Source organism: Sorex araneus, chromosome 2 (genome assembly GCF_027595985.1).
Source record: "Sorex araneus isolate mSorAra2 chromosome 2, mSorAra2.pri, whole genome shotgun sequence".
NCBI classification, from domain to species: Eukaryota; Metazoa; Chordata; class Mammalia; order Eulipotyphla; family Soricidae; genus Sorex; species Sorex araneus.
In genome coordinates this window covers 196,182,244-196,306,090 of record NC_073303.1, presented here as the reverse complement: position 1 = coordinate 196,306,090, position 123,847 = coordinate 196,182,244, and the positions used below count along the sequence as shown (strand labels likewise).

The 123,847-nt window shown below is 53.9% G+C and overlaps 3 protein-coding genes across 3 annotated transcripts; 2 read left to right on the top strand and 1 right to left on the bottom strand.

Moving 5' to 3' along the window:
- The first annotated feature begins 13,553 nt into the window (after positions 1–13,553).
- On the top strand, positions 13,554–59,947 carry URB1 (URB1 ribosome biogenesis homolog). Its single transcript, XM_055128319.1, has 39 exons — positions 13,554–13,766; positions 15,315–15,454; positions 16,355–16,506; positions 17,234–17,366; positions 18,482–18,578; positions 20,150–20,235; positions 20,339–20,464; positions 23,457–23,581; positions 27,274–27,469; positions 27,678–27,815; positions 27,927–28,100; positions 29,106–29,235; positions 30,925–31,041; positions 31,605–31,717; positions 34,003–34,122; positions 34,724–34,840; positions 35,057–35,198; positions 38,143–38,313; positions 39,382–39,578; positions 40,461–40,679; positions 40,878–41,063; positions 42,409–43,234; positions 44,452–44,656; positions 45,845–46,037; positions 48,109–48,167; positions 49,298–49,479; positions 49,856–49,966; positions 50,087–50,150; positions 51,207–51,378; positions 51,528–51,630; positions 52,180–52,340; positions 52,483–52,594; positions 52,863–52,969; positions 53,244–53,387; positions 54,529–54,638; positions 56,374–56,550; positions 57,047–57,288; positions 57,429–58,001; positions 58,223–59,947. The coding sequence occupies exons 1-39, from the start codon at positions 13,634–13,636 to the stop codon at positions 58,414–58,416; spliced, it is 6,747 nt and encodes a 2,248-aa protein (XP_054984294.1). The 5' UTR covers positions 13,554–13,633; the 3' UTR covers positions 58,417–59,947.
- A 280-nt stretch (positions 59,948–60,227) lies between these two features.
- On the bottom strand, positions 60,228–68,787 carry MRAP (melanocortin 2 receptor accessory protein). Its single transcript, XM_004620348.2, has 3 exons — positions 68,317–68,787; positions 62,383–62,482; positions 60,228–60,704 (listed from the first exon to the last, which is right to left on the bottom strand). Exons 1-3 carry the CDS (start codon positions 68,420–68,422, stop codon positions 60,455–60,457), a joined length of 456 nt encoding a protein of 151 aa, XP_004620405.2. The 5' UTR covers positions 68,423–68,787; the 3' UTR covers positions 60,228–60,454.
- Positions 68,788–83,960: 15,173 nt separating this feature from the next.
- MIS18A (MIS18 kinetochore protein A) lies at positions 83,961–90,979 on the top strand. The gene is made up of 5 exons (XM_055128255.1): positions 83,961–84,359; positions 86,060–86,126; positions 87,314–87,436; positions 89,654–89,750; positions 90,180–90,979. Exons 1-5 carry the CDS (start codon positions 83,969–83,971, stop codon positions 90,261–90,263), a joined length of 762 nt encoding a protein of 253 aa, XP_054984230.1. The 5' UTR covers positions 83,961–83,968; the 3' UTR covers positions 90,264–90,979.
- The last annotated feature ends 32,868 nt before the right edge of the window (positions 90,980–123,847 follow it).

Genomic DNA, 123,847 nt, shown 5'->3' with positions numbered 1-123,847 from the left:
GTTGGGGGCTCCCCTCTCCCCCGCCCCTCTGCGCAGAACCCAGCCTTAGGGGGTGCCAAGCCCCTTCCCTGCACACACACTCTGGCCCCACGCTGGCCCCTGGCCTGGGCCCACGAGTCACTCCACAAAGATGGGCTCTAAGATCTGAGATGACATAAGCCACCATTTGTCAGCCTCAAACAACAACAAAAAGCAAGCGAGCTCTCAGCGCAGGAGAGGCCACATGTCCAGCGCTGAAAAGACTCCTTTCTGGAGAGCAACAAATGGTAGTTTGTTTATTGAACTGGCACCAAAGAGCCTCGCCCAGGCCAGCAGAAGCAGTGGGGGCTTGAGAAAGGTTAGGTGGGGGGATGTTTGGTCCCCAAGCCCATGGAGGGAGAATCTGTGAGTATATGTACAGAGCTGAGCGGCAAGAGGGCCCCCCTCCGAGTGTCCTAAGGTTCTGAGGACGTTATAGATAAATGAATAGACAAATCCCACTGAGGGGGCTGGAGCAATAGCACAGCAGGGAGGGCGTTTGCCTTACACACGGTTGACCCGGGTTCGATTCCCAGCATCCCATATGGTCCCCTGACCACTGCCAGGGGTAATTCCTGAGTGCAGAGCCAGGAATAACCCCTGTGCGTTGCCGGGTGTGACCCAAAAAAAAAAAAAAAAACCAAGAAAAAAAACAATCCCACTGAGGGCTGCCTCTAACACAGCCACCTCTCACTTTTCCCCTTCACCTACAAAATGAAACACTTGCACCCTAGGGTCCATTATAGAAAACCTACAACACATTTCAGTTAGGTGCAGGATTAAATGAAGCTGGGGCCAGAGTGAGAGCACAGTGGGGAGGTTATTTGCCTTGCACACGCAGCCAATCTGGGTTTGATCCCCGGTATCCGATAAGCCCTCCCCACCACCCACCACCCCCACTGAGCCCCACCAGGAGTAATTCCTGAGTGCAGAATCAGGAGGGACCCCTGGGAGCATTGCTGAGTGTGACCTAAAAAGCCAAAAGAAGAAAAATAGAAAAAGACAAGAAAATGAAGCTCAATCTATAGCGCTTGATTGATTCCCTGGCAGTATTTGGCTCCCTTGTAAAGCCCCGGGCCTTTGTCTGTCTGTCTGCTTTCGCCACCCCCGGCAGTGCTCAGAGCTAACTCCTGGCTCTGTGCTCAGAGAGTCACTCCTGGTGGGCTTGGGGGACTCTATGCGGAGCCAAGGGTCACACCAAATCAGCAGGCAAATGCCCTGCCCGCTGTGCCCTGGCTCTGGCCCCTCCTGCGGCATCTTGGTGATGCAGTCCAGGTTGGCGTTACAGCTGAGGGCCTCACGCCTCCTCAGTGCTCTCTGGGCACTGAGGCCCCTAGTGGGAGGCCGAAAGTTGGGCCTTGGCAGCAGATGCCGCAGCTCCCATCCTCTGAACACCCCCTTCTCCCACCCCGGGACCACTCAGGCACGCTCACCCTTCAACCCTCATGCTCCATCCAGAGTCCCTCCATCCCTCAGCCCTTCGCCTGTGACGTCCCAGAGTCCAAGGGACGTGCCTTCCCTCCAAACTGACAGCAGCTCTTCCAATCCCCCAAGGCACACAGGCACACTGATTTATTCACGGGTGTTTTGGTTTTTGTTTTGGGGGGCTATACCTGGTGGTGTTCAGGGCTTTACTCCAGGCTCAGCTCAGGGATCATTCCTGGGGGTGCTTATGTGGCCAAACTGGGGTCAGCTACCTGCAAGGCAAGAGTCTTAATGCCTGTACTATCTTGACAGCCCCCCAACACACATTTTTGTTTTTGCTTTTTGGGTCACACCCGGCGATGCACAGGGGTTACTCCTAGCTCTGCACTCAGGAATTACTCCTGGCGGTGCTCAGGGGGACCATATGGGATGCTGGGAATCAAACCCAGGTCAGCCTCGTGCAAGGCAAATGCCCTACCCACTGTGCTATCGCTCCAGCCCCTCCCCAACACACATTTAACTTTGCTTACATATGTACACCACTGTCACTGTATCACTGTATGTTTATAAAATTTATAAATTGATGCTATATATGGGTAAAGTATCCATCACATAATGGAGCACCCAATCGATTTATGTCTCTGATCTGGAGGGAGCTAATACATCATTCACATTGTTGTACAACTTTTTTCACTTTATTATTTATTTATTTATTTATTTATTTTTGCAGGGGAGGGGTCACCGCCGGCAATGCTCAGGGTTTCCTCCTGGCTCTGCACTCAGGAATTACTCCTGGCGGTGCTCAGGGACCAGGGATTGAACCCAGGTCGGCCACGTGCAAGGCACACACCTTACCCACAGTCCTGTGGCTCAGGCCCCAGCCACTCTGCTCTCTGGCTCTCTGAATTTGGCTTCCTACTCATGTGTCGCTCCGTGCTTTAGGTACTTCCTGTAAGTGGGATCATGGTGCTTGTATTTGGTAGCTTATTCCACTGAGTAGAACATCCTCTCACTTCTTCAATGTTGGCGCATAGGCAGATGTGCTTTGTTTTTAAGAAATAAAAATTTCATCACAGGTATATATCACTGTTTTTATTTTTGGTTCTTTTTTTTTAGCCAATGACACATTTTTTTTTTAAATCTGTTCACTGTTGATAGGCATTTGAATTGCTTCCAGGCATCTGTGCTACTGGCAATAATGGTGCTATGTACATACAAGTCAAAATAAATGAGGGGGGACTGGAGCGATAGCACAGCAGGTTCAATTCCAGGCATTTCCTATGCCCCCCTCCCCCCAGCACCACCAGGAATAATTCGTGTGCAGAGCCAGGAGGAACCCCTGAGCATCGCCGGTTATAACTGAAAAAGCCAAATAAATAAATAAATGATGAATTTTCAATTCAAAAAGCTCTTTCTTAAGAGAGTGCTTAAAGAGAGTGCTGAAAAACAAAAGAAAGATATCAGGGGCCTAAATGACAGTCCAGTGGGTAGGGTGCTTGTCTTGCACACAGCCTACCCCGGGTTCGATCCCTGGCACCCCTCAGGGTCTTCTAAGCCCTGCCAGGAGTGATCCCTGAGTGCGGAGCCAGGAGTAAGCCCCTAGCACAGTTGGGTGTGGCCAAAACAACAACATCAAAAAGAAAATGAAACAAAGGCCCCTGAAGAGCATTGGCAGTCAGCAAAAGTAACTAATTTTTTCTTTTCTTGTTTTGTTTTTGCTTTGGGACCACACCCAGCGGCTTATTGCTTGGGGGTCACTCCCAGTGGTGCTCAGGCAGGGATCGAACTCCGGTCTCCCATGTGCAGGAGGTCTTCTGAGCTAGCGCTCTGACTCCGGAGATCATTTTTGATTTTGGTTTTGGGGCCACACTTGGTAGTGCTCAGGGCTTACTCCTGGCTCAGTGCTCAGGGGTCATTCCTGGCAGGGCTCAGGGGGCAATGTAGAGCTTGCGGGACCATATGGGATGCTGCCGGCCACGTGTAAGGCAAACACCCTACCCGCTAATCTATCTCTCCAGTCCCCCTCAAAAAATAATTTTAAATTACACAGCAGAGGTTTCTAAACTTTCTCAGCTCACAGCACCATTTGTGCCTCACTGATTTTTCACAGTATCTTCAGCTTACATTGATCGATAGGTAATAGATTAATACTGCAGTGTTGGACTGGAGTGATAGCACAGCGGGTAGGGCGTTTGCCTTGCACGCGGCCAACCTGGGTTTGATTCCTCTGTCCCTCTCAGAGAGCCTGGCAAGCTACCGAGAGTATCCAGCCCGCACGCCAGAGCCTGGCAAGCTACCCGTGGCATATTTGATATGTCAAAAGCAGTCACAAGTCACACAATGAAGATATTACTGGTGCCCGCTCCAGCAAATCGATGAACAATGGGACGACAGTGCTACAAACTGCAGTGCTGAGTATCTAAGTAGCTGGATCCAAAAACTTAGTAAGTAGTTATGGCAGAACAATTAGGTAACTAGCTACAGCAAAACACAGCAGAAAGAGCAAAAATAAAAAAGAGGGAGGTGGAATGACCCCCACCTTGGCAGTGCTCAGGGCTTATTCCTGGCTCTGTGTTCAAGGGTCACCCCTGGTGGTACTGGGGGACCATAAGTAGTGCCCTGGATGGAATCTGAGTTGAGTAAGTACAAGGCAAACACTCGCCCGAACCCTGTACTCTCTCTCTGGTTCAGAAAGAACTTAGGTTTTTTTTTGCTTTTTTTTTGGGTCACACCTGGCGGTGCACAAGGGTTACTCCTGGCTCTGCACTCAGGAATCACGCCTGGCAGTGCTCAGGGGACCATATGGGATGCTGGGAATCGAACTCAGTTCCGCCGTGTGCAAGGCAAACACCCTACCCACTGTGCTATCGCTCCAGCCCCAAGAACTTATTTTTTAACTTGATTCTCCAACACCTGCAATGACTTTTTGATGGGGTGAATGCCTCCCTCCTGGGCATCTGTTTCTCCGGTTTTGAAATCACAACGGGCCACCAACACCCTTTTTTTGCTTTCCCTTATTAACTTTACCCGCTTCATACATTTTTATCACCGTCACTACTAAATTCCAACGCTGTGCATCTATGACATGTCAAAGGAAATGTAGGGCAGCCGAATTGCCTGCACCTTGAGTGAGCAGTTAGCAGTGGCTCTTGGGAATCACTGCATCTCTCCCCCCACTGAACCAAAACACCCCTAAGGCAGACTGTGCGGTCTGGGCAAGTGCCAGCCCAATTATGGAACTGGGCAGCGCAACTTGACGATAGCGCCCCCTGGCGGGCAGCAGGACCATGCGCATGGTAATAGCCTCAGGTGCCACTGGGGGGCGCTTCCTGTTTGATTTCCTTTTTTTTTTTTTTTTCTTTCTGGAAAGGGGTGGTAGGTTAACCAAGTTTGGGAACCTTTAAAGATTCCAGATAATTCTATGACAGTCTTCCTTTGTCAACAAGGTCCGCCCCCGCTGTTCTTGGCTACATTCCCAGTGACCTCATTCTAGCATTCTGGCCTCCTTCCACGCTAACCCACTGACCCTTTGCTTCTTTTTTTTTAAATATTGGGGGGGACACACCCAACGCTACTCCGGCTATTCCTGGTTCGGCGCTCAGGAGTGACCTCTGGTAGTTCAGGTGCAGTGTTGTGCATTGAACGGGGGTCGGCTGCCCACAAACAAGAGCCATAGCGCTGTATGATTTCTCTGGCTTCTGGCAGCTTCTTGTGGATTCAACCAGGCCTGCTCTGCTCCCACCAATGCCTTCTTCCCTCATTTCTAGAACCTTCCTGGTCATCTGCCTTCCATTCCCTGAATCAGGTCCCTGCACTGAGGGGGTGTGATTTGTCCCAAGCAACCTTTTTCTGAGAATTTAATGATGTTTCAAAGGACTGGCCCAGGAGGAAGGTTTGGGTTAGTGTTGAATACTTTGTATGTTGGAATAATTGTAGATTCACGGTAAAGTGGCCACAGAGATTCTGGGCTGGGTGACGCCTCAGAGGCCAACGTGCCTGCCTTGCAGGCGTGAGGTCCCAAGTCTCATCCTTGGGCTTGCCACGTGTGCCCAGCTCAGTCCTGGCAGCTTTGCTGTCTGTGATCTCCAGGGATGCAACCTGGGATGCATAAGCACGCGTGAGAACCACACACCGCTGCCTGTGAATATCACAAGGAAAGCATGTGACCCCCAGCAAGCTGTGTTCGATCACTGCAGTGAGAGGTGGGGACGCCCAGCAGGAGGGAGCACTTCAACCAGATGTGCAAGCACCAAAGTCAAATGTCTGTGAGGTCCCTGGTTATGGTGAGAACATTTGGAGAAGGAAGGGAAAGGGCTGGGGGAAGAAGGAAAAGGGGTCGCGTGCAGGTTTCACAGGGGTCGTTTGATCCCAGGCACCTCCAGGGGTGACCTTCAAGTAGGAGCAGTCTCTTAGTATTACTAGATGTGGTTGGAAAGAAGGAGAGAAAGAGAGGAAGGAAGGAAGGAAGGAAGGAAGGAAGGAAGGAAGGAAGGAAGGAAGGAAGGAAGGAAGGAAGGAAGGAAGGAAGGGAGGGAGGGAGGGAGGGAGGGAGGACGAAAGAAAGAAAGAAAGAAAGAAAGAAAGAAAGAAAGAAAGAAAGAAAGAAAGAAAGAAAGAAAGAAAGAAAGAAAGAAAGAAAGAAAGAAAGAAAGAGAGACAAAGAAAGAAAGAAAGAAAGAAAGAAAGAAAGAAAGAAAGAAAGAAAGAAAGAAAGAAAGAAAGAAAGAAAGAAAGAAAGAGACAAAGAAAGAAAGAAGAGAGGAGAGAGAAATAGAGAAGGGGAGGGGAACCAGATACATAGTAGGGAGCTTACCTTGCCTGCAGCTGACCAGGGTTTGATCCCCAACATCCCATATGATCCCCTGAGCATCCCCAGTAATAATTCCTGAGTACAAAGCCAGGAGTAACCCCTGAGCACCACTAGATATGGCCCAGGAAACAAACAAAAAATAATAATAATATCGTGTAGTCTCTTTTTTTTTCCAGTTAATTCTGAGACGATGTTTAGGGTATCTCCCCCTCCCCCTTTATCAATAGTGTCATCTACTATATTTTTATTGGTGGACATCTCTCCAGCAGTGCTCAGGGGCCCGGGAGCCACTCCCAGTCGTGTTCAAGTTCGGCATGGCCGTCGTGCTTGGCAAGCCGGGTGGTGCGAGGGACTGAACTCTGGCCTCCGCATTTGAGGCACACACGCCCATTCAGACATCTCCCAGGCCCCTACCAGCGTATTCATTTTATTTTATTTTACTTATTGTTCTGTTTTGGCAGTGCTCAGGGGTGACTCCTGGCTCTGCACTCAGCAGCAGCTCCTGGCGGTGCTTGGGGGACCATGTGGGATGCGGGGCTGGAACCTGGGTCAGTCACGTACAAGGCAAGTGCCCTCCCCAGTGTACTATTGCTCCTGCCTCTCTATTTTAAAATTAGCTATTGCTCATATAGAGCAATTAATCTTGCCCAAAGCTTGCTTCTTTTATCTTAAAAAGTCAGAAACAATCGGCTGCTGGTCTGGACTATTCTTTAGAATGTTTGGTTTTTTTTTTTTTTCATTCTCTTTGAAATCAATGTCTGTCCTTTGCTTCTTTTTTTAGTTTTTTAGGTGTTTTTTTTTTTAGTTGGCTCTGTTGTACTTTTTCCAAGTTCTTGTCTTAAATGTGTATTAATAGATCATTTGTTTCCAACCTTTCTTGCTTCTAACAATATATTTTAAGCCGCAAATTTTCCTCTACTCACCGTGTCCCAGGGATTTTGCTATATAAAGTGTTCCTTTCGTCATAGTCCCAAATCGTTCATAAATTCCCATTACTTTCTGAGGATAACTTAGTGAAGTTTTCCTCCTACCTAAGCTTATGGGATTTAAAAAAAAATAGCTTCCTTCTCTCTCCTCTCTCTCTCTCTCTCTGTCTGTCTCTCTCTTTCTCTCTCCTCTCTCCTCTCTGTCTCTCTGTGTCTGCCTGTTTATCTATCTCTCTCTGTCTCTGTCTCTCTGTCTCTGTCTCTGTCTCTCTGTCTTTCTTTCTCTCTCTGTTTTGGGCCACTCCCTGCAGTGATCAGAGCTTGCTCCTTGCTGAGTTTAGGGATCAGTCCTGGCAGGCTCTGGGAACCATTTGGGGTGCCAGGAACCAAACTTGGGTCGGCTGTGTGAAAACTCTCTATCTCTGAAACTTTAAAAATATACCTTCTTTTTATAATTAAGGTCTAGTTTTATTGCTAGGTAGTTAAATGCAGACTCCACAGAGACTAATTTAGAAAATTTTATTGAAGTATCCTTTATGCCTAGAACATGGTTGACATTCATGATTCTTCTGCATTACTTAAAAGTATATATTTTCTGTTGATAAGTCTGTTGATAAGATTATTCCTTTAAGTACACTGTTAACTGAGTTTTCTATATTTCTCGTTTTTCTGGTGTTATTGCATACTCATCAAGGTAGTAGACAGTCTCTGGAATAGCTTTGAAAGTTATCATAAGACATTTTAATATCTAAATTGGATGTAAATTTTGTTATGTTTTGTTGTTCAAACTCCATAGCCTTGGAACTTTTTTGGGATTTTTGTTTGTTAGGTTGGTTGGTTGGTTTTTTGGGCCATACCTGGTGGTGCCCAGGACTTATTCCTGGCTTTGCACTCAGGAATCATTCCTGGTTGGCACAGGGGACTATATGGGGTGCCAGGGATGGAACCCAGGTCGGCGTGTGCAAGAGAAGCGCCCTCCCCGCTCTACCATTGTTTCAGTCCCTCTACAGCCGAGTATCTTTGAGTAGCACTGTAGGGGACCCTATTTTGCTATATAAAGTGTTCCTTTCGTCATATTCCCAAATCGTTCATAAATTCCCATTACTTTCAGAGAATAACTTAGTGAAGTTTTCCTTCCACCTAAGATTATGGGATTTTTTTAAAAAAAATAGCTTCTTTCTTTCTCCTCTCTCTCTCTCTCTCTCAACACAATATATATTTGTGAACAACCTGGATCTTAAAAACGTACCTTCAAATACATTCAGAAGTTACACATTTGGGGCCAGAGAGATAGTACATGGGTAGGGCTCTTGCCAACCTGGATTCCATCCCTGGCGTCCCATATGGTCCTCTGAGCCCACCAAGAATGATCCCTGAGTGCAAAGCCAGGAGTAAGCCCTGGGCACTGCCAGATGTGATCTCCCACCCCCCCACACACAACAAAAAAGATAATCCCAGTGCACACTTCTGTTGTCACAGGGCAACATCAACCAGTTCCTTCACCCTTCATACACCCATTTGTGTGAGAGAAATGATCATTGGCTCAACGTTACAGAGGCAGGAACCAAACAGAGTTTGGGGACTATTTCCCACTGTCCTTTTGCTGCCTCCTTAGTGGACTCCACCCTGGCAGAAAACAGCTGGTGACTGGCGATGGAGCACAGAGGAGAAGCTGCGTGGTTCATCGGTAAGAAGTCAGTGTCCCTGGAGAGTATCATGCTAAGTGAAATGAGTCAGAAAGAGAGGGACAGACACAGAAGGACTGCACTCATTTGTGGAGTATAGAGTAACATCACATGAGGCTGACACCCAAGGACAGTAGATACAAGGGCCAGGAGGATTGCCCCATGGCTGGAAGCCTGCTTCATGAGCAGAGGGGAGAAGGCAGATGGAACAGAGAAGGGATCACTAAGAAAATGATGGCTGGAGGAACCAGTTGGGATGGGAGATGCATGCTGAAAGGAGATAGTGGACCAAACACGATGACCTCTCAGTGTCTGTGTTGCAAGCTATAATGCAACAGATAGAGAGAGAGTCTGGTGAATATTGTCTGCCATGGAGGCAGGGGGAGGGTGGGAAAGGGGGGTATACCCGGGATATCGGTGGTGGGGAATGTGCACTGGTGGAGGGATGGGTGTATGATCATGGTGATATTGTAATCCAAATATGAAAGTTTACAAAACTATGTCACGGTGATTCAATAAAATTTAAAAAAAAAAGAAAAAAGAAAAATAAATAAATCCCCTAAATAGAAAAAAAAAAGAAGTCAGTGTCCCACAATGCGCCTCCAGGCGCCATCTCAGCGCACCAACAGCCATGGCCCAGAGACACCCAACTGAACCCCAAAATGGATTAGTTCCCGACAGAGACCTCTCTGGAACCCAACCATTTACAATCTGGAATTCCAGAAGCACACGGGCGCGGCACCTATGATATTCAGAATGAGCAAGGGACAGAAAATGATCTAGCACCTGCCCCTGGCAGGCAGGCTTGAATGGTGGTGGGAAAATTCGAGCAAAACATAATGTCCAAAAGTAGAGCTGGAGTATTGGGTATTGGGGAAATTGCCTGCCGTGGAGGCAGGGTGAGGACTGGGATGGGGGTGGGGGGGACATACTGGGGACACTGGTGGTTTAAAGTGTGCACTTGGGGGCTGGAGCAATAGTACAGCGGGTAGGGCATTTGCCTTGCACGCTGCTGTCCCGGGTTCGATTCCCAGCATCCCATATGGTCCCCTGAGCACTGCCAGGAGTGATTCCTGAGTGCATAGCCAGGAGTAACCCCTGAGCATCGCCGGGTGTGACCCAAAAAAAGCAAAATAAATAAATAAATAAATAAATAAATAAAGTGTGCACCGGTGGAGGGATGGGTGTTCAATCATTGTACGGCTGAATCCGAACATGAAAGTTTTGTAACTGTATTTTACGGTGATTCAATTAAAAAAAATGTAATGTGGAGTTCATGCCCAAGTCAAGCAGCTTAATCAATGGCTGAATAAATAGCAGTACTTCTACATTTAAAAAAACAACAACAAGAAGTCAATGTCTTCGTTGGCTTCCAAGAGCGCCCCTTGTACGACCAGACTGGGGCATAGCCCTGCCCAAAGGTGCCCAGCCCAGCGGGCCTGCCCCCTGCCCCAGCTCCCCCACACGCCTCGCCGCAGCACCCACCTCCGGGCCAGGGGCTTTTTCTCGCCAGAACTGAAGCCCCAATAAATTCACATCCTCAGAAGTTCCTTACACACATCCGCATCCAAGACATAGATCAGTATTTCCTCCGAGACTGGCCCGACAGACAATCCCAGCCATGACCACGTTAACGCGTCCAAATGCCATGATTTATGTGAGTGCACAGCCTGATATCGATGGAGTCGTAATTTCAAAAAGGCGCCAGCCTGCTTTCCCTGATTCATCTCTCAACCACATCGCCACCCACACAGCCTCTCCATTAGCTCTCAGAGCCCTAAATGTGCTTTTCAGCCCAACAAATGACTTCTGATAAAAATACATGGTACTTTTTCACACCACTCACCCCACCTCTTTTAAAACAAGGTTGTTTTTTTTTTTTTAAAGTACATTGCATCATCACTTGCTCAGCTCAGAACCCCAGCAAGGATGAGCTAGGAAAATGCTGTCTCCATATTAACGACAGGAACATCGACATGGCCCCAATGTGCCATGCACGTTGGTCTTGGCAGACATTACTCAGTTTGACTCTCTCCACCTCACCTCTGCATGGCCAAAGGGAGGCAGGTTCTCCATGAGTCGAGGGGGCCAGAAAAGCAGGGTGGAGGCCGCCTCCCTACAGACAAGCCCCTCTGGTTCAGGGTATGGCCTTAGCTTGGGGTGGGTGTTAGGGGGCCCCACAGGAGCTGTGACTGGGGTATGGGCAGGAAGCCCCTCCAGCCTGGCACCAAGGCCACCCACCCTTTCTTGCATCCAACACACGGCAAAGCAACTTTGTGCATCTAGCAGGATTTCCCACTGCTTTGGGAGGCCACGTTGAAAGACACGTGACTTGGAGGGTTCGAGAGACAGCCCAGCAGGCAGGGCGCTAGCCTCACGTGCAGCTGACCTGGATTTCTATCCCTGTGGCCCCCATGATCTCCTGAGCCCTGCCAGGAATGATCCTGAGAGCAGAGTAACACCTGAGCACACTTGCCTGTGGCCCAGAAAACAAAGGGAAGGAAAAAAATAATTCCCCCAAAGCAATGAACAAAACATGTGGCTTGGGGCTGGAGAGGTGAATAGTCCAGGGGTAAGGTGCTTGCCTCGAGTGCAGCTGACCGGATTAGATACCCCCCCACACCCCTCCAACTAGCACCTCATACGGTTCCCCCTTCACTGCCTGGAGTGATTCCTGAGCACACCAGGTGTGCCCACCTCAAAAGAAAAAAAAACTTCCAACACACACACACACACACAGACACACACAAAATCCAAAAACCCAGTACAACAAAACCATATGTGATCTCCAAACAGCAACAACCAAACTTTAAAATCTGCCTGTCTGGGGCCAGAGCAAACAGTCGGGCACGTAGGGTGTGCATGCAGCTGACCCAGGTTCCATCCCAGCATCCCGTATGGTCCTCCGAGCTCCACAGATGTGACCATGAAACACAGAGCCAGGAGTAAGCTCTGAGCAACAGTTGGATGTGGCACCAAAACAAAAGAAAACAACTACTCAACAAATGAGCCCGTCCCGGTGGCAGGCTGGGGGTAGGGGTGGGACCCAGCCTTGGAGACTCTGGTGGAGGCAAGTTGTCACTGGGGGTGGGATGGGTGCTAGGACATGTCTAAAACTCAACCGTCAGTATCTGTAGTAAAGCACAGCTCTAAATAAAATAAAAAAGGAAAAACCCTGGGGCTGGAGTGATAGCACAGTGGGTAGGGCGTTTGCCTTGCATGTGGCCGACCCCCGGGTTCAATTCCCAGCATTCCGCATGGTTCCCTGAGCACTGCCAGGAGTAATTCCTGAGTGCAGAGCCAGGAGGAACCCCTGAACGTTGCTGGGTGTGACCCAAAAAGTAAAAAAAAAGAAAGAAAGAAAGAAAGAAAGAAAGAAAGAAAGAAAGAAAGAAAGAAAGAAAGAAAGAAAGAAAGAAAAACCCCATGTGAGTGTAAGAGGTGTGAGCCTGGCAGGAGGGCTCTCCCTGCCTGGGTCCCCCTTGACAAGGCCACTGGGGTCAGGGAGCCCCTGCAGGTGGGTTCCTCTCCGCTGCGACCAGGCACATGGGTGTGGTGACCCCTCGACCCGGGCCACAGGCGGGTCAGTGGGGTCAGTGGCCATGGCTCACTCTTTTTTATTTGTAATTTATTTTTAAAATTGAATCACTGTGAGATACAGTTACACAGCTTTCATGATTGGGTTTCAGTCATACAATGATTGAACATCATCCCTGCACCTGTGCGTATTTTCCACCACCAATGTTCCCAGTATCCCACTGCCACCCCCACCCCAGCCTACCCCCTGCCTCCATGGCAGGCACCTTCCTTCTTACTCTCTCTCTACTTTGGGGTGTCATGGTTTACAATACAGATACTGAGAGGCCATCACATTTGGTCCTTTATCTACTTACAGCACACATCTCCATCCTGAGCGATCCCTCCAACCATCATTGTTTTAGTAATCCCTTATTTACCCCAGATGCCTTCTTCCCCAGCTCATGAGGCAGGCTACCAACCATGGGGCAATATTCTTGCCCCTGTCTCTACTGTCCTTGGGTGTCAGTCCCATATTATGCTATTTCATATTCCACAAATGAGTGCAGTCCTTCTATGTCTGCCCCTCTCTTTCTGACTCATTTCACTTAGCATGATACTCTCCATGACCATCCACTTATAAGCAATATTCATGATTTCATCTTTCCTAACAGCTGCATAGTATTCCATTGTGCAGATGTACCAGTTTCTTTAACCACTCGTCTGTTCTCGGGCACTCAGGTTGTTTCCAATTTCTGACTATGGTGAACAGAGCTGCAATAAACATACAGGTGCAGATGTCATTTCTACTGCGCTCTTTTGCATCCCCGGGATATATTCCCAGAAGTGGGATTGCTAGGTCTTACGGAAGCTCAATTTCTAGTTTTTGGAGGAATGTCCATATTGTTTTTCCAAACAGGCCGGACCAGCTGACATTCCCACCAACAATGAAGGAGAGAGGCCCTTTCCCCCGCGGCATCCAAGCCAGCACCAGTTGTTCTTATTCTTTTGGATGTGGACCATGGCCCACTGGATCTGCAGGGACCTGAACTGCAGCCGAAGCGGCGCTCACTCAGGCTCCGCCTCCTCCCGCCTGGGCCCGCCTCCGGGCCCGCCTCTTCCGTGGCACTTCCGCATTGGGCCACGCCCCTTCCTGCGCACGTGTGTGTGGGGCCGCTGGTCCCTTCTCAGCGCATCCTCGTGCCGGGGGTCCCAGGTGTGCAGATCCCGGCGCTGCCTGCTGCATCTCCGCCATGGGGGTCCGCAAGAGGAAGGGCCCGGAGGGCGAGGCGTCCCCGGCGGGCGCGGCCAAGCGGACCCGCAAGGAAGAGTTCACGGGCGTGCGCTTTAAGGCGCAGCTCCGGGAACCGCAGGGCGCGGGAGCCGGTGAGTTACACCCGGCCTGGGTCGAGGTGGGCTTTGGGGGCGCCGCTACATGGGTGCCCAAGGGACCCCTCCCCGCCCCCATCACCAGCCACCTACCCGCTGGGCGCTGCAGGATTTCTAGCCGCTTTTCCTTGAATCCCCTGTGCCGTCAGGGACCCGAAGCGCTCAGACTGGCCTCGTGGTTAATTAAGAGTGTCCGGCTCCCTGCGCCCTCCCCTCCGTGCCCCCCCTGCAAGCTTGCAGCCCCCTCGCCACCTGATCGCAGCGGTCAGGACTGTAGATGGGCTGTCGCAGCCCCTGCCCCGCCTGTATCCTCACGCTGCAGCTCGAGCGCGTTCCCAGTTCCTTCGGGGTCTGCTCTGCTTGGGACTCTAAGAGAGTTTGCTTGCTTGCTCCTTGTCTGTTTGGGGGGGGCCACACCCGGCGGTGCTCAGGCCTTGCTTCTGGCTCCGCGGTCAGGGATCTGCCCTCCCCGCTGTGCCATTTGTCTCGGACATGCACTTACTTTAAAGGGTTGGTTCAGTCAGCATCCTCCTTTTGGCTATTAAATAAACGCTCGTTTACATGTACCCACATTATGGCATCAGTCCCCAGGAATCACTCAGATTGGACATTTGCACCCCTAATCCACCTCTTCCCCATTTCCAACCCCCAAACCCTAGAGACTCACCCCCCTCTGCCCCCCCATTCTTACTCTCTGCTGTGAGTTTGGCCCCTTTTTTTTTTTTACGGCCCTGATCCAGGTGAGATGGTGTAGAGTATGTATCTGTTATCTTTCATGCATCTTCCAAAAGCCCAACTTTCTTGTAACTTAGGCTACAGCTTCCTCCCTTTTTCTTGGTTGAACTGCTTCCCTGCGGTGTGCCTGCATATAGCGTGATTCCTTATGCGCTCTCTGACTGTGCCCCCGAATATAGGGGGGCATGGAGGAGGGTCTGTGGCTGCCCAGGACCTCACCAGTGCTGGGAAGAGACTTCACCCTCCCCGTCTTTGTAAGCCTCCCCGCATCCCAGCCCGTCAGCTTCCGTCGGAACTTTGACACATTGGTCACCTTCCCTCCTGATGCCCCCAGAATGAGTTCCCCAGCCTCTCCCGGCACTGCAGTTGGCCCCCAGCTGGCCCAGAGAGCGGATTGGTGTTCTCATGGCTCTGGAGCCCAAAATCCAGGGTCTGGGCGTTGTTGGTTTGGCTCTTGCTGTGGGCGGAGGCCTCACCTGCCCGGGGCCCTCGCGTGCTTGAACCTTTGCTTCCTCTTCCTGTTCCCCCAAGGCCCACGGGGTCCTGCAGGCTCAGGGTCCATCTGGGACTTCAGCCTGATCTCTGCCCAGGCATCGAGGTCGGGACTTAGGGCTCCGGCACTGGAATGCAAATTGGAATGCCGGGGTGGGGTGGGGGGTTGCCCCACTTAGCGCCACGTATGGCAGGCGTGGTAGGGGTCAGGCCAACGAGCCGGTCTGAGTTTGCCCCACTTAGCGCCACGTATGGCAGGTGTGGTGGGGGTCAGGCCAAGGAGCCGGTCTGGGTTCACCCTGGACGTGACTCTTTCAGCCTTGGAAGCCTTCGTGTCGGCCGCCAAGAAGCTCCCATGCGAAGATGTGTACGACGTGGTGGAGGGCTACATCAAGATCTCCGTGGAGTGCACCGAGATCTTCCAGCTCCTGAGTGGGGAGAAGCGGCCTGAAAGCGAGGTCTGGCTGCTCCCTATCCGTGGAAGTGGCATATGGGGGGGGAAGGGGGGCGAGAGCCATGCTTAGTCCCCAGCGGCTGGAGGGGCTGCTCGCTGGCTCCCATGTTCCAGCCAAAGGTGTCACTGTGCTCTCCCCAGGGGCCGTGGCTGCCGAGAGCCACGTCAGGGGGAGTGACACATAGCAGAAGGGAGGAATGATGATTCTTTCACTTTTTCCTTTTCTTTTTTTTTAAATTTTTATTTATTTATTGGCTTTTTGGGTCCCACTGAGTGATGCACAGAGGTTACTCCTGGCTCATGCACTCAGGAATTACTCCTGGCAGTGCTCGGGGGACCATATAGAATGCTGGGAATCGAACCCGGGTTGGCCGCGTGCAAGGCAAACACCCTACTCGCTGTGCTATCCCTCCAGACCCTTATTTATTTATTTATTTATTAAGTTTTTGGTTTTGGGGGCCACAGCTGACGGTGCTTAGGGCTTTTATACTGGCTCTGCACTTGTGGGGGGGGGGTGTCACTCCAGGGGCCATCGGGGTGACGGAGGGTAGGGAGCCGATTTTCTGGTTCTAGAGAGACCCAGGATGCGGGGCATTGATATGCCTGTTTGTAATTTTGGGGTGCTGCTGCTGTGGGTGGCAGACTGAACCCCACGACCTCAGGGAGGCCCCGTCTTGAACAGAAACAGTCTCTTTGCTTTCCTTTGTGAGGGGCAGTAGCTGGCTCCATCCATGAGCCAGCCGGGTGCAGGGCAGCCCCTTTCCCACCCTGGGGTTGGGTGTTGGGGGGCGCGGAGGGGAGGGGCTTGGGGCCAGGCTGAGCCCCTCGGGCTTCAGGGCCCAGGCGAGAGGCGCCTTCCGGGGGAGGGTGCCCGGCTCATGTGTCTTCCCCGCCGGCTTTGCAGATGCTGCTGGTCTTCCAGGCGCTGGAGGCCATCCTGCTGCGGACGGCCAGCGACCTGGCACACCTGCACATGGCGGGCAGCGGCATCGTGAAGAAGCTGCTCAACAGCCACATGAAGCTGCTCTGCGAGGCCCTCTACGCCTCGGGCTACAGGTGGGCGCCCACCCCAGCCTCAGGCCTCGCCCACCCTCATCCCCCCCCCACTCCCGGCCACCGCTGCCCACCCTCTGCTCAGCTCTGAGAAGTGACCTCTCAGGGGGCCACTGCGTCTCCTCCTCTGTCCTCTGGCCCCTGATCAGAGGCCTCGGGCAGGGCCAGCCCAGACAGACACAGCTGCCACACCGGCTCCTCCTCCCCCCGGCATCCCGTGCACTGAGCCCAGAGTGGAGAAGCACCCGCTGGGGCTGGGGCAATAGTAAAGCGAGGAGGGCGTTTGCCTTGCACGTGGCCAACCTGGGTTCGATTCCCAGCGTCCCATAGGGTCCCCTGAGCACCGCCAGGAGTAATTCCTGAGTGCAGAGCCAGGAGTAACCCCTGTGCATCACCAGGTGTGACCCAAAAAGCAACAAGAAGGAAAAAAGGAAAGCGTCCTGTGGTCCAGCCCTGCCTGTGACCTCACATTGTTTGTTCTGTGTGTGTGTTTGGGGGCCACACGCCCAGCAGTGCTCAGGGCTGACTCAGGCTGACTCAGGGGTCACTCTTGGCGGTGCTCGGGGACCATCTGGGATGCCGGGGAGCAAAGTGGGGTCGGCCATGTGCCAGGCAAAGGCCCTTCCCACGGGGCTTTCTTCAAGGGTGCCGGCCCCCTAGGTCGCACTCTTCGAGGTGGCCTGGTGCGTCTGCAGTGGCTGGCGCCCTCATTCCCTGCCGGCCCCCGCAGGATGGCTCGCGCCTGCCTCAACCTGCTGACTGCCATGGTGGCCCAGGGGGCCGAGGCCGCCAGGGACGTCTCTAGCCTCTTCGATTTGAACAAGAAAACCTTGTATGGCCTGGTGACCAAGCGGGACACGAAGGTGAGGGGCCTGGGCACGGGAGGGCGGGGGGCAGGTCCTTGGCCAGTTCCGGGGAGGCGACCAGAGCTGGGGGGAGGGGGAGTTGGGGGAGAGAGGCCTCGGGCCAGTCTCCTGGGGACATCTGAGAGCAGTGCCCACCGCCCTGTCACAGAGGCCTTCCCGTGCCCCACAGCACAGGCCTGTGATGTGGCCTGACCTGTGAGCACTACAGGAAGGGGTTGAGGCCGGTAAGAGTCCAGAGGTGGCTTCCCGCTTCCCAAGAAGGCCCCAAGAAACCCTCGGTGCCCAGCTCACAGGGGACCATGTGGGCCTGCACAGGTTCCTGGGTGTGTCTGAGTTTGGGGGTGCCTGTTTGGTGGGAGTGGGGGTGCGGCCACAGGGTCCACTGAGGCCCAGCTCCTGAGTCTGTGCCCTCCTCTGGGGGGCTCCGCATCTAGACCACCAGGCAGACTGCAGCGACACTTCACCGTGTGTGTGTTGGATGGGGCAGCAGGGGCAGGGTCGGCGGGGAGGAGGCCGGTGTTGTGTGGCCTGTCTTCAGAGCTTGAAGACAGGAAAGAGGAGGGAAAGAAATGCCCCTTATCTTGTTTGGGTGTTTTGTAAGTTTTTTAAAAAAAAATTTTGAGGGGGCCCAAAGCGATAGCACAGCGGGTAGGGTGTTTGCCTTGCACACAGCCGACCTGTGTTTGATCCCCGGCACCCCATATGGTTCCCCAAGCACCGCCAGGAGTAATTCCTGAATGCAGTCAGGAGTAACCCCTGAGCATCACCAGATGTGACCCAAAAAGCAAAAAAAAAAAATTTTTTTTTTGGTTTTTGGGCCACACCCGGCAGTGCTTAGGGATCACTCCTGGCAGGACTCAAGGGTCACTCCTGGCTCTGTCCTGAGTGATCACTCCTGACTGGGCTTGGGTCACTCCTCGCTATGCTCAGGGGTCATTCCCGGCAGGCTCAGGACGCCCCTCGTCTTGCAGAAGGAGGCATAGCAGCAGCTGTGCCTATCGGGGCTGGCCATGCCTGTGACTTGTGGCTGGGGTAGGGGTCCTGGCCGCTGTGGCACTGCTCTTGGCTTTGGGTGGGTGTCCCACGCACACGCTCTCTCCTTCATCCCCCAGGGGGCACCCGACGTCCGGCAGGCCTATATCCAGTTTGCGCTCTCCTTCCTCGTCACAGGTGACACCAGCACAGTGGTGCAGGTGCTGGAGCTGAAAGGTGGGTGTCCTGGGCCGCCAGGCTGTGGGGAGAAGCTCCAGGGTCCCCCACCCCCACTGCCGTGCTTGCCAGTAGCAGTCTCTGAGGCGGCTATGTGTGCGTGCGTGTGCCTCGCCGGGTGTATACACGTGCATGTGTATCTCACTGGGTATGTGTGAGTGTGTGTATATGTGTGTGTGTGTGTGTTCACCAGGTTTGCATGAATGTGTATTTCTCCAGGTGTGTGTGTGTGCATGTGTGTGTGTATCTCACCAGGTATACATGTGCATGTATATCACCAGGTGTGTGTGAGTGTGTGTGTATCTCACTGCGTGTGCGTATGTGTGTTTGTGTGTGTGTGTGTGTGTGTAGGGGTGGTGGCATATGTATCTCACCAGGGGTACACGTGAGTGTGTATTTCACCAGTATGTGTGCATGCATGTGTGTATGTCTCTCTGGGGGGGTGTGCATACCTGTGTGTCTGTGTGCATGAGTCTTACTCTGTTTGTGCGTGTGTGTGTGTGTGTGTGTGTGTGTGTGTGTGTGTGTTGGGTTTCCTGCAGTCCTTCTCCCCCTTCCCTAGTTAGGTGATGTAGTTCCTGGTAGGGCCCGGGCCCAGCGTGTCTGAGGCCCTGGGTTTGGCCCCTGGCACTGCCAGAAAGAAACACTGGTGGCGGGGGCCAGGAGTGACTGTAAGTACCGCGAGCAGCTAGTGCATTTGCCTTGCCCGCGGCCGAGCAGGAGTGATTCCTGAGCGCAGAGCCAGGAGGAGGCCCTGAGCCGTGTGGCCGAGCTCAGTGAGGAGGGAAGAGTCTCCGATGGGTGGCGGCTGGCGCAGTAGGGCAGTGGGTCAGGCACTGGCCTTGCACACACAGCCGACCTGGGTCTGCTCTCCAGCACCCCATAGGGTATCCCCGGCACTGTCAGGAGTAACTCCTGAGTGCAGAGCTGGGAGTAACTCCTGAGTGTTGCTGGGTGTGGCCCCCAAACCAAAAATAAATAAACCTACCTCTCAGATAGGAAAGTGGGTGGTGCTGTGCACCCCACCATTTACACGGTAACGTTCTTACTTTATGCCACTCATGTCCCAGGAGTAGCACACTGCATTTGATGAGGTGTAAGTAGAAGGCGATCTTGATCAAGAAAATACATATATATGTATTTTGTGTATATGTATATATTAGCACACAAGGCCCAACCTGTAACAAATTATTAATCTCTTATACAAGAGCTTTATGTCTCCAAGGTGAGATACAACAATCTTCACATACTTTCCTCTAAGGAAACCCCTTTGGATCATTTTTAGCGGATTACTTATAGGAAGCAATACAAAATACATTAGTTAGGGTCTGCCTTGGGGCAGGCTTGGAGGGAGGAGGGAAAGTTGAGTAATGGTGGCGGGAAGGTGTGATGGTGGCGGGATTGGTGTTGGAATGTCGAATGCAATAAATCATTGTGAACAACTGTGTAACAATAAAATTAAAGTAAAACAAGCAGTAATGTTCTTCCCCGTTTTCACATTGAAGCTGCTCTGAGTTCACTGCTGTGACATGTTTTTTCCTTTGTTCCCCTTTGTGACCTTTTGCCGTCAGAGTTCATCCCCTGCATCTTCAGCTCGGGCATCAAGGAGGACAGGATCTCTACCGTCAATATGTTGCTGTCCACGCTGAAAACAAAGGTTGGTATCTGGGGGTCACTGCCTGTTCCGGGGTCACGGTTTCTCAGCACCACGCCCCGTGCTCTCCGTGGCCGAGGGCCAGCGTGCATCTCCCTGCCGGCAGGTGGTCCACAACAAGAACATCACGAAGACCCAGAAGGTGCGCTTCTTCTCCGGGCAGCTGCTTAACCACATCGCCTCCCTCTACGGCTGGAACGGGGTGGTCGACGTGCAGCTGGAAGGCAGCAAGGTGCGGTGGTCGGTCATGCCGGGGTGTGTGCCTATGTGTATGACACACGTGTGTGCTCATCTGTGTGTGATGTGTGTAAGTGTGTGTCTGTGTGTGCATGACGTGTGTGCTCATGTGTGTATGTATGTATGTGATGTAAGCATGCGTGTGCCAGTGTGTGACACGTGTGTATGCTCATGTGTGTATGCATATATGTGATGTGTGTATAAGCATGTGTGCATGACGTGTGTGTTCTCATGTGTGTATGTATGTGATGTGTGTGTGCCTGTGTATGTGACACATAGGTGTGCTCACGTGTGTATGTAATGTGTATATGTGTGTGTGTGTGTGTGTGTGTGTGTGTGTGTGTGCACGCACACACGCATGCAAGGATCTTGAGGCTGGGAGCAGAGAATCTATTGTTTGCCTCCTGACCCATGACCCTGACCCATATCTGGTTTGGTTAATTCTCAGCTTAGATGCAGTATTTGAAGTTTCTCTTTCTCTTTTTTTTCCCCCTTAGCGACCCTTTTTTTATAATCTCTGCAATATCATGATATTTATATTCTGGCTTTATGGGTTTTTGCTTTTGTTTTTGTTTTTGGGTTATACCTGGCAATGCACAGGGGTTACTCCTGGCTCTGCACTCAGGAATCACTCCTGGAGTTGCTCATGGGGGCTTATAGGATGATGGGGATCAAAACCTTGCATGCAGGTAAATGCCCTACCTGCTGCACTATCACGCCAGCCTTTCTTCTCTTTTTTCTGATGGGGTTTCACTTTTTTTTTATTTCCCGATTTTTGGGTCACACCCGGCGATGCACAGTGGTTACTCCTGGCTCTGCGCTCAGGAATCACTCCTGGCGGTGCTCAGGGGACCATATGGGATGCTGGGACTCGAACCCGGGTTGGTCGTGTGCAAGGCAAACGCCCTACCCGCTGTGCTTTCGCTCCAGCCCTGATAATCTATACTTTGAAGCTGTACTATTGCTCCAGCCCCTTGTTTTATTTTTAACATATAACCAAGCCAAATTTCCTTAATTTTTCCAGGCTTTTTACCTAAGAAGGTTTTTAAAGAACCGTAATTTACAAAGTTGTTGGTAGTTGAGCTTTAGGCATAGAATCCAGCACCAAATCCATCACCAGTGTCAGCTTCCCTCCGCCACTGTCCCCAGGCTCCCCCCACCCCCCAGCCTGCCCCCTCACTGGCTGGTGTGAAGTATGCTGATGTGCTGTGTGCCGGTGTGACATGTGCTGGAATGACGTGTGCTGGTGTGACGTGTGCTGGTATGACGTGTGCTTGTTGCTTGGGTCTCATGGTGTCAGTGTTGTCTGGTCTGTGGTTTGCCTCCGTAGCCTGATGTCCATTCCCCCACGCGACTGATATCCCCATGGTCCCCTGAACCCTGCTTCCCTGTGACTTCCCTATCTGCTTTCTTCTTCCCCTTTGGATTTCTTTCCTGAGATCTCTGCCCTCCTCCTCCTCCTTGTAGTCTGGGGCCAGGGGTGATCTAGGTGTGTCCCCCCCCCTCACCCCTTTATTGCATTGCATTTCCTCGATCAGTTTTTCTGGGTTTTTTTTTGCAGGAGGGTGGGGGGGTCATACCCGGCAAGGCTCAAGGGTTCCTCCTGGCTCTGCGCCCAGGAATCACTCCTGGTGGTGCTCGGGGGACCCTATGGGATGCTGGGGATCAAACCCAGGTTGGCTGTGTGCACGGCTGCGCCCTCCCTGCTGGACTGTCGCTCCAGCCTCCTACCTTCTGGCAGCAGTGCAGGGGAGGGCCTGTCCTCATCTCCTGAGGCACCTGCCCCGCCTGTCTCCAGCTGGGTCTTGGTGCTCCTCGACCTCCTGCTCCCACCTCCCTGTAGGAAGGCCCCCGAGCCCCCTCCGCCCGCCCACCCTCTGCCTCTGCGCCAGCCCCACTCCGACAGCAGTGCCTGCTTGCTTGCTTTCTCTTTTTCTTTCTTTTTCTTTCTTCCTCTTTCTTTTTTTTTTTTGCTTTTTGGGTCACACCCAGCAATGCTCAGGGGTTACTCCTGGCTTTGCACTCAGGAATTACTCCTGGCGGTGCTTGGGGGACCATATGGGATGCCGGGGATCGAACCGGGTCAGCCGCATGCAAGGCAAACGCCCTACCCGCTGTGCTATCGCTCAGGCCCCTTTCTTTTCCTTTCTTTCCCTTTTTCTCACTCTCTTTACTGTGAGATACACAGTTGCAAAGTCTTTCTTGATTGGGTTTTAGTCATACAATGTTTCAACACGTATCCCTTTACCAGTGTACATTTCACACCTTCACTGCTACCAGTTTCCCTCCCATCATCCCACCCCCAGCCTGCCTCTGCAGACTCCTCTCTCTCTCTCTCTCTCTCTCTCTCTCTCTCTCTCTCTCTCTCTCTCTCTCTCTCTCTCTCTCTCTCTCTGTCTCTGTCTCTCCCCCCACCCCTACCCTTTCTCGGGACTATGGTTTGCAATACAGGTACTGACAGGTTTTCATGTGTGTCCCTTTACCTCCTTTCAGCACTCAGTTCTTGTCCAGTGATCACTTCCAGCTGTCATCATCATCGTGGTCCCTTTTCTGTCCAATGGGCTTACTTGGGTCTGTTTTTCCCTTCTGTGTGTGTGTGTGTGTGCGTGTGTGTGTGTGTGTGTGTCTGTCTGTCTGTGTGTGTGTGACTATATGTCTGTGTACTATCAAGTATTGGACAGAAAACTTTTCTAGAGGCTGGAGAGGTAGCACAGCAGGCAGAACACTTGCCTCGCACTCAGCTGACCCCAGTTCCATCCCCGGCACCCCAGAGGGTCCCCTGAGACCCTCCAGGAGTGATCCCTGAGCACAGAGCCCGGAGTGAGCCCTGAGCACCACTGGGTGCAGCCCCAAACTCCCCCCTCCCAACAAGAAACAAACGGTCATCTGCATCCACGGGGCGCTCCGGCGGGCACTGAGGTGGCCCAGGGTGAGGTGAGGGGCTTGGGCTCTCACCCCCCCTGCCCCCGCCCCTTTGTGTCCTGCAGGCGGCCGCGGCGGCCGAGGGGAAGCGCATGGTGAGGGAGCTGGTGCACACCTTCCTCCTGGACCTCTGCTGCTCGCTCAAGCACGGAATCAACTTCTACGATGCCACCCTGGGCACCTCCGGCAGGTAACAGGGAGCATCCCCGGGGCCCGAGTGCGCGTCCCCACACCTGGGGTGTCTGCGCCGATTGTGACAGACGTCTCTTCACGAGGGCATGGGGTGGGCAGGGACCTGCCTGTCAGCCGGATCCAGCTGCTGGGCTGGGACCTGGAAACCGGGCCGCTCCCCCAGCGGTGGGGGGAGGGGGTGGGGCAGGGTCCTCTGACCTGCAGAAGTGGGGACAGGGCGTGGGGGCAGGTCAGACTCACCCCATGCCTGAGAGGGCTCGGCTCTGCCCCAGGACCCTGGCTCCATGGTCTGAGCTCAGAGCCAAGCTGGCCCCGGCTTGCATCCAGCCGTTTTTGTTTGTGCATTTGGAGTTCCGTTGTAGATGTGCTGTTCCATCGGTTTGGGAACGCGGAGTTGGCCTGTTGCCTTGTCCTGCCGAGCTCTGGTACTGACCTGTGTTTAACTGACCGCGGCAGCCGGCGTTGAGTTCTGCTGTTTGCCACTCTGTCTGGTAGCCCTTGGATGTATTTGTTTGTTTGCTTGTTGGGGGCCACACCCTGCCGTGCTCAGGTTCTGTGCTCCGGGGACCACATAGGTCCTGGGGATAGACCCTGGGCCCCTGGGCCAGCGAGTGTGAGGCAAGCGCCCTGCCCACTGGACTCTCTCCCCTGCCCTGGGCAACCCTTGGTTTTTGCCCCTTTGGCATTTTGATGGGAGGATCAGTCAGTGAACCGACTTCGTGATTTCATTTCAGCCCGTCAGGAATTCTGAGTCCTTCAGAATGGGGAGGGCGCGGTCGGAACTTTTTTTGTTTTTCTTTCTTCTTCTTGAGCTGTTTTATTCTCTGTGAATTAACTTGCCAGGTCGTTTCTTTTCTTTTCCTTTCTTTTCCTTTGCCCTTGTGTTGGTGATGGCATAACACGTTTTCTGTTCAAATACAGCAGTGGGCTTTTCCAGTCTTGTATCATACTATACGAGGCTTAAAACACACGCGTTTCCCGCCCTCGGGAGAGCCCCGTTGAAGCAGTGCGTTGAGTCAGCCTGTCAGGGTGGGTATGTGCACGCAGACTGTGGCTTACTAAGAGCTTTGACGCCGGGGGCAACAGACAGTTTGTTCTTGGGGAGAGGAAGGATACGGTGTTGGTGGGGTGTCTGTGGACGCTTTGAGAGAGTGGAAACATGTGGTTTCCCATCCTTCCGTTGTTCTCTCCCTTCCTCCCTCCCTCTTTCCCTGCAGAGGTCACTTCCTCCAGGAAGCCTTCCCTGGTGGCCCTTCTCCGAAATGCCCCGTCAAGCCCTGTCGCTGGCCCTTTGCCCCGGCTGCGGGTGACGGCTCCTCACCCCAGGCGTGGGTTTGCATGTCGGTTGGTCGAGCCAGGAAAGGGCCGGGAGACTGGTGTGTTTGGCATGCCCGGTGCCTGCCTGGGTGGCGCTGGGCAGGCGGCAGGCTGGGGAGAGCGCGGGTGGCAGGGTGCTCGCCTGGCACATGACTCCCCGGGTCCGAGCCCTGGTACCCGACACGGTCTCCTGAGCCCCTCCAGGAGCAACCCCTGAGCACTGCTGGGTGTGGCCCCCAGCCAGAAACAACCCCCAAATCGGATGTAAGGTTGGTAAACAGGAAGCCGTGATGTCTCTCGGGTTCAGGGGCCACCCTGGGGGGCCGCCTCCCACAGAGCCTCGTTCCTGCGCCCCAGACGGTGTCTCACACACACTCACCCCCACAGCCACACACAGACACCCTCACCCGCCCGCAACTACACATGCAGACACCCTCACACACAAACACCCTCACACCCGCAGTCTCACACCCCATAGCCACACACGCAGACACTGTCACCCTCACACCCCCCCAGTCACACATGCAGACACCGTCACACACTCACCCCACAGCCACACATAGACACCCTCACCCGCCCACAACTACACACGCAGACACCCTCACACACAAACACCCTCACACCTGCAATCTCACTCCCCACAGTCACACACGCAGATATTGTCACACTCACGTCCCCCACAGTCACACACGCAGACACTGTCACACTCACACCCCCATAGTCACACATGCAGATACCGTCACACACAAACACCATCACACTCGCAATCTCAGCCCCTATAGTCACACACACAGACACTGTCACACTCACACCCCCACAGCTACACACGCAGACACCATCACACACTCACCCACACGGCCACACACGCAGACACTGTCACCCTCACCCCTCCCACAGCCACACACAGACACCCTCACCCCCCCAACAGCACACATACAAACACCCTCACACACAAACACCATCACTCTCGCAATCTCAGCCCCTCACAGTCACACACGCAGACACTGTCACACTCACACCCCCCACAGCTACACACGCAGACACTATCACACTCACATTCACAGACACCCCCACCCCCACAGCCACCCTTACCCCCCACAACTACACATACAAACACCCTCACACTTGCAATCTCAGCCCCTCACAGTCACACATGCAGACAGTCACACTCACACCCCCTACAGTTCCACACACAGATGCTGTCACAGTCACACCTCCACAGTCACACACAGTGTCACACACACTCACACAAACATCCTCAGGCTCACAGTCACACATAGACACCCTCACCTGCCCACAACTATACATGCAAACACTCTCACACACAAACACCCTCAGTCTCACCCCCACAGTCACACATGCGGACACTGTCACACACACTCACACCCCCCACAGTCATATGCACACACACATTGTCAGACATACTCACACAAACACCCGCAGGCCCACACTCACGCGCCCTTACCCCCCACAGCCACATACACAGACACTCACCCCACCCACAACTTCACATGCAAACACCCTCACACACAAACATCCGCAATCTGAGCCCCCCACAGTCACACATGCAGACACTGTCACACTCACACCACCCATAGCTACACGTGCAAAAGCCCTCACCTACAAACACCCTCACACTCACAATCTCACTCCCCTCACAGCCACACATGCAAACGCAATCACACATACTCACATCCCCTGATAGTCGCGTGCACACACACACTGTCAGACATACTCTCACACACCCTCAGGCCCACTGTCACACACCCTTACCCCCCCACAGCCATACAGATACTGCACACACACCCCACAACTACACATGCAAACACCCTCATACACACCCATAATTTCACCCCTTCACAGTCACACATATAGACACTATCACACACACACAAACACCCACCACAGCCACACATGCAGACACCCTCACACCCCCCACAACTACACCTGCATGCACCCTCACCCCCACAGTCCCGCCCCCTCACAGTCCTGCGTGCAAGTAGCATCCCACACACTCACACCACCCATAGCTACACAGGCCAACCCCTCACACCCACAGTCACACGTAGATACCCTCAGGCCTCCCCACGCTTAGCCTCACCCACACACACCCCCCAGGCATCCTCACACAGGAGCTCACATTCATGCACACAGACACGGTCTCACATGACATCAGCACAGCCGCCCAGAAGTGTCCTGAGCCTGGCCCTGCGGCAGAGGGCAGGGGGTGCGCAGGGCAGGGCTGGGGCGGGGCGGAGGCCTTCTTCGTCCTCATCCTCGAAGCGCACCAGGCCTCAGGGGCGGGCAGGGGTGCAGGCGGGGGCAGGGCCAGTGGGTTCTTCCCGACGCCCTGAGCCCCCGCTGCTCCCACAGAGGCGGCAACCTCACACTTCTGCACCTGCTGCTTGGCCTGAGGACGGCGCCGACCGACGAGCTGGTGGCCGAGCTGGCGGTCAGCATCCTGCGCGTGTGCCCCGACCTGCTCAACAAGTACTTCAAGGAGGTCACCTTCTCCTTCCTGCCGCGCGCCCAGGCCGCGTGGACCAACAACATCCGGCTGCTGAGCAAGGTGGGCACGGCCGCGCGGGGCGTTCACGGGGGGGCTGGGCATGCGGGCCGCAGGCCGAGCCAGTCCACGGACCCACCATCCCCGGGGCTGGTGGACAGTGGGTGGGACGGGCAGTGAGAAGGGCCTCGCCGTGGGGCCGAGGGGCATCTCGGGTGGGCATCCGTCCCCCCTGCCCGGACCAGTTCCCCATCCCGCCCATCTCCCGCAGATCTACGAGGCCCAGCCCGACATCTCCCGGGCCTTCCAGACGCGCGAGTTCATCCCACTGCCCCGGCTGCTGGCCATGGTGATGGTGACCACGGCGCCGCAGGTCTGCAACAAGACCCTGTTCACCCAGGCCCTCAACGTAAGCAGCCGCCCCGCTTCCGGAACCTTCTCTCGGGCCGGGCCTTGTGCCGGGGCCACCTCCCCCGCCCCCGGAGCCTGACCGCGGCGGGCGCCCCCTCTTGTCCTCCAGCTGGACAGCAGGGCGGTGAAGCACACGGCCCTGTCCCTGCTCCTGGTGATCCTGCGGCGCGCCCTGAAGACCCTGGAGTTCTGCCAGAGCGCCGAGGGCTGGCCAGCGGCCGGCGTCTACTCGGCCTCCATGATGGACGACTTCGTGCGCCTCTTCCGGGAAGCCCTGAGCAAGGTGGGGGGCGCCGGGGACGCTGAGGGGCTGGGGGGCCCCTTGCCCTGAGGACTCAGAGCTGAGCCCACCGTGGCTCACTCGCCCCCCGTGGGCCTACTGCTGCCCCAGGCTGGGTTCTGCCGGGAGGGCGGGGGTCCCGCATGGCAGGGCAGGGGGACCCCAGGAGAGCAGGTTTGTCCCCACGAGCACGGCCTCGGCTCACTAGCTGTCCCAGCTCTCGTCCACATGCTGTCGGCATTACTACACACGCTGACACCCACTCAGATTCACCTGCGTGCACGCTCACACACACCCGCACACACACCCTCACCCCCACAGATACCTTCACACCCACAGCCACACACACACCCTCACACACACCTGCACGCTCATGGACACCCTCACATTCATGCTCACAAATACCCTCATCCCCACAGCCACAGCCACACACACTCACACACACACACACACACACACACACACACATACACACTTGTATACCCATATTCACACAAATACCCTCACTCTTACCAAACACCCCTCACACCCACAGACACACACAACCACAACCACATGCAGACACCCTCATATCCACACCCGTATTCACACACCCTCACACTTACAAAACACCCGTCATGCCCACAGACACAAACACCACCACATACAAACACCCTCACACCCACATTCATATTTACACAAACACCCTCACACTTACAAAACACCCCTGACACCTACAGACACACACACTGTCCCCTACACCACCACACACAGAGACACCTTCACAGCCACACCCATATTCACACAAATACCCTCACACTTACAAAACACCCCTCACAACCACAGACACACACACAGGCACACATACACACACACAAAAAAAAACCACAAACACCCTCCCTAGTGTTCCCCCCCCATAAATACCCTCACACACATACCCAGAGGCTTCTGCCTCTTCTGTATTTGTTCTTTTCCTCAGTTTTTCTTCACTGTTTAACGTGACTGTTTCTTTCTAAACTTTTCTTCTAGATTTTTCCAGATCTCAACACCATCGTGTGGGTGTGGCAGTCACTGGTGAAGCACGAGACGAAGCAGGACGAGCAGAGGGGCAAGCAGAGGGGCGAGCAGGCTGCGGGCCCAGGGGCTGCTCCCCAGCACGGTGAGGGCCCGTGGGTTGCTGCTGACACACACAGACACACACAGGAGCCTGTCTGACAGGGAGTGTGTGATAAGAGCCTGTTCACACATGGGCACAAGGAGCCTGTCTGACACGGGCCTGTTCTCCACATACAGTCGCGTGGAGCGTATCTGACATGGGCCTCTTCTCCACACACGGACACAAGGAATGTGTCTGACACAGACCTGTTCTCCACACACAGTCACATGGAGCGTATCTGACATGGGCCTCTTCTCCACACACGGACACATGGAGCGTGTCTGACACAGACCTGTTCTCCACACACTGTGACATGGTGCGTATCTGACACAGACCTGTTCTCCACACACAGTGACATAGAGCATGTCTGACACAGACCTGTTCTCCACACACAGGCACATTTAATATGTCTGACATGGTCCTGTTCTCCACAATGGACACATAGACTGTGTCTGACACGGGCCTGTTCTCCACATAAAGTCACGTGGAGCGTATCTGACATGGGCCTCCTCTCTACACACGGATACATGGAATGTGTCTGACACAGACTTGTTCTCCACAGACAGTCACATGATGCGTATGTGACACAGACCTGTTCTCCACACACAGTGACATAGAGCATGTCTGACACAGACCTGTTCTCCACACACAGGCACATTTAATACGTCTGACATGGTCCTGTTCTCCACAATGGACACACGGACTGTGTCTGACAGGGGCCTGTTCTCCACACATGGACACATGGAGTGTGTCTGGCAGGAGCCTGTTCTCCACACACGGAGCGTGTCTCTCGTAAGCCTGTTCCCACTAGGGTGCCGTGGCCACCCTTGGCGGACACTCCCTAGAAGTCCTTTGCGGGCCGGGGTGTTATTAGGGAGGTAGGGTGGGGTCACAGCTTCAGTTATAGCTGGGGGCTCTGGGGCGTGTTTCTCATCCCTCCCCCGGCCCCAGGGCTGGCATGATCCGGGAAGGAGGTAGCCGTGGGTGCCCCGGGGCACTCTGCGTGGAGAAGTGCATTTCCGGGGGCTGCAGAGTGGGATTTTTTTTCCCTGCAAAGGAGGCAGAGGGCGGGATCGGTGTGGGGATCTGCTCTAGGAGGCCCGGGCTTCCGGCCGCCCGGTGCCTCTAGCATGTGGCTGTCAGGGTAGAGAGAGAGCGCCAGGGGCCTCGGGTGTGGTCCTGGCATGGCCAGGTGTGTGGCCCTGCTGGGTTTTGTGTATCTTGATATTTGGGGCCGCAGCCAGCCATGCTCAGGGCTGACTCCTGGCTCTGCGCTCAGGGGATCATTCCTGTCGGGACTCGGAGATCGAACCCCGGTCAGCCACGTGCGAGGCCGACGCCTTAACTAACATCTCTCTGGTTTCTTGCCCTCATGTCAGACCCGTATTCCATTTCACCCTCCATGCTCCCTCTGATGTGGGTCCTGCTCTGTGTGTGTGTGTGTGTGTGTGTGTGTGTGTGTGTGTGTGTGTATTGGCCTCCTGCTCAGGTGCAGATTCTTCCTGTGTAGATCTGTGTGTCTGTGTGTCTGCGTGTCTTTGTGGCTCAGATGCTGACTCAGCAACGCCCCCCACCCAATGCTCCCTCCTCCGGCCCCTCATCCTCTGGGGTCCCATCCGCAGTGCTGGGTTTCGGGTGTGCAGACCCGGTGCGGGGCCCGTTTTCTAACGCCCGCTGTTCCGTCCGGCCCAGATGACGCCGAGACCGTGCTCCTGAAAGCCGCCCTGCTCCAGGTCATCTGCCTGTACCAGAAGGTGGTCCCGCACGTGGTGATGCAGTACAACTTCGACTTCAGCAAGCTCCTCCGAGGTGGGGCTCGGGGCCCGGCTGCGGGATGGGGAGAGCCGAGGGTGCTGGGTGGGCAGCCCGGGGTGTCAGTGGGCGGGAGGCCGCCAGCCCAAGCCCCTGCGTGGCCCCCTGGTGCCCCGCTGGTGTGAGGGTCCGCCGCATCCTTCAGGCTTCAGAGCCGCGCGAGGCTGAGTCCCTGGGCGAAGGGGGTGGGCTGGGCAGTGTCTGTGACCACCGGCCCCCTGACGCCCCCCCCCATGAGAAGATGGGCTGAAACTCCATCCTGGGAGCTGGCGGCACATCGGCCCTTGGCTGTGCTGACCGCATGTGGGCAAAGGCCTTTGTCAGCTCTGAGAATGCGGGCCCAAGGGACTCGGGATCCTTCCGTCCTCCGTGGCTCTGAGCTGCCCCATCGCTGGGGGCTAGGGGATGGGGTGGGGGGTCCCGGTGGGCCAAGGGCCAGGGCCGGGGCTCCCCGGGCATGTGGGCTTGTCTGGGTGCTTGACCTGGACAGAGCCCTGGCGGGTTTGGGCCTCTGGAGGGCCGGTCCTCATCCCGTTTCCCCCACACACACACCACCCCAGGCATCATCTCTGAGCAGGGCGTCCGCGCTGAGGTGCCGCCCGTCCTACAGCACCATATCCTGCAGGTGGCGCTAGAGCTGCCAGCCAGCAAGTTCTTGTGGCTGAAGGGCCAGGTAGGGGCAGCCGGGCCGGAGGGGGGGACAGGGGGAGGATCGGGCCAGGGTGGGTCTTCTCTCCCATGTGGGCCCTCTCCAGGACGCCCGGCCAATTCCCTGCGCAGACCCTTCCGGAAGCCCCGTGGTGGCCAGGGACACAGGGTGTCCCCTCTCAGCACTGTCTGGTGGTGGCGGGATTGCGCGTCTGTGTCGTCTCTAGAACCTGTGGGCAGGGGCTGGAGAAAGCCCAGCAGGGCCCACTGGCCTCGCACACGGCTCACCCGGGTTTGATCCCAGCTCATCCCATCTTGTTCCCTGAGCCTGCCACAAGGACTCCCTGAGCACAGAGCCAGGAGTCAGGCCTGAGCACTGCCGGGTGTGGCCCCCACACCCTAAAAAAACACCAGAGCAGCAGCAGCAACACAAAGGATGATCATGTCGTACCCCATAGGGATCGTGCCCTGGCGAGGTCTGCACTCAACCCGGCTTCCATCCTTGGCACCGTGTGGGGTCTGGGCCCCTACCAGGTGGGGGTGCGGCACTGGGCCGCCCCTCTCTCTCGGGCCTTCACTTTAGATGCACCGCCTGGTGGGCAGAGATTGCCTCAGAGTGGTAACCAGGTCCACTGAGCACCTCTTGGGAAGAACAAAACAAACACGGCCCTTTATTTTTTAAAATTTATTTATTATCGGGGATGGAGCAATAGCACCGCAGGTAGGGCGTTTGCCTTGTACACGGCCGACCCGGGTTCAATTCCCAGCATCGCACATGGTTCCCTGAGCATTGCCAGGAGTGATTCCTGAGTGCATGAGCCAGGAGTAACCCCTGTGCATCACCAGGTGTGACCCAAAAAGAAAAAAATATTATTTATTATTATTATTTTTAATTGTTTGAATTTCAGATATATAACGATTGAACATCATCCCTCCATCAATGAACATTTTCCACCCCCAATGTCCCCAGTATCCCCTCCCTCCCTCACACCCCTCCCCCGGCCTCTGTGGCGGACAGTTTCTCTCTTTCTCTCTCTCTCTCTGCTTATGGGTGTTATGGTTCGCAATACAGATACCGAGAGGCCATCATCAAACACAGCCCTTTAGTGCTCGGTGATGTTACCTCGTCTCGGTCTCACGAGCATCCGTGCCGGTGCCACCACAGTGAATCCCGGCGCTGGCCCATGGCAGTGACCAATGTGGAGCCGTCTGCGCAGGACACTCCCACGCCCTGTGGTCCGGGTCCCCCGCTCCAGGGCATATGGGGAACACACCAGCACAGCGTAGGCTCAGTGTGCATTGGGCGTGGGTGGTCCCGGGTCTGGAGCCCCCAGTGTCCCCTGAGCCCTGTGTTTGCTGCCTGTCAGGCTAAGCCAGGGCCGGGCCGGTCCCTGGGAGCACCCAGCTTCTCGCTGTCTGTCGTGGCCTTGAGTCGTTCACTGACGGTTTTAACCCACTGAAGAACAGTGACAAGAGCCCCCAAGTTCAATCGGGTCCATTAAACAGCCCGCACCCATAGTGGGCGGAAACGTTCCGTTCCTTCCCGAAAGGCCTCTGTCCTGTTCTCCCATTTCATTTAAGGCCAGAGAGCTCACGTTTATTGTGACTTTAATTTATTTATTTATTTTGCTTTTTGGGGTCACACCTGGCTCTGCACTCAGGAATCACTCCTGACCGTGCTCGGGGGACCGTATGGGATGCCGGGGATTGAACCTGGGTCGGCTACATGCAAGACAAACGCCCTCCCCCCTGGAGTATCTCTCCGGCCCCCAGTTATTATTTATTTTTAGCATTTGGCGTCTTTCTTACTCTTTCTCTTCTTTTCCTTTGCTGTGTTTGCCAGATTTCTTGCTGGAGAGTTCAAATGTGTATGTGAGGCTGTGATGGTGTGGTGGGGTGTGTACGGGCTGGGGGGCAGGGCACAGCAGCTCAGTGTATGGGGTTCTGGGGGGCGCCGGTGCTCAGTGAGGCTCCCGTGCTAACTCCACGGTTGGCCCACACAGAGGCGTCGGGGTGAGCGGCCCACGGCCTGCTTTTTATGGTCTCCAAAGACACACACCAGGCCTGCACGTTCAATTTTTCGGCTTAGTTTCTGTTTTGGGGCTACCCTCGGTGGTACTCGGGGCTTACTCCCGGCTCTGTGCTCAGGGGTCACTCCTGGCGGGGCTCAAGGGACCCTCTGGGATGCCGGGCACCGCACCCTAGGTCAGCCACGTGCGGGGACGAACATCCTCCCGCTGTGCTGTGGCTCCGGCCCTGCAGGGCCTCTGGGGTTCTCAGTGTCTCTCCTGCCCCCCCCCCCTCCTCCAGGAAGGCCCCGAGGCCGAGATCATTGGCGGGGACCGCTCTGTCTTCTACCTGCTCATGAAGATGTTCATCACCAGTGCCCACGCGCAGCTGCGGGCATCCACCAAGCTGCTGATCATCAAGGTAGCGTCCCCAGTGGGGTCCCTCAAAGCTGAGGCCACCCGGGGGGTGGGGTATTGGCAATGGAGAGAAGACACGTCACACTTTCTGTCTCGCGTGCTCTTCACCCAGGTTTGATCCCCGACACCAACAGGATCCCACTGGGGCATCGGGAATGTGTGTGTGCGTGTGTGTGTGTGTGTGTGTGTGTGTGTGTGCGTGCACGCATGTGCGAATGTGTGTGCATGCGTGTGTGCGTGTGTGTGCACACTTGAATGTGTGCGTGTGTATGTGTGTGCGTGAATGTGTGTTTGTGTGTGCGCACGCGAATGTGTGCATGTGTATGTGCGTGTGTATGTGTGTGTGTGCGAATGTGTGTGCATGCGTGTGCATGTGTGTGTGTGTGTGTGTGTTGGGGAGAGTGCATTCTTGCTGAGGCCCTGAGTTGTAGGATACCTTGGGGTGCCGTGATAGAGCCCCCCTCACTTCCAGGGCTGCTGCGAGACCCCAATTTGGCGGCCATGTTCTCCCCGATGGGGGCCTGGTGCCTGGGGTCGCCTGTGCGTCCGCTGGTGAGCGTGTGCTGCAGCCCCCGGGAACCCGCCTGTGCCCCTCCGCCCCACAGATCCTGCGGGACACGGGGGTGTTCGAGCACACGTGGAAGGAGCTGGAGCTGTGGCTGGAGCACCTGGACGCCACGGCGGCCGAGCGCAGAGAAGCCGTCATCCAGTTCCTGGAGCGGGTGAGTGTGGGGGGCCCGTGCAGGGTGACCCGCCTCCCCTCTCCCCTCCCCCTCCCGTCTGTGTGTAAGTGTGTAGGGCAGCAGGAGGCCGGGAGCCTCCGGGAGCGGAGAGGGGGCGTCTGAATCAAATCCTGGGGGGTTGGTATGCCCCAGTCTGCGTGGCCCTGACGGCGGATGCGTGTTTCGTGGCCGGGACACGGCCCTGTGGCCCTGCAGGTGCTGCTGACCGTGGTGGCGAGCCCCTTCGTGTACACGGACAAAGTGTCCGACTTCGTGCAGGAGGCTAGCACGCTGCAGGCCTCGCTGGCCAGGCAGGGCGCTGACGACGACGTGAGCCTGCCCATCTCCCATATCGACGGTAGGCGGCCCCCAGCCCCCCACCCCGACCCGGCCGCCCAGCGCTGGCCCTGGCTCCCTCGGTACTGGGTTTCTTTCCCCTGGCCTTGGCCCCGAGGCGTCACGGAACCATCCAAGGGGGCCACACGCTCGTTCGCCTCCTCACAAGTCTTGCTGGAGCTTCATCCCTTCTCTCCCCCTTCCCTCCCCCTGCATGAGCGGGGTCCTGACTTCTGTGCAGCAGAGATGTTTAGGCTTTCCAGGAGCTGGCCTCTGAGAGAGTCAGAGAGAGGCAGAGAGAGACAGAGAGAGAGAGAGACAGAGAGACAGAGAGAAAGAAAGACAGAGACAGAGACAGAGAGACAGAGCAGAGACGGAGAGAGACAGATAGACAGAGTCACAGAGAGAGACAGTGAGATGGAGTGAGAGACAGAGTGTGAGAGACAGAAAAAGAGTGTGACAGGGGCCGGAGCGATAGCACAGCGGGTAGGGCGTTTGCCTTGCACGCGGCCGACCCGGGTTCGATCCCCGGCATCCCATATGGTCCCCCAAGCACCGCCAGGAGTAATTCCTGAGTGCAAAGCCAGGAGTAACCCCTGAGCATCGCTGGGTGTGACCCAAAAAGAAAAAAAAAAAAAAAAAACCTACCCCACACCAGGAATCACTTAATAAAACCCAATCAGACTTTAAAAAAAAAAAAAAAAAAAGAGTGTGACAGACAGAGACAGTGAGAGATAGATTGCGAGAGAGAGACAAAGAGAATGAGAGAGAGACAGTCTCAGTGTGAGAGAGACAGAGAGTGAGAGAGAGAGAGTGTGAGAGAGACCATCAGAGAGACAGAGAGTGACAGAGTGAGAGAGAGTGTGTGTTACCTAAGCCTGTTGGGGGAGAAGCCATGAGCCCACCCGGTCTCTCCTCTCCAGGGCTCTGCAGAGGGCATGGGCGACCTCCCCCCGCCTCCCTGCACTTCCAGACTCCCGGCAGTCAGGCACATGCCCCAAAGCCTCCAGTCAGTTAAGAATTCAACTCCAGCTGTATCACCCCGTTAGAAATTTCAGACACCCCACAGCACGCGGCTGCAATTTTGGCTGTGTGACATCTCAAACTCTGCAACACTGACGAACCGGGTATAGCACACCAGACTGGATGGGCTGTAATGTAGGAGGAACCGGTCTCGATTAGCAAAATAGAAGCACAGAAGGTTTGACCTGTAACAACAGTTTGATAATCTCTTGCACAAGGCCTGAAGGGCTCCATGGTGAGATACAGCAATCTTCACACACTGTCTTCTTTTTTTTTCAATCGTTCACAGTGATTTATTACATTGACTATTCCAACACCAGTCCTACCATTACACCTCCCCATCAAAGTATTTACTATTTTCCCAACACCACCCAACCCTGCCCCAATAACAGATGCAAAATGATTTATTTTGTATTGCTTGTTATGATTAATTCGCTAAAAATGGTCAAGAGGGGCTGGAGCGATAGCACAGAGGGTAGGGCATTTGCCTTGCATGTGGCCGACCTGGGTTCGATTCCCAGCATGCCATATGGTCCCCTGAACACCGCCAGAGGTAGTTCTTGAGTGCAGAGCCCGAAGTGACCCCTGTGCATCGCTGGGTGTGACCCAAAAAGCAAAAACAAACAAACAAACAAAATGATCAGGAAAGATTTCCTTAGGAGAAAGTGTGTGGAGATTGTTGCATCACAGCCATGAAGGCCTTGTAGAAGAGATTATTCACCTGTTGTAACAGGCTAAGCCTTGCACACACTTTCTTCTGAGGAAACATTCTTTGATCATACTTTTAGCAAATTTTAGCATACAACATAAATGATCGAGGACCTGTTACGGAGGCAGGCTTGAGGGGTGGTCGGGAAAACTGGAAATAATGGTGGTGGGGAGGGACAGTAGTGGTGGGATTGGTCTTGATGGAATGTCTTTAAATAAGCTCATGGCTTAAGAGGTTTTTGTGTTTTGTTTTGTTTTGTTTTTTGCTTTTTGGGTCACACCTGGCGATGCTCAGGAGTCACTCCTGGCTCTGCACTCAGGAATTACCCCTGGCAGTGCTCAAGGGACCATATGGGATGCTGGGAATCTAACCCGGGTCAGCCGCATGCAAGGCAAACGCCCTACCCACTGTGCTATCACTCCAGCCCCAAGAGTTATTTATTTTTTTTTTTTTTACTTTTTTTGGGTCACACCTGGCGATGCACAGAGGCTACTCCTGGCTCTGCACTCAGGAATTACTCCTGGTGGTGCTCAGGGGACCATATGGGATGCTGGGAATTGAACCCGGGTCTGCCGCGTGCAAGGCAAACGCCCTACCCGCTGTCCTATTGCTCCAGTCCCAAGAGTTATTTTTTTTTTTAAAAAGAAAAAAAATTGCCAAAGTCAGGCAGAGTCGGATTCCCCAACCAGACCAGACACTGTGGCTTGTGGGCACCCCAGGCTGGTGGCTCCCAGGTGGGGCAGCGGCACCTGAGGCGGGGGGTGGGGGGGAGGTTTGGGGAGCTGTGCCTCTGGCGGTTCACAGCTACCCCCCACCTTTCACCTTCGCACTGCCTGTGCCCTGTCCTCACCCTCCGCTCCGGGAAGGGGGTGACTCTGGGAAGGGGTGACATGTAGGGGTTGTCCTCGGGAGCCCCCAAGCAAACAAAGAAGTTTAGCCCTTTTTTTCCTCCCTTGCTACTGTTTTCCTCTCTCCAGTCCTTCCTTCTGTTTGTTGTAGCTAAGAGAGAGAGAGAGAGAGAGAGAGAGAGAGAGAGAGGGAGGGAGGGAGGGAGAGAGAGAGGGAGGGAGGGAGGGAGGGAGGGGGAAAGAGAGAGAGAGAGAGAGAGTCTGATTTAGCCTGTGTTTATTTTCTCTTCCGCTGGTTCCCTGACCTCCTTCCCCTCAGGGCCGTGGGGGTGGGGGTCTTGGCGCGCCTCCAGCCGGGTCCTCCCCTCCCCCCTCTCCCATCCCAGATGTTCTGGACATGGTGGATGTCCTGGTGGAGGGCAGCGAGGGGCTGGACGAGGAGATCGGCTTCGCGCTCACGGAGGACATGGCCCAGGTCACCTTCCCCTTCAGCGCCGTGGTCCCTGCCGCCCTGCAGGCCCGGAACAAGCTCATCCTGGGGACAGACCAGGACGCAGGTGCCTGGGGCGCCCCCACCCCCACCCTCCCCTCCCTTCTCTGCCCCGCCAGGCGCCTGGGTCGGGAGGGGGTGCTCGGGCTCTGGAAGCCCAGGGCAGCCGCCACAGCAGCAGGACACGTGGTGGGGCCGTGGCCGGGAGAGGAGTACGGGGTGGCAGGGCTGGTCGGAGGGGCCTGGCATGGCGGTGCTGACGCTCCCAGGGCTCATGCCTGGCTCCGTCGTGCTCCGCGGTCACTCCCAGCAGTCTCAGGGAACCCTGGGTGTTCCCGCCAGAGAACCGGGCCAGTGCCCTGCCCACTGCACCATCTCTCTGGCTCCTGTCTTTGAGCCCTTCCTGTCCCCTTCAGACTTTGTTTCTTGTTGGGCCACTGGGTCCTGCCCATGGAGGTGCCTGGCCCCTGCTTGGCCTCTGTGGCTGTTGCCCACAGGCCCAGCTGACCTCGATGTCCAGGCAGAGGCCACATCCTTGTCGCTCTCAGTGTGGGGCCTCTCCAGGTGCCCGTCCTGAGGGACTTGGGTGGGTGAGATCCAAGCCACTCCCCATACCCCGCCCCAACTCACAGCCTGAAAGTAGCTCCTGCCTGCTGGGGGGCTGGGGGCCTGGTGGAGGGGTATGGCTTTTCCTGTTGTATGCGTGCATGTGTGCCTGTGTGCACGTGTGTGTTTGCAGGCATGTGGCCTATGTGTGTTTGTGTGCAAGCATGTGGTGTGTATGTGCGTGTCTGTGCCTGTGTGTGTTTGTGGGCATGTTTGTGTGTTTGTATGTGTACATGTGTGTGTGTGCATGCCTTTGGTGTATGTGTGTGCATGTGTGTATGCACGCCTTTGGGGTGTGTGTGTACATGTGTGTATGCATGCCTTTGGTGTATGTGTGTGCCTGTGCATGTGTGTATGCTTGTGTACATGTGTGCCTGTGTGTGTACGTGTCTTTGGTATATGTGTGCATGCCTTTGGTGTATGTGTGTGTACGTGTGTGCATGTGTGTGTACATGTGTGTGTGCTTATGTACGTGTGTGCATGTGTGTATGTTGCTGAGGGTTCCGTCGTTCCTGTCTGCCCTGAGCAGGTGAGAGCATCGTGACCTACCTGACGGCTGTGCTCACCGACCTGCTGCACAGCCAGCGCGACCCCCTGGCGCTGTGCCTGCTGCTGCAGGCCTACGACCAGCTGGACGCCCCCCTGCCGCCCTGCTGCTGCCCCCAGCTGCCCCGCTTCTGCCGCTACTACAGCCTCTGGGTCCCAGAGCCCAACCGTGCACCCACGGTGAGTGCCCAGTGGAGCGTGTGTCTGTGTATCTGTCTGTCTGTCCACCTACTGCCCCCTCTGGATCCGAGACTCAGTGTGTGTGTGTCTGTCTGTCTCTGTCTACTACAGCCTGGGTGTATGTGTGTGGGACTGTGTCTGTCTGTTAACTACAGCTTCTGGGTGTGTGTATGTCTCTGTCTGTCTCCTATAGCTTGGGGTGTCTGTCTGTCTCTTGCCTGTCTCTTCTGTGTGTGTGTGTGTGTGTGTGTGTGTGTGTGTGTGTGTGTGTGTGTTGCAGAGGAGGTTGTTTTGTGGCTCTGTCCCTGTGTGTGAGCTGTGAGGGCCAGCCGGGCTGTGGCTGAGCTTGTGGTGCCAGGGCCTTTGGGCCAGGGCTGCCTTGGCTCCTTCCGTAAGGGGGGCTCACCCTCTCCTGCCCCTCAGCCCACTGACCTTATTAGCTCCCCGCAGCTGCCATGCGCCCCTCGTCTCGGCCCTGCCTTGCCTCCGTGCTGGGGAGCCTCGGGCTCGGGCCGGGCCATGTGCTTTCCTGGGCCCTGGGCGTTCCCTTCCCTTGAGCCAGCCCAGGCCTCGGTCTCAGCCCCATGGCTGCGTCCATCCACGGCCCACGTCCCCGGGGTCTCCTGCCGAGCTGCCCCCTGTGGCTAAGCCAGGATCCTTGCAGCATCCCAAGGATGAACAGGGGCCAAGACCGGGGCTCGCCGTGACGTGATGGGTCTGCGGGGGTTCGAGCCCTTGCTGCCCAGTAAGAACCAGGAGCTGCCGGCGTTCAGGCTTGACACACGCCACAGCGCATGGTTAGCAGTGCCTGGACCCGCCCGGCCAGCGCAGCCGGCCGTGACCCTGCGGGTGGTGACGGCGCTTTCCTTCCCTCCCCCCCAGCCGCCTTCGACGCCCGAGACCTCTGGCCCCCCAGACCCGTCGGCCACCTCCTTCCCGGCCCTGCTGCAGGCGGCCTATGAGCGGGAGGGGGCGCTGTTGGATGAAAAGGTGCAGGCGCAGCTGCGGGCCGCCCTCCCCAGCCTCCCCCTGCACCGGGGCCCGCTCGCCGCCCGCCACCTGCTGCTCTACATCCGGAGCACCGTGGACAATTTCGGCCAGGTGAGAACTGTGCCCCCTGCTGCCATGGGGAGGGGCCCAGCGTCCCCCCCACCTGTCCATGGGCCTCCGTCAAGACCACCTTTCCCCCTCCGAGCCAGCCAATGGGCAGAGCATGGCGGAGTGAAACCATGCATTGCCCAAGGCGCTTCTGAGCAGTCTCGGCTGGCCTGGTGACCGTCCCCCTGCCCGTCCCCACAGCTGGGCAGGACCGTGGGGCCCCCACAGCTGCAGCTGCTCCTGGACCTCCTCCGGGACCTGGTGGTCCACTGTGCCCAGCTGGACGCCCAGAGGCAAGAGGAGTGTGCGGCCGCCCAGGCTGATGCCGACACTGACCTCTTCCTGGACATGGAGGCCGTGGCCTCGCTGGAGCGGGCCGGGGACAAGGTACCACTGCCCCCCTTTCTCCTGGGCGCTATGTGCTGGCCGGGCCAGGCCCCACGGGAGGGGCTTCTGGGACGCCGCCAGCCGGCCTGCCTGGCTCAGGAGGGGACACGATGCCACTCAGGTCCTCCCCTCACCCCACTGTCCTCACCTTTCTCCTCGCCTTGTCGCCCTCACCTCACCAGCCTGCCCTCCTCACGGTCCGCACTCACCCTCTGTCCTGCTCCTCCCCGTCCTCCCCACCTCATCTCACTGTCCTCACCACACCTCACCTCACGTACACGCACACACACACACACCAGAGACATGCATACACACATGTACAGACATACACCCCAAAGGCATGCATACACACATGCACATGTACACATGTACACAAACACACATACATGCCCACAAACACACACACAGAGGTACAGACACGCACATATATGCATCCATGTACACATACACCACATGCTTACACACAAATACAGAGACACGTACATATACACATGCACGCACACAAATACACCTAGGCCACATGCCTGCAAACACAACCATGCACACAGGCACACAGGCACACATCCTCGCCTCACCTCACTGGCCTCCTCACCTTTTCATCCTCCTCACCTCACTTCAGGGTCTTCCCCGCCTCACCTCACTGGCCTCCTCACTTCACCGGCCTCCCCTCCCCTCTGTCCTTCCCCCTTACCTCACTGACCTCCCCACCTCACCTCTGTGTCCTCCTCACCTCTCCTCACCAGCCTCCCAAGCCTTCTTCCCAGCACCCTGGGTACCTCTGAGGCCCCAGGTCGCTTAAGGCCAGTCAGCTGGGCGGCTTCACCCACGGTGACTCGGAACCCTGTCAGGGCTTGGCGCCAGGCTCTTGGGGGTCCCCTGTACCTGTGGCCCAGCTGTCCCCGCCCCCCACCCGCATGTGCCCATTCTCCACCACACACCACGCTGCCCACCCACTGTCACCCCGCCTCTCACGCCCTCGCCCGGCCTGGCCAAGGTGGCCCAGCTGATGCCCGACCTGTGTGACTTCCTGCCTGGCCTCCCGTGTCCCACGCACCCCCCCAGCCCTGGAGCCTGCCAGGTGGGCTCCGGCCTCACAGCCGTCCCTCCAGGAAACAGTGCTTCACGGGGCGCCCCGGGAGGGCCCTGGGAGCCGTGCAGCTGGCCAGGAGCTGGCCCCTACCCGCTGTGGCCCCTCCTGGCCTGCAGCTGGCCCCGCCCCATGGTGCCCCCGCCCCCGCCGTGGCCACGCCCCCGCTGTGGCCCCGCCCAGCCATAGCTGCCCCCTCGCCGTGGTGCTCTCGCCCTGTCCCCGGCCTCAGCTGCCCTCGCCTCTCGCTGTCCGCAGACGCTGGAGGAGGTGCTGGCGGCCGTGCTCCGCCACCCCACGCTGGAGGCCTGGTACCTGGCGCTGGAGCAGCGGGCCCTGCCGCCCCACACCCTCGGCCCCGTCCTGGTCAAGCTCCTGGCGGCCCGGCTGAGCGCGGGCGTCCTGTCCCTGCTGCTGGCCAGCGCGCCCGCCCTGCAGCGCACCGGGCAGCTGGGGCTGCTGGACGTGTACTCGACGGCCATCGTGCGGGGCGTGCGGGCGGAGCTGCAGCGCGGGCGGGCGCCCCCCGAGAGCCTGCCGCAGCTGGAGGCCCTGCGGGCGCTGCACCCCTTCCTGGGCGACGGCCCACTCCACGAGCTCACCCTGGCCCTGCTCGGCCTGCCCGAGGCCCAGCTGCTGGCCCCGGCCCCCCCGGCGCGGCCCGGGCCCCGGGGCCCGCTGAACGCGCTGGGCCAGTGCCTGGTGCTGCTGCTGGCGCGCGGCCCCCAGACCCCGCTGCCCTGGGCCGCCCAGCACGCCCGCGGCCTGGGCGCCCTGCTGCCCGGCCTGGCCGCCGCCGAGCTGGACGCTGCCCTCCTGTGCGCGCTGCAGGGCCGGCCAGAGCTGGTGCCCGCCGCCGGGCCCGGCCTCCTGGCCGCCTGCCTGGACCGCCCCACGCCGGCCACCCTGGACCTGGCTGCGCTGCTCCTGCGCCTCAGCGCCACCCACCGACTGAGCTTCGAGCACTGGTGCGTGCAGGAGGACTCGGGCCCCGTCCTGCGGGAGCGGCTGGACGAGTTCCTGCCCCTGGTGCACGCATACCTGCAGAGCAGCGCCGGGGACCCCGGCACCCGGCCGAGGGCAGGTACGGCCACCGCCCCTCCCCCCCACCAGGCAGACCCTCCCTCTCCTCCCCATCTCTGGGCCTCATCGGTCCCTCAGCTGCCAGGAGCCAATGGGGCCAGGAGTCATGGCCACAAGACAGGTCAGAGGCCTCCACCCCAGGGCCAGAGTGGGAGCAGCCTGAGGCTGATGGGGTCCCGGGGCCCCCAGCCCGCCCTCCCTCACTGGGCCCCCCCTTCCTGCCTCTGCTGTGATGCTCTGGGCTGTCTCTCCCCTTGACCTTGTGTTTTGGAGGGGCTACACCCAGTGATGCTCAGGATGTCCTCCTGGCTCTGCACTCTGGGGATCACTCCTTTTCTGTTTCTTTTTATTCTTTTATTCTTTTTTTTTTCTTTTTGGGTCACACCTGGCGATGATGCTCAGGGGTTCCTCCTAGCTCTGCACTCAGGAATCACTCCTGGCCGTGCTCAGGGTATCACAGGGGATATCGGGGGTTGAACCCGCGTCGGCCACGTGCAAGGCAAATGCCCTCCCCGCTGTGCCACTGCTCCAACCCAGCATCGCCTCTTGTTCCCTCAGCCCCGGGGGCCTCTCTTTCCCCTCTGTCTCCTCTCTTACCCCTGTTGTGTGCGTAAGCCCCCAGCCCCCGCCTCTGTGTCACACACTTCCTTGCAGGCCTGGAGGGTGGGGGTCTGTGGGCGGGAAATGGGGGCCGGGGCACAGCGCTCACCCACGTATAAAAGCTGCAGAGCAAGAGGCAAAGGCATGGAAAGTAGATGAGTAAGATGAGGGTATCCCGCACCGGAGAGAGAGCACAGCAGGCAGGGTTCGATCCCTGGCATCCCACAGGGTCCCCTGAGCACCGCTAGGAATGACTCCTGAGAGCAGGGCCAGGAGGGACCCCTGAGCATCGCCAGGTGTGACCCCAGAGCAAACTAAAAATGAGTCTTTTCCCCCTCCTCCTTCCCGAACGACAACTTCCCCCAACCCCCGTCCCCCACACCTCTGCAGTTCCTGACCCCCTCATGCCCCCAGGTCACGAAGCATCCTGGAAGCTCCCATGGGTGCCCCGTGGTCTCAGCAGGGGTGTGAGCTGGGGGCGGCAGGGGTGGGGGGTGGGGGGGTGTTGCTCACTGGGGATGCGACAGTGGAACCAGGTGCTTCTGGAGCCCGTGTCTCTCCGTGGGGGCTGTACATCGCAGGCCCCCGCCTCTCACTCCCTCACCCGTCTCCCCCTAGCGTCTGCCGCCGCCATCTCTGTCCTGAGGAAGGTCCTGTGGAGGCGCCTGCAGGCCAGGCTGCTCGGCCCCGACGCGGCCTCCGAGACCCCCCCGCTGCACTGGGAGGTCCTGGCCCAGCTGGTCCCCTTTGCCCGGGCCAAGAACCTCTCGGGCCTCATGGACCGTCTGCCCGAGGTGCTTCAGATCCCTGGCAGCCTCCGGAGGTGCGGGGCCCCGTGGGGAGGGGGCGGGGGCGGGGGGCACTGTCCCAGGTGTGGTTCACAGTGTCCAGCCCGGCCCCCACAGAGCGGGCTGAGGCCAGGACGGCCGGATTCTGGCCAAGGCACCCCATACCTCAGGGCCGCACCCAGCAGGTTCCTGGGCAGAAACTTGGGGGCCCAGTGACCACTGCGCCCCTGGCTGAGCTGGGGGGGACAGTGTGTCCTGTGGGGCACAGTCCAGAGTGTTGGAACTAGCTTTGGGTGCAGCTAGGGGGCAGCTTTGTCCTCTTCTCTTTTCTTTTCCCTTTTTGGGTCACACCTGGCGGTGCTCAGGGGTTACTCCTGGCTCTGCACTCAAGAATTACTCCTGGCGGTGCTCGGGGCACCACAGGGTATGCTGGGAATCGAACCCGGGTTGGCCACATGCAAGGCAAATGCCCTACCCGCTGTGCTATCGCTCCGGCCCCATTTGTTCTCCTTTTTTTCCTGGTTTTGAGGCCACAGCTGACGATGCTCAGGGGTTCCTCCTGGCTCTGCACTCGGGGGTTGCTCCTCCCGTTGCTCAGGGGACACTACGGGGTGCCGGGGGTCGGGTCCAGGTCGGCCACTCTCGAGGCAAACACCCTCCCTGCTGTACTATGGGTCCCTCACTTGGTTCTTGCGTTTTGGGCTACTTCTGGCGCTGCCGGGGCATTAACTCCTGGCGAGCTCGGGGGACCATGTGGGATGCCCGGAGCAAACCCTGCTTGGCCCCGTGCCAGGCGAGCAAAGGCCCCTCCCTCCCTGGCCCTCAGCATTGCTCAGGGGTGATTCCCGCCCCCTGATTGCTCACCCTGAGAGAAGGGTGTCCGCACAGTGGCTTAAAGCATTCCGCCTGGCCCTGCATACTCTTCCCTCCCCCCCTCCCCCCTGCGAGCCCCACCAGGAATGAATCCTGAGCACCGCCGGGTGTGCGCCACCCACCCCCAAAATAAAATTTCAAAAGGGGGTGGGGTGGTTGGGCCAGATAAGGCGGAGGGGTCTGGGGGTGAGACCACGCCGGGCAGAGTGTGTGTGTGTGTGTGTGTGTGTGTGTGTGTGTGTGTGCGTGTGCGCGCCTGTGCATGTGTGTGTGTGCAGGCTGTGGTGGGGGTGGGGGGTTGGGCATGTGTTGAAGCTCCCCCTCCTCACTGGGACTCTTCTCCCCTGCAGCTGGGACGTGGCCGACTCCGTCTCGGCCACCCTGGCCGATTCAGCCGCAGAGCTGCAGGCCTGGCAGACGACGCAGCTGGCGGCCTGCGTCCGGTGGCTGGCGGCCTCCTTCAGCACAGGCCCACCAGAGCAGGACCCCGATGGCACCCGGGATCGTGAGGCGGCGATGCTGCGAAGGTTCACGGAGCTGCTGGTGGGCACCGCGGCCCAGCGGCCGGAGGGGGGAGGGCGGTGCCAGACACCGGGCGGGGGCAGGACTGTGTCCGGGGGCTCCAGGCACCTCTCTGAGCAGGGGCGGGGACTCCTGTCCATCCCCTGCGTGCTGGTGGTGGTGATGGGCGCGGTCGGGAGCGGGGGTGGGGGTTCCCGTCGTTGTCTTCTCCTGGTTCGGGATCGAGCACCCCAGCTCCCACCCAGGTCAGAAGGGGGGGTCCCTATGACCTTTGTTTTCCCACTCCCACCCCCATTTTTTTGGGGGGGTGGGTGGGATACACCCAGCGATGCTCAGGGGTTCCTCCTGGCTCTGCACTCAGGAATCACTCCTGGCGGGGCTCAGGGGACCCTCTGGGATGCGGGGGATTGAACCTGGGTTGGCCGCGTGCAAGGCAGATCCCCTCCAGCCCCCTCGCCCCCTCCCCGCCCTTGACTCTTCCGCTGCCTTTTGGGGACTTTTCTCCTAGGGTCATCAACAGCGGTTTGGCCGGCACACCCCAGTGGCCTTGATGCCACCCCAGGTCTGGCGCTTAGGTTTCACCTCGCTGCGCAGTTTCTGAGCACGTCACGGCTCGGCTCCCGGGGTCTGCAGGACAGGGACGAGTGCAGAGCAAGGTGGCGAGGGGGTGTGAGTCATGGCCCCCAGCCCAGGGTCTGTCTCCCCAGGGTCTGCCACCTTCCCCCCTGTCAGCTTTCTTCTCTGAGCAGGTTTTTTATTTTCACGTGTGGGAGACTCGCTCGGCAGTGCTCGGGGCTGACTCCTGGCTCTGTGCCCAGAGGTTACTGCTGGCGGGGCTTGCGGTACCCTGTGGGGTGCTGAGGGTTGAACCTGGCCGGGCCGCGCACCCGGCAGATGCCCCCCGTGCCCGCTGTACTGGCGCCGGAGCACTCCTTCGGCCTTGGCAAAACGGAGCCAGAGGGGACAGGAAGTGCCAGTCATAGAAACAACTTCCTGTGAGGATCCCGTGTGGGGCTGGGTGTAGGCAGCGCGGACACGGGGTAGAGACAGTGTGGAGCCGGGGGCAGTGTGGACCCCAGGGGTATACAGTGTGGACCCCGGCTATGGACAGTGTAGACCCCAAGTGCAAACCCCAGGGTAGACAGTGCAGACCCCCGGTATAGACAGTGTGGACCCCAGGTGTAGACAGTGTGGACCCTGGGTGTAGACAGTGCAGACCCGAGTGTAGACAGTGCAGACCTTGGGTGTAGACACTGCGGACCCTGGGTGTAGAGAGTGCAGACCCCAGGTGTAGACACTGCGGACCCCGGGTGTAGACAGTGCAGACCTTGGATGTAGGCACTGCAGACCCCGGGTGTAGACAGCGTGGACCCTCGGTGTAGACAGTGCGGACCCCGGGTATAGACAGTGTGGACCCTGGGTGTAGACACTGTGGACCCCGGGTATAGACAGTGTAGACCCCGGGTGTAGGCATTGCGGACCCTGAATGTAGATAGCATGGACCCTGGGTGTAGACACTGCAGACCCCGGGGATAGACAGTGTGGACCCTGGGTGTAGACACTGCGGACCCCAGGTGTAGACAGCGTGAACCCTGGGTGTAATACTGCAGGCCCTGGGTGTAGACAGCATGGACCCTGGGTGTAATTTTGCAGATCCCGGGTGTAGACAGTGTGGACCCAGGGTGTAGACACTGCAGGTCCCGGGTGTAGAGAGTGTGGACCCCGGGTGTAGACAGTGCAGACCCCAGGTGTAGACAGCGCCAACTACAGGTGTGGACAGTGCAGCCCCAGCCAGCACCTCCCAAGGCAGACCCCTCCCCATCCGGGCCTTCCTGCTGGGCTCTGCCCCTGGTGCCGGGGGCTCTGCCGCCCTAACCCGGGCCCGCGCCGTCCGTGCCCTTCAGGGCGCAGGTGCCCCCGCCCCCATCACCACCACCAGCGAGGGGCCACCCGCCGGGCCCCGTGTGCTGCCTTGGGGGCCCAGGGGCGGGGCGTGTCCCCTGCTGTGGCCTCTGGGCTGTGTCGGGATGGCCTGGCTGCGGCTCTGTTCCCCCCACACACACACACTCAGGGCTTGTCCCTCCCCCCACAGGACGCACGGCCTGAGGTGGAGCCTGGGGACTGGCAGGCGTTGGTGAAGATGGGGCTCAAGTAAGCGCCCGGCGCCCGCACTCACTGTGGTGGTGGGGGGTCCCGTCTCCTGCCCCTGGGGCTCTGACACGGGCACGGCCACCCTGGGCGAGAAGCTCCAAGGGTGGGTGTGGGTCTGTCTGTCTGGGATGGGTGTCTGTCTGGATGGACGGGTGTGTGTCTCTCTGTTTGGGGTGAATTGGGTCTGTCTGTCTACCTGGGGCGGTGTGGGTCTGTCTGTCAGGGGCAGGCATGAGTCTCTGGGTCGGATATGGATCTGTCTGTTAGGGGCGGGTATGGGTCTGTATGTCTGGGGCAGATGTGGATGTGTCTGTCTGTCTGTCTGTCTGTCTGTCTGGGCAGGTGTGGGTCTGTGTGTCTGGGGTGGTGTGGGTCTGTCTGGGGCAGATGCGGATGCGGCTCTGTGTGTCTGGGGCGGGTGTGAGTTTGTCTGACTGGGCAGGTGTGAGTCTGTGTGTCTGGGTGGGTGTGGGTCTGTCCGTCAGGGACAGGTATGGGTCTCTGTGTCTGGGGCAGGTATGGATCTGTCTGTCTGTCTGTCTGTCTGGGTAGTTGTGGGTCTATGTGTCTGGGGCAGGTGTAGATCTGTCTGTCTGGGGTAGATGTGGATCTGTCTGTCTGGGCAATTGTGGGTCTGTGTGTCTGGGGTGGGTCTGTCTGGGGCAGATGTGGGTCTGTCTGTCTGTCTGGGCAATTGTGGGTCTGTGTGTCTGGTGGGTGTGGGTCTGTCTGGGGCAGATGTGGGTCTGTCTGTCTGTCTGTATGGGCAGTTGTGGGTCTGTGTGTCTGGGGAGGGTGTAGATCTGTCTGTCTGGGGTAGATGTGGATCTGTCTGTCTGGGCAATTGTGGGTCTGTGTGTCTGGGGTGGGTCTGTCTGGGGCAGATGTGGGTCTGTCTGTCTGTCTGGGCAATTGTGGGTCTGTGTGTCTGGTGGGTGTGGGTCTGTCTGGGGCAGATGTGGGTCTGTCTGTCTGTCTGTATGGGCAGTTGTGGGTCTGTGTGTCTGGGGAGGGTGTGGATCTGTCTGGCAGGGACAGGTACGGGTCTGTGTGTCTGGGCAGGTGTGGGTCTGTCTGTGACTCGGGGATGGCTGTGTGTCTGTCCGACGCTCTCCCCGCCCCCTCTCCAGGTTCCGCTATCAGGAAGGCGCCTTCCTGCGGGCGCTGCACACGGCCCTGCCCCTCCTGTACCCTCCAGGGGGCCCCGCACGGGACCCGCCGCTGCTGCCGCTGCCCCGGCTGCACGCGATGGTCACCCAGCACTCCCTGTTCCTGCCCACCCTGCTGGAGGCCGCTGACATGGACGTCAAGGGTGAGACCCCCCCCACGCCCCCCAGAGCTGTTCCCCACGGGCTTGGGGCGGTCGGGAGAAAGGAAGCGCAGGGGTGCCCTGCCGCGGGGGTCCCAGTCCTGAGGCGTCTGAAGGGTCCTGCCCGGCTGGAAGTCAGGGCCAGACTCGGGCCTTTCCTCCGGGGACCCTCCCCCCAGGGTGGCTCTGACAGACGGGGAGCTGGGACCCAGTCATGGGGAGGGGGCTTTAGGTGGTAGATCTGGGGGCGGCCCCACTTGGGGACACGGGGTCATGGCAGTGCCCTGGGCAGAGCCCAGAGGAGATGTGGGGGGCAGAGACTTGGGGGGCCTTCTCTGCAGACGCTCTCTGAGCCCCCCACCCCTCTTGCATCCCCCAGAAGCGCTGGTGGACCTGATGCGGGCGCTGGTGAGGCTCTGTCCGTCCGTCTGCGAGAGCAGCCACTTCGCTGTGCTCCTCGGGGCCTACGGCGCCTCGCTCAGCGCCCTGGGTGCGTGCGGGGCAGGGGTGATGGGGCAGGGGCAAGCTGGGGGGGGGGCGGGGGCGAGCTGGGGGGCGGGCGTCCGGGGACTGGGGCCCCGCTGCAGACTGAGCCCTGGACCTCCTCCAGACCAGAAGATCCTGCTGCTCCTCCGCGCCTACGAGCAGAACCGCCTCAGCCTCGTCAGCTTCCGGTGAGCGCCACCCCCAGGCCGGCCCCTGGAGTGCGGGTGTGTGTGTGTGTGTGTGATTTACACACTCATAGAGACCTGCAGTGGGAAACCAGGAGAAAACACAAGAAAGAAAACTTGGGCCAGGCCCCCATTCTGGGATTGTAGCTCTACCTCCATGTGTGTTTGTGTATGTGTGTCTGTACTTATCTGTGTGTATGTTTGTCTCTGTGTATGTTTCTATGTCTGTATCTGTGTGTGTTTATCTGTGTTGGTATAACTGTGTGTACTGTGTGTGTGTGTTTGTGTCTCTCTGTGTGTGTTGGTATAACTATCTCTGTGTGTATGTGTGTGTGTGTTGTATCTATATGTATGTGTGTGTATCTGTGTTGGTATAACTGTATCTGTGTGTTTGTATGTACCTGTGTCTGTATGTGTATATGTATCTGCATCTGTGTGTGTTGGTGTGTGTATCTGTGTTGGTGTGACTGTATCTGTGTGTCTGTATCTGTGTGTGTTGGCGTTTGTGTGAGTGTATGTCTGTATTTGTCTGTCTGTGTGGGTGTATGTATGTATCTGTATCTGTCTGTCTGTCAGTATCTTCTCCCCCGTGGGTGTCTCACGTTCACCCGGTTGCCCCCTCACGTCTCCCACGGCCTTGGACAGCCGGCGAGGCGAGGCGAGGCGAGGCGAGGCGAGGCGAGGCGAGGCGGGGGGCTGCCGAGGCAGGCAGGGCTGTGAGTTACGGGCTCTGGGATTCTGCAGATGCAACACCTCACGGGCCCAGGGCGTCGGGCGGGAGGGGGCAGGAGTGGGCTGGCAGGAGTCGGGTCAGCCGGCTGCAGGCCGCGGGGCCTTCAGGGTAGCAGCAGGGCGCCGTGACCCCGCAGCAAGCTGGAGCCTGCAGGGCCCCCCCCCCCCCCGCCGGGGTTACACAGGGGCTTCAGACAGAGAACCCGAAGGACGGGTACAAAAGTCAGTGAACTTGCACTAGAGGGGAGGCCCGCCGGCCGGCAGGGCGCTGTCCTGGCGCACTCTGGACCAAGCCGGTGACCCCTGCCCGCTGCACCCCCTCCCCAGGGTGCTGCTGTGGGGCCCGGCGGCCGTGGAGCACCACAAGACGTGCCGGAGCCTGGGCAAGTCACTGTGGCAGGAGCCGAGCGTCGGGGATGTGCTGCGGCTGCTGGACCCTGACCGGATGATGGCCACCGTCCTGCGCTTCCCCCAGAACCGGCGGCTGCTGCCCCCCGAGGTGCGGCCCTGGGCTCGGGGCACCCGCCGGGAGTCCCCCGCATGGGAGGGGGGACCCGGACGAGCCCCACCCCGGGCTCCCCGCAGCGGCCAGGACTCTGGGCAGCCCGGGGCCGTGTCTGCGTTTGTGACCGCGAAGGGCTCTCCCAGGACATGCAGGACCCCGTGTTCCGAGACCAGAGTGTGCCCGAGCCGGACGGGCTCTACGACCCCTGCTTTCTCCTCCACCTCTTCAGCGAACTTACCCGGCCAGGTGACAGACAGCGGGGCCACCACAGGCTGGGGGCGGCTAAGCCGGGGATTGAGGGGGGGTGACGTCTTCCCATGAACAGAGCAACTTAAATTTATTTATTTTATTTATTTCCCCCCCCCTTTTTTTTTAATTGAATCACGGCAATATGCACATTTACCGAGTTTTTGTTTTCTATTTTTTGCATTTGGGATCACACCCAGCAATGCTCAGGGGTTACTCCTGGCTTTTGCACTCAGGAATTACTCCTGGCAGTGCTCCGGGGACCATATGGGAGGCTGGGAATCGAACCTGGGTTGGCCGCTGTGCGGGGCAGATGCCCTCCCCACTGTGCTATCTCTCCAGCCCCTTTTACCAGGTTATTCACGACTGAGTCTCAGTCATAGTGTCCCAACACCCGTCCCTTCACCGGCACAACTTTCCCCACCACTGCTGGTCCTGGTCCGGCACCAGGGTGGACAGAGGCGGGTCAGGGGCACGGGGACACTCGTGGGATCTGGGAGTGGGGAGCAGTGGGAGGGCGAGAGTCACACCCCCTCCCCCCCCCCACAGAGTTCGTGGTGGACTGTCGAAAGTTCCTGGACTCCAACGCCCTGGGCCTCACGGTGGCGGCCCTCAGCAGCTACGATACGCAGATGCGCGCCGCTGCCTACTCCGTTCTGGCGGCCTATTACTCCCACGTGGAGGGGGCGCGGTTCCGCGAGCAGGCCCAGGTGAGGGGGGGCCTGGGGGCAGGCCCAGGGGGTTGGGACCGCACCCCTTCCCCTTCCCTGGGACAGGGGGGGGTCAGCCCCCTGCGGAGCTGCGCGAGGGCAGCGCCCGCCTGTGTGTCCCTCCCGCCCGTGACCTCGGCAGGTGCTGTACCTGCTGGACGTGGTCCGCAGCGGGATCCGGACCCCGAACATGCGGCTCACCTTCACCCTGGCGCTCTTCATCGCCAAAGCGGCCCGGCAGGTCCTGAAGCCAGGTACCCGCGGGGCGGGGCGGGGGCGGGGTGTGGTGGGGGCGGGGCATGCTCATCCTGGATCTGCAGCGGGAGGGGGCTGCCTGGTGGGCCCCCTCCTGTCCGAGCGCCTGACGAGGGGATGAGGGTGCCCCTTGCAGCCAGGCTGGTGGCAGCGGGCGGCTGCACCCCAGGCCCTGTGCTGCCGGGTGCCCTTTGGGCCGGCTGGTCTGCGGGGTGCCCTGAGGGGTGCAGGTCCCCTCGCGTCTGAGGGTGCCCCGCCCGCCCGCAGAGGAGCACATGTATATGAAGCTCTCCAAGTTCCTGCTGTCGCACCAGTTCCTGCACATGGGCAAGATCCCCGGCTTCTTCCAGTTCTTCTACAGCTCCGACTTCGAGGTGTGTGACCTGGCCACCCCCGGGGGAGGGGGGGGGCCCAGGCTGCCCCTGCACGGGCCGCCGCCCCATCCCGCCCCTGCCCCGCCCCTCGCCCGCCGGGGATCTGTTTGGCATCCCTCTTACGGGTGCGTGGGGGTGCTCCCGGGTTGCATAGTGGCTTTCCTGGGCACCAGAGAGTCTGGGGGCCCTGCAGCCCTCACCGACAGACAGACAGACAGACAGACAGACAGACGGCGCCGCAGGGCTTCAGCAGGCACCCCCTTACTGCTTCCAGCAAAAGGCTGAGCGGGAGTGGATGCTGGAGCTGCTGCGCCAGGGCCTGCGCGACAGACACTGCTACGCCCTCTATTCGCGCCGTGGGGTCCTGCGCATCCTGCTGGCCTTCTTCAGCAGCCCCCTCTGCGACCCGGCTGCCCAGGTGGGCCCCCCGGCCCCGGGAGGGAGGGCGCAGTGGGGGGCCCTGGCGGAGGGGCCGCCCAGACATTTGGGGCCTGCGAGGGGCTGGGATGGTGGCCGGGACGCCCTGAGTCAGCCGCGAGTCAGAGCTGGTCTCCGGGGACAGGCTGAGTGTGTGTGTGTGTTGAGTCTGTGTGTGTGTGCTGAGTCTGCAGCGTGTGTGTGTGTGTGTGTGTGTGTGTGTGTGTGTGTGCTGAGTCTGTGTGTGTTTGTGTGTGTGTGTGTGTGTGTGCGCTGTGTGGCCGGGAGAGCCGGAACAGCCCCCAGCCTGCTCTGCAGCCTCTCGCCTCTCGCCTCTGCCTGGCTGTAAGCCGTGGGCGAGCAGGAGGAAGCGTCCCGCAGCCCTGGACCCCATTGTGGCCTTGCGTGTTTGGGTTTCTCACACACGAGAGGGCACTGAGCATCCAATTCCCAGCCTGGGGGAGGTGGGACGGGGGGTGCAGGGGACAAGCCCCTCTTGCTGGATCCCTTTCCCAGGTTCAACCGAGGGGACCTGCTGGGCTCAGGGTGTCCCTGGGAGCCCCGAATCCTCTGTGTGTTCCTTGCCTGTCCGTGGCTTCCATTCCCACACAGCCCCTCAGCACTGCCCCACCACACACACACACACACACACACACATAGCACTGCTCAACCACACATATATATGTATATATATATATATATATACACACACAGATCACTACCCAACCACACACAGACACAGCACTGCCCCCCCACAAACACATACACACAGAATACTGCCCAACCACACACACACACACATGTATATACACACACACACATAGAGCACTGCCCTACCACACACATAGCACTGCCCAACCATACACACACACACAGAGCACTGCCCATCTCATACACACACAGAACATTGCCCAACCACACACACACACACACACACACACACACACACACATACAGACCACCACATAGCACTGCCCAACCATACACACACACACAGAGCACTGCCTGATCTCACACACACACAGACACTGCACTGCCCCACCACACACACACACACACACATGCTCTCATTGTGTGCCTTGTGGCGACTTGCCGTGTTGGGGCCCTCCAGCTGGGAATTTCACTTGGGCTGGGGTTTTCAGGTTTGGATCCTAGAAATCCTGCAGAACGCGGCGCAGGCCCCGAAGCCGGCCTACGAGGTCCTGCGAGACTACAGCCTCCTGACGTGGATCCTGCACATCCTGGAGAGCCCGTGAGTGGCAGTGGGCGGGCGGGCGGAGCCTCGGAGCCCCTCGGGTGCTGCACTGGTGATGGCGTGGGAGGGGCGGTGTGATCCGGCTGGGGCAGGCGAGGCTGGGGCCTCAGGCACGAGCCCTGACCTTGTGCCTCACTGAACCTGTGGCACCCTGGGGACTGGAGCCATAGGACGGCGGGTGGGGCGTTGGCCTCTCTCGAGGCTGATCTGAGTTTCATCCCCAGCACCCGATACGATACAGTGACCCAAGCACTGCCAGGAGTCATTCCTGAGCACAGAGCCAGGAGTATCCCCTGAGCACCTCCCGGTGTGCCCGCTTTCTCGGGGGTGCAGTACAGGGCCAAGAGTCTCACCTTGCACGCGGCCAACCCCGGCTCCATCCCCGGGGAGACTTAGGCCAACCCCGGCTCCATCCCCGGGGAGACTTAGGGCTCTTCTGAGCACTGTCAGGAGTAGCCCCTGAGCACTGCTGGGTGTGGCTGTGGCCCCAGTCGCACTTCCTCCTCCCCCCCACCCCATCCCGAAGATATCACTGTCACTGTCATCCCTTTGCTCATCAATTTGCTCGAGCGGGCACCAGTAACGTCTCCATTGTGAGACTTATTGTTACTGTTTTTGGCATATCCAATACGCCACGGGTAGCTTGCCAGGCTCTGCTGTGCGGGCGAGATACTCTCGGAAGCTTGTCGGGCTCTCTGAGTGGGGCGGAAGAATCGAACCCGGGTCGGCCACGTGTAAGGCGAACGCCCTACCACACTGTGCTAACGCTGCAGCCCCCCACAGATAGAAAATGTGTATTTTCTGTTTCCGTACAAGGAAGGGATGTCTTGAATCTAGAATGTGTTTTGGGACCGTGGCTTTGACCCTGCTCTGCATTTGCATTTGTTGTCAGTTTTTAAGGTGAATCCAGGTGCTGTCGGGGGGGTTTATTTAGAAAGATAGTTTAGGCGGGGGAGTGTATGCTCGAGAGAGAACCCGGGCTTCTCCAGGATGGAAATAGCCACGCAGGGAAATAGTGAGACAAGTAAGCAAGACCCACGTGCCGGGTTGGGGGGTCCGAGTGCCCAGTGGGGGTGCCCAGGCCTGCAGTTCAGCCCCTGTTCCAGACTTACAAGCGGCCCGGCCAGCTGACGTGGTCTGGGGGTTGGGGCCGGCCTGTTCTCTCCTCTTTCTGTATCATGTTTTTTGTTTTCTTTTGGGTCCCACCCAGCGATGCTCAGGGGTTCCTCCTGGCTCTGCACTCAGGAATTACTCCTGGCGGTGCTCGGGGGACCCTATGGGATGCCGGGGATTGGAACTCAGGTCGGCTGTGTGCAAGGCAGACGCCCTCCCCGCTGTACTGTCGCTCCAGCCCATCACTTTTGAATTGATTCATTGGTTTGGGGCCTCACCCGGCGATGCTCAGGGCTTCCTCCTAGCTCTGCACTCAGAGGTCACTCCTGGTGCACTCGGTGGGGACCCTCTGCGGTGCCTTGGGAGTGGACCCAGGTGGGCCTTGCTGTCCTGCCGCCCAGCTCCCCGCCCCTGCTCCTGAATTTCTCACCGGGGTCCTTTGCCCCTGTTTTAGCTGCGCATTTGTGCGCCAGGCCATCACCCCCCCACCCCATCTCGCCGAGGCTGCTTGTGCGCTGAGGGGGGTGGGGGCTGCGGTGAGCTGACGAGCAGGAAGACTTGGCAGGTGGAGCTTACGGGGGTCCCCGCTGAGGGCCGGATGTGCCCCCTGTGCTCGCAGGTTCCTGGAGACCCCGCTGCTGGCTGGCCTCATCTCCCTGCTGCAGGCGCTGTGGGAGACCAACCTGGGGGGCAGAGGCGGGGCCGCCAGGGACCCCCAGCAGCCCCCGAAGCACCTCCCCCTGCAGCTGGTCAGCGAGTTCCTGTTCGTGCTCACGGCGCTCACCAGGCACCTGCGGTAAGATGCGAGCCCCCTGCCCCCGCCCCCTCTCCTCCACATTGGCTCACCCTGCTAGACACAGCTGCCCCTGGGGGTGCAGAGCGGAAGGAGACCCCCCGACCTGCCCCCTGCCTCCTACTCACCTCCTCATGCATCCAGACTTCTCCCGAATGGGCTACTGCATCACCTTTCCTTGGCCCCTCGGGCTTCCTCCAGGGGTGCCCCCCACGTCGGTGTTCCATGTCATGGGGAAATTCACCACATGGTCCCCTTTGGAGCTCCTTGGCGGGGGGGGGGAGGGGGTGGTCTCAGGAGACCCTCAGCAGACAAAGCTTGTGCTCTCGGAACCGAGCTCTCCGGGCCAGGCGGGGCTGGGGCGGCCCCTGAGAAGGGGGAGCGGTCTGCTGGGGTGCCATCCCGGTCAGCAGGCTGCGGGGGTCCCCGGTCAGCTGAGGGGGGCACCTGGCTGACCCCCACCCCCACATCCCCCCTCCTCCCCTGTGGCTCCCCCCAGGCCAGCCTTGGCCGCTGCCCAACTGATGGCCTTCCTGGGGACGCTGGAGTCAGTGCTGCGGTACCGGGCGGTGGTGCTGCGGGCCTTCCGGGAGCTCGGCCGCTTCACCGTGGCCGAGGCGGCGCTGACCACGGGGGACGTGCTACTGCTGCTGCAGCGCTGGGCCCTGCTGGGCCAGGACGCAGGGCTGCAGGAGGCCCTGAGGGCTGCCACCAACAGGCTGCCCCCCGGCCGGCTGCTGAGTGAGTGACCACCACCGACCCCCACCCGACCGAGGGCAGGGTGGGGGGCACGCGGGGGGACCCCACGGTGTCCAGGCGGTGCCTTTCCTCTACCCCCCCATGTGGCCCCCAGTGATCCTGTCTCTCTCTGTGCCACCCAGAAATGCTCAGAGACACGAACAAGCCTGCTGGCCCAGCCCGCGCCAGGGGCCCCCGGGGCCGGAGACGGCAGCCGGGGGACGAGGAGGCAGCGGCTGCACCCGAGCTGCCGGCGGCCAGCGTGGGAGCGTGCCAGGGCCTCCTGCGGGCCGTCCTCACACACTGGGCCCCCGCGTTCCCGGGGCCTGAGCCCGCGGACCAGGCCGCCCCGGAGTGCATCACCGCCACGGTGGCGGCCTGCTGGGCGCTGCGGTCTGTGACCGGGTGCCCGCCGGACGCCACCGAGGCCGCCGGGCTCCTGGGCTGGCTGGAGACGCACATCCTGCCACAGCCGGCCGTGGTGGCCCAGCTGCTCGAGGACGGCGCGGCCAACACCGGCCTCTTCGGGCTGTACACACGGCTGAGCGGGGCCGAGGCGTGGGCCGGGCCCTCCGGCGGCGGCGTGGCCCGCCAGTTCAACGCCGTCATGCTGCGCCTGCTGGCCGCCCGGGGCCTGGCCGGGAGCCCCGTCCACGCGGTCGTCGAGGGTCTCTGCCAGTCCTCCCTGGACGATGGGGAGGAAGCGGCCACATGCGGTGAGTCTGAACGTCCTGCCACGAGAAAGGGCGATGACCTGGAAGCACTTCCCGACCCCCACACGCTAGAGAACAGAGGGAGCCCACGGGGCACAGCCACATGCGGTGATCACCCACATCCCCCCATGTGGTCTCGGGCAGAGCCGGGTGTGGTGGGGGGGGTCACGTGTTCCACGGGGCAGATGGACGTGCTCACACCGTGTCCTCCTCCCTGTCCCCAGCCGCCGCCGCCTTCCTGGTGTCCCTGTATGTCAAGGATAGGTGGCTGGGTGCCCCGCAGCCCGACACACTCCTGGCCCACGTCCGGATGGTGTGTGACATCGCCACCGCCACAGGGGACGAGGAGGAGGGCGACGAGGAGGAGCCCATCGTGAAGTTCTGCAGGGCCCTCCAGGCCTCGGCCCCGGACCCCTGACACCGCGCTGGCCACCCCGGGCCCCGCTGGCACCGGGAGCTGCAGTCGAGTTTCTGTGGAACTTCCCTGCACGGGGCCAGACTCTGGGAGCACTGAAGCACCAGCTAGACCCACTGGAGTGGACGGCGGCAGATGCTCAGGGCTCCGAGAGGCTTCGCCCCAAGCCCCGCGCACGTGCACGCACACGCGCCCCGACGTGGCAGGCAGGCCGGGCCCTGCTCCCAGGGGCGCCTCCACCCGCACAGGAAACGCCTCACGGGGAGCGAAAACAGCAGCGTCGAAAAATTATTTCTCAGGGAAACCCAAGGAGAGGCGCCACATTTTTTCTTTCTGCTGAGACACCCTAAGTCGGGTGGACCTTTACCTTTTTTATTTTTTTTAATAATAATGAACGTCTCGGAGCATATTAAATCAGCGTGATTAGATGCAAATGCCGAGTTTCATCCTCAAAGGGTAAAAGTGGGGGAGGGAGCCCAGAGGTGGTCACGTGGCACCAAGCGTGCCCCTAGAGGCAGCATGGCGGGAGGGTGGGGGTCCAACCCCAGAGTCTAAGCAAGGTCCCCCATGAAAGAGGGACCTCAGCAAACACGGCATCGGGCCCCTGTCTCCAACCCAAACCCCGGCATCATTGCAGCAGAAAAGAGCAAGGGCGAGAGGGGGGAGATGAAGTAGCCCCCCTGAGTAATGTTCCAAAGGGGCTTTTGAGCTCTCCATTGCCCCAGGAGGAACAGCCCGTGGCTGAGAGCCTCTGCCGGGCCAGCAGAGGGTCTGGAGTTCGATCCCTGGGGCCACCATGTGCACTGAGCACGAGATCCTGTCCACTCCACATCACACACACACACACACACCCCAGTGCTGCGGCGATTTTCCAGGTGTCCCCCAGGGTGGAGGGGGTGCAGGCCCTGGTGAGCACCAGGCCTTCAAAGGGGTGAGGCAGGAGCTGGAGCAGTAGCGCAGCAGGTAGGAAGCTTGTACACAGTTGATCCGAGTTCCATCCCCGACACCCTCTAGGGTTCCCCCAAACCCTACTAGGAGTGAGCACAGAGCCAGGAGTCAGCGCCAAGCCCTGCTGGGTGTGACCCTAACTAAAACATGAACCCGCAGAGGCAGCACCACTGGCGAGTGTGAGCCCAGGAGAGACAGCCACGTGAGACCCCGCGTGCCCTGATCAAAACTCGGCCCTTGGGCTGGAGAGATAACACAGCGTGTAGGGCGTTTGCCTTGCACGCGGCCGACCCAGGTTCAAATCCCAGCATCCCATATGGTCCCCTGAGCACGGCCAGGGGTAATTCCTGAGTGCAGAGCCAGGAGTAACCCCTGTGCATCGCCAGGTGTGACCCAAAAAGCAAAAAAAAAAAAAAAAAAAAAACTCGGGCCTTCCCTGCAAAAGCCAAGGCACACGACTCCCCCTAAGTGTCTGGCGTCTGGCCCCTGCAGCCTCGGCCGGGTGGGGAGCGGCATGAGGAGCCAGTCAGGCGGCCAAGGGGATTGCGAGGGTCTTAACTTGTGAATAAATGTTTATTTTGGGTAAGCTTCTCCGTGTCCTCTTTCTCTTTGGTCTCCTGCGAACTTGATGTTGAGGGCCTGTTTCCATCTCCGAGCCCAGCTCCAGCCTTCAGACGGCCGCCTACACAGGTGGGCTCTCACGGGGGAAATCCGGAGCCGGTTCCAATGGTTGGAACATGGGCTTTGCATGGGGGAGTCCTGGGTTTGGTTCCCCAGCTCCGCACTGTCTCCCCAGCACCCCCAGAAATACCCCCCACCCCGCCACCCCCATGCAGGGTTAAGAGAAGGAACCGTTGAAACTCTATCATTGACGTTTATTTCCCTGCCCTGCTGGAAGCAGCAGAGCTGCAAGTCCAGTGGTAACCGGGTGTCCATTCCAAGGCGTCTCTGTGGGGTCAGCCAGGCTGGGCCCCATCTCAGCAGACTGGGGGTTGTCCCAGGGGTTCAAGGTCACTGGCAGTTCACCCTGGAACAAATGAGTCTGCCCAGGGTAGTCGCGCCCCCCCCTCGGGTGCTGGGCACTCTCCTGGTGTCATCCGACACTGTGGGGGTTCCCATCCAGGACCGGCTCCCAGAGGGGGGCTGTGGAGGGAGAGACGTAGGCGGGGCTTGCTGACCCCTGCCGGTCCTCCTCGGGACCAGCCAATCCTCCAACGCTGCCCCCTTCCTCGACGGAGCTGGCCGGGGTCTGGGGGGTCCCTTGGGGCCGCTGCCTCCGGATACAGAAAGGGAGGTGGAGGCCCTGGGCCCAGGGGCAGGTGGTGGGGCGCTGGGCGTGGCCGCTGTGGACAGAGCAGAGGGGGAGAGCATCAAAGGGTGCCCAAGGGGAAATGGCGTCACGTGACCCTTCAAGCATTACCAGTGACTCCCCCAACCCGACCCCCACCACCAAAGCCAAAAAACTAACCCACTGATTGAGATGGGGCAACGAGGAGGTTACCCTCCCCCACCCCACACTTGAAATAAAATAGTCAAGTCTCCCTTTTTCTGTGCTGTTCAGTGGCCCCTTCGGCTGCTCTAAGCTTTCCAGTTCATGTCCAGGGCCCCGGAGAGCACTGTCCAGAGAGTCTCATTGCTGGTCCCGCCCCATCGCTCATCACAGAGCTCTGTGACTGTGACCCAGAAGGACCCCTGGGATCCCAGGTACCCACAGGGCCACGGGAACAGGGAGCTTCCTACTCGAAGCTCCTTCCTTAAAAATGTGACCGTCAGGGCTGGAGCAATAGGACAGGGGGTGGGGTGTTTGCCTTGCATGCGGCTGACCCAGGTTCCACCCCCAGCACCCCGTACGGTTCCCCGAGCCTCACCAGGAGTCATCCCTGAGCACCGTTGGGTGTAACCCCCCACCCAAAAATAAAATGTGAACATCAGCCTTTGTGAGCCCATGTTCTCTCTTGAATGTAATGTGATTTCTTTTAATAAAAACGATTTGCCCCCCCCCGGGAAAATAATCACTTAATCATAAAAAGATAAGAGCGTTGGTGCCGGGGAACAGCTCAGAGGGCTGGAGCACAAGCTCCCCCACCACATGCCCGAGTGTAACCTCTGGCGGGGAAGCCCCCCTCCCAAAGAGGTCCCCAAAGCAAAACAGTGCATGTCCAGGCTCTTCCGTCTGTCCACGGAATTGGGCAGTCATCACCCCCAAAGCAGCGCCATTCCTAGGAAGATACCCTCTCCCCTCCCCCAACAACAGCCAGGCAGCTCTGCTGTGGTGCCTGTCAACTCAGCCAAGGGACCTTTGGCAATGGCGCTGAGCATCCCTTCCCCGGCATCCCACTCCGTGCCTCCATCCCGCCCCCTGCGTCCCGCCCCTTACCTCCATCCCGCCCCCTGCTCCCGCCCCTTACCTCCATCCAGCCCCCTGCGTCCCGCCCCTTACCTCCATCCCGCCCCCTGCGTGCCTCCATCCCGCCCCCTGCGTCCCGCCCTTTACCTCCATCCCGCCCCCTGCGTCCCGCCCTTTACCTCCATCCCGCCCCCTGCGTCCCGCCCCTTACCTCCATCCCGCCCCCTGCGTCCCTCCCCTTACCTCCATCCCGCCCCCTGCGTCCCGCCCCTTACCTCCATCCCGCCCCCTGTGTCCCGCCCTTTACCTCCATCCCGCCACCTGCGTCCCCCCCTTACCTCCATCCCGCCCCCTGCGTCCAGCCCCGTGCCTCCATCCCGCCCCCTGCATCCTGCCCCTTACCTCCATCCCGCCCCCTGCTCCCGCCCCTTACCTCCATCCCGCCCCCTGCTCCCGCCCCTTACCTCCATCCCGCCCCCGGCATCTGGCGCAGTGCATCTGCCTGCAGGCTCTGGACTCCACACTGGCAGGCTCATCCAGCAGAAACCAGCGTCTACCCCGGCGCCCAGGGCATCCCAAGGGCAGGAGCCCCCGTCACCCCCAGCCACCACCACCACTCCCAACCTCATGAGTCTCCTTCTCCCCCGCCCCCGCCTCCAGGTCACCCCACTTACCGCGCCTGTGGGGAGCCGGGCCAGGACATGTAGAGCAGGATGAGGAAGAGGAGGAGCACGAAAGCCGCCAGGCCCACCCAGAAAGCGATGACCACAGAGTCTGCAGGAGGAAAGCGCGTGTCAGACTCGGGGGCACGCAGGAGAAGCGGGGTGCTCCCGGCCCTCCCCAGGGATCAGTGACCCAGGGCAGGACGCTAGCTGCGGGCTCAGCCTAGCATGGCCTGAAGGGGGAAGAACAGAGTCAAAGGCGGAAGGGGGGGAGGGGAGGACAGGCAGAGAGGTAGTTCCAGGGCCAGGGGCATGTGCCTGGCTGGCACCAGGACCCAAATGCTCCCCCTGCCAGTATCCCTGGGGTCACCTGGAGACCACCACAATGGCTGTGCGGAGCACTGGACCTTGAGTCCTGCTTATAATATAAGTGGTCCCAAGCCCCCCTGAGTATTGTCTGGGAGACCCCCCTAAAGAGAAACAGCCAAGCGGGCAGGACCCCTAAAAGTGCTTCAGCCCCCGCTTAGGGCCGTTTCCCGCCTCCCGTCTTGAAAGCTCCTTGGCCCCAGCTGAGCCCCGCCAGCGATGGCGCCCCTTCCTTCCTCACCCAAATGCTGAATCATTTGGGGGCAAGGCTTTGCCTGCAGGAGCCCTGGGTTCGATCCCTGGCACCACAACTTACCCCTGAGCACTGCCAGGAATGATCCCCCACGTCCTGCCAGACGTGCTACTCTCCCACCCTAAAATACCAGGTCATGATTTTCTTTTCTTTTTGGCCACACCCAGAAGTTCTCAGAGTTTTTGCCTAGCCCTGGGTTCATGGATCACTCTGGGTGGGACTTGGAGGACCCTATGTGATGCTGGGAATCAAACCCAATCAGCTGTGTGCAAGACAAGCACCCTACCCACTGTCCTGTCTCTCGGGGCCCAGTGATTTGCATTGGCAAAGTGATAGAAGAATCGATAGAAAAATGATTCGCACTTTTCTATCCTGGAAGCACAGGCTCCATTTCTGGAGACACAGTCTCCTTTTCCTTTGTAAAAATACGCATGGTTAGCACTATTTACAATGCCCAGAATCTGAAAAAAAAACCCGAGTGCCCGAGAACAGATGACTGGTTAAAGAAACTTTGGTATATCTACACAATGGAATACTATGCAGCTGTTAGAAAAGATGAAGGCATGAACTTTGCTTATAAGTGGATGGACATGGAGAGCATCATGCTAAGTGAAATGAGTCAGAAAGAGAGGGACAGATACAGAATGCCTGCACCCATTTGTGGAATATAAAGTAACATAATAGGAGAATAACACCTAAGAATAGTAGAGATAAGGGCCAGGAGGATTGCCCCACGGCTTGGAAGGCGACCTCATGTGCTGGGGGGAAAGGCAGGTGGGATGGAGAAGTGACCACTAAGTAAATGATGATTGGAGGGGTCACTCGGGATGGGAGATGAGTGCTGAAAGTAGACTATGCACCAAACATGATGGCTGCTTAGTGTCTATATTGCAAACCATAACACCCAAAAGGAGAGAGAGAGAGTAAGAGGGAATGTGTCTGCCACAGAGGCAGGGGGAGAGAAGGGGTGGGGGTGGTGGGAGGGACACTGGGAACATTGGTGGTGGAGAAAGGGCACTGGTGGAGGGATGGGTACTCGAACATTGTTTGATTGAAATGTGATCATGAAAATTTGTAAGTCTGTAACTGTATCTCATGGTAATTCATTAAAATAATAAATAAATAAAATACAAGTGGTTGGGCTTCTTTGGCATAGGGGTAAGTTGAGTCACGGCCTCTAAGGCAGCAGCAGCTTGTGAATGTAGCTCTTGAAATCCATCACCCGCTTCTTCCACTTGCCTGCTCCCCTGTCTGCAACACAGTGCTCCTTCTCCACAGAGGGTTCACGGAGAAGAGAAATTGGAGTTTGGTGGGACCAAGCTGCTAGCCATTTTTGGTCCTAACCTCTCCTCAAGTCCCTATTGTAGAAAAGGCGGCCAAGAAAGTTGGGTCCGTCCCCTCTTCCTGGGGGAGGGTCCATAGCAGCGCTAGGAGAGAACATTCTGTTCTGAGGGCACAGATTGTGACTTCCCGCGGTTGGGAATGTTTCAACACCCCACAGCTTGTTTTTACAACCAGCTCCTGACTGGCCTCATAGCAAAACTGGAGAGAAACTTCCCCTCTTGCCTTTCCTTCTCCGCCATCCCCCGGCCCAACACACACGCCCAAACCACCTCTTCTCCCTTCCTCCCTTCCTCCCTCTCCAGGTCTACACTAGCGGAGCGAGGGGAATTCAGTGTCCAGAGTAGACTCACAAGCCACGACCTTTAGTGGCACGATTGGATCTCCTGTGACATGGCATTTTTTTCCTCCTCTTTCTAACTAGATGTTAAATTAATCCAGGGCCAGAGAGATAGTTGAAGTGCCTTAGCACAGGCTTTGCACACAGGAGACCTGGGTTTCATCCTCGACACCCCATGGTCCTTAGAGCACTTACTTCTAGGAGTAACCACCCTCTGCTGTCCTAGCCCAGAGCCAGGAGTAGCTCCTGAGCATTTCCAGGTATGGCTTGTAAGCCAAAATAATTCCAATAAACAAAAACCTTATAGCCTAATTCTCTCTCTGGGAGAACCTGGCAAGTGACCGAGAGTTTCCTGCCCACATGGGAGAGCCTGGCAAACTCCCCATGGTGTATTCATATGCCAAAACCAGTAACAATGATGGGTCTCATCCCCCTGACCCTGAAAGAGCCTCCAATGCGGCATTGTTGAGAAGGACGAGTAAAGAGAGGCTGCTAAAATCTCAGGGCTAGGATGAATGGAGACGTTACTGAGACCACTGGAAAAATTCGACGATCAACGGGATGATGATGATGATGATGATGATGATGATGATGGTGAAACAAAAACCTATGAGTCCAAACACTCCCTACAAGGTAGTTCTACAAGGCCTCTTCGCTGAGTTGAATGAAAACCACATGCTGATTTCCTCCTGGGGCTATGAATCTGGAGCTTGAGGAAGGTGGGTCTGATTTCTGCAGACACCAACGGTCTTTTTCCTTCCTAAACAGTGTAGCATTGGATGTCTTTAGGGCACAGGAAAGTTGAGTCACGGCCTCTGAGGCAGCAGTTTGCAAATGGATGCTGACAAAAGGCTTAGACTAAGGGAGAATTTGAGTTGATTTAGCCACTTTCTAGCTCTGTGGGTTTGGGGCAGCTGGGTTTCTTCCACATTTAGATTTTTTTTTCCCTCGAGTGTGTGTTTCACTGGTCATGAGGCAGATGAACAAAAATAATGTGATGTACAATGCACAGGGCGCAAGTCACTTAAGATCATGGTTGTGGGTCAATATGTACCTAATATTAAAGTCATTTATGTGAAATGCGAAGAGGGGTCGGAGGCAAGTGCCACTGAGGCCTCCTTTAAACTCACTTAAATAGGACGAAAGGCAATTGTGGCGGCACTGCCAGTTATGGGCCTAAAGTTTGCCTAAGGTAACAGAACTTGCTAATTGGGCCCCTGGCTTCCTGGACCAAGACTAAATGGAAGACAGCGTCCCTTTTGGCGAGGAGGGACCCGAGACAAGGTTCTGGCCAATGAGGTGTGAGTTGAGTCTTCCTAGGACAACTGCTAAGAGTCCAATAGAATCAGGTGGATTTTTTCTTTTTGGGTCATACTCGGCAATGCACAGGAATTACTCCCGGTGGTGCTCAGGGGACCATATGGGATGCTGGGAATTGAACCTGGGTCAGTCGCATGCAAGGCAAACGCCCTACCCTCTGTGCTATCGCTCCAATCCCAGTCAGGTGGATTTCTGGTACCCAGTGTCCTTTCCTATTTCCTCACACCCTTTGACTGTTGTAGAGCACGGCATGGAAACTCACCGGGAGCGACATATCCCAGAGGTGGTAGAATTAAAGAGCCAGAACAAAGCTGATTCCAGAGGATTTCAGGAGCCCACCCCACCACCCCACCAGCCCACAGACTGTTACAGGCGGGAGAAATCAACTTCCGCTTCGTCTGATGCTCTCTTCATTCTAACCAACTATCTTTATGGAGTATGTGTTATTCTTTTTACTGGCTCTGCTAATAAACGTTTCTAAATTGACATATCAAAACGAATGTTGACCTGCAAAATTATCTTCTCTCAAAAGCAAAAGCCAGAAACAGGTGTTGGAAGGGATGTTGGGGGAAAAAAAGAACCCTACCCCCTTGTCTATGGAAAAACAGTAGGGAGACTTCCCAAAATATTAAAAATAGAACCAGCACAGGACCCAGCAATTTCACTCCTAGGTGTCTATCCTAAGAGCACAAAAACACTACTTCACTACTTGAAATATGTGTCTTGAAACGCGCGCACACACACACACACACACACACACACACACACACACACACCCCATTCTATAAGTTTATTACAACACTATTCACAGTAGTAGCCAAGATCTGCAAACAACCCCAACGCCCAATGACAGTTGTGTGAATAAAAACACTGTGATCTATATACATCATAGGCCATTACTCAGCTCCGAGAAAGGAGGAAACATTGCATTTTGTGGCAACTTAGATGGAACCAGAGGGGCCCATATAAGTCAGGAGGAGAAAGGCCAGTTCCGGATGATCTCATTCACAGGCTGTACATGAAGAAACAAAGTCTGAGTGTGGACAGTGTCCGGCCAAAGCAAACCCTTGGACTCTGCCCAGAGCTAAGGTGACAAGGAGGTTGAGGAGTAGGAGGACTATGGAGGGGAAATTTCTCACTGTGGCAATATTGTACCCCCTGATACATAGAAGCAGTCTTGTAAGCCAACAGTTCCTCAAAAAATAGATAGATATCTGTCTTTTAGAAGTGGACCTCATTACCAGAGCTGAATGAGTTTCTTTTCTTGGTTTTGATCACATCTGTTGGTCAGTGCTCGGATGTCACTTCCAGCTCAGTGTTGGGGGACACTCTGGGGAGGGCTCAGGAGACCGGGAGGTGCTGGGAACTATACTTGGGGTTCCCGCATGCACGCCAGTCCTTCAGCTACCTCAGCTGCCTCCTCTTTAGAAATTTAAGGAGACGCAGGGCTGGAGCGATTGTGCAGTGGGGAGGGCATTTGCTTTGCACATGGTCGATCCGGGTTCAATTCCCATCATCCCATATGGTCCCCAGAGCACCTCCAGGAGTAATTCCTGAGTGCAGAGCCAGGAGTAACCCCTGTGCATTGCTGGGTGTGACCCAAAAAGAAAAAAAAAAAAAGAAAAGAAAAGAAAAAAGAAAAAGAAAGAAAAAATTTAAGGACACAGGCATCAATTTTGTTCTTTCATGAGATACTTTTTCTTCCGTGGGAGGTGGGGGGGGTGGGGTGCTCTAAGCTGGTGCTCAGAAGGCTTGGGGGTCCCACAGGTGGCTCTCTACCACCCGGACGGAATGCTGCTCAGCCCTGCTCAGGATACCGGGACCAGCCCGGCGATACTGAGGCGTCTCCAGGGCTACACCTGGTGAGAGGCTCGTTGCAAGCACCCAAACCACCACTGTCCTATTTCCCGCGTCCTAAAATCTTGGTTTAATATTTTTTTTGGGGGGGGGAGGCTACACCCAGCAGTGCTCATGGCTTACTCCTGGCTCTGTGCTTAGTTAGGAATCACTCCTGGTGGTGCTGGCGGATGGAGGTGGGGTGGGGTGGGGAAACACCTATGCGATGATGCCGAGGAGCGAACTTTAGTTGGACCCTGCAAGGCAAAGCCCCTACCGGCCAGGCTCCTGTTTGCAATCTCCCCCTCCAGGAGAGAACAGATCCTGTCCCCCCCCCACATTCGTTCAGATCTGGGGGTGCAGAGAGCACCTTTGATCTCCGCCCTCCCCCAATCTGGTGGAGTCCCTCAGTGAATGGGGAGAAAGTTTGCGGGGCAGAGGGGTAGCTCCGTGCACCTTCCCGCCTCTGCCTGGCCAGCGAGGCACTCACGTTTATTGACTTTCAGCTTCTTCTCGTCCACGGGGATGAGGTCCAGGTAGTCGAGGTAGTACTCGTAGCTGTAGTAGGGCGCGGAGGCGTTGGTGGGGCTGGCCATGGCCGCGGGAGCTGGCGCAGGGGGAGCTGCGGGGCGGGGGGTCCTCCGGGAGCCGCAGGGGAGGAGGCACCGATTTCTTCTTCGCAGTGGCTCGCCTGTTCCCGCGGGTCTCTGCCCAAGGCCTGCCGGCGCTCAGCTCGCTCGCGCTCTGGGGCTGGGAGAAAGGTCAGCAGGGGCGCGCGCCGCTCTCCAGGCGGCCCCTCCTTGGCTGGGGTCCTTCCCAGAGCTACAGCGCTGCGGGCGAGAGGGTCCGGTTCAGCTCTGCGTCAGGACCCAAGGCACCGCCCGGGGGCACCCTCGGAGACCCCACGGCCATCGGGGCTTGGGAGATTGGCCCCCCGCTCGCTCTCGGAAGGAAAGCTTTACAAAAGTTTTTACGAGTGTCGAAGACGCCCAGACCAAAGCTGGGCGGTGCCCTTGAGTCCAGTGGAGCCGCTGCTCGGGGGCTCTTGAGCAACCAGCTCATCGCTGGCCGGGGGCCAGCCCCCGAGGACAGCGCTGGAGTGGAGTGGCCTTGCACTTGAACCCGCTTCTGACCTCAGGGCCAGTGGCCTCCCGCCCACCCACTCTCGGAAGACCTCCTGGCTTTGATCTAAGGGCCCAAGATCCTGACCCATAGCCCCCATACTGCGATGAAGGATGTGATTTGTCTCAGCTCCAAGACGGAGCTCTTGGGAGACGACGTGACAGGGAACCTTGGGGGTTTCTGCAGGGATCTGCTCCCCCTTCCTCCCTCCCCAGCTCTGAGCTGTGGACAGACAGTCCATGGGTGGACAGACCATCCACGGGTATGGAGAGAGCGGGAATGAATGTGCCCTGGCCCAGAGCTTGGAAGACGAATAGGGAAGCCTTACCCCACGGGCGTCTGCTTTTTCTCTCCAAGATGCTGCCAACCTTCTAGAATTCTCCATTCAGGTCTAACCTGCCAGAGGAAAAGTAGAGAAGTAGAGAACTTAAGACTCCCCCCCCCCATTTTTTTTTTTTTGCTTTTTTTGGGTCATACCTGGTGATGCTCAAGGGTTATTCCTGACTCTGCACCCAGGATAATATGGGATGCCAGGGATTGAACCTGGGTTGGCTGCATGCAAGGGAAACTAACTACCTGCTATATTATCTCTCTGGCCCCTCAAGACCCTTTTCTAGGTGAGATCTGGTCCCCCAAACTCAGCATCCTTCAATACTCTCTATTCCCTTGTTTTATTTCTCTGTATCCCACAGGTGAGTGGAATCATTTGGTATCTTCCTTTCCCTCTGACTTCTGTCTTTTTCCGTTTGGGGGCCATACCCAATGAGGTTCAAGGGTTCCTCTTGGCTTGCACTCAAGAATTTCTTCTGGCGATGCTTGGGGACCATATGAGTGTCAAGAATTAAACCCAGGTTGGTCGCATGCATCTCCATCCCTGTGACACTCCAGTGCCAGCCAGGGTACATCAACCCCCTGATCTCATCTTTCTTCAGAGCTGCATTGTATTCCATTGTGTAGACCACAGCTGCTTCCCACTCATCTGTTGCTGGGCATTGGCGTTGCTTCCTTTCCCTGTGCCCGCTGAGAAAGGTGTTTCTCCTTCATAGGATGCATGTTAGTTTGCGTAAACCTCAGTCTAAGCATGCAAAAACACCAGGACAGGTCAAACCCAGAGAACTGCTAGGAAATAACTGACCCGTGTGTTGTTTCACAAGAGTCAGTGTGGTGAAATCAGGGAGGAATGGGGACTCCACGGACACTGGTCCCCACTCAGAGAGCGAGCGACAGCAGACCTCACTCAGAGAGTGAGGTCAGTGGGACTGTATGTCGGGTCAGAGGCCAGGATTTGCTGAGACCCACTCTTCATTCCACCTTAGTGAACTGTAGCCCACCAGTTTCTCTTCGTTTGGGTGAATTTGGAGTTCTATGTACTATTTTCATCTTTGAAAAAATATTTTTTGATGGGGGTCGAGGAGAGTGTCAAGGATTGAACTCAGAACCTCACACAAGTGAGGCAAGTTACTACTAAGCTACATCCCTGCCCTTTTGCTCTGTGTTCGGGGATGATCATGGCCCTGTGTACTATGCTTTAGTGTATTGCTCTCTTTTTGTTGAGCCATGCCCAGTGGTGATTAGGGCTCTGGCTTTGTGTTCAAGGATCACTCTTGGTGGGGCTCTGGGGATTGAACCAGGGGTGGACGGGCTAGTGCTCTACCCACTGTACTAGTTCTCCGGCCTCTCAGTTCACCTTTTTTTTTTCCTTTTTTTGAGGGGTCACACCCGGCAATGCACAGGGGTTACTCCTGGCTCATGTATTCCTCATGCACTCAGGAATTTCTCCTGGCAGTGCTCAGGGGACCATATGGGATGCTGGGAATCAACCCAGGTTGGCCGTGTGCAAGGCAAATGCTCTACCCTCTGTGCTATTGCTCCAGCCCCACACTTTACCTTTTAATGGCAGAGTAGTATTCCATTGAATACATATGCTGCAGAGTCTTGTTTCTAAAAATTTTGACGGGGAGGGGAGGGCCTCGCCAGCAGTGTTCAGGTAGGATAGAGCCAACAGGGCCAGAGACTTCAATGCTGGGACCCATGTATGCTGGTGACCACAGGGGTCACACCTGATGGTGCTGGGTGTAGGGTTTCATTGGGGATGGGAATGGAACTGGAAGGCCAGTGCCCCTGACCCCTGATCTGTCTCCCTGGCTCTGCCACAGTCTTTTTCTGGGCATCCCCCACAGGCCTTTAAACGATACCAGGATTTGGCTGCTATAAACACAGCTGCTAGGATCGAAGGGGCACGAAGGGGCAGCGGATGTGTATTTTCATACACCTTGGATAAAGGACTGGGAATAGTTATTGCTTGATTATATGGAATTTCCCATTTTATTTTTCATGACTCTCTAATTTTACTTTTTGGTCTGGGGGCTGTACCTGAAGGTGTGCAGGGGCTTTTCCTGGCTCCAGGCTTAGGCGTGACTCCTGGAGGTCTTGGGGGTTGAATCAGGGGCTTCCTGTCTCTCTGGTCCCAGCCATGTCATTTATTTATTTCGATTTGGGGCCACACATGGCGATGCTCAGGGGGTGACTCCTGTCTCTGTGCTTAAGAATTACTCTTGGTGAGCTCAGGGGCCCATTTGGGGTACCCAGGGATTAAACTCAGCCCGGCCACATGCAATAATCACCGTATCTGCTATACTCTTTTTCTGGCTCTTTTTGTTTTTTTTCTTCCGTCAAGGGGGAGGTGGGTTTAGACCAAGGACGGCTCACCTCTTGTGAAAGACTCCTCAAATCTTGACCTTTTCCTCTTTGCTTTGGATTGACTGAGGTTCTGTGATTGACTGTAGTGCTAATGATGGTTCTCAGTTTCCCGTGCACATAATTCCAACGGCACACCCATCACCAACCTTTTTATTTTTCTCAAATAAAAGCTAGGTATTCCTCAAGTTGAAGAGTTAGTATAGGGACAAGGTGTTTGCTTTGCAGGTGGCCGGCCCTGGTTCAGTCTCTGGCATCCCATATGGTCCCCTCAACCTCACCAGAGAATCGGAATCTATACCTGTGCCTCTCCCCCTGTCCCTCTCCCTTCCTCTCCCTCTGCCTCTTCTTCCTCTCCCTCTCCCTTTCCCTCTTCCTCTCCCTATCTATCCTCCTCTCTCTATACCTGTTCATCTCCCTCTCTCTCCTTCTCCCCCTCCTTCTCCCTCTGCCTCTCACTCTCTCCCTCTCCTTCCCTCTCCCTCTCTCCCTCCCCCTCTATCTCCTTCTGCCTCTGTCTTTCCTTCCTTCCTTCCTTCCTTCCTTCCTTCCTTCCTTCCTTCCTTCCTTCCTTCCTTCCTTCCTTCCTTCCTTCCTTCCTTCCTTCCTTCCTTCCTTCCTTCCTTCCCTCCTTCCTTCCTTCCTTCCTTCCTCCCTCCCTCCCTCCTTCCCTCCCTTCCTTCCTCCCTTCCTTCTTTTCTCCTTCTCTTCCTTCTTTCCTTTCCTCTCCCTCTCTCCCTCCCTTACTCCCTTCCTTCCTTCTTCCCATACTATGTGTCCAATAAAGTAGCTCCTTTGGTTTGCAGTTTCTAGCGAGCAATGGTTTAACTGAACAACTATGGACTGGAGCATCGTCGTGACTTTAGAATTCCGGGAAAGGGCCCCTGGCAGAAGACTCTCGGTCATATCTCCCCCTTTTACATAAGTCAGAACTAATGAATCCACGAAGGTCGGCTCAGAGATAACAGTGACATGTACATAGAACACCGAAGACCTTGGCCATCGGCATTGTTTTCTTTCCACTCTAATTTATAACCCCAAGCTTGAAGGCAAAGCCCTTCTTTGCAGGGTGTTTTCTTTTGCAGCAAATAATTTCCTGCCATAGCATGCACTGTCCTCACAGACTGGATTCAGGGGGAGGGGAAAGCTTTGGGTGACCAGGCCTTTGCTGAGCGGGGACCTGGGCGGGCCTGTGTGCTCGGGGTGTTTATATGATCCTCGGGGTTTTGGTTTTTTGGTTTTGGTTTTGAGGCCATGGTTGGTGGTGTTCAGGGGATACTTCCCGCTCTCTGCTCAGGGATCACTCTTGGTGGGGCTTGGGTGGGCCATATGGGGTGGCTGGGATTGAACCCTGGTCGGTCACATGCAAAGCAAATGCCCTGCCTGCTATATTATTGCTCTGATCCCAGAACTAGGGAATGTTTATTTATGTATTTATTGCAGTGCTAAGGATCTGACACAGGGCCTTACACAACCAAGACATATATCTCTGGCACCTAGAAATGCTTATTTTTTTTAAGATTAAAAACAAATCAAGGGGCCCAGATATGATCCGGAGCTGCGGCATGAGAAACAGACCCTCTGCTCCTAAAGACTTTGATCCTGAGGTCTCCTAACCCATTTTGGCACCCAGAGCGGCTTCTTGCAGCTATGCATTTTGACTATGAACTGAGCTAAAATATTAGAAACCCAAAACTCAGAGTCTTCACTCTCAGCAATGAAGAGAAATTATTAAATTATTAAATGATGCCTTTACAGCAGGCCTGATTGTTGGGGAAAATTTCCAAACAATAATAGTGAGTTCTGTATCGAAATATGGAATGTACTCAAAGTATAGAGAGTATAAAGGGAGGATCATTAGCTATTTAGGTGGGGGGGTGAGAGGGGGTGTATTGGGGTTCTTGGTGGTGGAACATGTGCACTGGTGAAGAGATGGGGGCATAATCAGTATATGACTGTGACTTAAATCTGAAAGCTTTGTAATTTTTTTCACGGTGATTCAATAAAATAAAAACTTTAAAAAATTTTTTAAAGAAATTAATTAAAAAACAAACAAACAAACAAAAAACAAATCAAGGGGCTGGAGTGATAGCACAGTGGGTAGGGCGTTTGCCTTGCATGTGACTGACCCGTGATTCCCAGCATCCCATAAAGAAAATTAGTAAAATTAAACTAATTTTTTTTAAAGTTAGGGCTAGAATTTGCCTTGCACATAGGCAACTGGGATTCAATACCCAAACATCAGTGATGCACAGGGGTCACTTCTGGCTCTGCACTCTGAAATTACTCCTGGCAGTGCTTCGGAGACCGTATGGGATGCTGGGGATCGAACCTGGGTTGGCCGCATGCAAGGCAAATGCCCTACCTGCTGTGCTATCGCTTTAGCCCTGCCTCTCTTCATTTTTCACAAAACTGAAATCTCTGTACTCCTTAAGCAAGTGACTCCCCGCTGTTTATCTCTCTCTCTCTCTCTCTCTCTCTCTCTCCTTGGTAACCTCTGCTCTGAGTCCGAAAGAAAGACGTGCAACAGCAAACTGTATTTGAAAACCAACCTACCTGCCAACCAGCCTCACTCTTTTGATTCCTAGTGGATTCTGGAGATGTCTCTGTGGCACGCGGAGAGAAGTCTCTCTCTTTGGCCTCAACACCCAATGCTGCCATGGATGTAGCTCTGATGCCTTTTCCACCCTTTTGATGGGTGTTTGTTTCCCTGCTCCCCCCAGCAAGAATTCTGTGTCCAAGGCTGCTACTAGCACATCTCGTTCTTCTCTGCCTTGCACGGACAGTATTCTTGTTTGTTTGGGTATGGGGTCAGAGCGACAGTACTCAGGGCTGACTCCTGGCTCTTTGCTCAGGGGTCACTCCTGAGGACATAGTGGATACTGGGGCTCGAACCTGGATCAGCTGCATGTAATGTATGTACCCTATGCACTGTTCTATCTCTCTTGTCCCTGAATTCTTTTCTGGTTATTCTCTACTTCATCATTCTGTGTTTTTGTGTTTTGCTTTTGGGGGCCACACCCAGTGATGCTCAGGAGCTACTCACGGCTCTGTGCTTGGAGGGGCTCAGAAATTTCCAGAAACTGGGTGGCTTATAGTAGTGATTCTGTCTCTGTGCTGGAAAGAAGTGTGGAATCAGGGTGTTGGCAGGGCCGGATTCCCCAAAAGGCTCTTGAGGACAATCTTTCCTTTCCAGTTTCTGCTTGTTCTTGGCAGTCTGTTGCTTTCTCTGGAAGCCCGTGGCATCCTGCCATGTTCGGTGGCAATCAGTAGCATTGCTTGCCCCATGCTGCCTCCCTTCCTGAGACAATCACCCTGTGTCTTCGTGGGCCTTCCAGACACCAGTCATTGGTTTGAGGACCCTCCTTTCTCCACCTGGTCTCACCTTCACCAATTGTTCCTGCAAGGCCCCTATTTCCAAAGCAGTCACAACTCTGAGGTCCCTGGTAGACATGACTTTGGGGAGACCCTGGGAAAGAGCCCTCTTTTCCTTACTTCCAAGAGGGCCGAAAGCCTGGCGTATCTGGAGCTGATCAGGGTCCTTGAGTCCATTGGGAGATTCAACTCTGATGTTTAGTTATCCGGAGCAATGGGTGTTATAAAAGGACCCTTTGGGCAGGAACTGTGGGTACCTAGAGGCTGGGAATAGAGGAACCCACATGGATTCACATGGATTCATGGTACTTATTTCATCACTTAGTTTCCAGCCCAGGTCAGAGTGCTTTAAGTTACTGTTTTCAGAGAAATAAAATACAAAACCCACTAATCAACAACCACGACAACCACATAAATTCTTCCAGTTAAAAAAGTCTTTAACTTCTCGCCTTTTCCCTAGTGTGCCTGTCCTCGAGAATAGTTTCTTGCTTCCTGCACATCTCTCTCTTGCTCCTAGATGCAGCAAAAGGCCGAGACCAGACCCCTACTCATCAGTTCTTTCCACCAAGGCTGGGGAACGGAGCCACTGATGAGGATGGGATGAGATTTTGAGTCATCAGTCCATTGAGCAAGAAGGAGCAGGAGGAAAAATTGAAATGCGCTTTGCAGCTTAGCTTTCTGCCATGTCCTTGACACTTGACTACTGAGAATAGCCTTGCCCTCTACTAAGTTGCGTGTGTACATGCCATGCTTGTGCGTGCATGCATGTGTGTGTGTGTGCGCACGTGTGCACGTGTGCTCTTCCTGATTCCCATTTGTCCCTCATGATTCCTGGATCATGAAGCCCACACAAACCTACTCTGTCCCCTGGATTCTACTTAGGTTCGGGAAGTTGGGGGGGCACAGCAGGAAACTAGACGGCGACCCGAGATTTTTATTTCTGGGCCACACCTGGCAAAGCTCAGGGGTTACTCCTGACTCTGTGCTCAGGAACTACTCCTGGTAGTATGCTGGGGGACCCTATGGGGTCCTGGGGATTGAACCTGGGTTGGAGGCGTGCAAGGCACCTTACCTGTTGTGCTGTCTCTCTAGCCCCAAGGTTGAAGACCTTCATCCTACCTCTGTCTCTGGCATGTTACCTCTGCTGGTTGTGTCCTGGAGCTTGAAGGGGCTCGGGGGTGCTCTTCATGAATTCTCACAGGATTCGGGGTGCTCTTCATGAACTCTTTGCTTGGGGGTTCTGGTGATCTCTTCCTATGGGTCAGGGGCTATTCACCTACATCCCTGCACCATTTCCCTGTGATTTCTTGGTTAGTAGATAAATAGAAAGAATTCCCCCCCCCATTCACATGATGGGGATCACAGTGCCGCCCCCCCCTTTGACAGTGACCAAGCTGCAGCCATCTCAGTTGCCAAGAGAACTCCCTGGATGAAATGTTAGTGCGGTCTGTCATATTACCCACACTGCAAACTCTACTGGTGGTTAAGAGCTCCCCGTTTCCCCATGTCCCCACATAGGATGATGGGTAGGTGGCTTTTGTCACCTCATGTCTGACAGCACATGGCTGGCTCTGGCACATATACTTGCTTTCTGCAATTTCCATCTCTAGGCTGAGTTGGGGGCTTCAAGGGACCAGGATAGTTTCCACTGGCCGTGTCATATGTTTTGCATCATCTGGCCTCCAGGATAAGAACCAACTCTCTCGGCCCCTTGCAGACCCCCTGTGCCCTGGCCTTCACCCCCATGACCCAGGAGCTGGCTGTTTCACTCCCTCCTGCCTCTCCGGGGCTCTTCTCTCACTTGGCTCTTTTCTCATCGCTGACAAAGCTTCATCCTTCTGATTCTCCTTCGGGGGTAGAACCACAGGTGCAAGGTAAACTCCACGCTAGGCAAGTTCAGAACTAGTGGGTAAGCTGTGTTTAGGGGTCACTCTTGGTAGGCTTGGGGGACCATAAGGGGTGCTGGAGATTGAACCCGGGTTGGCTGCATGCAAGGCAAGTACCCTACCCACGGTCTTGTTACGTTGGCTCATTGGTGGGGAAGACATGCAGGTTACCTTTTTGTTTGTTTTTTTGGGGTTCATACTTGACAAAGCTTTGTGGTTACGCCTGGCTCTGCACTCATGAATTACTCCTGGCAGTGCTCGGGTTTCTGTATGGGATTCCTGGGATCAAATCTGGGTTGGTCATGTACAAGGCAAATGCCTTACTCACTCCAGCCCCCTATGCAGGTCATCTTTGATGTGCTACCAAGACAATTCCATGGCCCTGATCTCCCACTGGCCACTGTGTCCCCAAAGGCAATGACCCACAGTCTCTGTTTGTGACTTCTCAGTATTCTCCAGGATGGACTGGGGCCAGGGGAAACCAATATCCACTTTCTGTGCAGGAGGAGGCCTGCCACTCTTTCTTCAGTCCCTACAGACTCTTCTTAGGAAGTCATTTCTGTCACTAAATTTTATATCTTCAATATTCTCCCAAGGAGGGAGGAAAGATGAAGTGCTGGAATGAAAGAATCACTCTGAAGATGCTTTTATTTGGGGTGGGGTTTGTCAGAGATTTGGGTCACATGTGGTAGGACTCTGGGACTACTCCTGGCTCCGTGCTCGGGATACCATACATTGGTGCTGATGAGCTGGGATCTTTGGCCTGCAAAATAAGGGTCATGACCTTTATATTAGCTCTCTGGTCCTGGAGAATCTTGCAGGGAAGGATGCTATCCATCTTACACACAGTTTGGTACCATTATTCCTTGGTATTTCCTGGGACTTGATTCGAGGACCCAGTGCTTTTTCCAGGGTACTTAAGTTCTTTACATAGAATGGCATAGTATTTGCATATCACCTATGCACATTCTCCCATAGGCTTCAGCTATCTCCAGATTATTTATGATGTTGATTCATGTAGATGGTCTATATTTTTTATTTTTTGATTTTTGGGTCACACCTGGAAATGCTCAGGAATTACTCCTGGTGGTGCTCAGGGGACTGTGTGTTCAAAAAGGCAGCAGGGCTCTATCTCTCCCACCGCCCATGTTCAGTAGTCTCACGTTGCTTCCCCCACCCCAGGGAGGCTGATGGAGATGGGCAGGCGAAGGAAGGAACGAGTGCCAGGCTGGCCGGTATCAATTGCAGTTTATTCCAATCTCCATTCCCCTTCTGCTTCTGTCTCTCCGCCCTGCTTCTCTCTCTCCCAAGCCCCTCAGGCCCTTACTTCTTTGGCCTTTTGTTCTGCTTCTGTGTCTTCTCCCCTCACTTCTCCTACAGTCTTAGTTTATATAGCAATCTCATAGGGTGGTAATATAAAGGTGGGTCAGAACATTAACAAGTCAATGAAGAGAGGTAAGACCACTGTCAAGGACAAAATCTCATCTAAAGAGATTACTCCAGATTACTAGGAGATCTGCTCAAGAGTGGGATCCAAACAAGGGTGTGTTGCTTTCTTCTTTCCTCAGCTAGTAATCCACTTAAATAGTTGTAGTAAAAATACCTCTAATAGTTCTAGCAATGCCATTCTGTATGAGCACAGTAAAAGATATAAACTTAAGGTTTGGTTCTTCCTAAGGACATTTCACTATACATTCCAGACCACACTCCTCAGGCCAGGTTAATCTTCCTAATCTCGTCGTTACCTTTGGATCATGACAGCATTTGTCCATGATCATGCCCTCAACTTAGAGTTGAGTATTGTGGCGCTTTGGCCTGGCCCATTTTAATGCCAGGGTAGCTCACAGCTTGCCCTGGGTCCTTTCAGTGCCTTGTTGGGACCCCGCTTTTGGGGTGCTAGGAACTAAGGGCAATTGAGTCGAGAAAGCAGATGCCTAGGAGTAAATATTATTGGAGTCAATCAACTCCCAAGTTGCAAAGTATAATATTAACTGTCTTCCTGTGTCCATACAGAAAGGACATTGCTTTAAGGTAAACTATGCAAAAGACACTAACTCACAATACAAGTTCAGAGTCCTTAGAAGGATCTGATCTTACAAACTAACAGAATCTGATCAAGGGAAAAGGTTGGGGAGGAGAGCTCAGAGAAGAGTTCACCGATAAACAGAGGAATGGGAGTGTCTCCAGAGAGTTTAAACTTAAGCTCCCTGTGGCAAGGGAGGAGGGACAAACCAATGTTATCCTAAAATGTTTTGAGCTATACTCCAACATATGGGATGCTGGGGATCAAAACCGGGTCGGCTGCATGCAAGGCAAATGACTTATACGTTGTATTATTGCTACGGCCCCAGCAGATGGTCTTTAAATACTTGTTATGCTGTTGTTAGGGTATAGTGACAAAGATATAGTCCATGCTCAGTAGAGAGGCACCCTGCAACTGTCTCAGGTCTAAAGATGTATTTATTTTTGACCTACGGTTGGTTGAATCTAAAGACACAGAGCCATGGAGATGGAGGGTGAGAGGAGATTCTTCTGAACTCATCTTGGGATCTCAGCCAAGAGCTCAATTTGGGATGCAGGGATGTAATTCAGTGGAAGACCAGTTGCTTTGTATGTGGGAGGCCCTGGGTTCCTTCTCCGGCACTGTCAGGAAAAAACCCACAATGCTTTATTTTATTATATATATGTGTATATATATTATTATTATTATTATTATATTATTATTAGGGTATCCCAAAGAGGAATCAAAAGAGCTATGCTAGGAATATCATGTCTCACTCAAGTGAGATAAGGAATCTGGAGTTCTGACCTCCATCGACGGTCAAAAATCAGGGATGCTGTCTCGTTTGCCAAGGCATCAAAACTCAGATGGGCCAGTCATCTAATGCGATTCAGAGATGACCGCTGGACTAGAGCTGCTACTGACTAGATTCCACGGGACGTCAGAAGACCTTGTGGCTGCCCACCAACTAGATGGTCAAATTTCTTTGTCAAATTCCTGAATGAACAATTTGAGGCTCTTCCTGTTCCTGGAGCAAGCAGATATCATTGGGCTACACTAGCACGTGACAGGGACAAATGGAGACGTTACTGGCACCCGCTCGAGCAAATCGAAGATCAACGGAACTACAAGTGATACAAGTGATATATATATATGTATATATATACATATATATACATACATATATATATATATATACATATATATATGCTTTTTGGGTTATACCCAGCGATGCTCAGGGGTTACTCCTGGCTCTGCACTCAGGAATTACTCCTGGTGGTGCTTGGGGGACCATACGGGATGCCGGGGATTGAACACAGGTTGCCCGCATGCAAAGCAAATGCCCTACCTGCTGCGCTATCGCTCCGGGCCCCAACGCTTGATTTTAATAGCCTATAACAGGCGGTCACATATGCTTTTCATTGCTAGTAAAAACAAAACAGTCCAGCATGACTCCCACAAAAGAGAGAATTTGTTGACCCACAGAACTGAGAGTCCAGGGAACAGGGCTGGTTTCTCTGGGATGCTGCCCTTTTCTGCTTGTTTCCCAGCTAGCAGCCTGAAGAGACCTGGGCCTGTGCTTTTCTGGCGATAGCTGGGGAAACAAAAAGAACTTCTCTCCCCTTAGCCAGGAAACTCTGGGGGAAGTTGAAGACTCAGATCAAGCCTTGTTCCTGTCACTTCCTGTCTCTGTGTGGGGTGTGTGCAGGGGACCCTGTCAGAATCAGGGCAGGCATTGTCTTTGTAGCTGGCATTACGGAAAGAGAAATGGATTATCCTGCTGGGGTTAGAACTCTGGGGACCCATTCCTGGAACAGGGGTGGGGAGAGGTGTCCTGATAACGGGGATTAGACTTAGCCTTATCCACATCTCCTAGGAGGGATGGAGGAAATGGTTGCAACCACTCCAAGTCCATCTCATTCAAGCCTCTCATGTTGCCGTTACACAAAATTGGATGTTGTGGCTATTTGAAGACATCATCTAAACATTTGTGTTTCTGGCAGACTTTAGTTTGCTATGGGGCTGACTTTACCATTAGGCACAGATGCCTGGAGTTCCCGATAATTAATATTTGGGGGAGGGAGGATCATGAAACATTTTAATTTCTTTTAAAGTTAGAATATAATTTTAGATAAAATGTTTTAATGTACTTATCTTTGTAATGATACACATCTAGATAATAAAAATAAGATTAAAAACAAAACTTTAAAATAAGCATAAAAAATAGCATGAGTAGGGGAAGAAGCGCCCCTAAGCAAAAGTGCCAGGGGTAGTGGAAAGTTCTTAGGCTAGTCCCATTCCCTCCAGGAACATCCCACCCAGAATTTAAGGATCTGGAAGTCTGAGAACTTTCCACAGAAGTCTGAGATAGCATCCCCTTAAAGAACTAAGGTGAGCTGAATCAAAATGGTTAGTGCCAGATATTACAAGTGGCAAAAGGGCTTGAAAACCAGCAGCCAATGAAGGTCACATTCCTCCAAAGCAGTGGTGTGTGTGTGTGTATGTGTGTGTGTGTTGGGGAGGTTCTGTGGGTTAAAGGAAAGCCGAGCCTCTCTGGTGTGTTTCCTGTTATGGACACGGTGCATGATGCATGAAAGTGTTTCCCCATGTTAGCATTAGATGCTGGAATCTCCCAATGACTCCAGTGAAGTACTGACCCCTTTAATCCAGGAAGAACCAGGCTCAGGAATGAAAGGGCTTTCCACGGTGTCTAGAGTTAGGACTCTGAAATCCGAATGGCTGAAAGGCACATGAGAAAATGTCTACATCACTAATCATCAGGGAGATGCAGATCAAAACAACAATGAGATATCATCTCACACCACAGAGACTGGCCCATATCCCAAAAAACAAAAGCAACCGGTGTTGGCATGGATGTGGGGAGAAAGGGACTCTCCTTCACTGCTGGTGGGAATGCCGACTGGTTCAGCCCTTCTGGAAAACAATATGGATGATTCTCAAAAAATTAGAAATTGAGCTTCCATTTGACCCAGCAATACCACTCGTGGGAATATATCCCGGAGAGGCAAAAAGGTATAGTAGAAATGACATCTGCATTTCTATGTTCACTGCAGCACTGTTTACAATAGCCAAAATCTGGAAAAAACCGGAGTGCCCAAAAACAGATGACTGGTTAAAGAAACTTTGGCACATCTACATAATGGAATACTAGGCAGCTGTTAGAAAAGATGAAGTCATGAAATTTGCCTATAAGTGGATCAACATGGAGAGTGTCATGTTGAGTGAAATGAGTCAGAAAGAAAGAGACAGACATAGAAAGATCGCACTCATATGTGGAATATAAAGTAGAAGAATGAGACACTAACACCCAAGAGTAGTAGAGACTAGAACCAGGAGGTCTGCCCCACAGCTTGGAAACTGGCCTCACATGCTGGGGGAAAAGGCAGCAGAGACAGAGAAGGGAAGACCAAGTAGAGAATGTTGGAAGGACTCATTTGGGTTGAAAGTCACGTACCAAAAGTGGACTATAGACCTCTATTGCAAACCACAACATCCAACAGGAGAGAGAACAAAAGGGAATGCCCTGCCGCAGAGGCAGGGTGGGGAGGTGGGGGTTGGGGTGGGGGTGGTGGGAAGGTTACTGGGATCATTGGTGGAGGAGAATGGGCACTGGTGGAGGGATGTAAACCAAATACAAACATGAAAGTTCTGAAGTTTGTAACTGTACCCTATGGTGACTCACTAATAAAAATTAAAAAATAGTTAGGACTCTGAGGTTTCTGATTCCAATGCCTCTGCTTTTTGGCTGGAGGTCTGATGCACTAAAATTTGAAGTACTTTTTATGTGAGTGATTTCTCTGCCAAGCGGACAGCGTAGGTGGGACCTAGGTCCTTGAAGTGTCCCTTCCTCACCAGATCTAAACTGCCGGGTCATCCCTGGTGCAATGGGGCCTTTCCCCCTCTAGTGCTCCCCACTGGCTTTCTGAAGAGGCTGAGGAAGTCTGTCTTGGTGCCAGGGGCGTCTGGCTCCCAGATTCAGACAGGGGACATGGCACACACAGCCTTGTTTTTTCCAGCCACACAGTGGCAGTCCACACCCCCTGTCCCCTTGCATTGCACTCCTGGAGGTCTCTGCAGGGTCTTGGTCAGGCACGTGAGAGCAGGAGGTTTTGCTCAACTCTTAAAATATGCACCGGATGGGGTGCTCCTGCGGATTAGCACCCAGGAGCCTGTGAGCAATGCGTGTTTTCAAGCCCACCTCGGCCTAGCAACTGGTTTTGTGCAAACGCATAAGTGGAACTTAGGAAGACAGCAGCTTTAGGGGCTTGAGCATCTTGTTTTCTTTTAAAACACTTTTCTTTTTAATGGGGGGGGGGCGGCGCTTGGAGGTGCTCAGGGGCTACTGAGTGCTCAGGGCACCAAGCAGTGCTGGGGATGGAACCCAGGACGTCCTGCATGCAAACGCGATCTGGCCACACCTGGGGTTGTTCATCTTGAGGAAGGAGGTGGCCAGAGAACACAGGAATGTATCCCCGCGCCGGAGTCTCTGGTGTTAGTAACTGCGATGAGGGCTGCTTTTTTTTTTTTTTTTTGCTTGATTGTTGAGTCACTCCTAGGCTTACTCCTACCTCTGCGCTCAGGACTTGCTCCTGGCGGTGCTCGGGGACCCTATGGGGTGCCAGGGATGGAACCCGGGTTGGCACCGTGCCCGCTGTACTATCTCTCCAGCCCCGCCCACCCCCAGGGGCTGTTTAATAAGCTTGGGGGGGTCTGTAAACTTTGTCAAGACGTCGCCCTTGCACCTCCACACCAGCCCGTAGGCTCATCTATGGGGTCCCTGACCTCCCTCCAGCGCCTCCGTTTCCCAGCGACGCCAACCGTGACGCAGGCGCAGCGACACCCAGCCCGGCCCAGTGTGACCGCGCGCAGGCGCGCTGAGCCCGCCCGGCTCAGGCTCCGCCCCTCGGCCGGGCCCGCCCCCCGCCCGCCGCCCCCGCGCTGGGACTGGCGCATGCGCAGGGGCAGGGCTTCCGGGTTGGCTTTTCCCCCTCCCCCGTCTCTGTTCCCGTGGTGCTCCGCGGCGCGGGCGCTTTGAGCCGATGGCCGCGACGGCCTGGGAGGCGAGCTCGGATCCGAGCTGCTCCCCGCCCGGCTGCGCGTGCGGCGACCGGGGCCGCTGGGCCGACTCCTCGCTGCTGGGCAAGCGGCTCTCGGAGGACTCGGGCCGCCACCAGCTGCTGCAGAAGTGGGCGAGCATGTGGAGCAGCGTGAGCCGCGACTCCTCGGACGGGGGCGACGGCGAGAGGCCGCGGCGGCGGGAGGCGGCGGCCGCGCCCGCGGAGACGACGGCGGCGGCGGCGGCGGCGGCGGAGGAGGAGGAGGAGGCGGAGAGGCCGCTGGTGTTCCTGTGCGGCGGCTGCCGGCGGCCGCTGGGCGACTCGCTGAGCTGGGTGGCGAGCCAGGAGGACAGTAACTGCATCCTGTTGCGCAGTCAGTGGCCGCGGCGGGGCTGCGGGGGGCGCCCCCCGCCCTGATGGGCCTCTGGAGGGGCCGGGAGACGTGGGAGCCGAGAGACCCCGGCCCCCGTCCCCCTCAGACCCGGCCCTCAGAGACCCACCCCCCTCAGACCCGGCCCTCAGAGACCCCCCCATCCCCTCAGACCCAGCCCTCAGAGACCCCCCATCCCCTCAGACCCGGCCCTCAGAGACCCCCCATCCCCTCAGACCCAGCCCTCAGAGACCCCCCATCCCCTCAGACTCGGCCCTCAGAGACCCCCCACCCCCTCAGACCTGGCCCTCAGACCCCTCCCACCCCCTCAGACCCGGCCCTCAGAGACCCCCCGCCCCCTCAGACCCGGCCCTCAGAGACCCCCCCATCCCCTCAAACTCTGGCCTCAGAGACTCCCCCCCCCTCAGACTCGGCCCTCAGAGACCCCCTACCTCCCTCAGACCCGGCCCTCAGAGAACCCCTCAGACCCGGCCTCAGAGACCCCCCCACCCCCCTCAGACTCTCCCCTCTCCCACAGACTCGGCCCTGAGACCCTCCAGCTCTGGAGGGAGGGAGGGGCGCGGCCTCCCACGGGGAGGCTTGTCCGCACCCAGCTGAAGGGAGACCTGACTGTCCCCTGACATCTGCAGTGGACTCGCTAGCTTAATTCATGTTTATTCTTTCATGTACATATATATATATTATTATTTTTTGTTTTATTTTGGTCGGTTTTGGGGGCAGTGCTCAGGGCTGACTTCCGGCTCTGAGCGCTCCTTGGCGGGGCTCAGGGGAACCCAGGTGGGCATTGTCCCAAGGCAAGCAGCGTCCTCCCAGCTGTGCGTCCTCTCTGCTCCCACGTTGCCATCCTTGTTTTGTGTTTGTGTTTGGTTGGAGGGGTTCTGCTCCCTGTTCGGTGCTCCAGTCACTCCCCAGCAGCGTTCACTGGAGTGGGTGGGAGGTGTGGTGCTGGGCGTGGGACCGGAGCTCCTGCATGCAAAGCCTGTGCTGCAGCCCCCCTGCCTTTAAACATTTAAATATCTCCGACCTTTAAACATTAAAATACATATTTTCATTTAAAAGTAATACTACTGGGGGACTGGAGCAATAGCACAGCGGGGAGGGCATTTGCCTTGCACGCAGCCGACCCAGGTTCGATTCCCAGCAACCCATATGGTCCCCTGAGCACCGCCAGGGGTAATTCCTGAGTGCAGAGCCAGGAGTAACCCCTGTGCATCACAGGTGTGACCCAAAAAAAAGAAAACAAACAAACAAAAGTAATATTACAAATTAAAAAATGAAAAGGGAAACTTTGCTGTGAAAGAGCCACCTCCTTGTAGGGGAAGGGAGGCTGGAATTCATGAGGCCGGAGTTTCAGTTTGTAATGCTGGCTTTGATTTTGTCACCTTTTCCCTTTTGTTTTATTGGAGGCCTATGCCAGGCGGTGCTCAGGGCGTGCTCCTGGCTGGGTGCTCAGGGATCACTCCTAGCTTTGGGGAACCCTATGGGGTGCCTGGAATCAAACTGGGGTCAGCTGCCTGCTAAGCAAGCATCCAACCTGCTGTACTATTGCTCTGATCCTAGGGTTCTTTTTTTTTTTTTTTTCTGCTTTTTTAAGTTCTAAAATGTGGAGCGAGAAGCTCTCCACGTGCCTGCATGCGTATCATTACAAACCATGCTAATGAGGCTCTGTAACTTCTTTTTAGGTGTTTCCACTAATGTATCTGTGAACAAGGAACAGATATTATCCAAACGTAAAAATGAAAATGGCTGGTGAGTAGGTCCATGTGCCTGAGAAACTGTTTATATTTCAAACACTGTCACTATCACTGTCATCCTGTTGCTCATCGATTTGTTCGAGTGGGCACCGGTAACGTCTCTCATTGTGAGACTTATTTGTTACTGTTTCTGGCATATCCGATACGCCACGGGTAGCTTGCCAGACTCTGCTCTGTGGGCGCGATACTCGGTAGCTTTCTGGGCTCTCCAAGAGGGGCGGAGGAATCGAACACCGGTCGGCTGAGTGAAAGGCGAATGCCCTACTGCTGTGCTATCGCTCCAAGCCCATTTCAAACAAAACCTTTTTAAAAGGTCACTACTTGGAAGATTACCCGGGATACAGTTTTTTCCCCGTGGTGATCAATAAAGGGTCAGTCACAGTACCAGACTCATTCCTGAGGGACAGATGTCTCCTTTAGATAATGGGACAGAGAAGTGTCAGAGTTTCTGAAGGCACATTCTGGTACTCCTTTGGGGGCAGGGTCTTTGGAGTTGATACAGAAATTCATAAAAAAATAGATGAAAAATGTTTTTATCCTAAAACCTCAGCCAAACGGTGAGCTAGACTGATGCCCATTTTTCACCTGCTGGTGCCTAGAGAAATGCTGACAGGACTCACACGTGTCAATGTGGAGTCTGTGGACAATGACTTGTTTCACGGGTATAGAAATGCCAGCATGGTGACGCCTGCAGCCTCAGCCTTAGAGTGCCGCCATTCGTGCTCAGCACGCTACCTGGGAAGCTCAGCTTCCAGACCTGCAGAGGTAACTTTAGATGCTGTGCAGGCAAATTAGTCAGATTTAGTTTTGTGTGTATTAAAAATGCTTATTTTCATTTACAGTAGTGTTAGAGTGTGCTGTGTTTAAATCTGTGTATTTCTAGACACATTTATTTTTAGTTTTGGGGGTCACACCTGGCTCTGCACAGGGATTACTCCTGAAGGGCCTCTGGGGAGCCATGCGGAGTGCCAGGGATCCAACCTGGGTCAGCTACGTGCAAGGCAAGCGCCATACTACTGTACTATCTCTCTGGACGCCTAGAGATTTTTTTTATCCTGGATTTAGGGTCATAGCTGGCAGTGCTTGGAGAATGCCCTTGGGGTGCACAGGAAACCATGTGGTGCCAGGCTCTAACCCAGGCCTCTTGCACAGTACTTAAAGAGATGCCATTTCTCGCTGCAGCATTCTGGAGGCTCTGTACTGCACGGGGTGCTCCCTCAGCCTTGGCTTCGTCTACAGATACACACCCAAAGCCCTGGATTACAAGAGGGACTTGTTCTGCCTCAGTGTTGAAGCCATCGAAAGGTAAGTTGCACTCAGTCAGCGACAAACTTGTAACTGAGTTCTCTGCAAGCTGTGTGCAGAGACTGTGGGAAAACATCAGAGCAGACTCAGCCCTGTTCATATTAAAATATGGTTCAGAGCCATCATTTCTGACCATCAAGCTAGCAAAGTTTTATCTGACTTACTTGGTATTATCTGAATTAGTATAGTCAAAAACACTGAGAAAAAATTTCAGATCTGAATATGTTGGGGCTAGAGAGATAGTACAGGGGTTAAGGTGTTGGCTCTCATACTGCTAACCCCAGTTGGAATCCCTGGCACTATATATGGACCCTGGAGTACCACCAGGGTCACTCCTGAGCACAGCCAGGAGTAGCTTACAGGGCATTCTACCCTCCCTACCCCCATGATGAAGTATGATGCATTAGTTGAGGAAAACTCGGGGCTGAGTACCGCCTGACATACAGAGGCTCTGGACTCCAACCTGGTACCACATGGTCCTAAGCCTAACCCTGGAGCAGCCCCTGAGAACCACTGGCTTTCTGACTAACTTTTGTGGGGCTGCTAACAAACCCATTAAAGAATTTTTAGTTATCTTAGTGGTCTTCTAGCTCTTCAGGCATTTTCAATGGAAATGCAAATTAGTGTGTTTTCACATATCCTGGAAAAGCTAGGATCCTCAAAACTTTAAAGATACTCAAGAAACATTGGGCAGAAAGCAGAACGATTTAATGAAGAAGAAAGTCTATGCTTTCATTACTAGAGGTATTTTACTTCTGATGAATTTCTTATGTTTTCTCATATATAAAAGTCATCCCGTTGTTAATTGATTTGCTCAAGCAGGCACCAATAATGTCTCCATTGTGAGACTTGTTGCTGTTTTTTGGCATATCGAATATGCCATGGGTAGCTTGCCAGGCTCTGCTGTGCAGGCGAGATACTCTCGATAGCTTGCCGGGCTCTCCGCAAGGGGCGGAGGAATCAAACCCAGGTTGGCAGAGGCAAGGCAAATGCCCTACCCGCTGTGCTATCACTCCAGCCCAAAATAGCCCTTAGACCAAAGAGTTTCATAAGAAGTGTACTATTCAATGCCATAAAGATTGCAGGTCTGTGTGGAGCAAGAACAGATTGGTTTTGGTTTTGTTACATGAGTAGAATCTCCAGCCCAAACACTTCCTGAATCTCATGAGCTCTTCACCAGATTGGTGAGAGTCACGTGAGGGTGTGTGGAAAGCATGGGATGGCAGGCTTGCTGAACTGGTGGAAAAGTGTATGAGCCCGAGAGATAGTGCAGGGGTTAGGCATGTAGCTGATCCCGGTTCAATCCTGGCACTCCGTAGGCGCCCCCGAGTCCCACCAGGAATGATCCTTGCACCCCATAAGGGCCCCCAACTCCTGCCAGAAGTGATCCTTGAGTAAAGCCAGGACTAAGCTCTGAGCACCACCTCCTGGCCCCAACAAAATAAGAGAAAGCAAGTGCTAGCTCTCCAGCTTCCTACCTGTTCCTTTATTACCAATTCTGGGCCTCTTTTCCTCCTGTTGCCAGCCCAGTTTTTCAGCTCTTGACTATTTTCTAAGCTACAGCATCTCATAACAGACCCTGTTGGTTGAACCGAACAGTACTTGAACCTGGATATCAAGAGTCAATTATACAAATTATTAATTTACTAAAAACTGTGTTTAAAAGTACAAAGGTTCAGGACTGGAGTTATAGTACGGTGGATAGGGTGCTGGCCTTGCACGCGCCCTATTTGGGTTCAATCCTCTGCATCCTATATGGCCCCCCAAGCACTGCCAGGAGTAATTCCTGAGAGCAGAGTCAGGTGTAACCCTGGCTTACTCCATCGCTTAGTGTGACCCAAAAACCAAAACCAAACAAACAAACAAAAAACATACACAGGTTCCTGAAAAGTGAGAGACACCAGAGAAGCAGTGGATTCTTCAGAGTCCCTAAACAGACTTGAACAATGAATGTTGATGTCTGCCATCCAGCTCACTGGAGAACAAGTTTATTCCCATTATTGAATGACCTGTAACCATGGGAAATGTGAGGAGTTCTGAATAAAGATTTTATGGAGTAAACTTAAGTAGGTTGCTGTTAACAAAAGTAGTTTTTTTTCTTTCTGGGTTTGATGCTAATATACAATGTAAGATTCTTAAGGGCTTTAACAGTCTTAACTAAGATAAATGTATCTGCTTTCTTATCGTACTTTGACTTTGTACTATACTATTCTTCAGTTATATTTTAGGCTCCTCTGAAAAGCAAATTGTGTCAGAAGATAAAGAGCTTTTTAATCTTGAAAGCAGAGTTGAAATAGAGAAATCTCTTAAAGAGGTAACTTTGTTCTATACTTTTCTTCTCTTTGAAAGAACCACTAACCCTTAACTGGCTTTCGGAAGAGGTGGGTGGCTTTATTGCTTTTGCTGGCAGTGTGGGTGTTTGGAAACCAAGATATTATTTCAGCTTAAATTGTCTCAAAAAAGTAATAGTGGAGACATTTTACCCCCAAATCGAAACTATATTCCATCCAGGCTTGTGCCTTCTCATTGCTAGAGAGGCAAGATAGTGAAGAATGTGTAGAAGTGCTGAAGATGAGAGGTTGTGAACTACTATTTCTAGAAGTACTGCAACTAAAGATTAGATCATACCTCTAAATAATTTCTTTAAGTGCTAATGTCTAATGAGTACTATTCAGAAATTGTTATCAATGATGTTTATTTCAGTGTTACTGACTCGTCTTTAAAACTGTTTTCAATTCACCAGATGGAGGATGTTTTGAAAGCATTAGAGATGAAGCTGTGGGAGGTTGAATCGAAGTTGTCCTTCAGCAGCTGCTGCAAGAGCTGAGCTTTGTTCCATCTAAGAGTCCCTGCGGTGAAAAAGTTCTTGTCATTTCATGTCACGGAGAATTAACTTTCAAAGACTGTGTTCCCTGTAGTCTCTTGTACTGAACCAATTAGACTTTGGTGTGACTGCTGTATTTGACAGACATGAAGTGGAAGGGGTTTCATTGTGATAAGAAATGAATTTCACCTTTACTACTTTGGGTGATATTTAGTATTGACTAGTAAGAAAATCTTAGACATTATGGGATTGGAGCGACAGTACAGTGGGTAGGATGCTTGCTTTCCTTGCACACAGCTGACTCAGATTCAACCTCTGGCACCCTGTATGTTCCCTCGCGCACTGCCAGGAGTAATTCCTGAGTGCAGAGCCAGGAGTAAGGCATGAACATCACTGGGTGTGGTCCAAAAATTGGAAAAGAAAAGAAAATCTTAGTTTTCCACTCACTGTTTGGAATCATGCTCAAAGTTCTCTGGAAAAAGTGGCTAGTTGAATTCTGTGAGACTATTTGAAAACCTGCAAAAACAGAAGATTGTGTATATACTGCAGGATTCCCATTTGATCCTGTTTATTTGCTACTCTATTCCAAAACAAGTCTGAACAGATATGACCAAAGAGAGTCGTTATCTAGGAGGGCAAAATTCTGGGAGAGTGGTTTTCTCTATGACTTAAGCATTTGTTATTTTTATAGTTATGAACAGAATAAAGATGAAAAGTTGCTTTTGGAGTTTTTTTTTTTTTTTTTTTTTACAAAAGCAAATAATGATTCTTAAGTGAGTATAAGAAATGCTTTTATGGTGACTGTCACATGCTGACCAGCGTAGGCCTGCTCGGGAAGGAGAAGATGACCACAAATGCCCCCAGATCCTTTGATCCTTTGGGTACAGATGAGGTCCTGTAGTGCTTGTTCTGTTAGTAAATTGCCTGCTTCCCAGTGAGGAGTTTCCTAGTTACTTATGAAAACACTGAGTTATATGGCAGCTGGCCTTGACGGGGCACGCACGGTTACCGAGTTCTTTTTGATGGATTGCAGAGGGCTTCTAATAAGGGGCAGTTCGAGGGTCCAAGCAAGGAGTCTCCACAACTCCTGCCGGTAGAGCACAGGCACAAGACACGTGTCTGTCTGCCCCAGGAAGCTGGGTGGCATCCAGCATCTGTCCCCCAACTCCACCCTGCTTTGATGGCACCTCACCTTGCATAAATGTTCATGCAGACTAAAGGGGAGAATACTTTAGCTGTAAAAGGAAGACTGGGTAAGCAGGAGCAGAGTACCCCAACTACGGTCTTCAGGATTGTTCCAGAAGAGGTAGCAGTTTGACTCCCCAACTCACCCATGACCCCCTGCTTCTACCGGGCCTAGTTTCTAGCAGCAAGGAAAGTCAGTTGCCCAGAAACAGCTTCGCGGCTCCACGGTGCCCTCTAGTGGCACCTCCGATGAGCACTCCCAGTGCAAACTGGCCTTCCCCAGTGTGGTATTTCCGCTTCCTAGGCCTAGAGTGAAGCCAGTCACCACAGGAGGTGTCGCTGACTTTGGGCATGTCGGGTCGGAATACTGAACCTTTGTTCCGTCCTCCGGAAATGAGGGTATAGTATTCTGCTTTCCACATCACAGGGAAACTAGTGCGATAGCACTTTAAATATAGTAAAAGCTTCACCCAAAATAGATGAAGATCCAGCCTTGTTTAACTAAAAATTGATCTGATTCAGTCTTGCAATTTACACATGAGTCTGTGACTGTAATAGTCACTATTTTTTCTTTTAAAAATAAGACTGATTAATTTTTCCCCAAACATTTATAAATTTTGTGAACACTAGAGAGTTTGGAAGATAGATGAATGTTACAAAGAAGACAAATTGATACCATCTCAAAATGAAAAAGATTGTTCACTTTGGGGGATATAGCCATGTAACTGTAAATTGAGAACCAACACTGCTTTTCATAAATTTCTGCATCATTAAATTTTTTAAAATAGCCTGATTTTTAATGACTTCCTGGGATAAAACACCTATTTTAAAACCTGTTTAAATGTGAACATATGGTATGAATGCACACTTCTTAGTAACAACACCTGAACTTGTCAGAGAAGAGAGAAGACGTGAACAAGGTTTATGTTTTTGGTTTGGGGGCCACACCTGGCAGTGATCAGGGCTTCTGGCTCTAAGCTCGGGGGTCCCTCTGAGCTTTGCTCTTGGATTGGGATGCTGGGGATTGAAGTCAGATCAGCTGCATTCAGATCAGCATCTTTCCACTGTACTATCTCTGTTCCCCATGAAAGAAATCTTAACTATGTCGCCTCTATCTTTTCCAGTATGCACAGGAGTTGAAATTAATTTTTTTGGGAGTTGTGTGTTCTGGTTGTCAAGTATTGGCTTCAAATTGGCCTTAGGAATATTTTTCATCACAAATCAAGTGTTCCAAACATAAGGCCTCCCCACCTCCCCCACCCCACCCTAGAGCTGGTTCTCAAACCTTATAGAACAAGTCTCTATCTTATATGACTAAGAGAAGGGAAAATGACTTCTGTATGCAAGACCCTAAAAGACTCCAGTCTTAATATCTTTCTTATTGTCTCTCAAACGAAAAGCTGCATAAGATTAGTGATTACAGCCGTTTTCTTCATTTCTGGGGAATAAGCAAAATACCTGACAGCAAGTGACTTAAAGTTTATAGGTCTTAAATTGACACATACCATTTTTCTTCCTGACTCGGAGAAAGTTGGGCCGTTGCTTGCCTTTGCAAAAAGCAGAGGAAGTTCTTTTGAACTACAGAAGATAATTATTTGGTCTCAGACATTTTGGAAATTGAGGATTAATTTTATTGACTAAGAACTGAAATTCATCTGGGGGCAGGAGTGATTGTACCGTGGGTAAGGTGCTTGCCTTGTACATGGCCAACCTGCCCTGCTTTGTGGCTTTCTGGCAATCTTCTTGCCTACAAAACCAGCCTGTTTTCTCTCGAGGTCTAACATATCCCGGGAGCTTGTATGCTGAAGGCTATGAACACTTGAAAAGCGATGAGACCAACCCCTTGCCCCCCATATCCATCTGCTCTGCACAATTACGGGGGTAAGCTGAAGGGGGAAAAAAATCCCAGCTGAGAAACAATTTCTTTTTTCTTTTTGGGTCACACCCAGCCGATGCTCAGGGGCTACTCCTGGCTCTGCACTCAGAAATTACTCCTGACAGTGCTTGGTGGACCATATGGGATGCCAGGGATTGAATTCAGGTTGGTCCTGTGCAAGGTAAATGCCCTACCCGCTGTGCTATCATTCTGGCTCGAAACAAAAATTTTCTTCCAAGGCATTCTAAACCACTTTTCATATCTTAGAGTTGACATGAAAGATGAAAAAGAAGGCAACCTCTTCTCCCCAGTGCTAGGGTGGTGTTGAGTTAGACTGTAGGGTTCACTGTGTAAACAGGAATTGAAGGGAAAATTACCAAATTGAGCTCATTTCCATGTATAATTACCCACCTGTGATCATTCTCCTTCCTCCTCCCACCTCCAGTTAAAAATACTTTGTATCAGAATTTATTTTTCCCCCCAGCTAAATTCAATGAGTTCTTGGAATTGGTGTGTAAAGCATTTTAAAAAATATGCGCCCCCCCCATCCCTGTTCCCAAAAAGGAAATCAGGGCTGAATTTCAGTGGGGTTAGGTACCTCGTGCCTGTGAATGAGGGGAGAACCAGAAGACACATCAGAAACCACCATCCAGGGTCCCCGAGACCCCGGGCTGCTTCCACCCAGACAAGCCGGCCAGAACCTGGAGACCCGCAGGCCATGCTGAGACCACCTGGAACTGTGGTTTCCTTTGATGAAAGCCCCTTCAGGGCCCAGGAAGTGGGCTTTGCCTTTCCAGGCCTCTCCATCCTGGTGCTTTGGTGCTTCCTCTGTGCTCAGGGCTCACTCCTGGCCGTATGTGGTGCTGGGGATCGAACCCGGGTCGGCTGCATGCTAGGCAAGCAGCTTACCCCAGGTCCTAGCTCTCTGGCTCCCACTTTGAATTTGAATCACCATAAAACATGGTTTTTTTTTTTTTTTGGGCTTTTTGGGTCAAACCTGGAGATGCACAGGAGTTACTCCTGGCTTTGTACTCAGGAATCACTCCTAGTGGTGCTCAAGAGATGTTGGGGATCAAACCCAGGTCGGCCGTGTGTAAGGCAAATGCCTTACCCGCTGTACTCCAGCCCCACAAGCTGGTTCCTTGGGCTGGAAGAAGGCTCAGTGAGCTGGAGCAGAGCTTTTGCATGTAGGAGATTGGGTTCCATCCCCAAGACCATGTGAGACGAAGAGCACTAAGCCAGGAGTAGTGCTCTACCCCTTAGCACTTCTGGGGATGGCCCCCAAAGAGTGATTCTGGGACCTTAGCGATAGTACAGCAGGTAGGGTGTTAGCCTTGTATGTGGCCAACCCGGGTTCGATCCCCAGCACCCCATGTGTTACCCGGAGCCCAGCCAGGAGCAAGCCTTGAGTGCAGAGTCAGGAGTCAGTCCTCAGCACTGCTGGGTGTGGCCCCCAAATGAACAAACACAAAAGGTGATTCCTTATTGTCGGGACTGGGAGGTGAGCCATACCCTCTGGGGATACTTTTATTTTGGGGCGGGGGTGGGAAGATTCTGTTGAAGCAGCCCTGTTTCCACCGCAAATCAACTTTCCTTGGACTGGGAGCTCCTTAGTTTTTCAATTTTTGTTTTTTGGAAGGTGAGTGATGGGGTTGGTATTTTGGGCCGTACCCTTCAGTGCTCAGGGTTTACTTGTGGCTCTGTGCTCAGGGATCACTCCTAGCAGGCTTCGGGGACCATATGGGGATGCAGGGATCGAACTCTAGTGAACCGCGTGAAAAGCAAGTGAGGGGCCCCTTAGGTCCTCTCTGGACCTGCTTGCAGCCAGAACCTGAGTTCAGGAGGACCGGTAGGTGGTCCCCGTGTGTGCTCACATTGACTTCGGAGGCTCTGGGGTCGGACCCCCACCACCACTCCCACCTCTGGACGTTTATCTATTTGTCCACGAATGTGCACCATCTAGTAGCAGGTCATTTTTCTCAGGGCTCCCGCTGAGCCCCTAGCAAATAAATGTTGATTAGCACGATTCCTCCCCAGCTCCGTTGGAGCGTTTCCTGCATCTGGCCACCAAGGGGCGCCACGCACCACACAAACATCGACCACGTTCAGCCCGGTGGAGCAGCAACAGGAAACTGGAGTTTGGTCCCGGCCCCTCTCATCACCCTGGATTCAGACAATGCCCTGCGGTGCTGCCCACCCCTGCCAGCAGCCTGGGTGCTTCCTGAGACCGGCTCCCCGCTGCGCTTCCACGAGCATTTCCCCAACGAGTTTTAACCCCAGCGCCGGGAAGGGAGTTAACGGTATTTTCTCTCCCGTCCTTCTGGACTTGGCTGTGACTCAGGTTCATCCCAGGTCCCCTCCCCAGGCTTCCTGAGCCCTGAATGCGTGATTTCTGCTCCGCCGTGGGGAGGGCCAAGCCGTGGGGAGGGCCAAGTCAGGGGTGTCAGCCCTGCCTGAATAAGCATCTCCTGCTTAATAAATTTGGTTTACGACGCTTCCCGGAGCCCTCACCTCTCCAAATGCCACTTTCTCCTCTGGAAAAATGAAAAACTGCCACGTTTTCTGGGGAACAAGGCATCCAAAATACACAGATGAGAAGGGTTTTTTTTTTTATTGATTGATTGATTGGGTTTTGGGGCCACACCCGGCTGTGCTCAGAGCTTTTACTCCTGGCTCTGCATTCAGGGATCACTCCTGGAGGGTTTGGGGGACCATTTGGGGTGCCTGGTGTCATGCAAGGCAAATGCCCTGCCAGTGCACTATCGCTCTGGACCCCCAGATTAAAGCTCTTTTTTGCAAAACCTTAAAGTCAGATCCGACTATTACCTAAAGATTGTTTCCATGACTGTTTCTTCTGTTTGTTTTTTTGGTTTTGCCCACTAGAATGCAGCAGACACAGGAGCAGCCCTGAGGGGTGGATGTTGGTGGCTGTGTGTCTGTGTATCGCTAAATTCACAACTACCTCCCCCAGCTCCTTGCCTCGGTTTGCTCCTTTGTGAAAGGAGCAGGGGGTGAGGGGACTGAGGAGCAATGTGGTTGTGTGTGTGTGTGTGTGTGTGTGGTTGTGTGTGTGTGTGTGTGTGTAGAGTTGGGGGCTACCTCCAGCAGTGCCCAGCTCTGCTCAGGCGATCATCCATGTTGCCTGTAGTGTGCAGGGCAAGTGCCTCACCTACTGTACTATCTCCGGGGCCCTGGAGTTTGCTGTTTTAATTAAACCTGGATTTGCAGTGGAAAACTCAGCAACTGGGGGCTGGCGAGATAGAACAGCAGGTAGGATGCGTGCCTTGAATGTGGGTGACCTGAGTTTGATCCCTGACACTCCGTATAGTCTCCTGAGCCCCCCTCACGTGTGATTCCTGAACGCAGAGCCAGGAGTAAGCCCGGAGTACCTCTGGGTGTGGCCCCAAACTAAAAACATTCAATCCATCACGAAGAGAGGAGGGCCCCCTCACCCCTTCTCCCCTGCATCGGATATCTGATGGATAACAACAATATTCTGCTCTTCAGAGAAGTGAGTCCTCGAGAGGGCAGGCGTGTGTGTGTGTGTGTGTGTGTGTGTGTGTGTGTGAGAGAGAGAGAGAGAGAGAGTGAGAGAGCCACGCCCTCTAGCGGAGGGTTGCTGCCTAACTAACCATTGCCGGGGCTGGTGGGGCTGTCTATGGAAGATGTTCTTGAATTAGCGCCTGGAATTCTGAACCCTCTGAAATGGGATGAACCCCCCGGGGCAGGCGGACCCTCAGTTTAGCAGCACCCCTTGCTACCCGCATCTCATCACGGGTATTTTTAGAGGTGGGAGAGAGAGCCCTGGGCACTGAGCACACACGCTTTTCCGTGCAGGAGACCCGGGTTTGATCCCTGGCATGGTAGGGGAGGGACCAACCCCAAGCACCACCGGGTGCGGCCCCTCAAACCATCCACAAGAATATTTCTCCGCAAAATCCTTTTGTGATTTCTTTTGTTCCGACCTGGATTTTCTCCTGCGGTCATCCTGACATTTCTTTCCTCCTCTCTTCCCCTCTCCCTGCGTCCAGCCTGGCGGCGACGGCGACAGCAGCAGAGCCATCACCCACCAGAACTTCAATTAGGCAGGGTTGGATGTCAGGCGCCGAGCAGGGCAAAGCCAAATCCCACGATGCCTGGAGCACCCGGCCGTTTCCACGGCAACAAGGCTGGAGTCTCTCCACTCTGGAGGGAACCTCCGAGAATCCAGCCCTGACGCGGCTGGGCGGGGAGAAAGAACCCGTGAGTGAGGCGGCTTCCATCTCCTGCCCCCCCCCCCACCCCCCTCCCCTACTGATGGCCCTTCTCTGCAGGGTTGAGTTTTCACAGTCTCTTTTCTTGTGGAAAAGATCTGGGGGGAGAGACGGAACGGACAAGCGTCTCTCCGGTGGTCCCTGGGTCCCCGCGCGTGGAGAAGTTGCTGTGTGCTCGGAGGAGGAAGGAAGCATTTGGGTCAGCCGAGAGGGGGTGGTTCAATGCGCGCAGGGGCGCGTTCTGCAGGCTTGGCAGCTCCCAGTTGCAAGTACAGTAAACGCCACTAGCAGGAGTGTCCAAGCAGGAACCCAGGGAGTGGGAGTGCACCGGATTTGATTCCCGGAGGAACTCGGGACTCCATCCTGCAAAGCCTGCACCCCTGCCACGCGAACCCCCAAGCTGAGCACCTTTCTGTGCCTATTCCCGGCTCACTCAGCTCTGAGCACCGCCAGTCACCCTGCTGATGAGGGCGTAGAGGGGCTGACATTTGCTCACTTCTTTTTCACTTGTTTTGGGAGAGGTCCCACCTGGCAGTGCTCAGGGGATATTCCTGGCTCAGTGCTCAGGGAACCATGTGGTACAGGGGATCAAACCCAGGGCTTCCTGCGTGCAGAGCATGTGTTCAGGCCATTGTGCTCTCCCTCTGGCTCTTCTTCCTTCTTTTCTTTCCTTCTCTTTATATTTTTGAGTGGGGAGAGCATACCTGCTGGTGCTCAGAGTTTATTCCTGGCTCTGCACTCAGGGATCACTTCTGGTGGTGCTGTGGGAAACCACTGAGGGATGCTGAGGAGCGGACCTCAGTTGGCCACATGCAAGGCAAGTGCCCTGCCTGCTGCACTATCTCTCTGCTCACTTTCCTCCTTTCTGTTGAACTCTACTCTTGGTGACTGAAGAGATAGAATGGGGGTAGGGTAGGTAGTGGTTAGAGCGCTTGCGTTGCATTTGATCCATCCCAGTGTGAGCCCAGGCACCAAATGGGCTCTTGAGCACTGCCAACCCCGTGTTACCACAACAAACGCCACTCGGAACCTACCAGGAAGGTGGGTTTGATTTCAAGTCCTCATAACGGTTAGGTGCAGGGGAAAGGGCGAGGTGAGTGAAAGAGGCGTAGAGGGCACCCACATCTGTGGAGTTAAGAGTTGACATTGAGTCAGAAGAGAGGGACAGACATAGAAGGGCTGCACTCATTTGTGGAATGTAAAATAACATAATAGGAGACTGAGGCCTAAGGACAGTAGAGACAAGGGCCAGGAATATTGCCCCATAGTTGGCAGCCTGCCTCATGAGCTGGGGGAGAAGGCAGCTGGGATAGAGAAGGGATCACTAAGGCAATGATGGTTGAAGGAATTTTTTGGGATGGGAGATGTGTGCTGAAAGTAGATAAAGGACCAAACGTGATGGCCTCTCAGTATCCATATTGCAAGCCATAATGTCCAAAAGGAGAGAGAGAGAGTATAGGGGAAATTGCCTTCCATGGAGGCAAGGGGAGGGTTGGAAAGGGGGGGGGCGCGTATACTGGGGACATTGGTGGTGGAGTGTGAGTTCAAAAAGCTGCTGCTGCTGCAGGACACATGTGTGTGTGTGTGTGTGTGTGTGTGTGGTGGCCCTGAGCCACCTTCTTGCCTCTCCACCTCCCCAGGGCTCCCCAACAGAGACACAGAGAGACGGGGAGATGGGGAGATGGGAAAGCTGGGGACCACAGTCTGATGGTGAAAATGGCCCATTTAATACAGAGTTGCTCGAATACTTATAGAACATCTGAAGGGGGGTTGAGGTAAGGACAGGTGTGATGGTCATTTAAGTAGATAAACATTTGACTGAGCAAATTCTCTTGGGGAGATCAACTCAAGAAGACTCTTTGTCTCCCATGGACATCTCCATTGCTTTTATCTTTCCCTCTAGTTGTATAACTTATCAATACTTGCAGTTGTTTGGATAAACACAGTAAGAGACAAAGATCCCCACACTTAGTTCTCTGGGCTCTGAGAGCAAGCAAGGCTGTTACCATAAATCCCAGACTAAGACCTCAGGCCAGTTCAGCTTGTCCTTCGCCATGGGGGTCCTGTCTCTTAGGTTGTAACAGTTTGCATCAAGACGATGCATTTATGCCTTCTAGAATGTTCCATTTCGATTCAGGGTAGCTTTGCCACTTGCCTCGGGTCCATCCCAGTCCCATGGTGGGACCTCCCTTTTGGAGTGTTAGGAACTCCAGCAACTGAAGCCTGAGTCAAGTAATTATGACCAAATAATTATGCCCAGGAGCAGATACAACTCCCAAATATTAGGAGCATAGCATTAATGGTATTTCTGTGTTTAACTGAAGTACATTGATCTATAGTAAAAATATAAAAAGGCTATAGGGGAAATAGAAAAGCAAGTACAAATATACAGCACTTCAAATACAAAGCAGTACAAATACAAGCTCAGAATTACCAGAAAGTTTTGGCTTACAAGTAATCAAGACTGACTTGGGGAACTGTGACAATGAGAGGTAAAATACAAGGGAAAGGTTAAAGATAAACTTTGACTAAGTTAGGGATGCTAGCAAGGGCATGTTAAACTTCTCTGGGAGGAAGGAAGGGGGCAATTCACTGATGAAGCCTAAAGCACTTAGGGTTGATACCCTACAGTGGAGAATGTGCACTAGTGGAGGGACGGGTGTTTGATCGTTGTATGACTGAAACTCAAACATGAAAGCTTTATAACTGTATCTCACGGTGATTCAATTAAAACAAATAAAAAAATTTTTTGGGGGGCTTCAGTGGTCAAGTTTCTTGGGACCAAAGAAATGGCACCACCCTAGGGCGCTTGCCTTGCGTGTGGCTGTCATGGATTCCATCCCCGGCACCCCATATGGTACCCCAAGCCCCGTCAGGAGGGATTGTTGGGTACAGAACCAGGAGTAAGCCCTGAGTGCTGCCGGGTGTGGCCCCCAAACCAACCAACCAACCAACAACTCAAAGATCAAGTTTCTTCTTTTTGGTGGATTATTTTGTTTTTGACTTTGTTTTCTCCGAGCACTGCCATATCATGGAGGGAGGGACGGATTTTTATTTGGGTTTATTGTTTTTCACGAAATTCAAATTCCCGAAGAGAGGTACAGAAGGTGAAATGGCACCGGGGGCAAAAGTCATGTTTGAGGCTTGACCGATTGGCAGTGGCTGCCTCTGGGGAACTGTGTGTTCAGGAGAAGGTCCAGGGAGGCAAGAACTTGGGATCTGCCAAGCAGAAGGGAGGAGGGTGGGGGAGGGGGAAGGAGGGACAGGGATAGAGCAGGAGATGAGGGAGAGAAAGGGAGAAATAGGGACAAAGAAAGAGACAGAGAGACAGAGGGAGGGAAAGAAGGGAAAGAGAGAAGGCTAGTACAGGGGTAGGACTGGAGAGATTAGATAAGTGTTAAGGCACTTGGCCTTGCACACAGCTGACTTCAGTCCGAAGGTAGCGCATTATGACCTAGTGTGACCTAGTAGCCCATTATGATCCCTGAGCCACCCCCATCAGGTTCAGAGCAATGTCTGAAATGACACAACAACACAAACTAAATAGCAAAACAAAAATTAACTCCCAAACACAGGAAGACAGAAAGGACGAGAGGGAGGAGGGGAGGAGGGAGGGGGAGGAAGGTGGGAACAGAGGGGTGAGGACTGCAGAGGAGGGAGGGGGGAGAGGGCCAGAGTACGCTCTAGGACATCACTCAGAGCTGGTGATGCCTCTTCACTGCCTCTGGAGAGACAAGAATGCCTTTGGTTGTTTCTGTATTTATTTAAAAGAAAATTTATTCTAGGGGCTGGAGCAATAGTACAGTGTGTGTGGGGGGGTGTTTGCCTTGCATGCGGCCAACCCGGCTTCAATCCCCGGCATCTTATATGATCCCCCGAGCACTGCCAGGAGTAATTTCTGAGTGCAGAGGCAGGAGGAACCCCTGAGCATCACCGGGTGTGATCCCCCAAAAAATTCCAACACCATGGTTTACTAAGTTGTTCATAGTATAGTTGCTTCAGGCTTTCAGTGTTCCAACACCAAACCCATCAGCAGGGCGCCCTCCCCTCTGCCCATGTCACCAGTGTCCCACCCACCACCCCAACCCACTGCCTTAGCCGCACAAACACATTTACTTCCTGTGGCTTGTTACAGCACAAAGGCAAATGGAACGATCAAAACTTAGGTGGATAAAACTGGTGACTATTGCGCTCTCTCCCAATGGTGTTACTGAAGTCATTGCCCGAGGGTTTAGTGACTGGGCTGGTGGGTGCTCGTGGAGCCCTCTCTATTAGCGTGTTTGCTCATTGAGCCGGCTTGGCTTCTGTGCCATTTCCCCATCAGATTCCCTGGGCTCCTACGGGGTTGTCATCACAATGGAACTTGGAAGTGTTGTAGGGCTCCTCATGCGACAGCGTGATCCAGAAGCTCTGGTGCGGGAATGACTCGGTGGCTTGGGAGCTTGCTGGGTGGTGGAGTTGACCCGTGTCTCTGTCGGAGGGTGTCAGGTGTGGGTGGGGGCTGGCGGGCCTTCAGGTCGGAAGGGGAATCTGCCCCCACTCCACCCATTTAGATAAAACCCCAGAGTTGTTAGACTGGAGTGGTCTTCCTGGGAAGATTCAGAGGCATCGTGTTCTTTTCTAGATCAGTTGTGGAGCTGGGCCTCAGCCCCACTTAAAAAAATTACTGTAAAAAGAGACATTATTGCTGTAAAAAGAACATCAGTCTTGCCTTCTGAACATATTTAATGCCTACAAGAATAAATACAAGTGAAAAATATGCTATTATAGTCATTGTTGCTTGCCAGTTCAGGAGTGACTCAGGCCTGCTCTGTCTTTGTTAGAGGGCATTTTTTTGAGGGGGGGTGCAGGGGAGAGATTTTCGTCACACTCAATGGTGCTCAGGACTTACTCCTGGTGGTACTCTGGGGTTCATTTGCAGTGCTAGGGTTGAACTGAGGTCAGCTGCACACAAAGCAAGTGACTTACCCCTGTGCTCTCTCTCTGCTCCTCACCCTTTTTGGGGGCCCCATATTCCAGGGATGTTTGGAGAGGGGAGAGCATGTGGTGGTGCTAGGGATTGAACCCAAGACTCCTGATGCAAAAGCATGAGCACCAGTTCTTTGAGTCATCCTTCCGGATCTCAGTGAAAATGCAACCATGACTCTTCCTGGAATACACCTCCAGCCCTGAACCAGGTATGCCTTCTGCTTAGATGCTAACTTTACCATAGTGGCAATGATGCCAGAGCAAAAAAAGGTTACTGTTAAGTCTTTACAAGTTTGTGAAATCCCAGAGAAGCATTTGTCTGAACTCAAAAAGATTGGAGTAAGTTTTCATGAACTTCAGAAATTGAAGCAAGAAAAGACTGGGAGAGAAGTATATTCAGCCAAAGTGTTGGAACTCTTCCAACAGCCCCAGATCTCATTCACAGGGGTCCCGTGGACCTCCCCTGTGTGAATTCTTCCTAGATAGCTGCTCTGCAGGCCCCTGGCCTGCTTTTGGACAGCCCCAGTGCTCAGAGCTCTGCCCACACAGTCCCACAGGAGCCTGTAGTAGTTCATGGACTAGGGCAGGAGGCAGATTTTGAAACTTAAAAAAAAAACCACATCACAAGCTTATGTGTAAACTTATTTGCTTATTAAAAAAGGCCCAAAATGGGATTTTTTTTCTTTTAGTTTTGTATTTGGGTCACACCCAGCAATGCTCAGGATTTACTCTGGGCTCCGTGCTCAGGAATCACAGTTGGTCAGGGCTCCGGAGACCATCTGGGGTGCCCAGGTGGGTTGGCTGCATGCAAGGCAAGTGCCTTACCTGCTGTACTATCACTCTGGCCCCCAAAGGGGGAATTTTTAAAAGCAGGGCTGTGGTCTCAGTTTGGGTCAGTTGTTTTGAAACGTTTGGGCTGGTTCTTAGACTCATTTGTCCTTTCACAACTGGCTGCCAAGTGTCTCGAGGCAGCAGTCGGCAGCGTGGGTGGGTGCTTTCATAACCAGGAGCAGATGGTCTCCTGACAGGGGGAGAACAACGAATTGCTGAGTCAGGCTGCTGAGTCACTCCGAGGGCCCAATATGGCGGTGAGCAACAAGAGGGAGACGGTTTGGTTCACAGTGGTTCCACGCTGGGTTGACTCTGGAGGGGTTTAGCCCACGTGGGGGCTGGAAGGATCCAGGAGTTGGACTCAGGCCCTCTCTTCCTCGTTTGAGTCCTGAAGCACCTGTGTTGATTAAGTCCAAGGAGGGCGGGAGAGAAACGAAGACACTGGTGGAGGGATGCGTGTTGGAACATCGTATGCCTGAAATTCACTCATGAACGATTTTGTAGACCATAGTGCCTAATTAAAAAAAAATCAAAGAAAGAAATAAAAAATAGACCAAAGGGAAGGAGAACGGGCCCCAGGCTACAGTTAAAAAACCAAGATGGAACCCAAGAGTTCAGCCTGTCAAAATGAGGGCAAAGGGAAACAATCCTCCTGGCTAAGTGTGTCCCAGATTGTCATAGGTCTCCACCTCAGAGATAAGAGGCTAAGAGAGGATGGAAGCTGGGCCCAGGGGTGCGGGGAGTGTGAGCCGCAGGACCCTTGCAGCCTCTGCTGGATGACGCTGTGGCCCTTCCTCCAGAGAGGTGTAAGGAAGAAGTACAAGGAGGAGCTTCTTTCCACACAACTGTTTCCCCCAAGCAATTCTGCAATGGATTAATCCCAGGGAAAGCTCAGTGGGCAGGACTTCATGAAGAGCCCAGTATGGTCACTCTGCCACTCGTCACCCCGGTTGGAGCGACACCTCCTTGCATCACACATATATGTAGAAAGAGGGTCTGAGCCATTGACTCACTCACCCAAGGCACTTCTTAACCCACGACCATCTTGCACGTGGGCTTTGCCCATCAGCATCTTGAAGAAGAGTGAGCAGGGACTCTGGTATGTCTCACTCCTCTGTGTGAGAGGAGAGGGACAGACAGTCTAGACTGGGGTCAGCAACCGGTGCCAGTGCTAGTGCACAGGTATAAAAAAGGTTGAAAACAACTGGTCAAGGGGGGGCGGGTGAGACTCCGCCCCATTCCAAGAGACCCAGCCTTGGCACCCGAAAACCTCCAGAACCCAGCCACCGCCATGCCCTTGGTCTCTCTCCACACGCTTTGGCCCAGCATCACCATGAGTGAATCTATTCCTGGACCATGTGGCCGCATTTGTGTATTCACGGCCACGCGATACTTCAAACCACACATTCTACCCATACTCCAATATTACCGCACCACATGTGATAGGGTTCAAAGTAGGAGGCAACCAATCTTAGAGGGAAATATGCATTTTTAACATACACACACACACACATAACACACGGCCTGGAGAGATAGCACAGCAGGTAGGGCGTTTGCCTTCCACGCAGCTGACCCTGGTTCAATTCCTCCGTCCCTCTCAGAGAGCCCAGCAAGCTACGGAGAGTATCCCGCCCACACGGCAGAGCCTGGCAAGCTAACCGTGGCGTACTGGGTATGCCAAAAATAGTAACCACAAGTCTCACAATGGAGACGTGACTGGTGCCTGCTCAAGCAAATCGATGAACAACGGGATGACCGTGCTACAGTGCTATATCTAGCACACCGGCTCAACCTTTAACAACATGTTAGTGATCTCTTATTGAAGGGCTTTATGGCTCCTGGGTGAAATACAACAACCTCCACTCTCTTTCATCCAAGGATACTTTTTTTTTTGCAGCATTTTCAGCAGTTTTTCATAACAAACAATGCAAAATATATTATTTTGGTTCTGCTTTGGGGCAGGGATTGGGGTGCGGAATGGAAATAGCCAAAATATGGTGGTGGGAAGGTGTCTTGGTGGAGGGATTGGTGTTTGAATATCAAATGCAATGAAATAGTGTGAACTACTTTATAAAATAAAAAAATTACAAAAAAAACCCCAGAAAAACAACTGGTCAACCACCTTGGTTGTCATGGCTGATCTGTGGGTCAGTATGTGGTACGGTGCCAACCCACATGTGTGGTGAAGGTGAGTCGTGCTGCTCTAGTCACGGCTTTCCCACTGTGATGCTTGATGCCACCTCCCAGCAGAAGGTGGAATTGAAAGTTGTTGTTGTTGTAGTTTGCTTTTTGAGTCACAACTGGCGATGCTCAGAGCTTACTGGCTCTACACTCAAGGATTGCTCCTGGCAGTGCTCAGGGACTGAATCTGGGTTAACTGCATGAAGGCAAGTATCTTCTGCTGTTCTATTTCTCCAACCACAGGAGGTGGAGTTGAACACACTAAGTTTGGAGCCTCTGCAAGAGTCTTTTCATTTACAGTAAGATGTGACTACAGTGAGGGATATCTTAAGCTTTTACCCAGGGACTGATGTCTACGGACCAGGTCAGTGATTAGTAGGCCAGAGAAGACTGTATAGGGTGGGGTGGTATGAGTGATGGAGCCAGCTTGGCCTTTGTCTACATGAAACCCAGATCTCAACTTCATTTATTCACGTCTTTCTCCACTAATTCAAATCACTGCCGGAGCCACTTACTAAAGATGTGCATTGATCTGCTTCAGGGTTCTATTTTCTGTCAATTGTTTGCTCTTGTGCCAAGAGCACACTTTGGAAAGGATGAGAAACTTATGGTATGCCAGGATCGTTCCTGGAGCAAATCCTTCCACTGTTGGGCCTTTCCCAGAATTTCTTGGCCTCAAGTATGGGTTTTTGCCTCCCACTGAAAAGTCAGCTTTATTGAGGTGCAACTTACACACAGAAATATTAGTGGAAAATCAGGCTAGTGTTCAGTTGGAGGGGCTCTGACAAATGCAGTCATGTGACCACCATTATAATAATCATCTAGAACAACCGTCTCACCTCAACCCACAAAGTGCTCTTATTCCCTGGGGAAATGCCAATTTGGTAGAGATGGGATTTTGTGTGCCCATGCACACCCTCCAGCTAGCTTGCAGCAAGACAAAATCATGGAACAGATTAAGATCCAAGTAGGAGGAAGTAACCTTTTTCTAGATAGAAGCACGGGATTGCTGGCGTGGGCCCTCTTGCTGCCTCTTTCCATCGTGGGGGAGCCCATGTGACAAATGATACAGCTGAGATCCCGGGAAAGTTCCCTGGGGTTTTTGGTGGGGGAGTGTGAAACAAAGACAAACATCCTTACTGAGTCCCTGTGATTTGGGATGCTGGTTACTGTAGCATAACTTACCCTGATCCTGTCTGAGCCCTGCAAATGGCCATGATGGAAAGGAAAAGGCCCATTTTTTTTAAAATGTAGGAGTACTGCTGGGCTGGAGCGATAGCACAGTGGTTGGGCGTTTGCCTTTCGCGCGGCCGACCTGTGTTCAATTCCTCCGCCCCTCTCGGAGAGCCCGGCAAGCTACTGAGAGTATGGAGCCCGCACGGCAGAGCCTGGCAAGCTCCCCGTGTGTATTGGATATGCCAAAAACAGTAACAATAAGTCTCTCAATGAGAGACGTTACTGGTGCCCACTCAAACAAATCGATGAGCAACGAGATGACAGTGATAGTGACAGGAGTACTGCTATTTACTCAGCCATTGATTAAGCTGATTGAATTGGGCATGGACTCTACATCACCTTTTTAAAATTCAGAATATTAATTTTATATTATTAGTAGTATTTAATCACCATGAGATACAGTTACAAAGCTTTCTTGTTAGAGTTTCAGTCATACAGTGATTGATCATCCAACCCTCTACGAGTGCACATCTTCCACCACCAGGGTCCCCAGTATCCAACCCCCCATCCCACCCCTCCCCCTGCCTCTATGGCAGACCATCTCCCCCATACTCTCTTTTGAATTGCTTGTTACGAATAGCATAAGATGTCGCGCAGCCGCAAGAGCGACCACATATGCCTGGAATTCTAAAACTTTAGATAATTATGGTCTGGAGAAATCTCTGCAGTGAGCTGCTTGGTTCGAAGATTCCTTTGTGTGTCTCTGGATCATGGCCATTAAGGAGCTTAAGTAGCAGCCGAGGGAGTTTGTGGGCGTGACCTCCAGGGTCCCACAGGGATGGGGGATGAGAGGAAAGGCCCATCTTTTTTTTTTTTCTTTTTGGGTCACACCCGGCGATGCACAGGGGTTACTCCTGGCTTTGCACTCAGGAATTACTTCTGGCGGTGCTCAGGGGACCCTATGGGATGCTGGGAATCGAACCCGGGTCCGCCGCATGCAAGGCAAACGCCCTCCCCGCTGTGCTATTGCTCCAGCCCCAGAAAGGCCCATCTTTCTTGTGTTTGTGATCAGGACTGACCAGATCAGTACTGACCAGAGTGCCCGTGTGGCACAGACCGAAAAAATCCTGCCTCAGGAGAGCTGAAAGGACTGAGGCAACTCTGCTCCCTTAGCCTCCGGCTTTGCCTTTGTGGTCATGTGTAGATGCAGTGCTTGAGGGCTGTGGCAGCCTCTTTGTCATTGAGAGGTACCACGACATTCTAATGAGGGTGTCCCTAGTGCCAATAATTCAAGTGGAGCCTCTCTGCTTCATGTTTTGTGCTTTTGAGGGAGGCAGCTGTGAACAACTTGATTGTGATCATTAGTTTTATTTATTTTATTTTACTTTTTTAAATGTGTAGTCATCTATTATAGCAGTGGGAGGAAACTTAAGTCAGGTTACAAACTGTAGAAAACTGATAGCAATACAAATGCTCTTGGTACATGGAAAGGCAAATGATTTGGGGCCAGAGTGGTAGTACAGCAGGTAGGGGGTTTCCCTTGCATGTGGCCAGCTTGGGTTTGATCCCCAGCACCCCATATGGTTCCCGAGGACCAGGGGTAATTTCTAAGTGCAGAACCAGGAGTAACCCTGGAGCACCCTGGGGTGTGGCCCTAAAACAAAAGCAAAAAGCAAGGCACAGGATTTCTGTTCACAGAACTGTAACCATCCCTCCTGAGTATCAGATTCTCATTCGACCTGCTTTTAACATCCTATTCATCTCTTCCCTACTGAAAGAGTGGGGCAAAATCTTTGATCTATCTGCAGCCATTTAGGGCGACCCTGTGTAAAACAGCAGCCCCCTGATAAGTGTCTGATGCCTCGGGCAATCACTGTGTTTTGGTGATTCTCCCCACCTTGAGAAGTCTTCAGGCCACCTGCTGGTTGGATGCTAGCTAACAGGTCGACGTAAAATCAGGACTACTTTCATTTGCTACCCACTGCTAGCTGGGGTACGGGCTCCCCCAACACCCCGCTCTTTCCCTCTGAGAGTCCCACACCTGAATCCTTCTTCTCTTTCTGGGTCCAGCCCAACCTTCTTGTCCCCTTCCAGGAACGGAACCATTCCACGAGGAGCTCGAGTGTGTCTTTAGTACAAGTAGGGGCAGTGGGTACACGGGGGCTTGACCTCCTCCCTAACTGCTGGGGAGGGCGTGGCAGGGTCAGGGTCACTCCCGGGTGGGGATCTACTTCCTCCTTCTTTCCTCTAAATCCCGGGATCCCACATGGGCTGTGAGGACACGGATGGGGGGCCCACTAGGAAGGTTTGGGCCATTGGGTTCCTAACTGCTCCACAATCGCTGCATGAAATACTCTAAAGTCTAAAGCGAAAAGGGAAAGTCGCCTGATCATTATTTGGGGGCGTGGGGAGTTCCTCAAGTGCTGTTTTGGGAGCCCAGAGGGGGTCTCCTGGCCCTTCTTAGCCAGCCAGGCCAGTGGCTCCAAACCAAGGCCCGAGACTGAGCCTTGCACTGAGCTCTGGGGCAGGCATGGAGGTGCCAGGGATTACCAGGTCACCCTGACTGAGACATGGCCATGATCAGCAGCTTGCAGGGCCACTTTGATGGTGCCTGTCACAGTCCCCTGGGGCTCTGCTCCCCTCCTCTGCAGTGCTGTCTCGAGCATCGCCGGGCTGGAGGCGAGGCAGGGTGTGTGCGCGTCCTGTGCTGGCCCGAAGCTTCTGTCTGAGGATGGATGGTCTTTCCATGGTTCTCACAGAGCAAGCTGGTGGCAGGGAGGGGCACAAGAGGAAGTAGAGGCGGGTACATCAGGTCCTCCAAGAATGTTGCTTCAGGAGCTGGAGTGATAGCACAGTGGGTAGGGCATTTGCCTTGCACGCGGCCGACCCGGGTTCGATTCCCAGCATCCCATATGGTCCCCTGAGCACTGCCAGGAGTAATTCCCGAGTGCAAAGCCAGGAGTAAGCCTTGTGCATCGCTGGGTGTGACCCAAAAAGCAAAACTAAATAAATAAATAAATCACTGTATCACTGTCATCCTGTTGTTTGTTGAGTTACTTGAGCGGGCACCAGTAACGTCTCTATTACACTTAGCCCCGAGATTTTAGCAGCCTCTCCTTACTTGTCTTTCCCAATGATTGGAGACTCTTTCAGGGTCAAGGGGATGAGACCTTAGTTACTGTTTTTGGCGTATCAAATACACCCTGGGTAGCTTGCCAGGCTCTGCCGTGTGGGCAGGATACTCTCGGTAACTTGCCAGGCTCTCCAAGAGGTATGTGTATATCTTTTACTGTATTTGGGATATGAACATGCCATGGGGAGCTTGCAAGGCTCTCCCATGTGGGCAATAGACTCTTGGTAGCTTGTCAGGTTCTCCAAGTGGGAGAATAAGTCTATTAGATGTTGTGCGGCCACTTCCGGGAGCTTATAGTCTCTGGATGTTGGTCATTGGTGGGATTACACAGTGCCAGGGGCAGTTTGTGGGTGTGGCTGCCAAGCTACTGAAAAATGGGGGGTCTGGGTGGAAAAGGCCCAGTCCCAATCTGAGCAGACTTGAAGATCTCAGCCCTGGGTCCCGCACACCTGGGTTCCTCCGCCGGTCCCTTCATGCGTGAGGCTCGTCTGAACGTGTGGAGAGTGGCCTTGAGCATGGCTGTGGCTCAAATAAATAAATTAATTAAAGAAATAAAGAATGTTGCTTCATATATATTTTTGGCAGGGATGGGGTGGGATGGGGACTGTTCTTTCAAGCAGGGGGCTTCTCCTGGCAGTTCTCAGCCAACTGGGCTGGTGGCTCAAAGTGTGGGCTCGAGGGTGTGATGCTATGGGGCCGGAGACTATCTGCATCATCTAAGTGGTGCCTGGGGGAAGGGCTCTAAGGCCACCCCTGATGGTGTTTGGGAGACCATGAGATATAAGGAATGGAGGCATGCAAGGTAAGCACCTTAAGCCCTGTACTATTTCTCTGGTCCCACGTTGTGCTATCTTAAGGTTGATGAGGAAAAACAAAAAGACGTGTTTAACACCCAGCAAAATGGTGTCACACCTTTGTCGTATGTTATTTTGCTGAAAGTCCCAGTTTTCAAGAACCGGTAGGTGATGCTAAGGGCGGCTGCACTGGGACCCAGCCAGGGCTGGGATGTTTACTAAGCCTGGGTCCTTCCCATCAGGTTACAATCTGCACTCCTGGCCTGGTAATCTCCCAAACAGCCTTTCTCTTGTCTCCCCTAGCTAAGGGATGTGCACAATTTTAGCTGGACACTTTACTCCTGGACACGGTGGTCACATGATGGACTCCTTTGCAGCTAGGTGTGACTGTGTATCTTTTTTTTTTTTCTTTTTGGGTCATACCTGGCAATGCACAGGGGTTACTCCTGGCTCTGCACTCAGAAATCACCCCAGCAGTGCTCAGAGGACCATAAGGGATGCTGGGAATCGAACCCAGGTATGCCACGTCCAAAACAGACGCCCCACCCGCTGTGCTATCACTCCAGCCCCATGACTGTGCATATTTTATCCAGATTATATTAGAAGAAAGGGGGCCAGAGCAATAGTGCAGTGGGGAGGGCCTTTGCCTTGCATGAGGCCGACCTAGGTTCAATCCCCGGTATCCCATATGGTCTCTGAGCACTGTTAGGAGTAACTCCTAAGTGCAGAGCCAGCAGTAACCCTGAACATTGCTGAATGTGACCCAAAAAGAAAAAAAAAGAAGAAGAAGAAGAAAGGGGAAGACACCCCTTCCCTACCCACCTTCATTCCCAGCTGCCTGAAATAGAAATCTGGGGTGGGTCAGCAGTAGAACAGGGTGACAGTGCTCCGGAGAACAAATCCACAGGGTACCAGGAGTCTGGACCTATGAAGCCTCTGTGACAATGAGCTTTTACGCTGGTCTGAACCTTCACAGGAGAGATGAGCAGATTTTGAAGGATATTTTTTTGGCCACTGTTATTTTGGGTTGATATTTTACCAGTCATCTATTTCCTAACCAATATACGTGTGTGTGTGTGTGTGTGTGTGTGTGTATGTGTGTAACCTAACTGGGATTAAACAAGAGGATGGAAAAAAGCAAGGCTATATTTAGTACTAGAGATGCCCAACTGTAGATATTTCTCTGATATTACTTGTCGGGATGCTTTTAAGACAGAGCACCTGCTCCTTAACTCGAGCTCCCAGACAAAGAAATACTTTCTGCTCTTAGGCATGACAGTTTCTTGGAATGACTTTTCTTTTCTTTACCTTTCTCATTTTTTTTTTTTTGTATTTTGAGCCATACCCATCTGTGTTCAGGGGTACCTTCTGGCTATGCATTCAAGGATCACTCTTTTTTTTTTTCTTTTTGGGTCACACCCGGCCATGCACAGGGGTTACTCCTGGCTCTGCACTTAGGAATTACTCCTGGCGGTGCTCAGGGGACTCTATGGGATGCTGGGATTTGAACCCAGGTCGGCCACGTGCAAGGCAAACGCCCTACCCGCTGTGCTATCACTCCAGCCCCTCAAGGATCACTCTTGACGGGGCTCAGGGGACCATATGGGGTGTCAGGGATTGAACTCTGGTCCACCACATGCAAGGCAAATTCCTGACCCTCTGTACTATCTCTCTGGCCCCACCTTTCCCATTTTGTCCTACAGACTTACTTCCCATTGAAAACCTTGTCCTGGATGATAAAATTTAGATAAACAGGTTCCCCAGACAGACTTCATCTCAGCGTCTCTACATGGAAGGCAAACTGTGCACTCTCTTTTGCTTTTGCGGGTCTGTGTTAAAATGAGCAGGGCTTCTGGGCTCTTAGCTTTTCGTTTGGCATAAGCCTTTGCTGGCATGACTTCTCCCATTTGTTAGGACTGGTAGAGGAGCCAAAAGGTTCACCTCCTGTGTCAGTTCAGGTATTGGGAATAAGTGCAGCAGCCCTGGATTGAGAAGGAGGTTCGTGTCCCATTTCTTACTTCGGGTTCATGAAAGGAGGAAGGACTCCCTGGAGGTAAGAAGGGAGAGAAACCAGGTAGAGTCGGGGAAGGAAGCTCTCCGGGGCATGTGGCCTCAGCTGCAACCTAGTTTCATCCAGGCCCATGTGGGTGCTGGAGTAGGAAGCAAGTTAGTCGCACCTTGAATCAAGAGGGTTGGACTTTTGTAGCCTCTTAATAGTTTGTGAGTGTCGACTGCCTTAGGGGAGGTGGCACCCATTTATTGAGAGCAATTCTCTGACGATGAGGGCGACTGTGAGCCACTAGTTGCTGTTGCCCTGCTGGAGATGAATGGTGCATTTGTTGATAGGAGGACTGTGGGCGGAACACCAACATTATCGATTACTCTGCATTCATCTATTAGTGATGTCTGCCAGTGGGCACGGGTGTCATCTCTAAGCAGAGGCCAAATGCAGTGCCACTCCCTCTCCACCACTCCCAAAATGTTGGGTTAAGAGAGCTCTGGGGGTTATTGAACATGATTTCTGTCTTGGCTCACAGATTGTGAGATGAGGACTGAGGGGAAGAACATGATGTGAGATCTTGGGCTGCAAGTAACAGAATTCATCCGTGGGTAGAGTTAGTGCATTAGAACTATGGGAAGGAAATTGGGGAAGCTGGTCAAATCAAACAAAGATCGTCAGGATGAACTGGAATTAGGTCTACTCTCCACAGGATCAAGTGGACCGTTTTGCAGAAGATGATTTAACATTCAGTTCCAACCTCCTTTGGCTTCTATGTGTCTTTTTAACTTTTAACTTTAGAATAGTTAAGATTCACTGGAAGTTGTGCAAATAGGGTCAGTCTTCATTTAACATTGTCATTTGTTTTTCTGTTTGGGTCACACCTGGCGTTGCACAGGGGTTACTCCTGGCTCATGCACTCAGGAATTACTCCCTCGGTGCTCGGGGAACCATTTAGGATGCTGGGAATTGAACCCGGTCGGCCACGTGCAAGGCAAACGCCCTACCCACTGTGCTATCGCTCTAGCCTCTAACATTGTCAATTTTTTTGGCTTCTTTTTTTTTTTTTTGGTCACACCTGGCAATGCTTGGGAGTTACTCCTAGCTCTGCATTTAGGAATTACTCCTTGTGGTGCTTGGGAGACCATATGGGATGCTAAGGATTAAACTCAGGTCGGCCATGTGCTAGGCAAATGCCCTACCCACTTTACTATTGCTCTGGCCCCTTCACTTAACATTGCCGGTAGGATCTTAGGTACTATAAGCAAAATGAATTATAACAGAAAGCAGGTCTTCATATAAAGTCATATCACTTGGTCCAGTGTTTTTTTTAAATTTTCTTTTTGGGTCACACCTGGCGATGCACAGGGGTTTACTCCTGGATCATGCACTCAGGAATCACTCCTGGCATTGCTCAGGGACCATATGGGATTCTGAGAATCGAACCCAGGTTGGCCGCATGCAAGGCAAATGCCCTTACCTGCTGTGCTGTTGCTCCAGCCCCATTGGTCCAGTGTTTTTTTTTTTTTTAATTTTTATTTTATCACCATGTGGAAAGTTACAAAGTTCTCAGGTTTGTGTCTCAGTTACACAATATTCAAACACCATCCCTTCACCAGTGCCCATATTCCACCACCAAAATCCCCAGTATACCCCCCGCCCCCGTCCCTCACCTTCAACTGTATAACTGATGAATTTCACTTCATTTTCTCTTTACCTTGATTACGTTCCATATTTCAACACCAAAGTCACTATTGTTGTTGGAGTTTCCCCCCAAAAAATACAGCCCTACTAAGGAAGCATTTGATAATTAGTTTTCCATTAAAAGATTATATGTTTTCAGTTTTTAGAAAAGGTCGTGCGGCCGCGTTAGTTGCTGCTCAGTGTCGCCAGGGCTCCATCTGGAGAAGGTGTGGTGGCTGCACCTCCTCCGTCTGGATCCCCGGTGTGGCTGTGGTCCAGTGTTTTGACCATACAATGAAATGACTTTGAGTGATATGCATTCCCAGCACTGCTCAGGACTTACTCCTGGCTCCACATTCAGAAATCACTCCTGGCAGGGCACGAGGGACCATATGGGATATTCAGGATTGAACCTGGGTCAGCCATGTGAAAAGCGTGTGGCCTATCTGCTCTCCAGCTTCATGATATGGCATTTTTTGAGGATGGACTGTTAGAGAATTTCCACACCTACATTCACTAATCTTAACATGACTATGGTGCATTTGTCACAACCAATATACCAAGGTTGACACTTTATTACTCACAAAATGTCATGTATACTTAGATTTCTGAAGTTTTTACTCAAGGTCCTTTTTCTGTCCCAAGATCATCTATATGTATTAATAGCATAATGAAATAGACTGACCAAGAAGTGGTATAACTGGAATGACACGAGTGAGCAATTAAATAACTTTATTTTTAAAACTGAGTCATAGTGAGATACAGTCACAAAGTTGTTCACGATTATATTTTAGTCATATATGTTCCAATACACTCCCTTCACCAGTGTGCATTTCCCACCACCATGGCCCCAGTTTCCCCCTTCTGTCCTCTCCTCCTCACCCCACCTCGTCTCTATGGTAAGCACTTTTCTTCTCTCATGAGTGAGCGGGTGTGCCCAGAAAACCAACCCAGGGAACTGCAAGACACCCCTCCGCCCTTTCTCGGCCAAGGTGACCCCAGAGCACTCAGGCCAGAGGGGATCCCCAGCAAATTTTAGGACTGTGTCTGAAGTGAGACTTGACTCCGGCACAGGCACTGACGCAGCCAACTCCCCCACAGCGAGAGGGGGACACTGATAGTGAACTACTAACACAGCAACATGAAGAAACAGCACAAATCCCCACCATGAAGAATGGATGAAGAGAAGAGCCCAGAAGCCTCAACAGGGGATACCCACATACACAATCTCTCCGATAAACAATTCAGAGATGAAATGTTGAGGATGTTCAATGAACTTAAAGAAACTCGGGAACAGCCATCCAGTAAATTAAAGGAGGACATGAAAGAAACAGTGGAATGGACAGCCAAGAAGATACAGGAAGAAATGAGAACACAAATAAGAAAGCTACAAGCAGAAGTGTCACTAATAAAGGATTCGGTAGATGAAATTAAAAACTCTCGTGAGTGAGCAATTTAAAATGAAAGTGATCACTTGTTTAAATGACATTGACAAATAGATATGTGAGGCCAGGAGAGATGAAGGTCTAACTGTGCTAGGAAACTAAAGCTTCCCAGTCTAGCAGGAGACAGACTCTGATGATTGGCCCATGAAGCTCAGAGGCAAAATGGAGCTCATCTGAGACGGGCAGGGACTCCTTGCTTGCGAGTCTTCAACGCAACAGCCCTTGGAGAAGCAGACTTGTCCTCCCAAGAGAAATTCGGACCCAACATCTTAGCTTCTGAGCTGGTCTCCTGGACCACCCTTAGTGGTCTGTGACTCTCTCCCCTTCTGCTACCAAAGAGTTGGCTTATCTTTTTGTAATGTGCACTCCCCCCGGTAAACTAGATTAGAACTCTTAAGGATCGTTGTGAGTCAGAAGTGAAACTTCTCCACCAGGTAGCAGGTATGAAGGCCGCAGTCAAAACTGAGGATCCCAGGACCCCATCCAGGGCACTGCAGATTTCATAGCAAGGCCGCCCGGGGCTCCTTTAACTTGTCAGTTTCTCAAACTTGCACCATTTTTGATGACACTCACGTGCATGTGCGCGCACCTATGTGTGTGTGTGTGTGTGTGTGTGTGTGTGCACCTGTGTGTGTGCATACGTGTGCGTGTGTGTGTGTGTGTGTGTGTGTGTGTGTGTAGAGTGGTTGGGTCATACCTGGATGTGCTCAGGGTCTATTCCTGATCAGGAGTGATCCCTTGTGGCTCTTAGGGGACTGTATGTGGTGCTAGGGATTTGAACCAGGGTCTGTGGCATGCAAGTCAAGTTGCCTTACCCCCCCCACTATCTCTCCAGCTCCCTGATGACATTTTTTTTAATAAGAATTTTATTTTATTGAATCACCATGTGGAAAATTACAATGCTTTCAGGCTTAAGTCTCAGTTATACAATGCTGAAACAACCATCCCTTCACCAGTGCCCATATCCCACCACCAAAAAAAAGACAAACCCACACAGTACACCTCCCATCCTGCACCCTGCCCCCGCCTTGTAAATGATAAGTTTCACTTTACTTTCTGTTTACTTTGGTTACATTCAATATTTCAACACAAACCTCACTATTATTGTTAGGAGTACCCCACTAGAGTCAGACCTGTTATGAAAAGAAACCGGCCGCGCGGCTTTGGATTTCTGTACTTTAACAACTAAGTCCAGGGAGATTTCTTCCAGATATTGGATCATTGCAAGCTTGTAAACCCCATCTGTGGTCGTCATAATATGGCGGTCCCCATGCCCTTCACCCCCGGGAAGGGACAGGCAAGAGAGAGAAATACCTTTCCCCTCCTGGGCGGGCATGGGGCCGCGCTTAGTTCTCAGGCTGGAGACATTCTGCGAGGAGCTGCCCATGCCGAAAATAGTTTAGCTGGGTCTGGATTCACGCTCGTGCAGCTGCGGAGAGGCCGCACATGTGTGTGGCCCCCGGGATCACATCTCGGCGGCAGGAGGGGCCGGTGCCACCGACCTTCACAAGAGCACCCTCGCATCCTTTTGCTGCAGTTTTTGTCGTAAATCCCATCTGTGGTCATCACTATATGGCTGTCACCATGCCCTTCATCCCCGGGAAGGAAGAGGCAGAGAGAGAAATACCTTTTCCCTCCTGGGCAGGCATGGGGCCGAGGCTTATTTCTCAGGCTGCAGACATTCTGCCCTGATGACACTTTTGAGGAGTATTGGTCATATATGTTTTATACTACCCCTTGGTACCTTGTTGAGCCCATTTCCTTCCTTAGAGTGAATGACTATTGCCAGGGGCAAAGAATGGGGTGCTCCAGAAAGCCCTCCTGTGAGGCTCTGTCACCCCAGCTTGTGCCTATAACGGTGGTAATCAAATCAGGCTCCCCTTCCCACAGAATTTCCAGCAAGATATGTTCAGAATGGGGGACTGGAGTGTTAGCACAGCGGGGAGGGCATTTGCCTTGCACGCGGCCGACCCGGGTTCAAATCCCAGCATCCCATAGGGTCCCCCGAGCACCTTCAGGAGTAATTCCTGAGTGCAGAGCCAGGAGTAACCGCTGTGCATCGCCGGATGTGACTCAAAAATCAAAAAAAAAAAAAAAAAAGATGTGTTCAGAATGGTAAACTGTGAAGCCGAATAGAATCAGTGGCTGCTGCTCAGCAATCCCAGGAAAGAAACCCCAGTGATTCTGACCGCAACCAGATCTGCACTCGCCAAACATTTTCTTCTCTGCGCTGAGGCTGAGAACAAGACGGTATGCTTAAAATTTCACCCCTATTGCTAGTCACTTTTTGATTACAGTATCACTGCACATTGCAATTTCCCCCATTAATGAAATAGCACATTCCAAAATTGTAGTTCCTACTGATTACAGGATATAATTAATTTGGTTTTTTTTTTTTTTCTCTCCCGAACCCCACCCCCAGGATTAAAGAACAATGGTTGTGCAAAGCTCCGGGTTAAAAACAACCACAGAGGAAAAGATTCATCTCTAAGTAGGTCATTTGGACAGCTAAGAACTTAAGTGTTCACTGAACCAGCTGAACTCATTGAATTCATTGACTCATGGCTTATTTAGAAAACAAAGAATTCATCCAGGAAAGCAATTAAACTCTGGCTCCTTTCGGGAAACCTGTTGCTCTTTTGTAAACTGGACTATTATTTATTTGCATAGGATGCAAATGCTAAGGGATCTTGGACAATCGTTTCTCTGTGGCTACAATGGCTTTTCAAATAGAAACACTCTAAGTATGTACGTCAGAGCCAGACCAGATCATTTCTCAGGTTCCTGATAGTTCTTGTAATTTCTGCTCACTGCCTAATACCCTGTAAAGAAAAAAGGGAGACAGAAGGGCAATCTTGAGCCTGTGGTTTGGCGGTGAGGTGGGTCCCGGCTTTATAGGGCTGTAATTCAGGTAGCATACAAATGAAGCAATCTCAGCGCAATGGTTTGAACCACCTCTACACCACCACAATCCATTTCAGAACACTCTTGTCACTCAAGAAAACACCTCCTTTCAAGGCGACGGCATCTGAGAAGGTCCAGGTCCACCACTCCTGGAGGGTGATTCAAACAACAGTCGTGGTCATGGAGAAAGAACTTAATTGGCAGCAGGTTGGCTGGTGGCAAGATGGCGGATTTACATCCTCAAGAAACTTGTCTGGGGGCTGGAGCAATAGCACAGTGAATAGAATAGGTGTTTGTCTTGTACGCGACAGATCCAGGTTCGATTCCCAGCATCCCTGAGAACCGCCAGGAGTAATTACTGAGTGCAGAACCAGGAGTAACCCCTGTGCATTGCCAGGTGTGACCCAAAAAGCAAAAAAAAAAAAAAAAAAGAAAGAAAGAAAGAAAGAAAGAAAGAAAGAAAGAAAGAAAGAAAGAAACTTGTCGGTACCATCCCAGGAAGAGGGCTTGATAGAGACGGTGAACAGGGAAGAGTGCTTTTAGAAAACGCGGGCCCCAGAATGAGTAATACAATCTCTCGGCAGCTGGCCCTCTGAGGCACACTCCATCTTGCAAAGCTAAACAAAGTAGAAGGCAGGATTTGGGGGGCAACACTGAGTTGAGACCTTCGGGCTTTGGGGGAAGGGTAAGGCAAAGGCAATTGTCCGTGTCTTAGTCTAGACAAGTTTTCCCGTTCCTAGTCCTGATTTTTGTGATCTAGGGAATCATGAGAAACAAGGAGAGCTGGGCAGGGTAGGGGAAAGGATGGTTTGAACAGAACGGCAAAGGCCAGGGCAAACAGCATCCATGGCCGGAGGGACTATTCAAGAGCCCCCCTGCCTCCTCTTGACCTCGAGGCTAGAGGGACCCCAAGGACAGGAGACCAGCTGGTCCTCATGTTAAGAAGAAGATAAAATACACGGAGGCCACGGGGCCTCGAGATAGTACAGTGGGCAGGGCGTTTGCTGTGTACATGGCTGACTTGGATTTGATCCCCGGCACCCCATATGGTCCCCTGAGCATTGCCGGGAGTGATATCTGAGTGCAGAGCCAGGAGTTACTTTTGAGCACCGCTGGGTGTGGTCTAAACCCTCACACAGCAAAACAAAACACACACACACCCCAAAAAAGGAAAAAACCCAAAATATGAAGACCCAAATCCCACTCTGGACTAATGAAAACAGACCCCAAGAAGGGAGTGTTGGAGGTTCTTAGAAGTTCAAATCAATGGGAACTTACCTCCAACTCCCCAGCTTTGTCTGTTGGGAGTGTCCAAGCAGGGATTGGATGCTGCAGCCCTGGATTTCAGTCCTGTGCTCATTGTACCATGAGGAATATAACAGAGGAAATGAGCATGGAGGGGCCAGCTAAGCAAGACCTCCCATTGCTCCTGATTTATATATGCTTTCCAATGGGTCACATTGCAAATACAAATACAATTTTTTTTTTGTTTTTGGCTTTTTGTGTCACACCCGGTAATGCTCAGAGGTTACTCCTGGTTCTGCACTCAGGAATGATCCTGGTAGTGCTCAGGGGACTGTAGGGGATGCCAAGGATCGAACCCAGGTTGACTGTGTGCAAGGCAAACGTTCTCTCCACTGTGCTATAGCTCTAGCTCCATAAATACTAATTTTCGTAGAGCATACATGACCAGATGGCTCAGTTCCATAAATCTTTATTTACATAAAGCATAACCAATCAGATGGCAAGGGGTGGGGGTATGTAGCCAAGATAAGCTCAGATTACTACATTGGTTCTTCTCTTGGCCGAGGAAAGACAGCTGGTGGGCAACCCCCTTCTTACACGTTGTCCACGAGAGCCTGAAGTCAGCTGGATCACCTGTAACAGGAATATTGCTCTTGTCTTGCCGGTGGGGTCCGCCTCTGGATTTCCCAAAGGGATGCCTGGAACCTTGCAGGCTTTAGATATGGTAATGAAGATACAGTGCTCCTTGTCCAGTATTTTTTCAAAAGCTCAATGGAAATTAGTCTGTGATTCCAGCACATTAGCTCTTACTTAAGAAATGTAAATTGCTTGGAAGACAAAAAAGCTTTTAAAGCCCCTGGAGCTCATGGTAGAAAAATAAATCGGGGTGGAGGGGGGCTGAGCTAAGAATCCCTGGGAAGTGGCACTAAATCTTCCAGGGGTGGGGGGGAAGATTTTAGATAAAATACATGGGGGAGCGGCAGGAACCCATGTGACTTTCTAAATCCGGCCTCTCCTTAGTGCTAAGGTTCTGGGCAGAATGCCTGGTGTGGCTGGAAATGCCAGTGGGCAGGACACAGTGCATGTCGGGGACAGGCCCGACCAAATATCACTGTGAGGGGACCTGAATCTCCACTCCCAGGGTGAGCTGGCCTGACCATAAACATGGCCCTGGTTGCTCGTTTCTGGTCCAGTCACAAGCCAGGTTGGAAGTCCCTGGATGTGTGGAGGCAGGGAGGGAGAGAGGAGACAGACCCGATGAAGCAGGTGGTGATTTTAATATCTTTGTCTGGGTGATTGCAGGACAAAAGACTCTCCGAATTATGCTTCAGACAATTTTTAAACGTTCATATTGAGGTTTCAGCGGGATTTAGCACGTGCAGTGTTCAGATGACCTCAAGAGCACTTTTTGATTTTTCAGATCTTGGGTCACACTCAGCAGTGCTCAGGGTGTATTCCTGACTTTTTGCTCAGGCAGTGCTTAGGGGACCCTAGGTGGTGGCTGGGTTTGAACTCTAGTCAGTGGGAGGCAAGGCGAGAGCCCTAACCCCTGTACTCTCTCTCTGGCCTTCAAGTGTCACCGTCCAGCTGTGACCGGGAGCAATGGGCTGTTGGAGCCTGCTTTAAGACTGACAGTTCATAGATGGGAATGCGGGCTATTGACTGGGAAACAATAGATACGGGTCAATAGACTGGCGGCCAATTGACACGAGCGATAGCACAATGGTTGGGCGTTCGCCTTTCACACGGCCGACCCGAGTTCAATTCCTCCGCCCCTCTCGGAGAGCCCGGCAAGCTACCGAGAGTATCTCGCCCACACGGCAGAGCCTGGCAAGCTACCCGTGTGTACTGGATATGCCAAAAACAGTAACAATAAGTCTCTGAATGAGAGACGTTACTGGTGCCCGCTCGAGCAAATCGATGAGCAACGGGATGACAGTGACAGTGATTCAGGGAAACCAGTGATAGAGGCAAAAGTGGACATGTGGTAGATCAAAATTTGCATGGCAACATACAGATTCGGGAGGACACAGATTCAGCGTCTCCAAGCTCTCTGAACAGAAACAAAGCTTATTCTCTCTCTCTCTCTCTCTCTCTCTCTGCTTTTTGCGTCACACCCAGCAATGCTCAGAGGTTCCTCCTGGCTCTGTGCTCAGGAATTACTCCTGGTGGTGCTCGGGGGACCATATGGGATGCCGAGGATTGAACCCGGGTTGGCCGCACATGCAAGGCAAATGCCCTACCCACTATACTATCACTCCGGCCCCAAAGCTTATTGTCCTTAAAGGTTTCCAATGAACCAGGAAAGTTTCTAAGGCAACCGCGTCCTCAAACCCAGCTGAAGGTGAGTGATTAATTAGTACTATTCTCTGGGCAGCTTTAGGCCCCCTGACATCCGTTGCCATTGTCTGGACTTAGTGTCCGAAGCCGTTGCCTCTTGAACCCTGGAGTGATCCCACAGGTGACTCAAGGGCACATTTTTGGGGCAAGCACCCTGCCCACTGTGCCTGACAGTGAACACATAAAGCCTGCCCTCCAGGCAACTCTAAAAACGGGAGTCTGGGGGGAGAACCGAGTGTTGGGTCCAGAGCCACCAGGTGATGGACCTGGCCAGCTTCCTGTCCTGCCCCCTGTCTCTGGTACTGAGAGCATCAAGGCACTGAGGGCCTCCAGGTGTGGCACCTGGTTGAGTGATTTATCCTTCCCCTTTGTCTGTGTCTTTAATGCTTGGGTGAAATCTGGGCTCTTGGAGTTAAGCAAGTGCAGTGGGGGCATCTGGGGACAGGATAGCAGCTGGGAGCCTGCCCCTGACACGGGCAAGGAGGAGGAGGAAGGCCTGACTGCCTTTTCAGGACGCATCAGAGTCACGCTCCCCGGCTCCCCTGCCTCTGACCCGGATCAAGCCTCTGTGCGTAATTGGAATAACAACCTTGTCCAAGGGGAGACATCAGCTCCTCAACAATGGAAAGGGGCCAGGTGGCTGCCAGGGCCACCTTTTCTGTCCTTCACGCTGGGCTTCTGTGCACCTCCCTCTGGCAGGTTTATTTCACAGGTAACATCAGCAGCCCACATGCCTCATTAATCCGGAACGTCCCGCTTTCTTGTTAAAGCTGCTGACTTCCCAAGTCACTCTCCCACCTGCACCCATGATGCTAAAGCCCGAGTGACAAATGCAGAGACGAGCATCCTGGACTTCCTTGGTGGGTATTGGGCCAGGGACGGGGAGGGAGAGTCCCAAGTGAAGCTGGGAGAGAGTGGGAAGAGAGGTGTCTCGGGGTGAAGCCGATCACGGCAAGTTCCCTCTTCTTGACCCTCCCGCTGCAGGTTCTTCCTTCTCCGCTGGCAAGTCTGGGCTGTCAAGTGACTGGACAGAGGGGGGTCAGATGATTGCATTTATTTTGGGGCGGGGGGAGTGAGTGGAGCAACCTCTTCAGTCATGGATCAAGAGAGTGGTCCCTGCACTTAGAGAAGCCCCGTGTCCGGGCTGAGCTCTCTGGAGACTTCTTGGAATGGGTCAGGACGAGTCCACAACCTGCCCAGTGACCCCCACACCCAACGTCCTCCTGCAGATAAATGGCCCAGGTGCACAGCCCCATGGACATCTGAGAGAGATGCCAAACTACTGAACCATCCCAGTTCCACGAGATCCACTTCTTTTGTTTCTATGTTTGAAGCTTTATTTAATCTTGTGGTCCACACAGTTGTTCATAATACAGTTGTTTCAGGTATTTAATGTCCCAACATTCATCCCACCACGGGTGTGGGATCCTATCTGGAAGACTGTGGGATCCCATGTGGACTGTGGGATCCCATATGGATGGGATTCTGTGGGGGTAGTGTGGGATTCTACGTGGGGAGGTGTGAGATTCTGGGGGGGAGACGTGTGGGATTCTGGGGAGTGAAGTATTCTATGT

What these genes read in the sequence shown, in the direction of transcription:
- URB1 (XM_055128319.1), top strand. Translation starts at nt 13,634, where the DNA reads ATGGGGGTCCGCAAGAGGAAGGGCCCGGAGGGCGAGGCGTCCCCGGCG. An exon ending in TGTCCACGCTGAAAACAAAG is followed by an intron (nt 20,236 to 20,338) that starts GTTGGTATCTGG and finishes CCCTGCCGGCAG; the next exon opens with GTGGTCCACAACAAGAACAT. An exon ending in CAGCGAACTTACCCGGCCAG is followed by an intron (nt 51,631 to 52,179) that starts GTGACAGACAGC and finishes CCCCCCCCACAG; the next exon opens with AGTTCGTGGTGGACTGTCGA.
- MIS18A (XM_055128255.1), top strand. Translation starts at nt 83,969, where the DNA reads ATGGCCGCGACGGCCTGGGAGGCGAGCTCGGATCCGAGCTGCTCCCCG. An exon ending in TAACTGCATCCTGTTGCGCA is followed by an intron (nt 84,360 to 86,059) that starts GTCAGTGGCCGC and finishes ACTTCTTTTTAG; the next exon opens with GTGTTTCCACTAATGTATCT. An exon ending in AGTGTTGAAGCCATCGAAAG is followed by an intron (nt 87,437 to 89,653) that starts GTAAGTTGCACT and finishes ACTATTCTTCAG; the next exon opens with TTATATTTTAGGCTCCTCTG.
- MRAP (XM_004620348.2), bottom strand. Translation starts at nt 68,422, where the DNA reads ATGGCCAGCCCCACCAACGCCTCCGCGCCCTACTACAGCTACGAGTAC. An exon ending in GAAGCTGAAAGTCAATAAAC is followed by an intron (nt 62,483 to 68,316) that starts GTGAGTGCCTCG and finishes TTCCTCCTGCAG; the next exon opens with ACTCTGTGGTCATCGCTTTC. An exon ending in CCCGGCTCCCCACAGGCGCG is followed by an intron (nt 60,705 to 62,382) that starts GTAAGTGGGGTG and finishes CTCTGTCCACAG; the next exon opens with CGGCCACGCCCAGCGCCCCA.